Source organism: Sciurus carolinensis, chromosome 9, assembly GCF_902686445.1.
Source record: "Sciurus carolinensis chromosome 9, mSciCar1.2, whole genome shotgun sequence".
Lineage (NCBI taxonomy): Eukaryota > Metazoa > Chordata > Mammalia > Rodentia > Sciuridae > Sciurus > Sciurus carolinensis.
In genome coordinates this window covers 36,368,788-36,512,966 of record NC_062221.1, presented here as the reverse complement: position 1 = coordinate 36,512,966, position 144,179 = coordinate 36,368,788, and the positions used below count along the sequence as shown (strand labels likewise).

At 32.9% G+C, this 144,179-nt stretch overlaps 1 protein-coding gene and 1 pseudogene across 3 annotated transcripts; one reads left to right on the top strand and one right to left on the bottom strand.

Moving 5' to 3' along the window:
• Window positions 1-36,423: 36,423 nt before the first annotated feature.
• On the top strand, window positions 36,424-133,320 carry Bche (butyrylcholinesterase). Of its 3 annotated transcripts, none has more exons than XM_047565303.1 (4): window positions 36,424-36,642; window positions 67,943-69,467; window positions 123,183-123,349; window positions 131,070-133,320. In XM_047565303.1, the coding sequence occupies exons 2-4, from the start codon at window positions 67,951-67,953 to the stop codon at window positions 131,192-131,194; spliced, it is 1,809 nt and encodes a 602-aa protein (XP_047421259.1). In that variant the 5' UTR covers window positions 36,424-36,642; window positions 67,943-67,950; the 3' UTR covers window positions 131,195-133,320. The 3 variants fall into 3 exon arrangements, with proteins under 3 accessions (XP_047421259.1, XP_047421258.1, XP_047421260.1); XM_047565302.1 differs by lacking the exon at window positions 36,424-36,642 and adding an exon at window positions 62,505-62,614; XM_047565304.1 differs by lacking the exon at window positions 36,424-36,642 and adding an exon at window positions 125,645-125,687 and having other exon boundaries at window positions 131,070-131,205.
• Window positions 105,171-106,161, bottom strand: LOC124993444 (glyceraldehyde-3-phosphate dehydrogenase-like; annotated as a pseudogene).
• Window positions 133,321-144,179: the final 10,859 nt, after the last annotated feature.

Sequence of the window (144,179 nt, the reverse complement as noted above, 5' to 3'; positions counted from 1 at the left end):
ATTATCTTCTCAATGTCAAAATGATTTTAGAAACATAGATGGAGACTTAAATCATTTCTTTTTGAACTGTCTCAATTTTAATATTACCATGATATTGGCCTAAATAAATCTGAATCAAGTGATTTTGTTTTTCATGTGAAGTACCTTGAAGTATTTTTCAAGTAGGGAGTCATAAGACCAATACCTGATGGCTGTTAGGCTGTTAGTTTGGTTCTTAAGGTTTTCTTTTGTTGAGATAGCTTTATGCCAATTCCATTTTATCTTTTTATTATTATTATTGCATACAAATGGGATACATGTTGTTTCTCTATTTGTACATGGAGTCAAGGCATACCATTTGTGTAATAATAAATTCACATAGGGCAATGATGTTTGATTCATTATTTTTTTCCCTTCCCCCCACCCCTCCCATCCCTCTTTTCTCTCTATACAATCCTTCTTTCCTCCATTCTTACCACCCTCCTTAACCCTACCCAAATCAAAGTTCATGTTCAATTCCTTCATGTAGTCCAATATTACTTCACATTACTCCAAGGTTCAACTAAAATCATTTTTTTCACCTGTCTAACTAGCGCTTGCTTTAAATCTCAGAGAAAGAATTTAAATGCCTGTGTTATTTCATTGGTTCATATGATGCTTTTTCTTCTTCATTACTTGCTAGTTTGTTTCTTTTACTCCCATATTCCACTTCTATTTTCTTTCCCAACTCCATAGGCTACCATTTAAATATATTTATCATTTAAATTGTGTTTATTACTATTTTTGTTAAGCTCCTTGTTAAGATCCATGGTGACATCAATTCATAATTTTCATACCTTGAACATAATGCACCAGCTTTTCCTATCTATCTCCCTAGTAATTAAATTTCCAGGTTTCCTGTAACTGCCTGATACTACAAATAATACTGGAATGAACACTCTAATTAATATTTTCTAGTAGGGCATATGGCCAGGATATTTGCTATATGAACATCTTTAACCTGATTGAATACTTAATTTGCTTTCTCATATGACTTCACTGGTTGTAGACCTTTCAGTAGGTTCCATAAATCTTCACACTAACAACTTATATTATTATTCAAATAGGTCCACAATAAAGTTTTATTGGAAGATTAAGTTGCATTTTTCCAAGCATTAATTTTTGAAAAGATTTCTTCATAGAATTGTTATATGCAGAATTCTTTCCCTTTTCATCATCTGTTTTTTCATTTCTTGATAATCTCAAGAGCTCCTAACATGTGATAAATACTCCTGCTTAAGTAGACATTATCAAAGTGTAGTTGCAGAATTGGATGAATTAACACAAAGTTTCATTTGAAAGTAATGTGTTGGAGGAGAACAAGTGGATGCAGAGAAACCAACAAGATTTTGCCATAGTGAAGAGAGATGTGGTGGCAGTATGCCAAAGGAGCAGTACCCAAGAGATATGAAGAGATAGAATCAATCTCCCATAGTGTGAAATCTACTACTGTAGATTGGAATCATGTACTACCGTGCTACTGTAGTGTGGAATCATGAGGTTCTAAGTGCCTGTATGACCTAATGAGGGATGAAAGAGAAAGCTTTAAAATGCTGGATTATACTTCAAATTTGAATACAATCTTTGCTTGTTCTATATGGATCTATTAATAGTATTTTGGTGTGTATAGATAAATGTGATCAAAAGATCTTATTGCATTATTATTTATCAGATTTATTGTCAGTTTTTTTGAAACTGAATGAGTGGGAGAAATCTTAATAATAAATACAATGTAAAGTTTGTATCTAATTATAATCCATATGTATGCGTTAGTATGATTTTACATCTTTCATGCTTACATGTGAGCATGAGTAAATGTTGCTGAAGTTCAAGGTTGAAACTGAAGTCCTAACAAAAAAGAGAATGGATCATGCTACTTTTTATGTATCGACATTATTTAGAAGGCTTGTTGTTCTTCTTGACTTGGTATTCATTGCTTCATTATCACATACTACATAGCCTACATCAGAATTTGCTCTGTCTCCAGAGATGTATCACATCATCACAAAGCTGAGAAAGATAAAACTACAAAATATTGTATGGTTCACGAGCAATTCCTGTACTACAAATGTAGAAGTGATTTTTTTCATATCAAAGACACTTAACTCCACATATAAGAAAATGATTATTTGAAAACAAAGATCTACCATAAATACTGTTTTAACATTAGACACAATCCATGGTAAGATACTATTAGAAATGATGGGGAGACAAGTAGAGAATAATTTGCTCTGAGGTGTATAGGATGCATCATTTACTTCTCATAATACTAAATTCTAAATTGAGACTACTAAAAATTAGAGATAGTTAATGTTTCAGTCACAGAACTAAAAATTAGTAGTAGGGACATGACAAGAAGGTTCAAACACAGCATTTCTATTCTTGCTCCCCTTTTGCTGAAATTCTCTATATTAGACAATATTCCCTCTTTGAAATTTAAAACTTGGAATTATATGCTTTCCAAGCAAAGGTACTTTCTAGTACTTGCATTCTAGAAATATTAGCGTAGCTTGGGTAAGAAAATGAATCCTAATTACCTCTTTCATACTAAAATTTCAATAAAAATAAATGATTCTTTTATGATCTAATTCAAAAACTGATGAGTATGAGCTATAATACAAAATGCAATTCTTGGTAAGTAAATTGTTTGAATAGTTGAATTGATGCATATTCATAACATTTTTGATCTAAAAGTTATATTTTAAATTTGAAACTCCAAAGAGGCCTTTTGGCATCTAACCTTGCTATAAATCTAGAAGGAAATAATGATTCCGTGCACACTAATTAATGTAAAAACAATTAAGAAGGAAAAAAAAAACAACAATAAACACAAAGTAGTGCATTCACCAATAAGTCAATGGTTTTTAAACTCCACTGTACAATTGGATCATCTAAGGGACATTTTAAGAAGACCAATATCTGGACCCCTCTACCATGAAAGTTTGATTTAATTGGTATGTCATGAAATTAATTATCTATATTTTAAAACATCACTTTCCATTTATATCTATTATGAGTGCTAATACTGATATAAGAACTTCATTAAAAAACCTGAGGGACTGTGGTCCTCTGGTCATACCAATGCCACAATTTTTACAGTGAGTGTTTTAGTGAAGAACGAATTCCTCAATAAATGATAGATACACTAGACATTTCAGAACATTAAAGGTTCTTATTGCATGCCAAAAGAAAGCTCTGGAGTCATGAATTATCTTTTGAAGGTGACATATATATGAAACAATGCTTTTTATTTTTATTTTTATTTTTTTTTAGATTTTTTTATTATTGTATACAAATGGGATACATGTTGTTACTCTATTTGTACATGGAGTCAAGGCATACCATTTGTGTAATCATACGTTTACATAGGGCAATGATGTTTGATTCATTATTTTTTTCCCTCCCCCCCCACCCCTCCCCCTCCTCTTTTCCCTCTATACAATCCTTCTTTCCTTCATTCTTACCACACTCCTTATCCCTAACCCTAAACCTAACCCTAACCCTAATGCTAACCCCTCCCAACCCCCATTATATGTCCTCATCCGCTTTCAGCGAGATCAATCGTCCTTTAGTTTCTTGAGATTGGCTTATCTCACTTAGCATGATATTCTCCAATTTCATCCATTTGCCTGCAAATGCCATAATTTTATCGTTCTTCATTGTGGAGTAGTATTCCATTGTATATATATGCCACAGAATCTTTATCCATTCATCAACTGAAGGGCATCTGGGTTGGTTCCATAATCTGGCTATGGTGAATTGAGTAGCAATGAACATTGATGTGGCTGTATCTCTCTAGTATGCTGATTTTAAGTCCTTTGGGTATAGGCCAAGGAGTGGGATAGCTGGGTCAAATGGTGGTTCCATTCCAAGCTTTCTGAGGAATCTCCATACTGCTTTCCAGAGTGGCTGCACTAATTTGCAACCCCACCAGCAATGTATGAGTGTTCCTTTTTCCCCACATCCTCGCCAACACCTATTGTTGCTTCTGTTCTTGATAATCGCCATTCTAATTGGGGTGAGATGAAATTTTAGGGTAGTTTTGATTTGCATTTCTCTCATTACTAGAGATGTTGAACATTTTTTCATATATCTGTTGATCGTTTGTACATCTTCTTCTATGAAGTGTCTGTTCATTTCCTTAGCCCATTTGTTGATTGGATTATTTGTATTCTTGGTGTAGAGTTTTTTGAGTTCTTATAGATTCTGGAAATTAGCGCTCTATCTGAAGTATGAGTGGCAAAGATATTCTCCCACTCTGTAGGCTCTCTTTTCACATTACTGAGAGTTGCCTTTGCTGAGAGAAAGCTTTTTAGTTTGAATCTATCCCAGTTGTTGATTCTTGCTTTTATTTCTTGTGCTATGGGAGTCCTGTTAAGGAAGTCTGATCCTAAGCCAACAAGTTGAAGGTTTGGACCTACTTTTTCTTCTGTAAGATACAGGGTCTCTGGTCTCATTCCGAGATCCTTAATCCATTTGAGTTGAGTTTTCTACAGAGTGAGAGATAGGGGTTTAATTTCATTCTGTTGCATATGGTTTTCCAGTTTTCCAGAACCATTTGTTGAAGAGGTTATCTTTTCTCCATTGCATATTTTTGGCCCCTTTGTCTAGTATGAGAAAATTGTATTTATTTGGGTTGTGTCCATGTCCTCTATTCTGTACCATTAATCTACCTGTCTATTTTGGTGCCAATACCATACTGTTTTCGTTACTATTTCTTTGTAGTAGAGTTAAAGATCTGGTATTGCGATACCCCTGATTCAATCTTCCTGCTAAGGATTGCTTTAGGTATTCTGGGTTTCTCATTCTTCCAAATGAATTTCATGATTGCTTGCTCTATTTCTTTAAGATACATCATTGGGATTTTAATTGGAATTGCATTGAATCTGTATAGCACTTTTGGTAGTATGGCCATTTTGACCATATTAATTCTGCCTATCCAAGAACATGGAAGATCGTTCCATCTTCTAAGATTTTCTTTAATTTCTTTCTTTAGTGTTCTGCAGTTCTCATTGTAGAGGTCTTTCACCTCTTTTGATAGATTGATCCCAAGTATTTTATTTTTTTCGATGCTATTGTGAATGGGGTAGTTTTCCTAACTTCTCCTTCTGAAGATTCATCACTTATGTATAAAAATGCATTGGATTTATGAGCATTGATCTTGTAACCTGCTACTCTACTGAATTCACTTATGAGTTCTAGAAGTTTTCTTGTGGAATTTTCTGGTTCCTCTAAATATATAATCATGTCATCAGCAATAGGGATTGTTTTGAGTTCTTCTTTTCCTTTTCGTATCCCTTTAATTTCTTTGGTTAATTGCTCTGGCTAGAGTGTCAGGACACTGTTAAATAGAAGTGATGAAAGAGGGCATCCCTGCCTTTTTCCAGTTTTTAGGGGGAATGCTTTCAGTTTTTCACCATTTAGAATGATATTGGCCATGGGCTTAGCGTAGATGGCCTTTACAATGTTAAGGAATTTTCCCACTATCCCTATTTTTTCTAGTGTTTTGAGCATAAAGGGATGCTGTATTTTATCAAATGCTTTTTCTGCATCTATCGAAATAATCATGTGATTCTTGACTTTACGTCTGTTGATATGATGAATATGTTTATTGATTTCCAGGATGCTGAACCAACCTTGTATCCCTGGGATAAAATCCACTTGATCGTGGTGCACTATCTTTTTAATATATTTTTTATGCGATTTGCTAAAATTTTGTTGAGATTTTTGCATCGATGTTCATTAAGGATATTGGTCTGAAATTTTCTTTCCTCGATGTGTCTCTGTCTGGTTTAGGTATCACGGTTGATATTGGCTTCATAGAATGAGTTTGAAGGGTTCCCTCCTCTTCTATTTCATGATCACCTTGAGGAGTATTGGAATGTGCTCTTCTTTGAAGGTTTGTTGAACTCGGCTGAGAACACATCTGGTCCCGGACTTTTCTTTGTTGGTAGGCTTTTGATGACTTCTTCTATTTCATTACTTGAAAATTGATCTATTTAAGTTGTGTATATCCTCCTCCTTCAGTTTGGGCAATTCATATGTCTCTAGAAACCTGTTGATGTCTTTGAGATTTTCTGTTTTATACAAAAAGGTAGGTAATGTTCCCACTATCCCAATTTTTTCTAGTGTTTTGAGCATGAAGGGATGCTGTATTTTATCGAATGCTTTTTCTGCATCTATTGAAATAATCATGTGATTCTTAACTTTAAGTCTATTGATATGGTGAATGACATTTATTGATTTCTGGATGTTGAACCAACCTTGCATCCCTGGGATAAAACCCACTTGATCGCGGTGCACTATCTTTTTAATATATTTTTGTATGCGATTTCCAAAATTTTTGTTGAAAATTTTTGCGTCAATGTTCATTACGGTTATTGGTCTGAAATTTTCTTTCCTCGATGTGTCTCTGTCTGGTTTAGGTATCAGGGTAATATTGGCTTCATAGAACGAGTTTGGGAAGATTCCCTCCTCTTCTATTTCATGGAATACTTTGAGGAGTATTGGAATGAGCTCTTCTTTAAAGGTTTTGTAGAACTCGGCTGAGAACCCATCTGGTCCCGGACTTTCTTTGTTGGTAGGCTTTTGATGACCTCTTCTATTTCATTGCTTGAAACTGATTTATTTAAGTTGTGTATGTCCTCCTCATTCAGTTTAGGTAATTCATATGTCTCTAGAAACTTGTTGATGTCTTCGAGGTTTTCTGTTTTGTTGGAGTATAGATTTTCAAAATAGCTTCTAATTATGTTTTGTATTTCACTCGTGTCTGTTGTGATATTTCCTTGTTCATTCCGAATTTTAGTAATTTGAGTTTTCTCCCTCTTTCTCTTTGTTAGTGTGGCCATGGGTTTGTCAATTTTGTTTATTTTTTCAAAGAACCAACTATTTATTTTGTTAATTTTTCCGATTGTTTCTTTTGTTTCAATTTCATTGATTTCAGCTCGGATTTTAACTATTTCCTGTCTTCTACTACTTTTGGTGTTGATCTGCTCTTCTTTTTCTAGGGCTTTGAGCTGTAATGTTAAGTCGTTTATTGTTGATTTCTACTTCTTTTGTTGAATGCGCCCCATGAAATAAATCTTCCTCTATGTACTGCTTTCATAGTGTCCCAGAGATTTTGATATGATGTGTCTTTGTTCTCGTTTACTTCTAAGAATTTTTTATTTCCCTCCTGATGTCTTCTGTTATCCATTCATCATATAATAGTATATTATTTAATTTCCAGGTATTGGAGAAGTTTCTGTTTTTTATTCTGTCATTTATTTCTAATTTCAATCCATTATGATCTGATAGAGTGCAAGGTAGTATCTCTATCTTCTTGTATTTACTAACAGTAGCTTTGTGGCATAAACTATGGTCTATTTTTGAGAAGGATCCATGTGCTGCTGAGAAGAAAATGTATTCATTCTTTGTTGGATGGTATATTCTATGTATGTCAGTTAAGTCTAAATTGTTGATTGTGTTATTGAGATTTATGGTTTATTTATTCAATTTTTGTTTGGATGATCTATCCAGTGGTGAGAGAGGTCTGTTAAAATCGCCTAGTATTATTGTGTTGTGTTCTATTTGATTTCTGGAATTGAGAAGGATTTGTTTGACGTACATGGATGAGCCAATGTTTGGGGCCTAGATATTTATGATTGTTATGTCTTGCTGATTTATGCTTCCCTTAAGCAGCATGTAATGTCCTTCTTTATCCCTTCTGACTAGTTTTGGCTTGAAGTCCACATTACCTGAAATGAGTATGGGTACTCCAGCTTTTTTGCTGTGTCCGTGTGCATGGTATGTTTTTTCCCATCCGTTCACCTTTACTCTATGGGTATCTCTTTCTATGAGATGAGTCTCTGGCAGGCAGCATATTGTTGGATTTTTCTTTTTAATCCAATCTGCCAGTCTATGTCTTTTGATTGATGAGTTCAGGCCTTTAACATTCAGGGTTATTATTGAGATATGATTTGTATTCCCAGTCATTTGACTCATTTTTTTTTTTTTTTTTTTTTGACATGATTTGGTATCTTGTTTATTTGGCTGTTCCTTTAGGCAAGTTTCTCCCGTTGCTGATTTGCATTGTTGTTTTTTGTCTCTTCCTCATGGAATATTTTGCTGAGAATGTTCTGTAATGCTGGCTTTCTTTTCGTAAATTCCTTTAGGTTTTGTTTATCATGGAAGGATCTTATTTCATCGTCAAATCTGAAAGTTAGTTTTGCTGGGTATAAGATTCTTGGTTGGCATCCATTTTCTTTCAGGGCTTGGTAAATGTTGTTCTAGGCTCTTCTAGCTTTTAGGGCGTGGATGGAAAAATCTGCTGATAATCTTATTGGTTTCCCTCTGAATGTAATTTGGTTCTTTTGTCTCGAAGCCTTTAAAATTCTGTCTTTATTTGTATGTTAGGTATTTCATAATAATGTGCCTTGGTGTGGGTCTGTTGTAATTTTGTATATTTGGAGTCCTATAAGACTCTTGGACGTATTTTTTCCATTTCATTCTTCATATTTGGGAAATTTTCTGATATTATTTCATTGAATAGATTGTTCATTCCTTTGGTTTGTTTCTCTAAGCCTTCCTCAATCCCAATAATTCTTAAATTTGGCCTTTTCATGATATCCCATAATTCTTGTAGATTCTGTTCATGATTTCTTACCATCTTCTCTGTTTGGCCAACTTTGTTTTCAAGATTAAATATTTTGTCTTCAATGTCTAAGGTTCTGTCTTCCAGGTGTTCTATCCTATTGATTATGCTTTCTATGGAGTTTTTAACTTGGTTTATTGTTTCCTTCATTTCAAGGATTTCTGTTTGTTTGTTTTTTTTTTTTTCAGTATCTCTAACTCTTTATTGAAATGATCTCTTGCTTCCCATATTTGGTCTTTAACTGTTGATTGGTGCGATCATTTAATGCCTGCATTTGCTCTTTCATCTCCTCCTTCAATGCCTGCATTTGCTCTTTCATCTCCTCATTTGCTTCTCTGATTGTTTTAATTATGTACATTCTGAACTCCCTTTCTGACATTTCTGCTGTGTTGTCATTGGGTTTTATTGATATAGTATCTAGGTTTGTTTGGGACATTTTCTTCCCTTGTTTTCTCATATTGGTCAGATATCAGTGGGACCCTGAGATATTGCAGATTTCCTCTATTGGCTTATAGTGTCCCGGTAGATTTCCAGTGTATCACCTCCCAGCCTTCAGTAGCCTGAAGTCTTGGAGGAATTGATAATGCAGTGCTTCTGAAGAAAGCTGCCCCTAGCCCCCTACTGGTTCCAGGGCTTCAAGCTGACTCTGTGTGGAAAGGCTCTCACTGGGGGCCTGCACCACGCAGCTGGCCGTGTGGCAGGAGCCCACCACCAGAGTGTCAAGGCTACCTGGGGAAGACTCTAGTTGCCCTGCCCTGCTCTGATAAACTGCCCCTATCTGTGCCTGCCGCCCAGTCCGAGCTTCACCCAGTGGGGGAGACTCACCCCGTGGCTCTATTTTAGTCTGAGTCTCTCAATGCCTCCCTTTCTTGAGTCCTGGTTCTAGAGCGACTGGAGATGCAGTCACCTTCTAGTCCGTCATCTTGGATCACCCCGTGGAAAGAGCCTGTGACCGGAGGGGGCAGGGCCACCTGGAGAAGTCTCTGGCTGCCCTGCCCTGATCCCAGAGGTTACTTGCGGGTCGAAGCTCTCCGTTGGCTCGGGGATGTGTTTTCATTATATATATATATGAATAAATATATAATGCAAATATATATATATATGTATGTTTACATTTTCTTTGTTTTTTAGTATTGGCCATGGATGAAATTTTTTCAGAATATAAATTTCAAAGTAAACAATGGTGAAAATACTGTCTCTGGTTGGTAATTTTTTGAAAGGTGAGAGGCCTGAAGGAGGGAGTAACACATGGAACTTTTCTGTTGTTTTTATGATTCACAATAATCGAAGGGTCAGGACTGGGTTATGTTTCCTAACATGACCTTATTTTTTATGTTCCTTGTAGACTTTGCAGAATGTTAAGATTCATCCTATTAATATTGTCTCAGATAAAAAGAAAACCTAAAAAGACACAACTGTTCTCAGACTGGTTTCTTCCAAGGAGTGTTTAATGGTATTTGGGGTTACATTTTAAACATTAACATTATTATTTTTAAGAAATCTCTGTAAAGAGAACAATATAGAAATATTTAAACATGGCAGTACAGGTATGGTCCCATATAGGCCAGTGTTTGTACATCTTTGGTTTGTATTTGGAATTTGTTGACTCTCAGTGTGAACACACCATGATAAGGGATAAGTCTATTGTTCCAAATTCAGGATTTCAACCTACTATCTCAGAAAATAAAGAAGGTTGATTTATTTAAGTAAAAGAAGAATTAAAGCTGAACAGCAAATACTTTTACTGTCAATGCTGGGTAAATGATGCATCTTGTGAGTCACACATGATGGTAGTAGGGAATCCAGCTGTACTTGTTTGGTTTTGACTTTTTTCACATAAAATAGGAATTAGAAGGCCAGCATTTTCAAAGAGAATATACTCTTCTGTATAATGGATACTATTCTGAAGCATACTTGAGATCAAACATCTTAAGAATTCCCTCTTGTGGGGAAAAGTCTGGAACAATATTGTAAAGTCAGTAGGTGAGTATGCTTGCCTTTCCTTTATCCATCATGGAAAAAATTAATGTTTAGAAGGAATTATTTTTAATGACAAAATATTTATCTAATCTTCAAAATTTTACTTAACTTACTTCTCTTCTGTAATGACTTATGTGGCAGGCCAAATTGAAAGTTTTCCTCATAATAAATTCCTGTAACATGTCCTCTGTAAAACATTCATCAACTGCTTCCTTGAAGCTTCATTCTGTGAAGTGTAGTGGGCACAATAATGGTCCTGCAAAAGTGACTGCCTCCTAATCCTTGAGGTCTGTGAATATTGTACCTAACATGGCAAAATGGACTCTGAAAATGCAATAGACTTGAGAAAGAAGACACTGGGTGATCCATGTGCATCTGATGTAATCACAATGTTCCCGTTAGAAGCGAGAAGGTGAGTTAGTATCAGAGAGAGGCATGAGGAGTGGAAAAATGGAAACTGGAAAAAGTAAGGAAATGTATTTCCCCATTATTTTTTTTTCAGAAAGAATGCAGCCTGGACCACACCTTGCTTTTACCCTGTAAGACTCATTTTATGATCTGTGACCTGCAGAACTACAAGATGTAAATGTGCATGTTGATTATGTTTTATTTTGGTTTGTGATGCTGGGGATGGAAGCCAAGTCCTCTCACATGCTAGGCACGGATTCTCCCACCAAACTATACAACTCAGCCCTTAAAACTGTGTTGTTTTAAGTCAATCTATTTCTAACAATTTGTTATAAGATACTAATGTGAGGTGACCTCAGAAAATAGTGAGATTCATAAAGATATACATGGAACTGGAAAGAAGAGGAATGTCCTCCATTAAGCCTTTTGTAAAGTCTTAGTGTCCAAAAGCAAGAAGGCAATGTTCGCAGATGAATTAAAACTGTCTCATGGATTTTTGAAACTTCAATCCATCTTGAAGTAGTTCAAGCATCTTAAATATAGTGGAAAATATCATACTTCATTGTTAAAATGGAATCAGCTCTTTTTGTCTCTGACATCATCCTTATTGTGGCGACTGGTAGCTTTCTTTCCCTTTTACTTTGTGTATTTATTTTTCCATTCTGTGGATTTTTCTTCAACTTGTCTTCTGCTTATGCATGACTTGCCTTACTCAGTCACTTGTGTTTTCCTGATGCACATGTCTGTGCACTGACATTTCTGTTTATCTTTCAGTTCTGCTTCTAAATCTTGTTCATATTGTCACATCTCCAGTTCAATTTCTGGAGAAAGGGAATTTAAAATGGTGCAGGGGACACCTATTGTTTTTCTTTGGACTCAACTTCTTCATCAGGACCCTTTATGGATATAGCCCAGTGGGCACTTTTTACAAGATTTTCCCATTCCTGAACACTGTTGACTTACATTCCTTGTACTTATGATTATATTTTTCTTCCACAACATGATTATCAGAACTTTGATGCCTAGAACCAATATTAAACTGCATTTAATCTACTATCACATAGTATAAGGCCAGATTATGGAAGTGGGAATTATGTTGTCAATTGAATAAGAAATATTATCATCATTCCTACTAACAAACAAGAAAATGACAGAATTTTTCACAGTCCACATTTCCAATGCAACATAAATTGATACTATAAGATTAATTATTAAAGATTTTCATCAATATTCAGAAGTATATATGCATATTTGTGTATATATTGTATTTATATTTATATATGAAGCATGTTCTATATTTACTTATAGTGTCTTAATTTAAACAAATATTTATATTTTCACTGAGATCTCAGATAAATACCTAATCAGTCAATGCTTCATCAACAATTTTTATTTAAAATAATCTGTTATTAAATTATATACACTTTTCTGTGTAAGATTTGGTCTGAATTAAGTATATACATTGTCCTATGGTCATATTTCTTAAATTAATGATAGCATTTTGAAACACTAAAAATTGTGTACCATGCTAACCTTGATAAATATTGATATCAATTATTTTTCCTATTTTATACTCATGTTTAAAAAGTTCCCATTATATAATACCTTCAATTTCACTAATGAATAAATGTCGTCTCATTTATTAGTGATATGACATGTCATCCAACTCTAGCCTATTTAAATTTTAAAATATAAACTTTAGTAAGCAAAAGGAACACACTAAAAGATAAAAATTTGTATATTTTCTATAGTAAATTTTATAAAACATAATAGAAAAAATAGTATGCCACACAGTAGACATATTTTGCATCCATATAAAAAATTTTCTCTACAAGTTACATTTTTGTCAGAAAAAGACATTAATTCACATAAAACACCTATGTTACAATTTTTTAATCTAGAGTTTTCAGTGATAATGTGCTTACATTATTAGTTAGAAAGAATGTACCTTTTCTCATAGTGGACTCAAAGAGCTCTACAGAAATGCATATTATAATGTTACACATAGAGCTCAGTTGTTTCTTGCCAGAATGTTCCTTAAAGGAGTTGTGGTACATTGCCATGCACATTTCCCTTTTCAATCATTATGATGTATTCATAAATGACTAATTAGAATATAGAGTTCAAGATGAGATATCTCATTTTTAAGTGCAAAGAGATAGTTCACCAGGTTTTACATTATCCAACTGAGAAAATAATTCCCGTAGTGCTATTCTCAAGTTAGTAAGTCGTACAGAAAGTGAAATAGTGTTCTTACTATCGTATACACAGTGTTTTTAAAAAAATATGTTTTATCCTTTACCATGATCTGCCTTCTAACCATTGCTTAAGTCAGCTTTTTTGGTACTGGGACAAGAACAATTTTAGAGGAGGAAGAGTTTCTTTAGCCCTCATGGTTTCAGAGGTCTCAGTCCCTAGACCATCAATTCAGTAAGTCTGGTCCCATGGTGTGGCAGAATACTGTGGGAAAAGAGAGAAGTGGAGAAAAGCATCTCAGCATGACCACCAGGAAGCAGAGAGAGCTCCACTCATGAGGGACAAGCTATATACCATAAAAGAATGTCGTCAGGTACTGTCCTCCTTCAGCCATATCCTACCTGACTATAGTTACCGCCCAGTTAATCTCCGTTGGGGGATCAATGCACTAATTATGTTAAGACTCATAACCCAATCATTTTACCTCTGAACTTTATTGTATTGTCTTACACATGAACTCATGGGGGACACCTCACATCTAAACCATAATAAGTCGCATCAATAATAAATATCACAAAAAAAGAAAACTAGAGACCAAGAATTTGAAAGTAAGATAGGGAGAGTACTTTTGGAATAGGTTATTTTATCCAATCCTTTTAGATACAGAATAAAGGACCCAAAGGAAAAAAACACAAGTATTAAAAGAAAATTTGTGGTAATGTTCTATTGATGATATTCAGTCTTTTGGAACTTAAGAGCTTCCTGTCATTGTTACTTATCATTCCATAAGCACATAATGGTCACATAATATGTCAAGTCCTTGGGCAAACATAATCCATTGTCCATCTTCTTAAGGACTACTATTTTGTTCCTTTATAGTCACTTAAAATCTAAATCTTCAGGCTCAAAATATATGTTTATCTCTTTGAACTATTAATTACACACAAATTAATACATTAATAACAATTTTTAAATATTTCTTTGCCAAAGAAAATGCCTTGTGTAAGTAAATTCTATTAAAATTGTTTTAATTTATGGTGACAAGTAGAAAAGGAACAGAAACAATAAGACTGTATGAATGGTGTGTTTTGTGACTACTGAAAAGGCAGAATTGGCAATAATATTAATAGCTTAATATTAAATAATATTAATATCTTATTATAACTTATTAGGAATTATGATAGGAAACAGAAATGTGTTTTCATTTAATTCTTAAATAATTCCATGAGCTAGATCTAATGAAACAAAGTTTAGAAAATTTGTGTAACCGTTGTGACTTTTTAATGAAACTGAAACTGTGTGAACAAAGAGAAAGGCCAATAGATGAGGTAGACATGGCAGTGAAGTGGCTTTTGAATTAAAAATAGATTGAGGCAGCGCAGTGTATAGAGACAGCCTGAAGACTATAGTAATTATCCAAGTGAAAGATGATGGTAGCTGCAAAAAATGGGCAAGAACTGAAAATATTTCCTGTGTCTCCTGCAAGTATTACTGTTAGCTTATATTTAAAGTACACTTAAAAAGGAAGAGTAGAATTCTCTTTAATTTATATGGGAAAAACTTTAAAGGAGCAGGCTTCTGAAGAAAATGTTTGCCCCTGTGCCCTAAAGTCTAGAGGTGACAAACTTTGCTGCCATGTGGAGAAAACTGCCTGAAAATAAAACCAACACAAAGGAGAGCAGATGCATGAGATGGGCAGAGAAACGCTGCCATTTGCTTTCACAAAAATCACAAAAATCACAAAATCACCAGCTAGCTTTCATTCATCATCTTGCTGGTTTCCAGTCACATTGACCTGCTTTTCATTTTTCACACAAGTAAATTTCTTTCTCATTTCATGGCTTTTTCACTCACTATTCTATTTGCCTAAAATGCTCCCCTAGTTCCTAGGGCTGCCTTTTGCATAACTTTCAGCTACTGACATGAATATTCACCTCCAAGAGTTATATGCTACATTCCTTAATAGCTGAAACTAAAGTAGAATACCCTGTTGTTACCTGTTACTTTCATCCACTATGCCTGTTATTATATACACAGTCGTGAATATACGTCAATGTATTGTATTATGTATTCGTATATATGCTTATTCATAAATATTTTTGCCCATTATAACTGTTTAATCAATGTAGTTGATTAATTTTAAAAGCATGAGGATATTATTTTCTGCTCTATTCTCAGAAGTTATCACATCCCTTAGACTATACAATATGTGAATGAATTAATAAATTTGCTTTGCTGATTTTCTGTTGTCTTCATATTAGCTACTTTCTACTTTTTTTTTTTTTTTTCAAAATCTGTAGGTCTTTATCTGGTTAAACAGACCTTGATATCACCTTTCCTTTTACCATAACTCAGCATAATTCTACTCTGATTAAGTATATTTAGTCTCTCAATTTACTGCAGAAGATAATTTTGTTCTCAACTTCCAGATTCATGAAACACTCATATCAATATGCAAACTCATATACCTAAATGTAGTCTGAGTTCATCATATGAATTTTAAATCAGCTTTCTTCTTTGTAACTAGAAGCGTGACATGTTTTCTTCACCCTGGAATATTGACTGTTTGATGGTGAAACACTGGAGTGAATGAGTACATCTATTAGGTTAAAATTTAGAATAGTTCAAAGCATGACTAAACCTTTATTGGTAGAATTGTCTAATTCACCCAAGAGTCACAGTGACTTTTTTTCTAACGTAACTCTGCTGATTAACCAAAATTAAAAGAATGTTGGAGGTTGTGTTTATTTGGTTCAAAGATTCTGTCTCTGAATAAGTATAAAATTATACTCAACTTAATTATTGGTCATTTTATTCTTAAATATCTGAAAATGGAGGATCCTTTCAGATATCAATAAAATTAAATTCACAAACCAGGAGTGGTGGCATGAGCTTATAATCCCAGTAAGTTAAGGATCAGTCTCAGGAATTTGGTAAGATCCTGTCTCAAAATTAAAAATTCAAATGGGCTGGGAATGCAGCTCAGTGGTAAAGGGTCCATGGGTTAATTTTTTTATCCTAAACAAATAAATAAATAAATCAAAATAAATTCATAACAGCATAATTTCCTTTACTTTTTACCACTGTGTGTATGCTTCCAAATGTTGGGAAACCTTTCAACTAACTCAATTTAATTCCATTTTCAACTAACTCTAATTAGGTGGTCTCTTATGAACTCAAAATCAATCTCTAAATTGGACATCTTGATACTAAGAATATTTAAGGGGAAGGGAAACTGACAATTTATTTTAGTAAAACTAGAAATATTAAAGCTTTGAATGAGTTAAATGGGACATTAGAACACAAAGATATATTTTAAGGAAAGACACTTTAAAATTTTATCTATGTATGTATATATGTATTGGTACCAAAGATCGAACCCAGGGGCACTTAACAACTGAGTCACATCTCCAGATCTTTTCTTTTCTTTCTTATTTATTTATTTATTTATTTTATTTTATTTTTTGAGAAAAGCTCTCTCTAAGTTAGTTAGGGTCTCCCTAAGCTGTTGAGGCTGACTTTGAAATTATGAACCTCCTGCCTCAGACTCTTGAGCCATTATAATTATAGTCATGTACCACCACACCCAGTTTAAAATTTAAAAGTTTAGAAAATTTAAACAGTGACAATTTTACTTAGAAATTCCACATACAGTTTTGTCTCTCTTTTGTATTGAAACATAACATGCATGATAACTATAGAGAAAACTCCCAGTACAAATATCCTAAGCTCTTGCCTGGAGATTAGAATTAGTATTAGTAAACTCTCACTTCCATTTCTCTAAATAAAATAATCTCTACACTTTTTTCTCTGAAAGCATTTATATTTGCATAGATTTATCATTTTTCTTTCAACACTTATTGAATTATGTCAAATCACACTTTCATCTTTGTAGTAAAAATAGTGTGGATAAAATGTACTTATTTATTACAATTTAGGTTATATAGGTATTTTCATATTTTTAATGGTTGGTAAGTATCACATTCTGTATTATTTTTAGTAAACTAGTTGATTATAATTATTATACTATATAATATTAAAATTAAATTCATTCTATAACCTTTGGGAAATCTTTTTTTCAAAAATGACAAATGTTTAATATTCTTATATATATCAAATTATATTTAATTTTAATTAAATACATAAATACAGGAAATTATAAAAGTTTTGTAAGAAAATTTCCATAAATATTAATGAAGGTGGAAATCTTAGATTATGAGAAAAGAAACTATTTACTACTGCATTTAAAACACATATCAAAATCACTAAAGCTATATTAAAATGTATCTGGAAAAATGGTTATAACAAATTCCAGAAGCAAAACTACTGCTTTGGAATTTAATAATTCCAAGCATTATCTTAATGAGTGTGTTAGATCATGTAATTTGTGATTTTATTAAATATAGGAAGATATTAATTGTTCACATGTTATAAACTATTTCCACAGATTGAAGTATAATTTGAGATCACTAACGTACACAATTTAGTCTAATTTGGGTTTGATAAATGAAATAATAAAACTAAATCTGTGATATTTGAACTTATTTACATAATGCAGGCTATTTGCTGAGGCTATCTTTGTGCTCCATATATATTGTCTTTTATGTAGGTTCAGAGACATGATTCTTCTCAAGACCTCCTAACTGTGGCCTGGTAACCTCATTCCAGACCCTCAGAAGCATCATCAGATGAGACATCAAAATGCTTACTATCATAAGGTCCCTCTCACTTCTCACTCCACATATACCACCCTTCTCCAAATTAACACTTGAACTGTAATCATGAAATCTCCACTACAAAATTCTCAAGGAAAAAATAAAAGTCATTACGGTCTGTTTGAAAATGTTGAGGAAGGAGAACTGACTTCTTATTAAAATGCACTATTCATAATTCTGTGTTGGAAAATACTTTCAAAGGATGCACTTAGAAATCTAGTTGATAACAGAATCCTAACAGGGGATCTAGTGGGATACACAGAGCAATGTTTAGTATTCTTGCTTGCGTCTCTGTCTGTCCTAAATTAGAATTTTCCCTTCCTCACCTATAACCTAATGCTGAATCCTGACTCCTTCAGTTCTGGCATGTTGATTGAATAAAGTCTGTGTGTGCTGCTGGCTCTTGCTGAGATTTCCTTCTGTTGCTTCATTGCCTTGCATGTAGTAAGTGACAAATAAATATATTTAATTTTCAAAATGAGTTAGAATAGCCTTGAAAAACCATAATGGAGTCACATCCACATGAGATTTTTTTTCTTTTGTTGAAACAAATGTTTATAATAACTACAAATTACCTAGTTGTGTGATAACAGCTTCTACAAACCACAGATACTGGATCTCCCATGGAAATGGAATATCTTTCACAACTTCTATGTTCAGGTCATTTACAGGAACAGCAAAATTCAGAAAGTACAATTTTTTTTTTTTAAACTGAAAGTCTACCGCTGTTAAGTCTGTGTTATAAAAAAAGCTGAACACCATGAATCTACCTTCAAAGAGCTTATCGTTCAGTACCGATGATAAAAGATGTACACAGAGAACTGCAAAACAGACAAGATTTTGAGAGGTTGGGTGCTATATAAAAGTTACAAAGAAATTGAAGGTTTCAAACAATCCATTGTGACAATCTACATGCCTGTGGAGAAATAGAGCCACAATTTTGGGGAGACGTGTATAGGTTATCAATTTGCATAAAGTTTTTTTACTCAAAATATACTTGAAATTTGATAGAAAAGTTTTTGGTTTTCTTACTTATAGATCCAGAAAAAGGAAAATAGTTAACACATCAATTCGCAAGAATAGAAAACTCAAATCCTGATGTAATGACTCAGCCTTCACAATTATGACTTTTTAACATATGGATCATTACTGATTTCATCTTAATTGGTATGACAATTCCCTTTACACTTTTTAGCAAAATTTGGCATTGTGGTTTTATTCAGAATGAATAACTCAAATATCTGACATCTTAATTGGGTGACATCTGTCAGTCTCAGCTAGAACTGATCATTGATTTTTCAGCATCAAAATATTTAGAAAATACTGTGATAGAACATAAACTAATTCCCCAAATAACTTAATCATTTCCTATAATCATGTATTTATATCTAAAAGAATATGCTTGGACAATATATAGTTCAAATCTTTTTCTTATAAATATTGACAAATTGACAAAATATATCACTCACAGTTTTGTGTTAAAATGTTTCTTCCTTCTGAATTACAAGTAATTTTTAAATTTCCCTTTAGGGAGATAGGATAAAACGGATTCTCCTCTTGACTAATTACTGAAAGTTTTTTTTGTTTGTTTGTTTCTGTTACAATGTCTGACCCACAAAAAAATTATAAATATCACCAGTAATATATCTTGTGATTTTTTCCCCCAAAGTTTTAAAATAGCAATACATTGTTGAAATTGGTAAAAGAGTTGCTGACAAAATATAACATCAAAGATTCTCAGCTGAAACAAGGGTTAAAAGGCTTTAAATTAACTACTCCCACTGTGTTCTCTTTCACACAAACCCTTTTCCTTCCCTTTACACATCACTGCTTTGGTCTGATATTGGTACTAAGAGAAGTGTAGTCTATTCATTATTTGTATGGATAAACAGGCAAATGGCTGAGAATCTTTATATTATAATATGTTAAAAAGAATTTCATACGTAGTAAAAATAAATCATTTACTTTTGATGCTATAATATTTAGACAATTTTCATTAACAATGAGAATAGGCATAAATTTCCTTTCCCAAAACTGATCACATAGATGGAATCATTCTCTTTTATTCAGTCTTTGCCGTTTCTGTTATGCTCCTGTGCTGTTAGAAAAAATACGTATTGGAGTTGTGTTTTAAGAATTATTGAGAGCTTTCTCAGTTGTAATTATTAACATTGAAAATGGAAAGATGGTATGAGAGCCAAAACCTGCATTTTCCACTAATGCTAATGTAAATGTTTCGTGGTTCATATTTAGAGAAATGTAGGATTCAAACTGTTTGATTTTGAATCCTGGGTCTGCTACTTTTAAGCTGAGACACCTCAGGCATTACTTATTTAATGTAACCAATTCCCAGTTAACTCAACTGCATGCCAGAAATAATGTTTTCTGTTTCCTAGAGTTGTGGTGAGGATGCAGTGATGTTATGCATGCAAAGTATTCAGCTCAGAGGCAGGTCCTAAGAGAGAGCTATCAAGTTCTACAATCATCATCATCATCATCATCATCATCATCATCATCATGAAACAGACATCCTGTAGAACTCCAAACTGAAGATATTTAAAAGAAGCTTCCCTTAATGCTTATTGTCTCTTTTGATGATGTACTATTTTAAATTTCATTTAAAGTTTGATATTATTTGTAATTCAATTTGCTTGTATGTTTTGAATTTTTTTCGGGGGGGGATACCACAGGGAGATGTTTTGTTTCCCTGAACACAAAAATCTTTAGAGTTATTTTACTAACAAAATTTTCATTTTCAATATTTCATCTGTAAATATTTATTTCATCTGTAAATATTGCAGATTTCTAAGCTATTTTAGGGGAACAAAAATAAATATTAAATTATACCTAGCTGGAAAAAGTGAATAATTGTTTGTCTTAACGAATAAATATATATTTCTTTCCTTATGATAAAAGCAAACATTCCAGGGCGGGTAGTTGTTCTCCTACAAAGAGGAGCCACACAGTTCTTTATTCTCCTGTTATGCCACATATGAGGCAATTAAGAATTTGGAGAAAGACCCCGATCGCTTTCCTCAACTATGTATATCCTACAGTTTGGTAGAGCAGCAAGGCAAAAACCACTGGAAACACTGAACTTAATTCTAGGTCCCAGGGAAAAATTTCTGCTGTCCAATTAACAGGATGAATGGGTGCTTAAGACTGATGCTCAACAAGATTATATTGAATGAGAAGCCCGACATGGGTGCCATATTCTTCTAATGATTATTTCATCTACTCTTCCAGGATTTTCACCCATTTTTCCCACTCACAGAGCTCATTTGCCCAATAGTTCTCATAAGAAACACACAGAAATCAGAACTGGGGCATTTTCCAAGTCATCTGTGAGAGGGATGGCTTTTGAACTATACGTAAGCCTAAATATCCTGATAGTCTTCTAAATGTTTTCCCCCTTGGTCTCCTCCCAATTCCCTTGAAAATCACATTCTTTAAAAGTTATTTGCAACATCCTGAGATAATGAAAGTGCAATCTTGATAAGGTGTTAGATTTATGGTATTTGCACCAGTCAAATCTCATGTATACAATTAAGATCATATATTAAACAGAAATGTTTCTCAATTAAAAAAAGAAAGATTTCTTTATGTTGATTTATATTTGAATTTTGAGGTGGAGTTTTATACTGGTTTTTATTTATATTTTTAATTTGTGAACAGAATCATAAATATGTCCTACTTCTGGCTCAATCACAAGGTATTAAGCTTGAGTCTTAAATACATGATGCCCTTGTTACCTAGTTACAGAATGTCACGATTGGAAGAATAAGATTTTAATGGAAAATTCTGACACAAAGCTGAAAAATGGAAAATAATGTTTTCGCAATGATATATTATTTCAGTCATTATGATTTTACAGTTTTTGTATGATCTTGAGACCAATGTGTGATATCATCTTTGAAGAGTATAAAAGGAATGAACACCTGATAAACATTTCTCACAATCCCCAATGTTCCTAATAGGTTGAAAGGCAAAACAGCACACAATGTCAGCTTTACAAGGCTACTTTGATGGACACAGTGTAAGTGAGTTTATTACCTCCTGAACTCCTGTGCAAGTCAGGCAGTGCCTACTTGTGGAAGGCTCTGAGTTGGTAGGCAAACATCATCATTCTTTTTCACTTACATTGTTTTGAGATGGAAATAGAAGAAGGGACATTACCCCCATTGTTTGTGTATTTCGGTAGATTAACTCTGTTAAATAGAAAATGCATACCAATGGATTTTGCTCAGCATTCATGTAAATGCTTTCACCTGTGTAAATGAAAGCAAAAGGTAGATACAGAGGAGAGGAACATTTAGGAAACATTGAATTAAAAAGGCAAAGGATTAAAAGACATAACCAAAAATATGTGAAATCAGGATACAATGTGTAGTTATCACTGGCTTCAGTCCTGAACCTGCCATAATACAGATCACTATCACTGGGTCCTAGATGTCAAAAGAGTCCTTAGACTTATATTTTCAATGTTCCTACATTACTAAAACATTAACACCTGAGGTAATTAAAACTATAAAGTGCATCTGTCAGGTACTTTTTGGCTAAAAGGGAATTTGTAAATCCCTGTGTATTATTTCCTAGACTATATTAAAAGAACACAAGTGGTTATTGACTCCTGGAATTAAAGGCAAATGCAATGTCAAGAGATACATGTAAGTTTAATGGAATTATTATGAATTGAAGGTATAAAAGAGGAGGGACAGGAGTCAGTCACAGGAGAGGACACTGAAGCAGGCTTGTAGGTGCAGCAAATATGAACACTCCAGCTTTCTGTTATCTGGCTAAACTTTCCAGTGGCTTCTCTTTATCTCAGGGCAAAAGTGAAAGCTCTGTTAAAGATCTACTCTCGCCTACAAGTATGTACTCCTTTATTCAGTCTTTCCCAGACACGTGTGCTTCCTGGCTGTTCCTTAGAGACAGGAAACATGGCTTCACCACACATCTGTAACTGGTACCTTCACTTCCTTCAAGGATTTGTTTAACTCTCACTCTCTCAGAAGAGCACCTAATAATAAAGAACATTTCATGAGTCCCTTGCTGTATTGTTTTCTGTGAGACTTAGCACCCATCACTATATGATGTGCATGTGCATTATGTTAAAGTCCAACTCCCGCAGCTGGATCCCAGCAAGGATTTTTGTCTTTTATTCACTGCTACATCTGATAAATAATGAGTATCCACATACAGGATGTCTAAAGCAGAAGACATTCAGGATTTCCTGATGCTACAGGATACATATCATCTGTCTGCCATAGTTCATTATACTCCTGACACATGGAGACAGATCATCAAGCAGCAAGGGCCACACCTGAGCCTAACCTCCTTACTGGGGATTTTCCCAGAATAATACTTCTAAGAACTTACTGCTTAGCTGTCTTGCCGATCCTTGATTCAAATCTCAGGACTGTACCTCAGTTTCTGGTTTCTTCATATTGACGATTAGTATGGGTTATGGCTGAATTTCTTTTCCTTCCCTCAAAGTCTCTATATTAAATTCTTGCTAACCATTCATCCAGAATCAATTCTGTCATCCTTCTTAAAGGAGGAGGAGCAGACAGAAGCCTGTTTCATAATTGCACCCTTAAAATATGCAGCCCTCAGGGAAATAATTTGCCACCTACAAATTTGTACTTATAGCCATGTCTGCAATTTTTAAAAAATCCCTGTTATAACATGTAAAACATGATGAGGAGAGGCTTTTTTTCCCCATTACTTCCATTTCATCATCCTATTTCCTTTGTTCTTCAATCGATTTTCCTCTGCTTTCTGCTGAGTTGCTTGCCTTGGGGTTTCTCAGTGTCCTCTGGGCCTGTTTCACGTGCTTTGCCTCTCTGTAAGTTAAATTTCAGAAGCAGGTGTGGTATGCAGGCACCTGAAGCATATCATCTGCCAACAAAGTGTAGCGGTGAACACCTAGTAGAGGCCAGGGATGAAGCAGGGAGGAGGACGGGAGCCAGGGCTGAACTGGCTCATGTTTCTCAGCTGTGCAATAGGAGTCAAGGAGCCAAGAAGAAGAGCCAGATATAAACTTTTCATCATATTGAGGTTTTAATTCCAGGAACCAGAAAGATTTATTTTTAAGTCTTAGTGTCATCATTTGCTAGGGGTGTTAAGAGTTGAGAAAAACTTTTACTTCTGCTATTTTCATCAGGGACTGACAAAATCAGTCTTTGCTGAATACAACTGACAAACTCTGAGGTCCCACAGCTCTCATGCCATGATCCCAGTCTCCTTGGGTGGGTGCCTTTGTGTAAGACTCTCACCTCACTTGTGGATAGGAGCTGTGACTTGCTTCAACTCAGTTCAATTTGGCAAAGGGGGATGCTGAGATGAGTCACTCCTGTACTTGTTATGTTACATAAGACTCCATCTTGCTAGCAGACTTGCTCTAGAGATACTCTTTGCTGGCTCGATGAAGTAAGCAGACATGCATGGAAAGTTAATGTGACCAGGAATGCATTAGCCAGGAGGGTCTGGGGAAAGCCTCTAGCAGCTGAGGGTGACCTCCTGCCTCTATCCAGCCAGAAGCTGGGACACTCAGTCTAAAATTGCAAAAAAAAAAAAAAAAAAAAAGAAAAAAAAAAGAACTGTCAAAAACCTAAATGAGCTTGAAAATAGAGTCAGTCAGACCTCCAGTTGAGAGTACTACCCTAGCAGGCCTTCACTGAAGCTTTATGAGACCCTAAGCAAAACTATAGCTCAAGAGTCCAAATAAAAATCACCTAAATGTCAAAGTGTGGCAACATATAATCAACATGTGTTTACATTTATCCCTACCAGGTATGTTAGATAGATTAAAAATAATTTGGTGATATAAACTTTTATATTATTAAAAACTCTCTAGTGAGAAATGCTTAATCAGAATTAATTCTAACTGAAAAAAGAAAAGACAGCATGGGGTTACTATTTTTTATGAAGTCTTAAAATGCCATAGTAGCAAGTTGGGTGTATAAAAATGGTATTGAATTTATAGAAAAATAATTGTGTAATTTTATTAAAGATATCCAAGCTAGAAATACAAATTTATGCTTCCTAATAATAGTCACAAGTGTCTTATTTATATATTATTTTAAAAATAATATTAAACAGTACCTACTATAGAAGGTAATGAAGATACAATATTCTTCATCAAATATATCACACCCAGAATGCCACATATCCTTGTTATTTGATTAGATCCTGATTAAAATTAATGTTGTAATCAAAAGGCACACATTTCAACAGTTAGTGAATGATAACATTATAAAGAATCTTTGATATTATATCTGAATATGTAACATTGGAGGAGATGTTATCCTTAATTTTACTAAAGAAAAGGGACACTAACAAATATCTACATGCTTGTCATGATAGCAAAAATAATCAGAAAGTTAAATGCTACTTCAGTTAATAAAGAACCCAGCACTAGACACAAAAGATTAGAAAAAGTTCCCTTTCATGGTGATAGAAATTTTTGACTTGGAACTTTGAGAATGTACATGTTTCTTTTAGGGAACTTAGCCTGGGAGAATTTTGTAGAAATAATATTGATTCACATTGCAAATTATGTTACAGGAGATTGGCAGAATGGAATTACAAGTTGTGTCAGGAGTATAGAGGAAGTGAGTGACGTGAAAATAATTAGAAGAGTAGATGATGGCTGAATTTTGTTTTGGAGATTGGACATGACTTGAAAACTTAGAGAAGAATAGCAGTAATAAAGATACAGAAGTGCAAAAAGAATGGAATATGAAGGGGTGACATGAACTTTTATTAAAATATTTCACCATCAAATCTATTCAAAAGATTACCTTCCCTATTTGTGGCATTACTGATTATTTTTACTCCGATAAACTGATCTCCTTTTCTTTCAAAATAGAACTAGAATCAAGTTCTTATTTAAATTTTATAACCAACATAAAAAACTCTTGACAACTCATTTTCTAGAATCAATAAAACATCCTAAAACTAGTTATTTAACACTAATAGTCATCTGAGTTCATAGGGAAGTCATGTACTTAACTATGTTTTTAGAAATACACAGTCATCCCTCAATATCTGTAAGTTCTGGATCTGGCCATTCAATCAATCACAGATGGAAAATATTTGGAAAAAGACTTTGCAATTTTACTGAACATGCACCAACATTTTTCTTATCTTCATTCCTAAGCAATACAACTAGTTATGTGACATTCACATTATTGTGTTATTATAAGAATCTAGAGATTATTTAAAGTAAATGGAAGATGTATACAGGTTACAGGCAAATTCAAAACCATTTTATATAAAGGACTCGAGCGACTTCAGGTGCAAGTGTATACTAGTGGTCCTGGAAGCAATCCCTGTGGACATGGTACTTTGTAATGGCAATGTTATATTGAATTGCTTATAGGGATAATGGCATGTAAGAAATACTTTAGAAGGAAATATACAAACACCCAGAAATACCAAAGCATTATTAACTGAAGGAACAGCATAAATAGAATTCTGATGAGTAATCTTTTGTGTCAACCTGACTCAGCCACAGTGTCCAGATATATGGTAGAACAATGAGACTGACAGAACAATAAGAAATTGGTAGAATACTATTCTGGGTGTTTCTGTGAAGACATTTTTGGATGAGGCTACATTTAAATCTTTGGACATGGAGTAAAGCAGATTGCCATCCTAGTGTGGATGGGCCCCGTCCATTCAGTTAAAGTCCTTAATGGAAAAAAAGACTTACTTCCCCAGAGCAGAAAGGAATTCTGCCAGAAGTTGTCTGCCTTTGGACTCCATGGGGAGATACTTTCTGAGCCTCCAGCCTGCTAACCAACCCTACAGATTGAACTTCACCTCTACTCAAGTTGAACAACTTTGGAACAACTCTTCTCTCTCTTCCCGCTTTCTAGACATTTTCTATATTACTATGTGCACACGCTCACACCCACATCCACATGGTTCTATTTCTTTGGGAAACTCACTAATGCAGCTAGTTGTGTCAGGGTGAATATTTAAATACTTGGAATAATAATTTCCTTTCCATAAAGTTAAGGATTTGGAGTAGGTGACAAAAATCCCTTACAGTCAAATTTTCTTTTAAGACTGTTTCATAGAAACAAAACAAAAACTGTGAAGTAGAAAAGTTTGGGTGATTTGCACTCAATTTCTATTTTTCATCACTTGCATTATTATATTTCATTAGTGCTAAAAGACATTGTTGAACTTGCATAGAAAGTGAAAAAGAAACTTTTATAGGCCAATAAATCATGTGTATATATAGTGTTTCTAAATAAATAAGTTAATGTATATAATACCAGCACAAGAGGTTGAAGGTAGGAGAAAATAAAAAGCAGATAGTATTTTCTCAAAACATTGAACACTGATTTTTTTTTTAATTCATGAATGATCAGAACAACTGATACTTGGTTATAATTTGGTTAAGAGAAAGAACTTTGATATTGTTATTATATTTATTTTCAGTGGTTATTCCATCTTTATTATGCTATTTTGCCTTTAAAAGCTAATGATCTATAAAGAATTTTCACATATATATCATCAAAAGCATCTACAAATAGACACAAAATAATTTATTTTCCTGATAATCCATCCATGTTGGCAACTATGTTTCTTTAAACAGATGGCACTATGATAAATTATCCAATATGTAGGAATCATGGCATGAATCTGGAAACTTTGCACAGATGCTTATAATGAGATGCTCATGATCGCACACCACTTGTACATTCAGAGAATGACAGAGCCTTCTGTTGTGAAAGACATTTGTATGCTGAGGTTTCTTTTAGTAATGTTTAGTCGTGCTGCTTTGGTTCAAAAGTGATATACTCCCTGATAAATATTTTTATTGTATATAGTAGTTTCAGTACTTAAGATGAAATATTACTGAGAGAAAATTTTGGTGAAACAGATCAACTAAGACTTTATTCATTTTAGTAAAAGGAACTTGAAAATACTCTGGGCTTGAAGGTGTTTACAAAACTAGCTTTCCAAATCTCAATACAATTTTAATTTTCAACAGCAGACCTCTCCAGGCTATCAGGAGGAAAAAAAAAAAAAAAAAAACTTCCATTTTATAATATGGAAAAAAAGTGTTTCAAGTGAAAAATAAATGTTGATATCAAGATTTATGAATTGTGGTGCTATATCAATTCTCCTTGAAATACAGGTTACAGAATAACAGATAAAATGGACCATTCAGAACAAAAAGCTTTTATTCAAAGGCACAAGGCTAATCAAACTTGAGTTGTAAAGGACTTTAAGATAATATAACTAGGGAGCTAGTGACTCGGAATGTTGAGTGATGATTTCTGAGAAGGCAGATAAATCACTTCACCAACATGAATACAAATAACTGGCAGGAGCCCAGATCCTAACAATGTATTTCATGGTTCTTTAGTACTAAATGATTTAAACCTCTAATATTAGTATGTCTGAATCTCAATTCTAAACACAATTATGAAGTTTCTCTGACTTATGTATGGAGAAAAACCTAGATTCTAGCACATTCTAGGCCCTAGCTTATTTATACTTACTATCTTTGTGTGCATATGTCTTATACACCACCAACACACACACACACACACACACACACACACACACACACACAAAGCAGACATGAGATGATTTGAAACATGTACATATATTATTGAATATTTTAAACTCATTTTAGACTTTCTATATTCAACATAAGAAAGGCTTAGCTATGTATGTGTTTATTTTATTGTCAGTTATTATTAATCTGTAAGTCTATAAACCAGTGCTGATGAGTTAGATGTCTAACTATGTACCACCTTTTCTCAAGTTTTCATTTCTAAACTTGATTACAAACACCTCTTACCTAAGCACATTTGAGAGTTGCTTAAAACTACATATAAATTGGGTTAATATATAATATATTTGATTTCTCTATTATAAAAATTGTAAATCAGGAATTTTATTGAAATTAAATATGGTAGTATTGAAATTGAATCTCTGATCTATGAAATGTGTAAGTTTCATTGTATATATATGTGTGTGTACATATATATATATTTATATTTTAGTACTGGGGATTAAACTTAGGGACACTTGACCACTGAGTCACACCCCCAGCACTATTTTGTATTTTATTCAGAGACAAGGTCTCATTGAGTTGCTCAGTGCCTCACTTTTGCTGAGGCTGACTTTGAACTCGAGATCCTCCTGTCTCAGCCTCCTGAGCCCCTGTGCACCACCCCACCCAGCCAGTTTCACAATATTTTGATTCTTGATATATAGCCCATAAATTGTCGCTTTCTTATTAAGAAAATAGTAATCCCGTATTGGATCAATATGAAAATGTGGGAGTTATTTTTTTCCTTCAGTTTGTACTATGTTGTCATTACACCTTATTTAAGAAAAAATTTTAAAAATATACAAAAAAAGTGGAATTATGTAGAGATGGATTAGGTAGAGATGGAGAGAAGAAACAGTATCTCCCTGTATTTTTCTCAGTTTCCATTTCTTCACTATTTACTACAACTTATTTTACTTATATTGCATTATTGTGTTTAGTGAATCTAACAAGACAAGAAAACTACTTATGAGTAATCAGGTCAGTAGTTTTCAAAGAAGTATCCGGGGATCCCAGGATTTTTCTGAAACTGGTCAGGAGCTTCATATATCAAATTACTTCTAGATTATTGAGACCCTTGTTTTCCTTTCCACATTCATTTTCTCATGAAGTCCAGTGGAATTTCCAGAGGCTGGGCAGGACACATGACATCACAACAGCCTAAATGCAGAAGTAGACATGAGAACCCAGTTGACTTCTGTTAAGGCAGATATTGAAAAGAATTGTCAATGTGTAAAGCAATGCCACTCTTCTGACAAGAATCTCTGATAAGAAAAGAAAAATTCCATTTTACATAAAAGTGTGTCTATAAAAACACATGTGTTTATTATGTGATTTTAAGTGGGTTAATAAATAAAAATATTTTAAATTTCTTTAAGTCCTAATACTGTAAATATGAATAGGAATAGTTCACAATAAAAAGAATTTGGAATCCTCAACATTTTTTAAGTATATCAAGAGTCTGAGTCCTAAAACTTTTAAGACTACTTTTGATCCAGCCCCACCAATACCTGAAATCATTGCTATTTCTGTGAGTGTAAACATGTGAAGTGATTTGGTTTTTCTAGAATATACAGATCTTCCTGGTGTTGACCTATTTAATAAAAGCATATTAAGAATTTTACTACTCAAAACACCGTGCTAAGTATTAGAGCTAAAATTAGCAGTAAGAATCCATGTATATCTCACTAGTAAATACTTTGAGGTGTCATATTCTTCTAACAACTAAGAGGGGTGTCATCCTCTGATGACATTGTTTCCGATACAGCATCACTTACTAAATACTGGCAAATATTTTTGTTATTTTTTGCATTTTTTAGGTTAATTATTATAACTTAACTCTTCTTTGGATGGAATTATACCAAAAAAAAATCAAGTGACTGCATTTCCATACCTAAGGTCCTGATCCTGCACTATGCATGCTGCCTCAAGAAATTTCAAGTTTAATACAGAAGAAATAGAAAAATTAATTTTCACATTTTTTCTTATAATGTAGACATTTCAAAAGTTTATTTTTAAATCAAATCCATGAATTTATAAATTTGAACTTTGCTATTAAAAAAAAGGTTTTTTGTTTGTTTGGTACCAGGAATTGAACCACAGAGCCACATCCCAGATTGCTTTATTTTTACTTTTGAGGCAGGGTCTCACTAAGTTGCTCAGAACCTTGCTAAATTGCTGAGGCAGGCTTTGAACTCGTGAAACTCCTGCTTTAGCCTCCCAAACTGCTGGGATTAAAGGAATGCAACACCTTGCTGAATGAAAATAAAATATTCTTGAAAAGGGAAAAGCAAGTCACTAAACAGGAGGACATAAGTTTAAGTCAAGACAAGAATTAGAGGATAATAAAGACAAGTGACTTGGTTCTAGGAAGATGTGGCTCATCTGGCCAGAAAGGAGGTTAGCAGAAGAGAACGAAATCTAGATTAAGAGATGAGGTTTATGGACATTGCATATGCAGAAGCAAACACCGTATCACAGACCGAGCTAGCAAGGGCCATGGAATGCTCTCAGAGCTGAATGAGATCCATGACAAAGCTTAAGCACATGAGTTCCCACATGAGCACTTGCCTCACACATAGTGGAATCTGGAGGCATATAAGTTATGCTTCTCATCTTTGCCTGGTAAGGATCTTATTTAACAGATTTCTCCAGGTTGCCCATGAATCATCCACAGAAGTGATTTTCACCTACGTTGCAAGATTTTTTCTGAGCTTCATTCAAAATTTCCACTGTGGACATTTAATATTTACCTACAGAACTCTTGCAAGTCCTCTAAATAACACCAGAGTTCACAAGGTAGATTGATAACATACAGGAAAGAACTTAGAGACTGAACAATAAAGTCCAAGCTCAGGATTTATATTCATAGCACAGAGTTATGACTAACCCCTAGTAGAAAACTCTAGGCATTTGAACACAAGGTCATGACGCTTTAGAAAAATCATACATGTGCACCTCTCCCTGTAATAAGCTAAATGAAGGGACATAGAAAATAATCTTTAAATCTTCTTTCTTGGGCTCTGAATTTGCAATATATGAAGTGTTTTCTTTTCTTCTTCTTTTTCTTTTTGTTCAGAATACAGATTTCCACAGTTATAGCTGGGTTTTAAGTGTTATATTGTGTCCTAGGGAATCTTTGAAACCCAAGAATTTCTAGGAAAATGCTAGACTCAATATCTAGACTAGAAGTAAATTTGCAACTGCAAATATGACTAGTGAGTCACCTGAATTGTGTCTTTGGAATTCAGAGAAGCATATCACAATGAGTCTTTCCATTATTTCAGCTATGAGGACATTCTTGTCACTCTTGAACAAATGCATTTACAACTCACAACTGGACAATGATGCAGCACTCCTCAAAGAAGTTTGTGCTGGTGGCAAAGTTATTAGTCAAAGAAGTGAAAATTCTTTGGTCCATGTAAAACCTACTAAATTAGAGACATTGAGGAAAAAAACAGAAATCAATTTTAATATGCTCTCAGGTGATTCTGATGCATGATTAGAAAATGATTGTTCTCAGGTAAGACATACTGCCCTCTAGTGTTCACATATACAAAAAACAGTCAGCTCCCAGATTTTACCTCGCCAAACCAGGAGAGATGAAAAGCAAGTGATGAAAAATCAAGCTTGAGGTTTAGTTTAAAAATGGACACTTTGTAGACTATAGAGACATAATAGACATTGTTATTTTTTCCTACATTTTAGAAGATTCTTTTCAAACATTGAGATGAAATCTAGGCATGACTATTTGCCAAAATCAAACTATAGGGAAGATATCATATATAAATGATATCAGGATAGCTTTACTTTGATTTAGGAAATAAATGATTTAGCAATGACAGAAATATAAATACACCGAATAGAAGTTTGTTAAGATATGGAGGAGGTCTCTGAGAAGGGACCTGAACCCCAATTGGAAATATGGAAAAGACAAATTTTAAAAATGGTAGGGTAGGGAACAGACTGGAAGAGAAGAACCATCTTTTCCACTAGGTGGATGGTAACCACAGAAGACTAGAAGTAGAACATTGCCATTCACAGGCAGAAAGAGAGGCAGAAGTGGGCACGGGAATCTCACACTTGCTTGAACACGAAAGAACTGGGCAGGTTCTTTGTTCTCTAGCTAAAGATGTAGCAATGTCAAGAAGGCCTACAAAGTTCCCCAGCTTGGAAAAAATGGACCAACAGAATCTAAAAGTTTTGGATCCAAGGCAATAGAAGCTATAGAATCACCATCAATGAATGCCAACCTAAGGGTCTAAACCAGGAGGAACTAAGGGGACATCAGCAGACAGCAATTTAGGATTGACTGTCAGGGCAAATATATTTAAGAGAATTAGAAAGATTTACCTTAAACCAAGGTGTGTTAATCTATTATCTATGGCTGTGGCAAAACACCTGGGAAAACTGGAAAGAAAGGAAGATAAATTTTGGCTTGTACTTTTATAGGTTTTAGTCTACAGTTGCTTGGCTCTGTTGCTTTTAGTCCTTTGGTAAGGCAGTACATCATGGCAGAAACCCATGGAAAAAGAAAGCTGCTCACCTCATGGTGACCAGGAAGTTAAAAAAAAAAAAATAGGGAGAGTTTTCATTAAAATTTCCCTTCCCCAAGAGTCAATTAAGCTATGAATTAATGCATTCATGAGGTGAGAGACCTCATGATCAATCACCTCACAATTGTCCCAACTGAACACTTTTTCATCAGGGACCAAGCCTTTAACATACAGCATTTGAGAAACATTTAAGAACCAAACCATAACACAGTGTACCAAACTCTGGAAAGTTATATCAGGAAGAAACCTGGCATGAAGCAAAGAATAGTCCTGATAGTATGCCTTAACTTTATATTTACAGAATATTTAAGTAAAGTGACTATACTGTACAAGAAAATATTAAATTATATTTAATAAGAAAATTTAAGGTTCATTCCTCTGTCCCCACCATCAAGAGGAATGTGTGCTCCAACAGACTGTGATGTCAGTTATAGACGATAAACTTATATTTTCAGAGTTAAATTATGTAACTCAACACAGGATTCAGGGTCCATGCACCTGTGTTTTCCAGTAATATCAGGTGTTCAAAGTAAAGCCTTTCTTGCAGCAAATGAAGTACTTTGGTAACAGCTCAGGTGAGTAGAACAATTTCTTGTCCAAGACAATTTTATATGTGCACTTAAGTAAATGCATGCTCCTTTATCAGAGACAATAATTATGGGCCATCCATGTACTGAATAAAAGAAACAATAAGCTCTATTTTGTTGAAATAGAGTTTTTGGTATCATACTAGAATCTCTTCAAATAAACTTGAAAATAAGCTACAACAAACAAGAAGTTTCACAGGAATATTTTTTTAAAAAACCTACAGGACTTCTTTACCAAAGCTAAGCTGAGTAACATGGCATGTGGCTTTTTCAAATACTGGCATCCATTCCAAGTCATCAGATACAGTATATAGCCAAAGTTTGAGTGCAAACAATCCAAGATATGCTACATAAAATGATGCCAAATGTGATAATAATGCTTCTATAAAAACAAGACTTACTCATAAAAGGCATTCTTTGTGGACAAATAACTCATGCTGACAGCTTATGAATTCCAGTATTCTTCAGGCAGTTTTCTACTGGCTTTCTTTCTGGCCCAAGTTTATAATGTTAACTGATCATCAAAAAAGGCAGCTAAGGATGCATTTTAAAAGCAGAGTTTAGATAGCTTTGGATTTGCAATGGCATGCAACATAGAATACGTTATATTAGCCTTCTAGCCTTGGAGGCAAGTAAAGGAATCTGATGTTAAAAGATTCCAGCAAAATGTGCATGGTTATATAATTAAATCTGTGGCTTTATCCTGAAGGTTTCTAAATGGTTCACATTTTAAAATGCAGCTATAAATCTATTGAAAGGGCTTCTTTATTCAGACCTGCAAACCTCACATTGTCTTTGTCAATTTGTCTGCCATCCGTCCTGGCAGGTGACATTGTTCCTGAGTGGTAATCAATTGATATCTTGGTGCCATCTGGCATTCTGCTGCCGAACACAGCTGCAACCCTGTAAGGTGAGGTTTGAGTGGCAAGAAGCAGAGTTCATGTTCATCAATATGTAGCAGTTCAGACTTCATGGTCAATAAATCCTTCCCATGCCAGGCCAGTGCCATGAGTTGCTTCATTGTAAGAGGTGATGAAATGTCTTGGCAACTCGTTTAAGAAACTACCGTGAAAAGTAACCACACTGAGGAGGTTTTGAAGACCTTGCCTTGTTTACAGAGTGATCTTATGAGGAATAATACTGTTCATTTTTAGGACAGAATATGAACAGATCACTAACAGCTGCATCCTCACATTAAAAAGATGTTACTGAACACTGAGTTCATATGTGTTTTTCATCACTTAGAAGCGTTCTCTCTCATTGACTCCTTTTCACCAATTAGGGCCTATGAAATTTGTCACTAAATTTATTAGAGAAAAAGCCAATATTATTAATAATTACACAGATAAATAAGCATACACAAGGAGCATCCTAGACAAATGTATTTTTAAGTCTGTAATTTAAAAACTGAGACCCATTAAATATTGTAAAATTCAATTAACTTGAATTCTGATTAAAACAGTTCTCAAATATTAGGAAGGCTAAACTTTGAAAATATCATAAATAATTTGCAGTGGAATTTTATGCAAACTTTCCTCAAACCAAGAATGATAAGATGTTGATTGCAGCTGCAATTAAATAATTGCATAATGCATAAGCAAACCCATCCATTTCATGAACTGTCTCTCTACCATTGTACCTCATGGTTACCACCATCAGTACAACACATCTTGGGAATATATGAGACTAGTTCAAAATATCCTTCCTGAATTTGATATTACACTTCCTCTATTGTTTCTCTTAGACAAAAGGGACATGTCTAACCTTCAAATAAATTGCTTCTCTGTATGTCTCCAGCTGGAATAAAACTGGCTCAGAAAACACCTTGGAGAAAGGTACTGATATATCCCCATAGTAGATAACCCCCTTTAACAGATGAATAGCTTCAAAAGAAGTCCCGATGATGAGAAACATCTTTTAAAAATGTGTGAGTTCCCTTCCTAAGGATGAAACTTAGAGAAAGAGGCACACTGTACATTTAAAGTAGTTCAAAGAAAAATGATCCACACATTGTACACATTCATTAATATATTCAAGCAACTACCAAATTTTTCTACTATGTATCTACTCTCTGTCAAGGCATTTGCAAAGTGCTGTGAATACAAAGGTGAACAAAAATGAAGTCCATTCTGTAAACTCAGATACGAGATGGTGGCCCTTAGGAAGTGGTAAGGTATTGACTCAAGAGTGTTCCTCATTTTTCTCCACTTGCCCCACTCTATTCAATATTTTACCTGAAATAAGCATGGACAGAGTATAATTTTCACTTAAGAATGCCTATTTTTTTTTTGAGTGATACAGACAAAAAGGAAAAATGGAAATAGTACTAATCATATTCTTGCTTCAAAAGCAAAGAGCTGTTGTGATATGGACATTCTTCCTCAGCATTACTGTGACTGGTGGGAAGCCAGCCATGTCCTGGATAGGGACCAAGCTTGGTTGAGCTATTAGAGAGGAAAATCTGGGCTTAGAAACCGCTGGAGTCATGTGGTTTCCCTGCTTTGGTCCATGTGGGAAGTTCAAATGCAGGCCCTGGATGTGGGAATGACCCCTTAGAGCCAAATGGCTTGCTTGACTCCACCCCTTATCCTGTTTTTCACGGAAGAAGCTCCCACCCTCCCCCTTTTGATCTGTACCACTATAAATAAACCAAGCACAGGCTCCTTCCTTTGTTAGAGCCAGACCCTGATATTCGGCTCAATTGTCATGCCCCTGCTTCAAAGATAATTTTGTCTCCTGTCAGTTTTCTTGACAAATTTCATTAGACTTTTATTTCACGGCCAGCCCATCCCTTCTACAGTAACCCTTTCCCTTGCCCATGAGGGACACAGGACAAGAGTGACTGGCCTTCAATAAGCACCTGCTCACCCCTGCCTTGAAGGTTGCTGCTTGGACTACCTTCTGTTTGCATGTTGTCACAACAGAAGCAGAACTACTTCTCATTGATGCTCTTACTTAAATCCAGGTGAGAAGAGAAATCTAATCATCATTGACACTACAATTTGTGTTTTGGGAATAAGAATGTGATTAACAAAAGCAATCTAAATATTTTTGTGGCTATTTATATTTATAAACTATTAGTAATAGGTGAGATATTACCAGACAACACAGAATCCAAGATTCAACTTTAAATATATATTACTGTCTTACATTATCTCCTACTAAAGCATCTTAATAAATAAATGGAGAAGTATCCCATTTTCTTATTTAAATCTCTGGTTGCAAAAAAGCAAATTTTTTTCTTAATTAATGAAACTAATTGATGGAATTTTGGAAATGACTATGCTACGGGAAGACATTACTTAGATATGAAGGGAAAAATATCATGTTTTTCTCATATAGGAAAGCTAAAAAGAAAATTAAAAAATGGACTTCGTAAAACTAGAAGGGAGAACAGTAGGATAGAGAAAGGGGTTTGGGGAAGGAGAAGTGGGGAGAGGAAAGGTATTGGGTAGTTAAATATATCAAATTATGTTTTTATGTATGCATGAATATGCCACAATGAATTCATCATTCTGTGTAATTAATATGCATCAATAAAATAGTATCCTTTTCTATATAAATTTGACCTTTTCATTACTAACAAAACTCTCATTTTGTTTAGGGCAGCAACATGGAATGCTAAAAACATCTTCCATGGTTTTATACCTCCATCTTCTCTATTATGTAAGAAAAAATAAAACACATACTGACTTAAGCTAATATTAGGTTTTCTGTTGCTCTTGAATAGGATCAATTCTAATGGATAGCTATATCATTAGATTATTTTTTAAACTTGAAAACTAATTTGAAATTTCACTGGTAAAAAAAAACCCAGAAGCCCAGATTCCTTTGTTAAAATGTATCCTAAGATACATTTTGAAGATCCATATAACAAAATAGTGTGGTAGATGCGAGAGAAAATACAGGATAGTAAAGCAGAAAAGGGAATCAACAGCAAATTTGCATTTTGTATGATGAGTGTACATACTAAAGGGAATGGTGACTAAATTAAAATTAGAAAGTTACTTATGCCAACTATTTTGCTCTGAACTTCAGAACACCAGGGGGAGAAAGTAATTATATACAGATTTTTAAATACATGACAATAGAAGAAAATATACAGTATGATTTAATTGGAATGGAATAGGGAAAATCTGTGTAGAATATCTAAAGCATAAATGTGTCTATGAATCCTAGAGATGTACTGTTAGTGCTGAATGCAAGAAGCCAAATAAACAGACTTGGTCCCATTTTCATTTTTTACGTCTTTGCCTGAGAGAAAAACACAGTAAAAAATAAATAAATAAGTGTACAAATATGTTTATAATTTAAAATTTTAAATGGGCTGTGGTGGAATCAAGAACAAATTCAATAAATATAGATATATATTATTTCCCTCTCCAGAGAAAGCAATTCTCTAGATATTATATTTATTTAACCAAAAAATATGTATCAGTAAACCAAAACTAGTATGTACTTAAAATTTATTAAAATAGTATTATGTATTAAACAAATGCATTTTTTCAGTCAGTTTTACAGCATTAGGTTATTCATATATGGACAAGCTACACTTTTCTACTTTCAGTAAGAAAAATCTTCTATGTATATCCTTAATAAAGTAAAAATACCTTTATTTCACAAATTTCATACTTCAACATATTTATTCCCAGATACATTATAGATATATTTCAAAGAACTTCATTCTGATGTTCTTATTCTCTATTTGTTCCCACTTATTTCTATTTAATTCATTTAGATTCTAATATATACAATTTCTTATGTTCTAGTTCATTTTAGTTATTTGAATACAGTAAGGCATTTTTAAATGATAGAAAATTAAAATGACTTTAAAATCTTAGTCTTAAAGGAAACAAAAAACAAGAGGAAAAGCTTCCTAATTAAAAAAAAGTTCTTTGATTCTATTCCATTCTTCCTCATATTTTTATTTTTTGATATCTCATTTTTTACCTTTCTAAATTACTTGACATACAAATTGTTTACTATAATTTAATTGTTATTTTTTAGTCTTCATACTAAAAGTGTAAATGTTTGCTCACTATGCTTACAAAATTAGAACAACCTGAGTTTGTATAATTACTCCTACCATGAGTTTTATACCGTCCTATGTTTTCCTCTTACTCATTAATGTTTCTTTCATTCTGTTCGAAGACTGTCCTTTAACATTTCTTGTATAACAGTTCAGATGGAGATAAATTCTGTATGCTTTTGTTTGCATGGGAGTGTCTTTATATATTCTTTTCTTCATTTCTTTTTTTTTTAATGTAAACAAATGGGATACATGTTGTTTCTCTGTTTGTGGAGTAAAGGCATACTGTTTGTGTGATCATAAATTTACATAGGGTAATGTTGTTTGATTCATTCTGTTATTTTTCCCTTCCCCCCACCCCTCCCACCCCTCTTTTACCTCTATATAGTCCTTCCTTCCTCCATTCTTGTCCCCCTCCCACTCCCCATTATGTGTCATCATCCACTTATCAGTGAGATCATTCGTCCTTTGGTTTTTTGAGATTGGCTAATCTCACTTAGCATGATATTCTCCAATTTCATCCACTTGCCTGTAAATGCCATAATTTTATCATTCTTTATGGCTGAGTAATATTCCATGGTATATATATACCACAGTTTCTTTATCCATTCATCAATTGAAGGTTGGTTCCATAATCTGGCTATTGTGAATTGAGCAGCTATGAACATTGATATGGCTGTATCTCTGCAGTAGGCTGATTTTAAGTCTTTTGGGTATAGGCCAAGGAGTGGGATAGCTGGGTCAAATGGTGGGTCCATTCCAAGCTTTCTGAGGAATCTCCATATTGCTTTCCAGAGTGGTTGCACTAGTTTGCAACCCCACCAGCAATGTATGAGTGTACCTTTTTCCCCACATCCTCGCCAACAACTATTGTTGCTTGTGTTCTTGATAATTGTCATTCTAATCGGGGTGAGATGGAATCTTAGGGTAGTTTTGATTTGCATTTCTCTTATTACTAGAGATGTTGAACATTTTTTCATGTATCTGTTGATTGCTTGTACATCTTCTTCTGTGAAGTGTCTGTTCATTTCCTTAGCCCATTTGTGGTTTGGATTATTTGTATTCTTGGTGTAGAGTTTTTTGAGTTCTTTATAGATTCTGGAAATTAGTGCTCTATCTGAAGTATGAGTGGCAAAGATTTTCTCCCACTCTGTAGGTTCTCTCTCTTCACATTGCTGATAGTTTCCTTTGCTGAGAGAAAACTTTTTAGTTTGAATCTATCCCAGTTGTTGATTCTTGCTTTTATTTCTTGTGCTATGGGAGTCCTGTTAAGGAAGTCTGATCCTAAGCCGACATGTTGAAGATTTGGACCTACTTTTTCTTCTGTAAGATGAAGGGTCTCTGGTCTGATTCCAAGGTCCTTGATCCATAGTGAGTTGATTTTTGTGCATGGTGAGAGATAGGGGTTTAATTTCATCCTGTTGCATATGGATTTCCAGTTTTCCCCAGCACCATTTGTTGAGGAGGTTATCTTTTCTCCATTGCATATTTTTGGCTCATTTGTCTAGTATGAGAAAATTGTATTTATTTGGGTTTGTGTCCATGTCCTCTATTCTGTACCATTGATCTACCTGTCTATTTTGGTACCAACACCATGCCGTTTTTGTTACTATTGCTTTGTAGTATAGTTGAAGATCTGGTATTGTGATACCCCCTACTTCACTCTTCCAGCTAAGGATTGCTTTAGCTATTCTGGGTTTCTTATTCTTCCAGATGAATTTTTTTATTGCTTTCTCTATTTCTGTAAGGTACATCATTGGGATTTTGATTAGAATTGCATTGAATCTGTATAGCACTTCTGGTAGTATGGCCATTTTGACAATATTAGTTATGCCTATCCAAGAACATGGGAGATCTTTCCATCTTCTAAGGTTTTCTTTAATTTCTTTCTTTAGTGTTCTGTAGTTCTCATTGTAGAAGTCTTTCACCTCTTTTGTGAGATTCATTCCCAAGTATTTTTTTTTCGATGCTATTGTAAATGGGGTAGTTTTCCTAATTTCTCTTTCTGAAGATTCATCACTTATGTATAAAAATGTATTGGATTTATGAGCATTGATCTTCTAACCTGCTACTTTACTGAATTCACTTATGAGTTCTAAAAGTTTTCTGGTGGAATTTCCTGGTTCCTCTAAATATATAATGATGTCATCAGTAAACAGGGATAGTTTGAGTTCTTCTTTTTCTATTTGTATCCCTTTAATTTCTTTGGTTGGTCTAATTGCTCTGGCTAGAGTTTCAAGGACGATGTTGAATAGAAATGGTGAAAGAGGGCATCCCTGCCTTGTTCCAGTTTTTAGGGGGAATGCTTTCAGTTTTTCATCATTTAGAATGATATTGTCCATGGGCTTAGTATAGATGGTGTTTACAATGTTAAGGAATGTTCCCACTATTCCTATTTTTTCTAGTGTTTTGAGCATGAAGGGATGCTGATTTGTTCAAATGCTTTTTCTGTATCTTCGAAATAATCATGTGATTCTTGAATTTAGGTCTGTTGATATGGTGAATGACATTTATTCATTTCCGGATGTTGAACCAACCTTGCATCCCTGGGATAAAACCCACTTGATCGTGGTGCACTATTTTTTAATATATTTTTGTATGCGATTTGCTAAAATTTTGTTGAGAATTTTTGCATCGATGTTCATTAAAGATATTGGTCTGAAATTTTCTTTCCTTGATGTGTCTCTGTCTGGTTTAGGTATCAGGGTGATATTGGCTTCATAGAATGAGTTTGGGAGGGTTCCCTCCTCTTCTATTTCATGGAATACTTTGAGGAGTTTTGGAATGAGCTCTTCTTTAAAGGTTTTGTAGAACTCGGCTGAGAACCCATCTGGTCCCAGACTTTTCTTTGTTGGTAGGTTTTTGATGACTTCTTCTATTTCATTGCTTGAAATTGATTTATTTAAGTTGTGTATGTTCTCCTGATTCAGATTATGTAATTCATGTCTCTAGAAACATCTTGATGTCTTCATGGTTTTCTGTTTTGTTGGAGTATAGATTTTCAAACTAGCTTCTAATTATATTTTGTTTTTCACTCATGTCTGTAATGATATTTCCTTGTCCATTCCGAATTTTAGTAATTTCAGTTTTCTCTTTCTTTCTCTTTGTTAGTGTTGCTAAGGGTTTATCAATTTTGTTTATTTTTTCAAAGAACCAACTCTTTATTTTGTTAATTTTTTTGATTGTTTCTTTTGTTTCAATTTCTTTGATTTCAGCTCTGATTTTAACTATTTCCTGTCCTCTACTACTTTTGGTGTTTGTCTGCTCTTCTTTTTCTAGGGCTTTGAGCTGTAGTGTTAAGTCATTTATTTGTTGATTTTTTCTTTTTTTTTTTTTTGTCGAATGTGCTCCATGAAATAAATCTTCCTCTAAGTACTGCTTTCATAGTGTCCCACAGATTTTGATATGATGTGTCTTTGTTCTTGTTTACTTCTAAGAATTTTTTTATTTCCCTCCTGATGTCTTCTGTTATCCATTCATCATATAATAGTTTATTATTGAATCTCAAGGTGTTGGAGAATTTTCCGTTTTTTATTCTTTCATTTATTTCTAATTTCAATCCATTATGATCTGATAGAATACAAGGTAGTGTCTCTATCTTCTTGTATTTGCTAACAGTAGCTTTGTGGCATAAACTATTGTCTATTTTAGAGAAGGATCCATGTGCTGCTGAGAAGAAAGTGTATTCGCCCTTTGTTGGATGGTATATTCTACTTATGTCCGTTAAGTCTAAATTGTTGATTGTGTTATTCAGATCTATGGTTTCTTTACTCAATTTTTGTTTGGAAGATCTATCCGGTGGTGAGAGAGGTGTGTTAAAATCGCCTAGTATTATTGTGTTGTGGTCTATTTGATTTCTGGAATTGAGAAGGATTTGTTTGACATACATGGATGAGCCAATGTTCAGGGCATAGATATTTATGATTGTTATGTCTTGCGGATTTATGCTTCTTTTAAGCAGCATGTAATGTCCTTCTTTATCCCTTCTGACTAGTTTTGGCTTGAAGTCCACATTATCTGAAATGAGTTTGGATACTCTAGCTTTTTTGCTGTGTCCGTGTGCATGGTATGTTTTTCCCCATCCTTTCACCTTTATCTATGGATGTCTCTTTCTATGAGATGAGTCTCTTGCAGGCAGCATATTGTTGGATTTTTCTTTTTAATCCAATCTGCCAGTCTATGTCTTTTGATTAATGAATTAAGGCCATTAAAATTCAGGGTTACTATTGTGATATGATTTGTATTCCCATTCATTTGACTCATTTTTGTTTTTTGACGTGATTTGGTTTCTCCTTTATTTGGCTATTCCTTTAGGCTAGTTGCTCTCGTTGCTGATTTGCATAGTTGTTTTTCATCTCTTCCTCATGGAATATTTTGCTGAGAATATTCTGTAATGCCAGCTTTCTTTTTGTAAATTCTTTTAGCTTTTGTTTATCATGGAAGGATTTTATTTCGTCATCAAATCTGAAAGTAAGTTTTGTTGGGTATAAGATTCTTGGTTGGCATCCATTATCTTTTAGGGCTTGGTAAATGTTGTTCCAGGCCCTTCTAGCTTTTAGTTTCTGGATTGAAAAATCTGCTGATATTCTTATTGGTTTCCCCCTGAATGTAATTTGATTTTCTTCTCTCGCAGTCTTTAATTTCTGTCTTTATTTTGTGTGTTAGGTATTTTCATAATAATGTGCCTTGGTGTGGGTCTGCTGTAACTTTGTATATTTGGAGTCCTATAAGCCTCTTGGACCTAGTTTTTCCATTTCATTCTTCATATTTGGGAAATTTTCTGATATTATTTCATTGAATAGATTGTTCATTCCTTTGGTTTGTTTCTCTAAGCCTTCCTCCATCCCAATAATTCTTAAATTTGGCCTTTTCATGATATCTCACAATTCTTGTAGATTCTGTTCATGATTTCTTACCATCTTCTCTGTTTGGTCAATTTTGTTTTCAAGATTAAATATTTTGTCTTCAGTGTCCTAGGTTCTGTCTTCCAGGTGTTCTATCCTATTGGTTATGCTTTCTATTAAGTTTTTAACTTGGTTTATTGTTTCCTTCATTTCAAGGATTTCTGTTTGTTTGTTTTTTTTTTTTTTTTTCAGTATCTCTAACTCTTTATTGAAATGATGTTTTGCTTCCGGTATTTGCTCCTTTAACTGTTGACTGATGCAATCATTTCATGTCTGCATTTGCTCTTTCATCTCATCCTTCAATGCCTGTATTTGCTCTTTCATCTCTTCATTTGCTTCCCTGATTGTTTTAATTATGTACATTCTGAACTCCCTTTCTCACATTTCTTCTGCTGTGTTGTCATTGGGTTTTATTGATATAGTATCTAGGTTTGTTTGGGACATTTTCTTCCCTTGTTTTCTCATATTGTTCAGATATCAGTGGGACTCTGAGATGTTGCAGATTTCCTCTATTGTCTTATAGTGTCCCTGTAGATTTCCAGTATATCACCTCCCAGCCTTCTGTAGCCTGAAGTCTTGGAGGAACTTGATAATGCAGTGCTTCCGAAGAAAGCTGCCCCTAGCCCACTACTGGGTCCAGGGCTGGGGGCTGGTTCTGCATGGAAATCCTCTCACTGGGCGGGCCTGCTCCGAGAAGGTGGCTGTAGACAGGGCCTGTTGCTGCCAGAGGTAGCTGGGTTGCTTGAGGAAAGCCGCTCGAGGAAAGCCTCTCGCTGTCCTGCCTTGGTCCCAGAAGCAGCCTGTAGGCCAGGACCCGCCGCTGGGTTCAGGACTTGGGGTTGGCTCTGTGCGGAAAAGCTCTCACTGGGCGTCCAGCTCCGAGAAGCAGGCTGTGTATCTCGCCTGCTGTGGGAAGGAGCAGAGCTGCTTGGGGAAGTCTCTCGCTGCTCTGCCCTGCTCTGAGAAGCTGCCCTCTGTCCAGGCCTGCTGCTCCAGCCAAGCTTCACCTGGTGGGAGAGACTCACCCTGTGGCTCTATGTTGGTCTGAGTCTCTCAATACCTTCCCTTCTTGAATCCTGAGTTCTGGAGCCACGGGAGATGCAGTCACCCTCTAGTCCACCATCTTGGATCCTGCTTTTTCTTCATTTCTAAAGGAAAGCTTTGCTAAGTATGTTTTCAGTAGCTAGATTTTTCTTTCAATAATGTGAAAAGTATCATCCTACTTTGCTATGCTTCTCTGTCAGCATAATGAAATATATCTCTGTTTTCTTCAAGCTTGTTGAATTTTCTTAAACTGGTTTAATTTTCGTTCTAAGAATTCTTCCATGCTAATTATTACCTGTCCATTTTTTTTTTCTCTCCTTGTTTTATGTGGTAGATGAGGCCATGTTTTCCTGAAAGTTCTTGATGCTTGTTGGCATATACATTGTTTGGAAATTGAAGGATCTTTTACTTATTCCAGTCATCCTAATCTGATTTTTTTTTGTGTGCCTATCTCTAAAAATTCTAAATAAGCTATTTATTTTCTTTTATCCCTTAGTCATTTTCACAATTTCAGCATTAGATGACCCCTAAGCCCAAGTTTGTCAGGATTCCACTATTTGTGACTTGCCAGTTGGTACTAAATGGTAATCCAAGTTCAGGTTTGTTCCAAGTACTATTGGTGTGTTATTGTAGAAGAACTGGATGAGTACCCAGAAAAAGTAATCTGCTCTCACAAACCTCTCCCTTAAACTAGGGTAGACCCAGATGCCTGGTTGTTAGTTACTAACCTGTGAGCAGATACTGCAGGATTTTGTCCATCTTTGAACAGAGTCACCCTGGATGGATTAACCTCAGGCTACCACATCACACCTACATCCAGTAATGTTGCAAGTTGTGTTACACCCTGAACCAAAAACCCACCAAGAATGGCACAAACCTTAGGGCCAAGGTCCCTGGTGCTATGTTCTGCCTATTGCTGAGATAGAGTCATGACATAAGAGGCTAATTGGAATAGAAGTCTGACAGATTATTGCTGCAAGTCTTCCCCTGGCACTGAAACTGTTTCAGAGGCTCCATCCACATGCAGGTCAGGGTATGGGACTCACAGCCTCTATCTGATATTAGTTTTCGTCATCCCAGGACTAAGTTCCAGGACAAAACCATGTGCTTACAACCTATCCTATCCCAGCATATAGTTCTTGCACAAGAACTATGCTGCTTAAGTTCTCAATTATTTTAGTGAAGAAAGTCTCTTGGCCACCTTGGCTGATACTAAAATGGGTCGTGACTGAGTCACATAGTTGCAAGGAACTGCATAGTCTCAGTAGTGTACTCAGGCCCACAACATAGCTGCTAGTGATGTAGGTAAAAACAAGACTCCATCCCACCATGGCACATGTCTCTTCTGTGAGAATCTGTGAGAACTGGTCTGATGATAGCTATACTGCCTGAGGTTGTGGGAGAGTGGTACAAGCAATCTCCTAGCCACCAGTCTGATGCTAAGTTAGTTTGAACTTGAGTCTCACAACCATAGTGACAATCATGGTTATGGGAGCACAGTAGGTGTGTCCCAGACCTATTCTAAGGCTGAAATGACACAGATCCAAATGTAAGTCTGTCCCAACAGTACACACATTTCTGCCTGATGATGAATGGATCCAGAAGCTGTGTCTGTGAGTTTTGACCTGGCCTTCATTTTGTGCTGGGTGCTTGATCTCACCATGGCAGGGCTGCTGAGCCTCAAGGTAAGGTCCTATACTACCTTTTTTGCCCTGATCCAGAAAAGGTAAAATTTTGTTCCCCATTGTAATGTCTATGGTTAAAACGTGGTTGAGGCTGTCAGTCACCTGACCAAAAGAAATTCCATGAGTTTAGTCTGTAAATATTGTCTTGACAGTAGGGGTCATGATCTTTGCCCACTCTTGGATTTCACTGTGGTGGCCCTGGAAGTGTGTTTCAAATCCAAGCCCCAAACTTTATTCTCTCTTCTTCCCCCAAGCAGAATATGGTATCTCTGATCTGGGTTGCTCGGAATTGGTAGGCGAGTCAAGTGGGCAACTCTTTTCTTCCTGCCTTCTTCATTATGTCTTTGGACTTTTTTTTTTTTAATACTAAAGACAGACATTATGTTCTCTCAGTTGATTTCCTTAATTCTTGTGAAAGTAGTGTGGTGCATGAAGAGATGTTTAATTTGACGTGACTACTAAGAGATGATCACAGAAGTTGCTCATTCAGCCCTCATCTTTTGCTACCTCCCTGAATTTCCTTTTAATATATCAATTCAGTTGCCATAGTTCAGTCCGTGGTGCTATTGTTACACACTGAATATTTTGTATTATTATTTGACTCATTTTTTTGATCCCGGAATAGTTTATCAGTGGTTTTTAAGTTCCCATCCTATGAGGTAATTATTTTGGGGTCTATTTCTTAATTATATTGAACTGCCATCAGAAAGCTTGGCCTGTACTAGAAATTATTTGGTATTTTGATGTATCTTTTTTGTGATGTAATAGTAACTAAATGTGGAAGAAGTCCCAGAATTTCTCTATTTTGGAGACTCAGACTATATATATATTTCTATTAGATTAGCTATTTTTTTTTTTTTGGTAGTGGGGATTAAACCCACAGGTGCTTAACCCCCTAGCCATGTCCCACACCTTTATTATTATTATTATTATTATTTTATTTTGAGACAGTATCTCACTAAGTTGCTTAAGGGTCTTGCTAAATTGCTGAGGCTGGCCTTGAACTTGTGTTCTTCTTTCCGCAGCCACCTGAGGTCCTGGAATTACAGGCATACGCCATTACATCCAGTTTAGATAGCTTTCTTATTATAATATTTCTAATATTCAAGATTCCTGTATTTCAATCTGCTTAATGAAATGATTTCTGAGATATATGTGTAAATATATTTGCCCAATATCCCATCTTGTACCAGTGTATGCTTTTTATTTTTTGAACTTTTATTCATGGGACCTGTGGATTCTAAATTATTATATATTCCAATGAAATTAATGATTCTATCATTATATAATTATCATTTTTATCTATAGTTTTAATTTTGCCCCTTTATATCTATTGTTCCATAGCTTTACCTTAATTAGTATTTGTATGGTCTAAAGTTTTCCATTCTACTTCCAAAAAATTTTAATGTATTTAGGTATGTATCTTGTAAATAGAATATATTTTCTTTTAAAAATTCAGTTTATAGCCAGGCACAGTGGCACAGGCCTCTAATCCCAGATAGTAGGGAAGTAGAGGCATGAGAATATCATGTTCAAGTGCAACCTAGGCAATTTAGTGGGATCCTTTCTCATAATTAAAAAAAGGGGGGGACTGGAGGAATAGCTCAGTGGTAGAGTACCACTGGGTTCAATCTCCAGTACTACGAAATAAATAAATAAATGTAAAATAGAATAAAATAAAAATTCAATTTATAGATCTTTAGCTTTAATGTTATTTGATTCAGTTTTTAAAATAGATCTAGTTTGATCCTTTCTTATCTTAGGTTTCAATTACAGTTGGATCTATTTTTGACAAAAAATTTTGGGTCTGTTTTACTACAAATTTCTCTGCTTTTTGTTCTTTCCAGCTTTTGGGGAGGGGTTACTGGGAATTGAACTCAGGGGTACTCGACCACTGAGCCACACCCCAGCCCTATTTTGTATTTTATTTAGAGACAGGGTCTCACTGAGTTGCTGAGTGCCTTGCTATTGCTGAGGCTGGCTTTCAACTCATGATCCTCCTGCCTCAGCCTCCAGAGCCACTAGGATTAGGCATGCACCACTACTCCTGGCTTGTTCTTTCCAATTTTTAATTTGATTTATTGAATGTTCTCTGCTTTTAAAAAAAAATTTCTGCCTGTATATTTTGTATTCTAATAATTTATAATTCTTTATTTTTATTTTTCTAAAACTGGTAAATTGATATCTTTGCTGTTTTCCAGAATAATTAATAGATCTTCCATTAGTTTAACTTGATCAATCTTTCAAGTTTATTTCTGTCTAGAAGTTAAACTATATTGTTTTAATCTCATAAAATTAGTCTGTTAATATTAGTTTATGATGTTTTATAGTCATTTATCTTCTAATATGCAAGTTGTATTGCACTCCATAATTTTCTTTACTCCCTCACTTGAGTTTTTTGTATCTTCCTACTTTTTTGGAATCAAAATCTCATTTTCAGAGTGTATATTTAATAATTCTTTGAACAACAATCTGTGAGATGCAAAATAGTTTACTCTATAAAGGGTTTTATATAGTTTTATGGTACTAAAATTATATAAGCCTCTTCTTTGGAAAGAAGGAAGTTCTAATTATAACAACAATAGTTGCATTTTAGAAAGGAAATTGACTTTACATCTTAAATAAGAGACATTTTGGAGGAAAAATTAAAACTCAGCTAATGTCACAAATTCACATTTTTTTTAAGAAAGACATAAAATTGGTCACCAGTTATATGAAAGGTAATCACTGATTATCAAGAAAATATAGATCAAAACCATAAGATATTATGTCCTATATATCTATATCCATATCTAGAGTCTTACTCTGCTTTCTATCATCATGTGAACCACTTCCCTCTGCCACACTCTTCCACCATGATGTTCATGCTGTTCTGCCTCACATGGATTTGACTAAGGACTGAGACCTTAGAAATTATGAGCCCTCAAATAAACTTTTCCTCCTCTAAAGTTGTTCTAGTCAGTCTCTTAGTCATACCTGTGAAAAGGCTGACTAAAACAAACACAGACTGTTTTATAAAGAACAGAAATTTATATTTCACTATTCTGGAGGCTGAGAAGTCCAATATCAAGAGAGTGACACTTGAGGAGTGGTGCTCTGGGCTTCTAAGATAGCATCTTAAATATCGTGTGCTCTAGATGGGAAGAATGCTACATCTTCACAGATCAGTCATGAAGGAACTAGACGGGAAAAACCCTCACTCCTAATGTTGGGGGCTGTGCCAGTCAGAACGGGCGCATGATCACATTGGCAGTGAGGAGGTTAATTAGCATAGCACTCAGGTGATTTATCACTGGCCGTATTGAGTTAAGTCCTCGCACACAACGTGTGGACAGGCGCCCTGCTCGGGACTGCTCATTTTGACCCTTGCCGTGATGGGGCAGCTGGCTCCTGGCCTGATCGCAACTGGCGTGGCGCTCAGCCTCCTGGAGGGAATATAGGCGGGCAGTGTGTGGCGGGGGGGGGGGGGGGGGGGGGGGGGGGGGGGGTTGCGCGAGAGTAAGGAGCAGCAGTAAGAGCAGCAACTAGCAGAAAGCAGAGAAGCCATTAGCCGAAAGGAAGAAGAAGAAACGGCAAGCAGATAGAAGCAGTGAGTAGGGGCAGCGGTGGAAGGCAGATCGCAGAGCGGAGAACTGAGAACACATCTTTAGGTTGCAGATCACAGATAGGCAGATCGCAATACGCAGGACGCATCACTAAGAAGCACCTTAGGTAGACGCACCCTTAGTTCACAGGATGCAGGACGCACCTTTAAGCAGAAGCAGCAAAACTAAGAAGACATGGATCTCTGAAAGTGTAATCTCTCTCTCTTAAGCAAAGTCTCTCTTTCTCTCCAATAAGCAAAACCTCTCTCTCTCTCTAAGAAAAGCCTTTCTTCCTCAATAGCCCAGGGAACAAGTGAATAAGCAAGAAAGCAGCCCACTAAAAGAAAGATAGAAGCAGTTCGTTTCCAGTCCACCACCGTTAAAGACCCGCGCAAATTGTTGCTGCAGGCGGTGACAAATACCCATGGATTTGGCACCGCAAAGAGCCAGTGACACCTAAGCCCCTTTATAAAGGCATTGCTCCAGCATTTGTGAGGGCAAAACCCTCATGATCAGAACACCTCCCACTGCTCTGGCACTAGTGATTCGGTTTCCAACATTTGAATTTTGGAGGCACATTCAGATCATAGCATATGAGCTATATACAATTGTCAAACTCACAGAAACACAGAATTTAAGGTGGTTGGCTGGGGCTGGAGAAGGAGTACATGGCAATTATTTCTGAACTACTTCTTAAGCTTCACTTATGCAAGAGGAAAAGTTTCATAGATCTACTGTGCAACATATTGTCTATACTTAATACAGCCTTGTGCACTTAACAATGTGTTCAAAGAGTGAATCTCCTGTTAGATATTTGTAAACAAAGGAACAACACCTAAAAGAACATTAGGAAACTCGGGGGAGGTGATGGATATATTTAGTACTTTGGTTGTGGTGATAGCATCACAGGTGTAAGCATACATCCGAACTCATTAAGGTTAAATGTGTCAGCTGGGCATGGTGGCTCACACCTGTAATCCCAGTGGTTCCAGAGGCTGAGGAAGGAGTATGTCAAGTTCAAAGCCAGCCTCAGCAAAAGCAAGGTGCTAAGCAACTCAGTAAGACGCTGTCTCCAAATAAAATACAAAATAGGGCTGGGAATGTGACTCAGTGGTCAAGTATCCCTGAGTTTAATCCCCAGTACCAGAAAAAAAAAAAAAAAAAGGATAAATGTGTCAACTTTTTGTATATCAATTTTACCTATGTAAACTAAAAATTACACAAAGAAGTTGTGTGGACTTTAATCCAGATCATTGGTTTATCCTTTCTCTTTCATATTGACTATGTTACACTGAACCAACTTAATTGTATACTCCAACATATAAAATTAAGATAATAATGAAATAAATAATTAATGTACCTAGAAACTTCATGTATTTTAATTTTTAAATCCTACAACTATTCTTTAAATTGTGTGTGTTTTCTCTGTGATGTTTGAATTTGGCTATAATCTCCTGTTTTGTATATTCTTGTCTATGTTTTGATATCAAATTGTTCTCTCTAGAGTTTCTCAGAAATACAAATTTGTTTGGTAGTGTAATGTGTTTTAGCAAGTTGTGCAAATTGTAAAATATATCTAGAATAAGAGAGAGGAGTAGGTAATAAATGTTACTTACAATTTCAGAAATAATTAAAACTAAACTTAGAATAAACTAAAAATAAATCAAGTAAGAAATGATGTCACTATTTTTTACGAGCAGATCTGACTACATTGTTCTCCAACAATATAAATATTTCACATCTCAGTATTTACAATGGCTAATTTTCATTTTCAATCTCTGAGAAATTGCTTATAACCTTGAAAAATAAAGTTATTTGGGCCGAAAACACAATGAGGGAATTTTACCGAATGTTATTCCAAGATCACCTTCTTAAATACAACTTTAGGTAGGCATAGTCTAGTCTAAAATCTAGACTATCATTCTCAATAATTTGTATGTTGCATTGTTTATCCTTTTCTTCAGGAAGCTCACTGTCAGTCTTATTATTTTCTGATTGTTCATAAATGCATTTGTATTTTCATTCTGGACTTAGAATCATTTTTCTTCAAACTCAGAGTAAATTAATTTTATTCATCGATTCTGGAAAATTCTCTTGGAAATATTCTTTTTCTCTTCAGTTATTTCCTTCTGAGATTCCTCTGTGATATATGGCATAATTTTAATCTACAGTTTCAATATGTTTAATCATATTCAAATACCACAACTTCCCCTTCCTTAATATGTTTACATCTATCTTTTATTTTCTATTTTTAATGTTTATTTCCATCTTTCTTTTAACTAAGTGTCTCTTGGTATTTGATTTGCTGTTTTCCTTTTCATTTAGTGTTTTATTTTACTAATACCACTTTCCTTTTTATGGATACTTTCTCTTTTTGTTCTAATTAGTTATACATGACAGTAGAATGCATTTTGACACATCATACATAAATGGAGTATAACTTCTCATTCTTGTAGCTGTACATGATATCGAATTACATTGGTCATTTAATCATATATGCACATAGGGTAATATTGTCCAATTAATTCTACTGTCCTTCCTACCCTTATGCCCCATCCCCTCCTTTCACTTTCCTCTGTCTAATCCAAGTACCTCTGTTCTTCACTAGCCGCCCACCTTATTGTGAATTTGCACCCGCATATCAGAGAAAACTTTTAACTTTGGTCCTTTGGGGTTGGCTTATTTTACTTAGCATGATATTCTTCAGCTCTATTCATTTACTGGCAAATGCTATAATTTCATTCTTCTTTAAGACTGAGTAATATTCCATTGTGTATATGTACCACAGTTTCTTTATCCATTCATCTGTTGAAGGGCACCTAGGCTGGTCCCACAGTTTAGTTATTGTGAATTAAGCTGCAATAAACACTGATGTGACTGTGTCACTGTAGTATGCTAATTTTAAGTCCTTTGGGTGTAAACCAAAGAGTGGAATAGCTGGGTTAAATAGTGTTTCTATTCCAAGTTTTCTGAGGAAATTTCATACTGCTTTCCTTAATGGTTGCTCCAATTTGCAGTCCCACCAGGAATGTATCAGTGTACCTTTTCTCTCTACATCCTCACAAATATTTATTGTTGCTTGTATTCTTGATAATTTTCCATTCTGACTTTCTTGAGTTTTAAATATTCATATCTTGATTTTTCTGTTTCTATAGTGGTGTATTTCCTCACAATTTTCTCCCATTAATTTTAGGAGTATTTATTTTATATTCTTTCAGAATCTTCTATTATCTCAATCTCTTCCTTAGAATTCTAGTCCTGATCTCCTGGATTTTGCCGAGTCTCTATTACACTGTTTTTGCAACAAATGTGCTTTTGAAATATGAATTGTGAATTTTGAAATGTGAAACAACCCTTGTTTCTATTGTTGGTGTTTACCTTCATGTATGATTCCTTGTGTTCTGGTGAGGTGACTGTCTCTCAGAGAAATGTTAAGATTTTCATTTGCTTCTTTTGGGAGTCTTCAGGAGTTCATTGCGTTAGTAACTAATTCTTATGTTTCTTAGACTTTAGATTCCACCATCAAATAAAAATACAAATTCAAATTTCTCATGCAATTGTAGCACAAGCTTGCCTTGTGTTTTATGGTAGTATATTACTCTACTCGTATTGTTCAAATACACCTACTTGCTACTTTTTCAGTGTGTATAGTTTATGCTGGCAATTTTCTACTGAAAGTATATTCATTTCAGTTCCCAGCTGTACTTTAAAGTCTCACTTTTAGCTTCTGATGATATGTGAACCAAAGATAAATATTCTTCTAAATACTTCTTCTAAATATTCTTCTAAATATTCTTCTAAAATATCAGGACTCCACAATAATGTTTTGAAATGAACACATTCAACCTTCCCTTTCTTAGAAAGCACTGCAGAAAAAAACTTAAGGAACCTAATGTATCAATGCAAGAATATCAGGGTGGATATGAGTCAAAAGACTAGATTTTGAGCCCTAAATCTACCTCAATAAGCAAGTTACAACAATTTCCTGACAATATAAGAGTATTTATAAGAAACGAAGCTAGCAGACATATGAACCGTGATACATATTTAACTGAGAAAATATGACAATATCATAATTTATATCAAGCTTTTCCTTGCATTACTTCATCTTATTTTTCCCAATATGAAATAAAATTGGCAAGAAAGAAATTCATATTATCTCTTTAGGGTTTGTGTTCGGGTTCTTCAGACAAACAGAATGAGTAGAGTATATATAGATACATAAGAATAAATTAATTATGGAAATTGGCTCATATGGGTATGAAAGCAAAGAACTCCTGCAGTATGCCATCTGCAAACTGAAGAGCAAGGAGAGATGGGGGTGTGATTCACACTGAGTCTGAATGCTCAGATCCAGGTGATATGAACAATGGTGTGATTTCCAGTCCAAGGTCAAAGGCCTGAGAATCAGATGGAGGATGATGTAAGTCTCAGGGTCAAGAATTGAGAGCTTTCATGCCCAAGGGCTGAGGATGAAAGTCCTAGCTCAAGAAGAGACAGTGAATGTGCTCTTCCCCTGGCCTTTTTGTTCTATTTGGACAGGTTTTCAAGCAATGGAAGACAAGCCCTTATTAGTATAGCCAGATCTTCCTTAACCAACTTACTATTTCAAATCCTAATCTTTTCTGGAAACCCCCTCACAGACATACCTAGAATATTTTATCAGCAATTGGGGCATCCTTTAACACAGGATGATTAAAAAATTGACCATTTGTGCCACTGATATAGATTTATAAATGTTGATACAATCCTAGTTTTAACAACTTACACATGAAAATAAATAAATATTTATATATAAATTTGTACAAAAAATACTTTGTAAGGTCTACAAACAGGTTAATCCTTCAAGTTGTGTTTCTTGAGACTTGTAATTCTAATCTCTATTTAATGTCTGTTAATCATTTAAGCAGATGCAAAAATAAAACTTTAGAAGAATAACCATGCAGATAAGTGCTAAAGTGCCATCTGATGGGTTTAAGGAAGAGCTCAAAGGTAAAATTCTTACTAGGAGGAAGCAAGATATCATGTCATTTTCTCATATTTGGGAAAATAAGCTTCTATGTATTTAGGAATATGCTCTAAGTAAATCTGCTTTGAATCATAAAATCATCCTGTGAATGCAATCACCCAATGATAACAGACTGAAAAACAGTGTTAAGTCATGGATAGTCCTAAAACAGAGAAAGATTAATTATTATTGCCTAATTGTATTTAGTAACTGCAGTAATATACTAGCAATACAGAGCTCAGCTAAATGTCAGACTATTTGGCATTACTTTAGTAATCCAGTTCCAAAACAAAGGTGGATCAAAGAAGTTCACTTTTTTTTTTTTTTTTTTATTGTGACTTTAGACTGTCTCACACCCTATTCCTCCAGAAAATAAGATTTAAATTTGGGCATTCTGAGGTGTTAAAATAAATTTTAGAGAAGCAAAAGAATAGCATATATCTGGAAATATTGCACGAGGATAAAGGGAAATAAGATATAGAAGAGAGAAAGATTGTCAGAGGAAAAGAACAACTCCAAGAAGATAGGGCCACATAACCCTGGTTTTCAAGGTTCATATCCTGCTGTGGAAAGCAACACTGGTTGTCCAACTTTAAAACCTGTCTCTAAAGTTAGTGTGAATGTGTTCTTATGATAATCAAATTTACTTAATGAGAAGATTACTTTTTATTTAAACATATTTTATGTAAATTAGGACAATTTTGAAATTAAAAGTGGAGAAAGATCACAAAACATTACAATTTCTCACCTCACAAATATAGTAGCATAACCCTTCCATTTTATACTTAAGCAAAATTCTGCCGTCTCCCCTATGTTAGGGTCAACTCTATGGTTTCCCAGCCAGTGTCTCTCCAGAATGTGGACATATACACTCAGAGATAAATTCACAGGTATTCACACATGCACACATGTGTATCTGTCATGAACCAATGAAAAGCAATCTTAGTCTCTACTAACAAATTTGAGGAATCTCCGGAGGGGTTTACACCTCACCACAAATTCATTCCTAGAAATCAGTTTTATGCATCTGTCTTCCCAACATGTCTCCAAACCATCTTCTCTTTAACTTTTATCTGCCTCACACTTTATTTACCTCACACCTTAAAAATCTCTTTGCACCAGTTTCTTCAAATGAAAACTTTTCTTTCTTCCTGTTTTTCTTTATAAACTGTCCTTTACCTGTTTTGCCATGAAGTTATATCATTTCAATTACATGAATCGGGCAACTTTGCCTTTTCTAAAGTCTCTGAAACAAGGTCATGTAAAAATTAATTTATTTTCCATAATTTCAAGTGAAAATCTTAAACTGAATCATCTGGGCATGAAGTTCAGGACAAAAATGTTAGTTATTTATTTAAATGTGATTTTCTATTTAGACATATATTTACATAAACAATGGTTATGTAATCAGTATATTTGCATTATAAAAATTGTGAAATATAAACAAATATTTAGAAATGATTATTTATACACTCACTATACAGCAATAATCACTTTTAACATCGAATGTATATATTTCCAATATTTCTAAGTGCATGTTTACATATATAAAAATGGGGCAATATTTTTCATAATGTTCTGTATTATACTTGTAGTAATCAAGAATTTTCAACTCAGTTATTCTTTTCAGAGCTAATATTGAGAAATTATTCCAATTTCCAGAATTGACCCCCAAATATCCTTTCCGATAACAAATGCATTTTTCTTTATGAGCCAATGTACTACATCTGACATTTTGATCAGCCTACACACAATTTTTTTTTTTTTTAATTTCATGTTCAGTGTATTTTTTCTCTTTCTAATTTTTTTTTTTTTTTTTTTTTTTTTTTTTTTTTTTGGCAGTACTGGGTATCGAACTTAGGGCTTTGTGCTGCGAGGCAAGCACTTTACCAGCTGAGCTATCTCCCCAGCCCTCTTTCTACATTTTTATTGGTACCTTGCAGTTGTTCATAATGGTGGGACTTGTAACATATTTGCACATGCACACAATATAACATATAATTTGTCTTATATCACTCCCCAGTACTTTGTACACAATCTTTGTCATTGTTTTGCTGATAGGACCAGTCCAGAAAGTTCTACATTCTGAGTTACTCTGGTTGCTTCATTGTGATATGGTTTGTTTCTTTCATTATTTTCTTTGTTTCATGTAAAATACAATCATACCTTAAAAAATGATAAAATTCCAATAAAAATAGTAGACAAAATGATGTTTTATGCCTAATATCCTATAGATTCCACCATTCATTATAGTAAAATTGACCTGCACTTAGGTTATGAAATTCCAAATGTAATCTGTGTGGTTTCTCAGGAATTTCACATATCTTATTCATCATGAGTCATACACATAGTGACTTTAGCACCAATGGTTAGCTCTTCTCTGAGATAATATTTTCATCAAGGTTTGTGAAATCTTTGTTTCTAATATATTGTTCCTTCTACATATATTAATTTTTCATCTTTTTAAAATTAGAATTGTCCCTTAAAGAAGACTATTAGTTTTATATTCTATTTCCCAGATGCTGATTGTATTTACTTACATTTACTGCCAGTGAACATTCCACAAATCTTTCTGGAGCATCTTGGGGTAGAGCACAGTACTGCAAATAACTGAAATATTTCAGAAAAAAAAATATGCATGTGTATACACACACAAACACACACACACACACTACACAGACATAGAGATAGATTCCATTTGCAGGTTCTTTATCAGCTGATTCAGCCAACTGCAGATAAAACACAATTTTAAAAAACTGCATTTGTACTGAATATTTAGATATTTTCTTTATTATTATCCCTTTAACAATAGTTTAACAATTATTTTATATACCATAAGTAATTCATATATACCATAAGTAATTTAAGGATGATTAAAAGTATATAGGAGGTTGTACCTAAGGTATGTGTAAATATGTTGCCATTTTACATAAAAGACTAAAAATCTGCACATTTTGGTGTCCACAGGGGACCTGGAACTAATTGCCTGTTAACCAAGGGACAACAGTATATGTGTGTATGTCTATAAATGTATATAATATATATAAAGGTATACATATTTTTTACATATGTATTTTTCATATATATGTATGAAGATAATATTGATAGTGTATCAAAATATTAACATGTAGTAATATGGTAAAGATTACATATGAGTTGTTTATACTGATTTGAAATTATATCTAAATCAAACCTTAAATTTCAGGAACTCAACAAACACATGAAAATATGGTTGACTTTAATAATAAAAGAATTCCTCATAAATAAATATCATCATAAATAGTCATATTTTATAAAATTTAGTGTAAAAAATTTAAAAACATATAATGAATTATTAGGTAGCTAATATGCATATAAGTTGCTAATGTTTATTGAATGTAGTTGGTCACAGGTCTTAGTTATAATAGTAAAAACAACTTTGAACAATTCTGGTTTAATTGATTATTCCATGGAAAATAAGAGATGTTCAAAATATTTAGTAAAGTCCATTTTCATATTGTTTTCCAGGAAAATTTTCAATCCATCTTTCCGATGAAAATAGAATAGATAATTTGTTATGGTACATCCATTAAAGATGCTAATACAGACAACAAAACATATTGAAGACAAATACTTGATAGGATTATTTTGAAGACACCAATAGGTTGCATGAATGCGTCATATACATGACACATCTCCAAATTAAGGCAAATTGCTTAATTATGCATAATCAAAGGAAAGAAGAAAGATAAAGAATGAATTTTATAGGACAATTTCCTCTGGAGTCAGGGTCCAGGATTTGCCTCTTTGTGGTATGGAATTATTCCAAATAATCTCAATTAGGAGACCAGTTTAAAAGATCCCTCTCCAGATTCACTAAAGTCAAATTCCTGGGATGTGGCATTGGAATCTAGATTTCTAAATAGCACTCTGATTTGCTGAATTGCTAATACACACTTTTTTCTGAAAGTAGAACTCCAAGACTAAATCAAGTGTTTTGCCAGAGTAAATTCAAACCAACAAAGTAAATTATATACAAAGCAACTTGTAGCTTCTCTCTCTCTCTCTTTCATGTGTGTTTAAAAGGAGTTCCTCTTTCCTTTCTCAAGCCCTGTGCTAATTCCCCTTTCTCCTGACTTCGCACTTCCATTGAAAACTTGGTATCGTATTTCCTTAGAAGCTATGGGGTTTTCTTGATTTTGGTTATGCTTTTAGAGTCTAGTACTCTAGATTCTCTCTAAATTTTTGGTGTCTTTAAAGCTCTTTCAAGAACTTCATGTAAATTACATGCATCCTTGTACAAAAAGCATCACAACTTCCTGTCACTCATTCTCCCTTTATCTCCAAAAAGGCAACTTGCCATCCTTTACTGATGCCCCACCTACAGGCATTTTCATATTAGTTGCTACCTTATTCTCAAAGTGTTTATTAATTGTATAATTAGGCCCACTTTGAATGTCTGCTGTGAAATCCATCTCCAAACACCTGACACATCTGGGAATGAGCGTCTAGTTCCTTGGCTCCAGAGACTTGTTGAGATTTATTCTGATTAAGAACTTTTCCCCTGTCAGAACTATTGGAAACATTCCCATTAAATAGTCTGTGGAGGAAGAATTTCAGAAGATTGAAAATCTTCCTTGTTATAGTCATATTCATTTATTATACTTCTGGGATAATAAATGAAGAAGATAAGCAAAAGATACATTCATATATAAAGTGCCTGTTATAATTACTGATCTAATGAATATTAGAAAATAATGTTAATACCTTCATGATTTGAGAGATAGTTACTTAAACTCTTTGTGGCTAAATTTCTCCAGTCACAATTATGGATAAAAAATATTTACTCTTAAAGGTGATTATGATTTTCAAATGAATTAATACAAAGTGTGTAGAATGGTGTTTGTAAATAATATTTATTGTCTAAGAGTATTGTCCTATAAATAACAAAAGGAAAAATAATTATACCTCAATGATAACATATCAATCACACAATGATTTAATAAGTAGTTAATACCATGAAATAAAGGAAAAATTATAACAAATTTTGTGATCAATGCTATATATAACAATGTAACCATAACTATGTACAAGATTTTTAAAAAATTAAATAAAATACCCCAAAGTGGTCTTTTCCTGCTTGGTGACATATAAAATGTAGAAATGTACTTTTCTTTGCAAACTACTTGTTTCAGAAAATGCATTTCTCCTGTTAACTAATGTATTAATAAAGAAAATATTATGACATTATCATACTTAAGGCATCATCATACCTAAGGATAATATTTACGGCATCATCATAACTAAGGATAACCATTGTCTATCCTAGGAGTAATGTTAGACTCACTGTTTTAAATATTCTTGAGTGCTACTATCAAGAAAACATCCAGCTCCTGGTAACTGAGTCACAATTAAACCTTAAAAACAGAAGACACCATGACTGGGTAACTGGAAGCCACTGTAGACACAGGACCATAATGGTCGCCATGACTAAGCTTCAGCATATGTAGCTGCAAAACCTGAGCCGTATTAATGCCACGTCAAGAGTCTTGTGGCATTTCATCAGTGTCACTTACCAGCATACTTAACATTTAACAGCAGGATCACTAACCATCAGGACCGTGAATAACACTTGCCTACTAACCCTGAAACGCACTCACTGTGTGACCTACATCCTCCTGCTGGAAGTGTCAGAAAAGAATGACACCATCTAAGCAGATCAGCTGCTCCATACTGAGTCACAAAGGAAGCCACTCAAGTATGACAGGAAGAAGAGATGCTTAAAGGACAAAGTAAAGTAAAGCATCTGAACAGGGCACAGCTTTGAAACCATGACAGAGATGAAGTAAAGGGGCAGGAGCTAAAGGTGACTCACTTAAGTAAAAACATTGAGCAGGAAAAAAATGTCAGGTTTTGTAATCAGTTCAAAAATTTTCTTGTATCTGATTTTGTTTTAAGCGTCCTTTTAAATGATGAAAATTAAATATGTGTAAAAATGTGATATGTTTTGTATAACATCCAGTGGGTATTAGGAGCACACAAAGTGCTCTGTTGAATTCACTAAAATTAAAAATCCTCTATAATTGCAGGGTTTGAAAATAAGACTAACTATATACTAGCACAGAAAACAATGCAATTGAGTTGTGTGGGAAGAAGAATTTTGACATTTGGATAAGTAAATCACTATATTGAACTAATGGCCTCTCTTGTGAGCCACCAGAATTAATGCATTTTAACTGAAATGCCATTACTTTGAAACCCATAGCAAAAGTGTCAGCATACTTCCTCTTAAAAAGACTTTTCCTACATTTAGATACAACATTCATTCTGTAACTTTTGTTTAATTAGGTTGTTATTAGAAAAAATATTTTCCAAATACATGATAAATCATGATTGTGTGATTTATTGTCTAGTCAATACTGCCTAGGTAGTAATTTTCATAGAAAAGTTATGTTTAAAAGACAGAAATGATGATTATCTGAGAATTAGTTGACTTGAAATGATGTCAGACAAATCCACATTAAAATTCTGATTCCTGATTTTTATAAGCCTTAGCTGAAAGTTTGGTTAATAATATTAATCAAATATTTTTAATATAGTTCATGTAAATTGTTAGTTACAATGCTTGTCACAATATAAAATAACAATAGAAATTACTAGTTTTTATATTTGCATGTTTGAAATTTTAAAATATTATTGCATAACGAAAATAAACCTTTCTACAAATACATGCCTTCTTATTAGTCCTCAATGAGGTGAAAGATAAGAGAATTAGAAGTGAAAGATCTAATTTCCAAAGATGAAGAATGTAATGGCACTGAGAAGTCAGGCATTAAAGAGTTCATTAGAAGTTTTTCTTTTAAATTTTTCCCTAATATGTCTTTCAGGAACAATGAACCCAAAAGATAAAAATACATCCTCCCCTGCGTATGAACTGCCAGTTACCAACTACAAAAAGTCTTTCTACAGCATGTGTTGAAGCTCTCTCATGGTATTTCCTTAACCTGGCCAGAAAATTGTGGCTTTTCATTGCATACACCTGCTTGCAGGACTCCTCAAAAAGTAAATTACTAAGAACAGTGAAATTTGTATAACTTAAATAAGTTTTGAGATGTGGGGGAAGAAAAGGGATACATATCAGAGATTTTCACTCAGTTAATAAAACGAGTCTTTTGCACAGCTTTATATCTACAGGGTGATTGTTTCCCACTTTCTTTCTTATGATACTTTAAAACTACATAATTTTCACAGATTGAACAGCAGATTTCAATAACAGCATTTCTTTAGAACAAAGTGCACATCTTTAAATCTTAAGCATAGGAAAAACTATAAAAGAAAAAAAAGTTCTGATGGTGTTTAGAAATCATGCATTTTCTGTTAAGAAAGCTTCCATATCTTTTTTTTTTTTCAATTTTAGAAGACTGCCTGTGATTATAAAGCATGATCCAGTAATACTTTTGTAAATGAATCACTACTGCATTCATACCATTAGCCTCTGAACAGATGTCAGAAAGTAAAGATTGGCTGCCTCTAGATCAAGTTGCTGCTGCCAACTCTCGCGAGCTTTGTCAGTAACAGTTGATTGTAATGTCAGTGCAGTCCAATTTACAGGCTGGAGCAGCAGCTGCATCCTGCATTTCCCTGAAGTATTGCATGATTTCTACTCCTTGCAAACTTTATCATCTTTTTTTTGCAGAAAGCCGGGTAAGTTGATCTGAATTTACACTTTTTTGGAGAGAAGTGAGACTCATTTTGTGGGAGGAGTGTGGTTTCTTCACATTTTTGTTTGCCCCTTGGTGCTCTGTGGGGAACAGTCACTGAAGCTTGCAAATGGGACAGATGAAGCAAGTGAGCAGGCACATGCATCAGATCTTTCTCTTTTCCTGGGAATGTAGATCTAGTCTATTTAACTGTTGAGGGAATAAGGAATTTATTCTTCTTTGTAAGAGGCCCATATCACTTGAGGAATCACTGTGATATTTGTTCTTTGTGAGCTCCTCAAGGAAAAATATTTTACGCTACTTTATTCTTAAATGCATTGATTAATGACTCTTGCCTTAAAAGAGTAATACAAGTGATCTTTGGTCAGGTTTGATCTATTTTCTCCTCTTTTTGAAGTGGCATAACATTAATAGTTCTCTTACTGATTACCTAGCAGGATAATTTCGTAATCAATATGTTGTCATCTGAAACTTTCACATTATCAACTAAGAGAAGTTCAACTTTTCTTTTATGTAAAACAAAAATCTGTTTCCTAAATTGATTTACAAATGTTTCTCCTTTGCCTTTTGAGACTTCTTTCTTTTGAGTCCTGTTTAAATTGTAGCAACATATCCTACATTTAATGTTATTTTATTATTGTAGAAATAATAAGCAAATATAGACTTTCTGCTCATTTTTTAATCTTCTAAACTTAATATTATTTTTATGACATCAGTAACCTGTTTCGCCAGGGCATTAAACTTTAAGAGTATAAAGTAAATTAAATTGAAAGAAAACTGAAACATGAACAAAATTATTTCATTTTTTAGATTTCTATTTTTATATATATTTTCATTTTCTGAGGTCTGCTCTTTTATTAATATATGTCCATTAAGAATGTTATATGTAATACTTCCTTAATATAAACTAATACCAGTGATAAATGAAACTTTATTTCTCATTTATAAAAAATTCTTTGCTTAAGGATAAGATTGAACATTTGAAGTGTGGCATATTGCTTGGAAAGATATTCAGAGTCCTCTGTAGGTATAAAATAACATGGTCTTTGAATCTCAAATATAATTTCTAACTGGATTTTCAAAGTTCTGTTTTCTTTTCCCAGATGTTATTTTTGTTTATTTGCAATGTCCCACTTTTAAGTAAAAAATTAAGTAAAAATTGTCCAACATCTATTCCATATTATATTTTTAAAAAATATAGGCTAGTAATATTTTAACAAGTTACATCTTATGTAAAAATGTAGTACCTTTCTCAATTTATTTATTGGTAACAATAATACATATTTAGATCATACATTATCTTTGTTTTAATGTCTTTGTTAAAATTTGCTCACTCTTACTGGACTGTCAAAGACGTTAGAGAAATAGAAGAGATAACTTCAGAGCAAAGTCAACTTCCAAAGAAGACCTAAGAGATCAAAAAATTAAGTGTTCACGAGTGTGTGAACAGTCTTCTTGATTGAGAACAGATACAGATCTTGTGCTTCTCATACCTAATATAGTATCTCCTATCTGTGCACAACCTTTCAGAGCCTAACTGATAACTGAAAGATCCCCAAGAGGCAGTAACATACTGTAAAATAGTCTCTCTCACTTTCCCACTTTTCTCAACATGACAGGAAACAAGATTTGGGGGTTTGATTTAAGAATTTATTTACTTTAATTTGACCAGATCATTTTATTGGTTCTTGTTCTACATCATATCAATATTATCTAGATTGCTTTCCTCAACATTTTAACAGACTTTATTTCCAAATAAAAAGATGTATTTCATTGTGACTTTTTAAAGATAGGAAAACTACATGCAGAGAAGACTATTAGGAACATTTCTGACATTTCTTTATGTAGGCACTGGCTGGCCCATTAATTTGAATACTTAGTTGATATCCAATTATCAATCAATAAACAGTTCTTTAGTAAATAAATAGTTCTTTATTTCAATCAGTTAATTGCATCCACATCATATAGTATAACACTGTATATTTCTTATAACTGGCTGGGGAATTTTGAAATTAAAATGCAAAAAGAAAACAGTTTTTGAGTTTTATTTTAAAAATTGTATTTTTGAAAGTTTAGAATTTCCCTAAAATTGCCACTTACTTTTTATGTCCTGGAACATTTGATGAACTTGGAATTTATTCATTTACTTTTGCCATTATAAACCAAAGTCTCATCTTTCTTTCAGTATTATCTACTACTTCAATAAGTTAATTGATCTAAATTCCTTTTATTGTTGTACTTGGTGTGAAAATTTGCCCCATTTTTTTTATGATACACAGGGTATGTATATGTGTAGTCAATGGCAGTTTCCAATTATACCAAAATTTATGGAAGGAGAAACAATGAAGTTCTATTGAATATTTTAATGATTATTAACAATTTAAACATATAGGCTGGTAGCATTTTGTTAGTCTTCTTTCATTTATTTATATTTAAAAAGCATAAATGAAAAAAATTGTATAGCAATATGTTAGAATACAGAATATCAGATTATGACAACAAAGTGATGTTTATTTAAACAAAACACTGCAATCGAATGTAAAAATCTCCAACTACATTAAGTATGTGAACATTTGCAAGTTTTCATATGAAGGTACAGATTTACTTATTTAGTATATAACAATCTTCAACAAGTAGCATTTGAGTCAAAACTATAGTTATCCTTGCAATAACTGTTCTTAAAATACTTGTTTATAATGTTAAGAATTACATTATTTATGAGGTGAAAAATCATAGATATAATTATTGAAAAAAATTACTCTAATTCCCATGAATAGTACTGCATAAAATTAAGATCTACTTGGCACAAAATATAAATAAAAATGTATAAGTAATATTTATGTAAATTAATCTAAGTTACAACCTTTCGGGTAAAATAACAGCTATTTTAAACATAATAAAGTTACCATATTTATTAATTACATATTAATTTTAAATTAGTTGCATATGAAATGAATACACTTTTTAGTAATTATATCTGCTTTGCAATAAAATTAGTAAAATATTTGTAGAACAAAAATGTTTAAACTATCAGAGGCCAAAAACAATTAGCATTCTGTTTGATTTTTAAAAGTAAACCAATATTTGAATAAGATCAAAGAAATAATAGGGAATCTTTTCTTTGGTCAGAGGGACACTGACTGAGCAAGGTAAGAAGGACAAATGACAATCAGAAATTTGTTGAAAGATTGTGTAGACTAAGCCTGCTTCATATCATTCCTTTTTCCTTGACAAAGTAGGTTTTTGAAAGGGGGAAACATCTCACAGGACTTCATCTCATTCATTTATTCGTGTAAAAGGATTTAGTAATTACTAAGAAAAAAAGAGTAAAAGAACTATTATAGCAGTGCCTCTAAAACTCCTGTTAAAAGTTTATAATTCCCACAGTAAATATTAGGTTATCAGAAACAATATATTATTAGTATATATTATTTGTCCATTATTATTTATAATGCAACAAATGCATAACATTTACTACAATCATAATAAATTTTAAATATCATGGGTACAGAAAATGTTATAATATTTCTGCTATAATAAAAATTTTATTGATGTTAGTACACATTCAATAGTATCAAAGAACATAAAAATAATCTGTGACTTGATTTAAAACAGAACGTATTGTGACCATCATTGTCTATAGATATGTGTTTGCACTTACATATGGATATTGACAGAATTATATATTGATATGGATAAAGTCATGAGTAGTAAGCTCCAAACCAAGTGATATAAACCATGGTTTAATTTATGCAGATATATGTTTGAATCAAAAGGTTTTTGATTTCTAGCTGTGCTATGAACAGTGGTGAATTAAGCTGATTTTAAATATGACTGTTCTAGAATAACATACCAGGACAGTGCCTCATTCTCTGCCTTCTGAAACAATCTAAATTAAACAAACAAAGTAAAAACCAATATTCAAAGTAAATACTAATGCTCAATGCTGACAGGATTAGTATCTTGGTCACACAGGTTGGATTTATAATTATAGTATCAGAAAAAAAAATAAAGATTTTGTATATTTCTGGACCTTTATTTTCATTATATAGATGAGAACTGCTACCTGAAAATGAATATTTTAATTGTGTTTCTTGTAGTTATATAAAGTTCTTTTAAATGATATTTGCACTACATATTTCAATTCCTCTTTAGAACATGGAGTTTTAGATGTGGTTTTAAAATATTGTTATGTAAAAGAAACTCAGATATCCATTAAAATTTTTTGATAAAACTTAGACCTATCCAAATGATCAAAAATAGTATTTAACAAAATGTTAAATATTTATTATTTTGTACTTTGCAAAGATTATTTTGCTTCTTTCACTTATCCCCTTAATTTCTCAGTTATGATCCTCTAATTCCAGTCATTTTGTCCACCATCAAAACAGAAGAAACTCTGACTATGATAACACATTTAATCAGTTGCATGTGCTTCAAGAAATTAACAAATTAGCAGATATGCATTGTGTAAAATTGCTCCTAAGGCAGTATCTTCTTCCATGCATTATAATATCTTATTGTTCTCACCATTGGGTTTGCAATTCAGACAGAAGCCCCTCATCCCTATCAAATTTCAGAGAAATTTCCTGGATGCATACATGGCTCTTTCGGCTTTGATGGTGGGAGCAGGTTTGTTATTTTTTATAATTTATAAAATAAATTGCAACTATTATATTTTTGTTATGTAACATTCTATGAATATATTGTATAAATCACTTTTTGACAATACACTAAGATTGTATACAGGAAATTAGTAAGCGAAAAGACCACAAAAGGGACCATGTTACAAAAAAAGGGCAATAGTAGAAATCTGTGGAGCCTTAAAAAGTCTTAATGTACTTTAGAGTTTTGTCATGAACCAACCAGCAATATTTCAAAAAATACATGAGCTTGTGTTTTGAATTAAGACTGAAATTATATCTGACACGAGTACCCCTTCAATGCTATATTTAATGTGACTGTACATGGTGCAGGATTGATATTTTATATGCTTGAGATAAACTTTCTCTTTAAAATATGAAATCTTTGCAGAAGTTTGATCCTAACTATCAAGAACAAAGTTACTTCTACTTTCCATTCTACTTATTTTTTTTTCTAAATTGAAAATTAAATCTTCATTTTCTTTTGTTTTTTCAACGTATGCCCTAGTGATAGCAGATTTTTTAGTGTTCATAGTTCATAGTACATAGTTCACAGTGTTCATAGTTCATAATGAGAAGCAATATATTTTAGTAAATTATCATCAGTAAAAGTACACATAGCACTTTATACATAGGCTGATCAAAATTTCTACTTACCTCTCTTTCAGAAATCAATATGCAGAACAAGCACTCAGTTGTCGGTATTCAGTTTCTCTTGTGGTTTCTTCTGCTCTGCATGCTTATTAGGAAGTCACACACTGAAGAAGATATGATAATCACAACCAAGACTGGGAAAGTCAGAGGGAGGAGCTTATCAGTTCTTGGTGGCACTGTCACTGCTTTTCTGGGAATTCCTTATGCCCAGCCACCTATTGGTACACTTCGATTCAAAAAGCCACAACCCCTGAATAACTGGTCTGACATCTGGAATGCCACAAAATATGCAAATTCTTGCTATCAGAACATTGATCAAAGCTTCCCGGGCTTCCCTGGATCAGAGATGTGGAATCCAAACACAGACCTCAGTGAAGACTGCTTATATCTGAATGTGTGGATTCCGGCACCTAAACCAAAGAATGCCACTGTAATGATATGGATCTATGGTGGTGGTTTTCAAACTGGGACATCCTCTTTACATGTCTATGATGGCAAGTTTCTGGCCCGGGTTGAAAGAGTTATTGTGGTTTCAATGAACTATAGGGTGGGTGCACTAGGATTCTTGGCCTTACCTGGAAACCCAGAGGCTCCAGGAAACATGGGCTTATTTGATCAACAATTGGCTCTTCAGTGGGTCCATAAAAATATAGCAGCCTTTGGTGGAAATCCTAAAAGTGTGACTCTCTTTGGAGAAAGTGCAGGAGCAGCTTCAGTGAGCCTTCATTTGCTCTCTCCTAGAAGCCACCCTTTGTTCACCAGAGCCATTCTTCAAAGTGGATCCTCCAATGCCCCTTGGGCGGTAATGTCTCTTTATGAAGCCAGAAATAGAACCTTGACCTTAGCTAAATTTATTGGTTGCTCCAGAGAGAATGAGACTGAGATAATAAAATGCCTTCAAAATAAAGATCCCCAGGAAATTCTTCTCAATGAAGTATTTGTTCTCCCCTATGATACTCTCTTGGCAGTAAAATTTGGTCCCACTGTGGATGGCGATTTCCTCACTGACATGCCAGACACATTACTCCAACTTGGACAATTCAAAAAAACTCAGATATTAGTGGGTGTTAATAAAGATGAAGGGACAGCTTTTCTAGTATATGGTGTTCCTGGTTTCAGCAAAGATAACAATAGCATCATAAACAGGAGGGAATTTCAAGAAGGTTTAAAAATATTTTTTGAAGGAGTGAGTGAATTTGCAAAGGAATCAATTCTTTTCCACTATGCGGATTGGTTAGATGATCAGAGACCTGAAAACTACCGTGAGGCCTTGGACGATGTTGTTGGCGATTATAATATCATATGTCCTGCCTTGGAGTTCACCAAGAAGTTCTCAGAATTGGGAAATAATGCCTTTTTCTACTACTTTGAACACCGATCTTCTAAACTTCCTTGGCCAGAATGGATGGGAGTGATGCATGGCTATGAAATTGAATTTGTCTTTGGTTTACCTCTGGAAAGAAGAGTGAACTACACAAGAGCTGAGGAAATTTTGAGTAGATTCATAATGAAATGTTGGGCAAATTTTGCAAAATATGGGTAAGTGATGATTTTTGTTATTCTCTGCTTTAATCTGTTTTGTTTAATCTCTTGATCTTGGGTATAGACTTTCTTACGGGCATAGGAATGTTTTGATAATTTATTCTCTTTGTAGCAGAAATAGTTTTGTTTTGTATCATGTAGCAAATTTCAATTCTTTGTGTCATGGTGCTTAACAGAAATCATCACAGAATTTTCCTAACAGTATTTCTTGATTTCATTTCCAAAGTATTGCGAAATACTTTAATAATATCAGTCGAAGTTTGCATGGAAATAGATGCTTGTCTGAACAACTAAAAATTTTTTATAGTACTTTTTAAGCCTCAAGTTTATAATGTTTACAGATTTAAGAAAGAGTAGAAATACATCTTTTATACACTTTTAAACCTGGTAAAGTTGTTCCTGATACATAAGAGACAATCTTTGCTCAGGAAAATAAAGGGATAAGGTGGTGATGGAATTTGCACTCATATTACCCAAAATACATGGTATTGTTCATTCTATAAATTGTTTTTCCCTAACAGGTTTGTTACAGCTCTCAGCTAGTCTGTGCTTGAAAGGACCTATGAGAATCTTCATGTTTAGCTCAGCTGTTCTCCTGAGAGGTCTTATGGTTATAGACTTTACACTAGAACATATTTTCCTCATGTATTATAAATATTGCAATATTATGTCCTCAGGTGTCAGAAGAAAGTACACATGGTTCCTGACTTATAGTTGGTTCCACTAATGATGTGTTTCTTTTTAACTTTATAATGATACAAATGTGATACCATTCAATAGAAACTGTATTTTGAATTTTGAATTTTGATGTCTTTCTATGCTAGCAGTATGAGGCATGTTACTTTTTCAGGATGCTGGACAGCGGCAGCAAGTCACAGTTTCCAGGCAGACACAAGATAGCAAGGGTAAACAGGGAAAATACTGTAGGGCACTGTGTTGCTAAACCATAATGTTCAATAGGTTAGGTGTATTCAATGCATTCTTTGATTTATGATATTTTCAATTTACAATGGCTTTATCAGCCTGTACCCCATCATAAATCAAGGTGCTCTCAGGAAATAACCCATTCATAAATCAAGAAGCATCTGTAATTTGTAGGAATATATTTTTAAATGGGTGTGCATTCATGTAAAATCAGAATCTTCTTTTTCACTACATGTATATACTCAAAGGAATTTTATACATTGGAATAGTTTGTATCAATGTGAATAATAAAAAAATGTAAATTTCCAGAACCTATTTTTAAAGGGAATGCAAGTACATGTATCAATCATAAATTGATTGCTTCGTTACGTTAATCTATGATAACTTCTTTACCAAATTAAACATAATGTTTATAATGATATAATTGCTTTCTGCTGTTCTTAATTTTCCTTCCATTTGGAATTTTTTGCACTATGTTACTATATGGATCATTCTGCAATATCGATTGCATGATATTGTTCTCAAAATTGTGTGGTATGTATCCACTGTGTATAAAGTTAAATTTTTCCAGGTAGTTTTTTAGGGCTTCTATAATCTTGCTGCAATACACATTATCTAACAATGACTGGCTATGAGAGAGACCTGTTTTCTCAGGGATGCAGTGTCCTACCAGAACTGTACCCTGCAGCTGTGCTCTTGCTGTGTGTCCCCATTAAAACGCCTATACTTTTCATTTTCAATGACACAAGTCCTCCTTATTCTGAGACCCTGATCAACTACACATGTCATCCAGTGTTTCTACACTTCCTAGAGCAATTTCTTCAGACATCTTTTCTGTACTTATGGAGATTAATTATAAATTGTTTATGTTCTTTCTTTCAATGTAAGACAATCCTTCGAAACTATACTAAATTTGCTTCTTGAAATAGAAAGTGTGCTTTTGGTGAATACTTATTAAAGAACTGAAATGGGTATATCATTTTTAAAGATTTGGTTAATGACTGAATGAATGATGGTAAAAACTAGTATAAAAGTTTCAAAAATTTTTTCAAGATATATGGGTTATTATATTTTCTGTAACTGTGAAATATTTTATGTCTTCTCAACGTTAGTCCAAATTTCTACTTAAGAAAAGACAAGAAGGATTATGTTATTTTTAGAGCTACATTAGAATTATTTATGTCTCATTCTGTTCTCTACCTAAAGGCTATATCCATATGGGATCATTTGAATGTTTTTAATTTTTCTTACAACAATAGAATTTGTAAATTATTTAAAGAGAAATGTTCCTTAAATTATTCATGTCCATAATTTGTAAAGGACTTAATATTTTACATGTTGAAATTATGAAGAATCTGTATTTTCTCACAGTGGAAAATAGTAAGAATGAGATACGTTAAACACCTTTTTTATATACACATAAGAGCAGATGAATAAGAGAATCTTTGACATAATAGAATAAAATTTTTAACCCTCCTGAAGGGCAGGTATGATTAACACTTTAATAGGAAGTGAAAGGTTTACTTTTTTAATTACAATGATAAGTTTATAAAATAGACATTATAAACCACTGAAGTTTAAAGTCAACTTTGTATATTAGCATAACCATAATAAGATGATAGTTTAACAAAGGAGTTTCTGTCTGGTTTATATTTGCGTAATTGAACAGAGAAAATAATAATTTGTCATATGTGTTGAGAGTTGACTTTATGGCAAGCAAAATAATAATAATAAATGAACTTCAGTGGAAAAAATGTTTGTAAATGTTAAGTTTGGAAATTTGACCACATACATGATGTTCCAAATCTGTAGCTCAAGGGGAAATTATCACCCATCCATCCTATGCCTGGAGTTCATTTTGAGTATTTCACCTTTAGGCAAAGTGGTTCTAACAGGGTGTAATCTTGTATCTGACATCTTTTGTTAGCATGCTGTATTTGCAACTCATGTGCGTCCATTTAGCAGAAGTTCATTTGTTACTCACAGTGATTGCTATTACCCATGGGAGATCATGCCATTGTTTGGTCATTCACCTGTAATTTGTTTCCTGCTTGGAAATATTACAAATAACGTGTCCATAAATATTTTTGCAAAAGACTTTTGTCAATATGTATTCTTTCCTCTTTTGGAGTAATAAAGCACTAGGAAAGGGACTTCTGGAAAATAAATAAATACATATCTATCTATTCTAGAGGCTGTCTTTCTTTAGTTTTCTTTAGTTGAGAATATTACACTTCCAGAAACAACATACCAGAGCCCTAATAGTTTCATACCCTTAGCAACATTTGCAATTCTCAGTCTTTAATGTTTGCTCTTCTGGTGGCTTTGTACTGTGATACCATTGTGGTTTTACTATTTACTGGTAGCTAATGAAATAGAACATCTTTTCACATATTTACTGGTCACTTGTAGGTTTCATATACATATATTTTGAACTCAGTGTATTGCCTATTTTTAACTAGATTTTACTTATGAAGGAATTGTAAGTGTCTTATATATTTAGTATAAAAATTCTATTTATTTTGAAAACTTTCTCCTAATCTGCATCTTGACTTCAAATTTTTAAATGATTTTCTTAATAATTTAAAGAGCCGAAATTTTAATTTCAGTATTTTTCATATAAATGCTTAGACATTCCATTATTATTTATTGGAAAATATACTTCTTTACCTATTTAATTATGTTGGAAATTTTCTTCAAAATCAGTTGACCATATGGGTGTGGATATAACTGAGGACACTTTGTTCTTTTCTAGTAAGTAGCCAGTATCTCTTTGTTTGCCAGTATGTCTTCAACAATATGTCTACACAGTATGTTTTTAAGTTGGATCATTTAAAAACATACAATTTAATTTCAAAATAAAAATTTGATTTGTAAAGCAAGTCTGGCTTAGGTTTGAATTTCTTAATTAGCTTCACATTCTCAATAAAAACATACATAGAACATTACAGTTATTGACAAATTTGAAGAGAATGGTCACCTTAACATTATGGCTTTCCAAATTCATGAACATAGTGTCTTTAATATTGTTTTGTTCTTAGGTTTGAAATAGAATTTGAAAGGTTTATGTATAGAGGTCTTATGTATGTTTACATTTATTAATAAGGATTTCATGTATTTTTAAATTTCATTTGTCAATTTAGGTTTTGGTGATATCTGGAAATATAATTGATTTTTATGTTGATATTATACCTTGAACCCTCACCAATGTCACATACTAATTTTTGGTGTTTTTTGTTCTTGTTTTTGTTTTTTTGGTACTGGGATGGAGCCCTGGACCTATACATGTTAAGCAAGGACTGAGCTATGCCTCTTTTCTTTTTCATTTATTTTGAGATAGTATCTCACTGTGGTATATAAGTTACCGTAGAACTTGTGATTCTGCTTCCTCAACCCCTTGAGTAGCTAAGATTATAGGCATGTGCTTCTAAGCCTAGTAATTTCAGTTCTTTTATAGACATAAGAATTGCCACATTGGTGATAAAAACCTATATTTTCTGAATTTTGGTAGACAGTTTACTTTTTCCTTATCAATATTTGTGTTTTTTTCTTGTTGCTAATTTGTAATTATGATTTTAAAGCAATAGTAATAATAGAGGTGACAGTATATAATATTTATTTAAATCTTAAAGGATGTGTGTTTATTGTTTCCCTACAGTAGTACTATTTATCCAGTTTTGCTTTTCAAGGTTTCATTTATCCACAATAACTCATAGAATTAAAATATTAATAGAAAATCCAGAAATAAGAACTCCTAAGTTTTAAATTGTCATTCTGACTAACATGATGAAATCTCACTCTGTTCTGCTCTAACCTGGGACATGAATCATCCCTTTGTATTAACATGGTAATATATATAAATTAATAAACTAAGGTTAATTATAAATATGTGTAGATAGGAAAATATGTATCAAATATAATATAACATATAATATACATTATATAATATATAACATTATATATTATGTATAATATATAATACATATATTAAAACATATATGATTATTATATAATATAGATTATATTATAATAAAGATGAATATATTTGTAATATATTAATATATTATGATGTCATATATATCACATAACATAATATATAATACATATTATATATTATACATAACATTTGTATATAATATATATTTTTTCCTATGTACACATCTATGATGTTAATTTATTAATATAAACAGACAGATTAATAACTAATAAAATAGAACAAGTATAACAATGTACTATATAAATGCTATGTGAATGTGGTCTGCTTTCTCAACTGCCACAGGGTAGAAAACACACCATGTGGATACTTCCCCAGGTGGGACAGAGGAGAACAAAGTGAGATTTCATCATGTTACTCAGAATGACAGTTTAAAATTTAGGAGTCATTTGGGCATCCATTGGCATTTTTGGAATGTATCCTCAGTACATAAAAGGGTGGTGAATCTTTTCAGTAATAATGAGTTTTTCTTTTCAACAAATTTAAGATTTCCCCCTCTAGTCCTAGTTTTTTGAAAGTCTTTAAGAAGGTTAAATGGTGGTAAATGCTCTGTCTGCTTCTATTTAAAGGGCTACGCATTTTTGTTGTTTTATTTTCATCTTAATTCTATTAAGGTGGTGAGTTATGTGGTGAATAAGGTGGTGAGTATCTTTCAAATACTGAAACAGTCTTGCATTCCAGGGATACAACTTTGTCACAATATACTATCCTTTTAATGAATTTCTGGATTGTTTTGACAATAATAAATATAATTTGTTGATAAGTTTTCCTCTTATTTGTGAGGAATACCCATATACTTTTTTCTTTTCTTTAATAACTAAGACTGAAGTATCAGAATACTCTTCCTTCTGCTTCAAAGTTTAGACATTACATATCATAGGCATTATTCCTTTGATATTTAATATGCTTCATTGGTGAAGCCATTTGTTTCTGGTGTCTTCTTTGTGGTTAAGTTTTTTATTATAAATCTAGCACTTCAATCAATACAGGAATATATAGATATTCCCTCTCTTCTACATTCATTTTTGGTAGTTTGCATTTTTATGATGCTTTTCCAATTAATCAAAGTTATCAAATCTCTTGGCATTAAATTGTACATAACATTCCTTTATTAGTAGTATAATATTGAATAAAGTGTTTCCTTCTTGAAAATGCTAATTTTATTTTCTCTTTTTAATCTCTTAATTACTTTTACTTAAATGTTTTTTAGTCTTTTCAAAAAATTATTTTTAATCTTTTCTAATTTTATCTTTTTCAACTTTTGTTCAATAATTTTCTTCTTTATGCCTACTAGGGTTAATTTTAATCCTCTTTTTTGAGTTCTTCATAAGTAAGTAAATTTTTAAGTACCTTTTTCTTTTCTAATACAGGCATTTAAATTATGTTTCCTTCTAAGCATTTACTTCAGATTCTTCCAGCAATTATGACACATTATATTTTTCATTGTAATTAACTTTTAAATAATATTTCATGTTTCTTTACTATTTATTTTACCTATGGGTTCTTTAGTAGTCTGAATTAATTTCCAATATTTGGGGAATTTCTAGGACCCTTACTGTCATGGTCTTCTAATTTAAATCAATTCTTATAAGATAATATATTCTATAAAGTTTCTCCCTTTTGAAAATTATATATACTCTTTCATTGTTTCTTATGATTAATACTGCAATTTAAATATTTCATGATTCTTCAGATCATCTATGTGTACTACTAATATTTTTTTGTGTACATGTTTCAAATACTCAGAGACAAGTGTTTAGATTCCCAGTTATAATTGTGGTCTTATTTATTTGTCTTTAATTTCCTGTTAGTATTTTAAATCTAGGTTATATTTTCTGTGATCATTTTAGAATCATGCATTCGTGATTAATTGACTGCTTCATAAATGTAAAATGTCCTGTTGTCTAGATAATTCTAATATGAAGAGGCATGCCACATTTTCCATGCTTCTATTCGTATAACATTTTATTGTGCTATTATTGAATTCATCTTTCCTATTTGCAGTTTTTTGAATTTATTGAGCATTTTTAATATTGCATTTTGTATTATATAGATTTTTTAATTTTACCTTTAACCTCTCTTCAGTCATAACTTAGAGTCAACAACTGTTTCTTGCAGCAGCCTGGAGTTGACTTTGGACACTTAAAGCTTCACTCCAACACATCCCTGTTTTCTATTTTCTAAGTCACTCTTCCTGTTTTCCTCTTCTGTTTCACCACTTCACATATGTATGAAACTTGAAATTCATGTATTCCCTTCCATGTTTTCTTTATCAATGCTGTGTGTTTATAACAAAATGTAAAGTAAGCCTATCCTTACAACATTTTGGACTTCAGTAGTCAGTTATATATAAGCAAATTAATAAACAAAAAAAGTCTTTTGTATTTATCCATATATTTTCTATTTCCAAAGTTCTTACTTTTTTTCTGTGGTTTCTAGTATTTTGTGGGTCAGTAACTATATATGATGAATTTCATTTTGCAATATTAACACATACATGTAACATAATTTGACCAATTTTATTCCCAGTATCTCCCCTTGATCCCTCCTCCTCCCTTCCCCAACCCCCTTTTTCTACCCTGTAGATCTCTCTTCTATTCTCTTTTTTCCTTTTCTTTTATGCCACTGAACACTTATGTATATGAGAGAAAATATATAGGATTTTCTTTCTGAGTCTGGCTTATTCCATTTAATAGGAGTCTTTCCAATTCCACCCATTTTTCTGCAAATGACATAATTTCCATTGTTTTTTATGACTGAATAAAACTCCAATGTGTAAATATACCACATTTTGTTTATAATTCTTTATTGACAGACACCTAGGCTGGTTCCATAACTTGACTATTGTGAAAGGTGTCATAATGAACATAGTTATATATATCTATTTCTAAAGTATGAGGACTTTAAATCTTTTGGCTAAATACCCAGGCATGGAATAAGTGGATTATATAGTAGTTCAATTTTACTTTGTTGAGGAAGCTCCGAAGTGACTTCCTTAGTGTCTTCACTAATGTACATTCCAACAAGCAATGTATAAGCATTCCTTTTTCCTTATATCCTCACCAGCATTTATTGTCATTTGATTTCACTCTGAATGGAGTGAAATGGAATCTTATTGTAGTTTTGATTTGTATTTCCATGATAGCTAAAGATGTTGATCATTTTTTTCACGTTAATTGCTAGTCAATTGTATCTCTTCTTTTGAAAAGGGTATGTTCAAGTCAATTGAATGGATTATTTGGAGTATTTTTTGTATTGAATTTTTGAATTAATTTTATTTTGGAGATACTAATCCTCTGTGAGAAGGGTGACTGGCAAAGAATTTCTGTAGGCAGTCTATGCTGTTACTTCCTTTACTGTGAAGAAGTATTTAGTTTGTCGTTATCCTATTTATTGATTCAAGCTATTATTCCCTGAGCTGTAGAATTCCTATTCAGGAAATTATTGCTTGTGCCTCTATGTTAAAGAGTTGCTCTGTGCTTTCTTCTAAACAGTTGAAATGCTTCTGGATCCATTTTGGGCTTACTTTCATACTAGTTGAAAAATAGGGACATAGTTTTATTCTCCTATAGATGGACATCCAGTTTTTCCAAAACAATTTGTTAAAGAGACTGTCTTTTCTCTAGCATATATTTTTTGGCAACTTTGTCAAAAATAAGGTGGCTGTAACTATGTGGTTTTGCCTCTGTTCCTTCACTTCTGTTCCATTGTTCTATATGCTGTATTTATGAAAGGATCATGCTAGTTTTGTTACTAAGGCTGAGCAGTATAATTTGAAATTAGGTTTTATGATTCCCTCACTTTCTGTTTCATGCAATAATTTGAGGAACCTTGGTATTAGTTTTTCCTTAAAGATCTGTTAAAATTCATCTGTGAATCCACCTGTTCCTGAGATTGTCTTTCTTTGGAGGTTTTTTGTTCCTCCTTCCTTTGCATTGCACATCATTGGTCTGTGTAGGTTTTCTATATCCTCTTGGTTCAGTCTTGGTAAGCTGTATGTGTCTAGAAATTCACCCATTTCTTCTAGATTTTTCTAATTTACTGGAATATAAGTTTTCAAAATTGTTCCCAAAAATCCTCCTGATTTCAGTGTGTCCATTGTAATATCCACATTTACCTTCTATTTTATTAATTTGAATTTCTTCTTCTTCTTCTTCCTGTTTTTTTTTTCCTTTTGGTTTGTTTGAGTGTGGACTTGTAAGTCTATTTTTTTTTTTAATTTTTTAAGAACCAACTCTGTGTTTAATTTACTTCTCATACTACTTTTTTAGTTTATATTTCATTAATTTCAGCTCTAATATTTATCATTTATTTTCTTTTACTGGCTTTAGAATTGATTTGTTCTTGTTTTCTCTAAGACCTTGAGAGATACACCATTACGTTGTTTGAGATTCTCTCTCTCTCTCTCTGTCTCTCTCAATGTGGGTGTTCAGAGCAGTAAACTTCTCTATCTCATAGATTCAGATAGATTATACTTGTATTTTATTTGATTCTAAGAATTTTTAATTTCCCGTTGGACTTCTTTAATGACCTACTCACCATTCAAAAATATATTACTCCATCTTCATATATTAGTATAATTTCTGTTGATTTTCTTGCTGTAGATTTCCAATTTTATTAATTGATTTCTGAAAATATGCAAGGAGTTATTTAAGTATTTCTGTGTTTACTAAGGCTTGTTTTATGGCTTATTATGTGATCAATTTTGGAGAAAGTGTTATAAGTTTCTGAAAACAAAACTGTATTCAGCTATCATAAATAAACTAGTCTGTAGGTTTCTGTTAAGACCATTTGTCAATAACATAGTTTAAATCTGGTGTGTCTTTGCTGATTTTTTGTTTGCATGTCCTGTCATTGAGAGTTATGATTTGAAGTCCCTTCCTTTCGTTGTACTAGGGTCTCTCAATCCTTTTAAACTGAGTAACATTTGTTCAGTGAAGTTCTATAAACTAATTTTCTTGGCATAAATATTTACAATAATATAATCAAATACTACTGTAGATTTAATCAGTCCATATTAATGAAAGTCCAACATCCTCTGCCCCCATTTGTAATTTCAGGAAATTTTAACCCTTATATATTTCAGTCAGTTTTTCAAAACTCACTTTCTATTACATTAAAAGATTTCATGGGGGTTGGAAGTGAAGCTCAGTGGTAGAGTGCATGCTTGGTATGCATGAGGACCTCAGTTCAACTTCTAGCATCAAAAACACCAAAAAAAGAAAAGAGAAAGAAAGAAAAGACATGAAAATATTTAAATTTTGTTTCTTGGCAGAAATTTTAAAATTATTATGTGATAATATGAAATAGTATTCAAATTTTGTATCTTTGGTGACTCTGTTGTAGATTTTTTAATATTAAATTTTTATTTGTTCTAATTAGTTGTAGATTTCTTACAAATAGAATACACAACATAATTTAGACCTTTCCTAAGTGTGACTGTTACCTATTTGTACTTTGCTCGCTCCTGTTCTTCTGCTAATCCCATCTGTAAACATGAACTTAAAACTTTGTCCAAATAGCACATGTTCCATATGTTTGTTACAGCCAGTACCTTATAATAATCTATGTTTAATAGCAAGAAAACATGTTTTCCCACCAAGTAGTCATCCAAGCAATAACTTGGTAGTCACAAAAATAAAATTTGTTAGCAGCACTTAATTATACTATGAGCACTATCCAAGTGATAAAAGAAATTGGTTAAATCAAACTTGGTTTATCACAGAAAACAGAAGACTAAAGAAGAAAAATAAGCCAAAATATAGTTAGTAGCACAAAATACAATTAATAGCATAAAATAGAGACAATTCTTATTCCAGTAGGCCTTTAGTTGCTTCCTACTCTTGCAGAGATTTTTTTGTTTGTTTGTTTCCTATGTCCTCACTAAGTACTATATGCAGAGCTTCTACAGTGTGAAACCTCTGGGGAAGCCATTTACAATGCATTTACAGAATCTTCCAGATTGAATGTGATGATTACCTTGCTGAGCCTCCTGTTAATCTTTCTACAGATCCTTTGCATATACAAACTCTGGAAAGTTACTTAAAATTCCCTGATATTTTCCTTATCTGTTAAATGTGAAAATAAATATACCTGCCCCATTTACATATTGAAGACGGGATTGTATTCATCCTCTCCACTGGAGAATAATTTTCCCCTTACCAGGCATAAAATGCTTAAATTTAATCACATCTAATATTAAACATGGCTCCCCTGACCCCAAATGTACAAATGTTTACTTTCCTGGTTTAGAACTAATTAACTCACCAATTACATTTTCAAGCAAATAACAGTAAACCTCAAAATTAAGGCCATTATTTTCTTTCTATATTTTAGTAATAATAAGTCATTTATTCAGATCCCCTCTATAATGGTTAATCTTTCCTAATGCTTTTTGTCTGATAAATGTTAAGACATACAGTTTTTGTTTTTTCTTAAAAATTTATTTAGCAAAGTAACATGTAAGTAACATCACAGCATTCTACTGCTGTTCCATAGAACAGCATTTTCTTATTTATTGTGTATCCCATTACATTTTAAGGAATTTATCACAAAGGAACAAATTATTAAATATGAATAAAACACATTTTAAACTGTTCAATGCCATGAATAACTGACCTGGAAAAAATAAATAGGAACTAATCTTAACTTTTGCAATGAGGAGTAGGTGAGATTAAATTAAATTCTGAACCATATTTTGTTAATGCACTTTTTAAAAATAATTAGGACAATTTAAAAATGGGCATAATTCTGTGTGCTAAACTGACACTGTAATAAGAAATTACAGATTTTACAGATTTATAAAGCAATAAACATTGTCTTTGGTTTATAATGCACCCAAACAGACACACACAAGATGCATGCTTCATATGAATTGTAGTACTGGAATAAACTCAATAACAATGCATTTTTAATACTTATAATATAAAATTAGTTTAATAATATTTACTATTAAATTGAAATATTTTTATTTTATTTACTTATATGTCACAAGAAATAAAATGATTAAAATATTTCAACTCCACTTATTTTCCAAATGAATAGTTATCTTGGCATGCCCTTTGGTTTTTCTCTTGGAATCATTTTATGTTTTTAACAGGCAACAGAAAAAATGGGAAATTCAAGAAAATTATAAATGGAGAACCAGTGTTACTTCTTTATTAATTACTATACAGTAATTTCACATGTATTTATTTTCATTACATAACATTCATGTAAATTACTTTATCAATAAGTAAATTTTTACATTACACATAAATTTACTTTTTATTATATATTTCAATTAAAAGTAAATATTTGGGCCGGGGCTATAGCTCAGTTGGTAGAGTGCTTGCCTTGCAAGTACAAGGCCCTGGGATCAATCCACAGCACTGCCAAAAAAAAAAAAAAAAAAAAAAAAGTAAATATTCTATCATTTCACTACACCTTTTTAATAGGAGGTATTTAAAAAAAATAATAGAATGAATCAAACAACATTACCCTATGTAAATTTATGACTGCACAAATGGTATGCCTTGACTCCATGTACAAATAGAGAAACAACATGTATCCCATTTGTTTATAATAAAAAATAAAAAATAAAAAAATAAAAATAAAATAAAATATACCAGAGGAATAGCTGTTAAAGTTACTTTTAACATGAATGTTACCATCACACTAAGGAGGTATTAAACATATGGAGTCTATTATTAAGATGAGAAAATGCTGAAATGATGAGAGTATCCCACAGCTTTTCATATGAGAAAATTAGGGGCCATAGAAAAAAAGTGAATTGCAGCTAATCGGTGACAGAACAAAGATTAACTATGACTTAAAACTATTAACTGCCATTTCCTCATGTTATACATTCACCAACTGCTTTCAGGGTTAATAACTGGTTATTAAAATCAGTTATTAAGTGTGCTTAGGAAACATATTTAGTTACAAACTTGTGATATTAACATGTTAGCATGCTGATACCTGTCTGGTTAGTGTTTCATAGGTAAGGGCTGAGGGTCGACTAAAATTAGACAGCATGAACTACAGAGATAAGTTTAAGTATGTGAAAGACTGTCATCTGACCACATAGTCCAATTCTTACCAGACTTATAATTAAATTGTTTGACAGATAATAGTTTATGTGGTTTCCAGCGTGAAGGAAAAAAAAAAATCCTTACCCTCTGATTCTATAATTATTTGTGGTACATTACTGTAATTAAACCAACTGGAACATTTTGATGACTTTGCAGAATGATCCAGACTTAAATCTCCATGGATTTATTTTATTGCTATCATGACAGCGTCAATGTTCTATCACTTCAGATCCCTTTTCCATCCTTAGGAATTAGATGAGTAATTGCTCAGACATGAATAAAACAATAAATGCTAACTGCAGCATTCCTGTAACTTACTTCAACAGATAGAATATAAATGTAGGTGAAAAAACCTGATGCATTAGTACAACTTATTTGAAAAGGAAGAATTACATTATGAGACAATTTAAAGCATACTTAATAAGATCACTTATAAAACTACTTCAAAATGCAGCAGTATTTTACCATCAATGACAGTAGAATAGATGGAAAAATCAGATGTCCCCAAAGGGACAGATTTATAAGATAAAGTATGTTTGACCAAATATTTCAGAATACTCTCTCATGGTATGGCAGGGGAAAACTAATGCTTTCTTAGCATAAGAGGGCACATTAAAACATGGAAAAATACATTTATTGCATCCATTTACTTGGAAATTACTTAATGTGATTTGTTTCTTATGTTTCCTCAAATGTTTTCTGTATTTGGAAAAATTATAACATTTAACCCACTTGGATGTCTTTTCAGTCTAATATTAGAACAATCAATCTTTTTTTAGAAATCAAAAGAATAATCTTAGGAATATGCTTCCAAAGATCTTTCAGACACAAAGTAATATCTTCAAATATTACAAAGTGACAAAATACAGTAGCCAAACATGACTTTAAATATTTTACTGCAGATGGTTTTCTGACTTTTGCAATCAGATATAACTAAAATGTGGTCAATTGATGAGTTCCAAGAAATTATTCTCCTTCCAATGTTTCTTCCAAGTTGATAGCATTCAAGACCATAGTCCAAAAGCATAGCATCTCTTTTATTTTTATGTTAATATTTTGCTTCTACTCCTTTACAACAACAGCAAAGGTGCTATTAACCAGTTGGGATTATCAATTGGTTTATTACAAATGAAGTATAAATAGAAATAGAAACTATATTTTTGTAATCAACCTTTAAAATGAATGATAATAATTCAACATTATCACAAATGTTAGAATTTCAGAGTTAGCTTAAAAGCTATACCATCAGTCATACTTTTTTTGATTTGATAATTTTTTTGGAAGCACAAAAGCTGCATGTTTTATCAAAGCCCTTGAAATAAAACATGCCTTCTTTTCAAGTGCTACTAATCACAAGATAAAAATTGTTTACATTATTAAGTCCCATATTATAGTAATTTGTGTTTTTAATATTTCATTTATTCATCCAACTATTTTTGAAAGCCTATACGTATCAAATACTACTAAGGTAATAGTATTACAGAAATAAACAAAACATAAATAGGGAAAGAGGAAAAAGTAAGTGACAAACAGTAGAAAGGAGGAAACAAAATTTCCACCTTGAAGGAACTACAAGAAAAAATCTACAAGAAAAAATAAACAAACAAATAATCATATACTGTAATTCCCACTTATCTGTGGTTCCACTTTCTGAAATTTCAGTTACCACAATCACCTGCCACCCAAAAATATTAGGTGAAAAAAATCCAGAAATAAAACTTATTTGTCTTAAGTTGCATACCTAATATGTCTAGTAGCATGATGGAGTCCCATGCAATCCAACTCTGTCCCTCCATGATGTCCATCAGTTCATTGCCCACTGTTGCCATGCTCTATATAATATCCTGTCATTAGTCATCTCGTAGTCTTCTTGGTTGTCAGATCCACTGTCACAATATCACACTACTTGTGTTTAAGTCTTCGTTATGTAGTAGCCTAACTCAATATCAAAATGCCGATGCTAATCATGTCCCTTCATCCTGTCTTGTAGGCATTCTGTCATCTCGTTTATCATAAGAGTAAGGGTGAATACAGTACAAAAAGATATTTCCAGAGAGAGAGAGAGAGAGAGAGAGAGAGAGAGAAAGAGAGAGATCATAAACACGTTACTTTTATTATAGTATATTATTTTAATAATGCTATTTAGTATTAGTTATTGTTACTCTCTGTGATTTATTTATTATTTATTCTTTGTGGTGTTGGGGATTGAACTAAGGATCTCACAATTCTGGGCAAACTACTAAGGAGCTGTATCTACTGCTCTGCTGTGCCTAATTTCTAAATTAAACCTTATCATAGGGATTCAGTTGTAAGAAAGAGGACAACATATAGGGTTAAGTATTATCCTTAATTCCAGACATCAACTGGGGGTATTGGAATGTATTCCCCAGGAATGAGGTGAAACTTGCAAAATATGTATTAATTTGACAAAAATCTCTGAAAAAAAGCATCTTCACAGGCAAGGTCATAGACTGTGATGTGAATTAAATGTCTAATATTTTATAAAGGGGTCATACAGAGCCTATGATAAAGTTACAGAGAGTGGAATGAGAGTAAATTATGTGGTTACCTAGGGGGAAAGTTTTCTTAGCAGAGAGCAGACCTCAAACTGAGGTATTTAAATGCTTGAGGAACAATGTTGCTGATGTGATTGGAATAAGTATGTGAAAGAAAAGTGATACATGATAAGGTCAGAGATGTACAGAGGGCTGAGTCATATACGATTTCAAACTCAGGTTAATCATTGGAACTCAGTCTGAGTGTAATGTTAATCCTGGAAGGTTGATGTCATAATTTGGCTCAAACTTTATAAATAGTTCTCTGACTGGTAAGTGCACAGTAATGAAGTATACAGAAGAGATAGAAGGTTGTTAAAAACATTTCAGTTGAGAAACAATGATGTTTGGTATTAGGTATAAATGAAATGAGATGGTCACATTCAGGATACACTTCAAAGGAAGATCTAACACGATTTTCTGGTAGACTGGATGTAGAATACAAGAAAACAAATGAAGAGCAGAAAGGTTTTTGACCTGAGCCACTGTAGGAGCAGAGGTATCCCTTTATTAGATAAGGACCATTATGGGAGGATGTGGTTGAGACACTGTAAGTAGAAGAGCTATATTAGTCTTTTTAAGCTGCCTCATTTGCAGATACATCAAACATTAAGATCACTGTTCTGACAAAGAAGTCTGGAATTCCAAAATGAAGTATGAGCTAGAGATACAAACTTGACCATGAAGATAACATTTAAAGCCATGACACAGGTTTATATCACTTGGGAAAATTGTAGAGAGATCAATAGTATGAGCACTCCAAGGATAGAGGGCAGGAGCAGAGAAAGGAACCAGCATGGAAAATGGATTGACCAAATAAGTTAGAAGGGAAACTAGGAGATCAAGGTATATTCCTGCCATTGTTTCATACGGTTTGTCACCCAAGAGGTCATGTGTTTGAGGGTTGTCCTCACTATGGCAATGTAGAGGTTGTTGGGTCACTTCCCTGCTCAGAAGAAAGTAAAACATTTCTCTTGAAAGTAAATTGTTAAATGAGCAAGACTGACCCTGAATCACTCTCTGGCTACCTGTGATATCCTACTTTTGCCATCCATGAGAGTCTCACCAAACCCAAACTGATATAAGCTCCATCCCTTTGAACCTCCAGAAATATGAACTGAATAAACTTCTTATATGGTCAGCTGGTTTCCGGTATTTTGTTATAGTAATAAAAATGGACTGAAAAAATCCCCCAAGACCAAATGAAGAAAGCATTTCAAGAAAGAAGTAAATTTCTGCATCAAAAATAGAATGATCACAATGAAAATTATGTGAAACTATGTAATTGTGGGTTTAAAAATGTGATTATTGGTAACAAAGATCTGTGAAGTTTGGATGGCATAATGGGACCTGAGACCTTAATGGAGATTCAAATAAGAATAAGAGGAGAAGAATCAGAAATTGTGATTTTTAGTAACTCTTTCAAAGATCTTTATTTTGAATGGAGCAGGGAAGTCAGGTCAGAGGATGTAGACACCAGCAAGTGGGAGACTTCTGATTGTTTTTGAGAGATATTGTTTATGAGAGAGATTGCAACAAATTTATGTACTGATGGGAATTGTACAGTGATAATTGTGAGTAATTTGGTTTAAAACCAGCATCATAACTGCCTGCCTTATTTATTTATTTATTTAAGAAAATGATACTTGTAAAAACATTGCAAGGCATTTAATTAGAACTTAGGTTGTCAGTAACTTAGACTATGTGAAGCACAAATAAGAGAAATCAGGAGACAAGAAATGTACTAGTTAGGGATCTCTAGAGGAATAGAACATATATATATATATATCACATATATATATATGATAAATAATATATATTATATTATATAAAAGGGGATTTGAGTATTTATTGATTGGTTTACTAGATCAGAAAATAGAGAGTCCTGCATGGTTGTCTGTAGGCTGGAGAGCTGGAAGAACCAGTAGCTGCTGGGGTGAAGAAGATGGAGTTTCAGAAGAAGAGTCAATGAAGTAGCCCCTGTCTGATACTGAAGGCCAGGAAGCTCTCAAGAGAATCACTGGTCAGAGTTAATGCAATGTAGATGAGTGAAGGCACTAGAGTCTGATGTCTTCTGGTGATCGCAGAAGCAAGGGAAACTCTCCCTCAAGAAAAATGGAGCTTGCATTATGTGTTGGTTTCTTCTTTTCCCCACCTTTATTGCAAACAAGCCCCTCACCTATTGGACTGTGCCACCCACATTCAGGGGAGTCAACTCTCAGTTTGCTGCTCTACATACCAATCATTTCTGGAAACACCCTCAGTGACACAGAAGTCTCATAATCTTAGGCTTCTCTTAATCCAATCAGGTTGACAATCCAGATTACCCATCACAGGAAGCAAAGGAAAAATAAAATAGCCACCCATGTATTCTAAACATCAGAGAGCTATCCCAGAAATAGTTCACTGATATTTATTCCACAGAGAAAGATATATTGGAAAATGTTGACTTGTAATGTGCCCTACATTTCAGAATAATTACTCTTTTATTTATTATTTTCTTTTGCGATGGGGCTCTCTATGTTGCTCAGGCTTATCTCCAGTTAATGATCTCAAGTGACCCTCTTGCCTTAGTCACCCAAATTGTTGGAAGTATAAGCACATACCACTCTACTCAGATATTCCTTTATTTTTAAAGATGCATGAAAAATAAGTAATAACTTTGTAAAAAGGTTTAGGCAGGAGACAAGAAAATTTACAATAGGAATGTAAGGATCTTAAACTAACAGGAAGATAAGAAACTGGGGAGAGGCTTAGAAATGACCTATCTTAGGTATGTTGGTAGAAGCAGTGACAGAATATTGACCTGAGACCATATAATATGTAGTACTTTCTTTATGTACTTGAATGTTCAGGGAAGCATTATATGATGTATGAGAAAATCCATTTGTTAAAATAAATATGGTCCTAATAAAAATAACTCAGCCCTAAAAGAATTTACTTTTCATGTAAAATATAGATAGAAATAATTGACCTTATTGAATGGTAGAATGTACTCAGATAATAAGTAGCCTTTATATTAGTAATTTTAAACCTACAGTATTATTGGCATTAATAACAATAATTAGAATTTATCTACAGTTAACATGCTAGCTCCCTGCTCAGTAGTTCATTTTCATTATCACACAGCACTTCACAGAAGTACAATAAACTTCAACAGGTGGAAGGAGATAGTGAGCTAATTCTACAACTAATTTCATAAAGCAGAACTTCAAACTGAACTGGAGGAACCCAGGTACATTGTTCTTAAACTTTTCTCTTTCTATGTAGGTTGAGTTTTCATCAGTGTGATCAAAATACCAGACAAGAACAATTTAGAGGAGAAAAATTTTTGGGTTTTTCATGGTTTCAAAAGGATTCAGTGCATGGTCTGCTGGCTCCTAGACAGAATCATCATGGTGGAAGGATATAGCAGAGGAAAGCTTCTCAGCTGAGAGAGGGGGAAAGGGAAAGGAAAAGAAAAGGGGAAGGGGAAGGGAGACTGGGGAAAAGATGGACTCGTGCAGGACATGCCTCCAGTGACCTCCTTTCTCCAAATCGGTGACACCTCCCAGTAGATTATTTAGCTATTAGTCCCCATAATCCAATTATTGCCTAAAAGCCCCAACATCAAACCTGGTTTCACTGGGGATAATGCTTCCAGCACATGAGCTTTTGGGGACATTCAAGGGACATTCCAGATCCAAACCATAATGCTCTCCTTTAGAATTTTTGTGTACCATTGGCAAAAGGAAAGAACAATGATTCGTGCCTCTTGCCCTTAGTTTCCTTCTCTCTAAAATAGGTGATTTAATTACCTATCTCCTGAGAGATGTAAATTTGAGAAACTATATGTACTAGAATGTGTGCGTGTGTGTGTGTGTGTGTGTGTGTGTGTGTGTGTGTGAGAGAGAGAGAGAGAGAGAGAGAGAGAGAGAGAGAGAGAGAGGGGCAGAGAATTGTAAGTGGCATTGCCACATAAAATTAGGACATCTTGTTAAATGTGAAAGTCAGCTATAAAAGGAATGATTTTTGAGTATAAGATTCCAATAAATCTTCACAGGGCATCTTTAAAAAATATTTTTATTGAACTGACCTAGACTGACTGATTTTCTTTCTTTCTCTTTCTTTCTTTCTTTCTTTCCTTCTTTCTTTCTTTCTTTCTTTCTTTCTTTCTTTCTTTCTTTCTTTCCTTCCTTCCTTCCTTCCTTCCTTCCTTCCTTCTTTCCTTCCTTCCTTCCTTCCTTCTTTTTTTATAGTGCTAGGGATTGAATCCAGTGCCTCACACATGCTAAGCAAGCATACAACCAATGAGGTACATCCCCAAACTTGACCTTCAAATTTAACTGAGCTGTCCTTTTTCTGTTTTTGCTGGGTCTGATTATTCTAACTCCAAATTAATGGCCTTGAGAGAGGACAAAAAATAGCCCTAGGTTGAGGGGTTTGATGCAAACCAACAAATGTGTCTTAGGGAAGATCAGCAAAGGGTAAGCAGGTTGGTAGGAAGAAAAGAAGTAAGGATCAGGACATCAGAATGAGTTGTTTTGACAACCGATTGAGGTCGGCAGGGATCAAAGACGTGGGTTCTCAAGGGACACACTGTATTTCTGAGTTACTGACTATTCCAGAACAGTACCTCTGGGCACGCAGGTTTCTGGTTTTCCCTTAATGGTCAGTGAGTTGAGTAAAATAAGAATAAACATCACAAGGGTGAAGGTTAATAAAAACTGTTAACATTATGATAGCAATAGGATTTCCTTCCCCTTAGTCTGAGTGTCTAAAACTCTAAACATGTATTTGTATATATCTCATTATTTGGGTTTTTTTGTTTTCTGATTCAGAAGTGATAACATCTGGATATGAGTGTTTCTTAAACTATACTAAAAATATATTGAATCATGTTAATGAAACCCCAAAATAAAGAATGAAAAAGAAATATTATAAATCAGAAAGCATCTTATTCATAGAATCTTTAAACTAATTCTAGCACTACACTTTGCATCCTTGGATTTAATTTTCAAATGATCTATTACTAAAACAACTCCTTATAATACTCTATATTAATCAAATTCAAATTCTTAGAAAACAAATATTTAGACCTTGTAATATGAGAACCAGCTACATTTATTACAAAAAACTTATTGTGAAAGTAAAAAAATACTCTGACAATTACAAGAATGACTAAAATTCCAACATATTCATGTCTTAATTCATCTATATGCCCCAACAAGTTTGGATTGAGAGATTAATTATATAGGTCTATAATAGACTATGTGAAACTGAATCAGTAGGACATACACAATTTAAACTGATTAATTTCAAGTAATGAAATAGAAACTGCCATCAAAAGCCTACTAACCAAGAAAAGCCCAGGACCAGATGGATTCTCAGCAAAGTTCTACAAGACCTTCAAAGAAGAACAAATACCAATACTCCTCAAAGTATTCCATGAGATAGAAAAGGAGGGAACCCTTCCAAACTCATTCCATGAAGCTAATATCACTCTGATACCCAAACCAGACAAAGACATATCAAGGAAAGAAAACTTTCGTCCAATATCTCTGATGAACATAGACACAAAAATTCTTAACAAAATTCTGGCATATTGCGTACAATGACATATTAAAAACATAGTGTACCATAATCAAGTGGGGTTCATCCCAGGGATACAAGGTTGGTTCAACATCTGGAAATCAATAAATGCAGTTCATCATATCAATAGACTTAAGGTTAAGAATCATAAGATTATTTCAATAGATGCAGAGAATGTATTTGATAAAATACAATAATGCTTCATGCTCAAAACACCAGAAAAAATAGGGATAGTACGAATATACCTCAACATTGTAAAGGCTATTTATGCTAAGCCCACGGCCAAAATCATTCTTAATGGAGAAAAACTGAAAGCATTCCCTCTAAAAACTGGAACAAGGCAGGGATACCCTCTTTCACTTCTGTTCAACATCATCCTTGAAACACTAGCCAGAGCAATCAGACAGACCAAAGAAATTAAAGGGATACAAATAGGAAAAGAAGAAATCAAGCCGTCACTATTTGCTGATGTCATGATTCTATATTAGAAGATCAAAAAAACTCCACCAGAAAATTTCTAGAACTAATAAATGAATTTAGCAAAGTAGCAGGATATAAAATCAATATGCATAAATCTAATGCATTTCTATTCATAACTGAAGAATCCTCTGAAAGAGAAATTAGGAAAAACACTCCATTCACCATTGCCTAAAAAAAAAAAAAAAAAAAAAAAAAAAATACTTGGGAATTAATCTAACAAAAGAGGTGAAAGAGCTCTACAATGAAAACTAAAGAAAGAAATTAAGGAAAACCTTAGAAGATGGAAAGGCCTCCCATGTTCTTGGATAGGCAGAATTAATACTGTCAAAATGGTCATACTACCAAAGGAGCCATATAGATTCAGCACAATTCCAATTAAAGTCCCAATGACATTCCTCAGAGTAATAGAGAAAGCAATCATGAAATTCATCTGGAAGAATAAAAGACCCTTAATAGCCAAAGCAGTCCTGAGAAGGAAGAATAAAGCAGGAGGTATCACAATACCAGACCTTAAACTATACTACAGAACAATAGTAAAAAAAATGGCATGGTTAGAGACAAACCCACATAAATACAGACACCTCATACTAGACAAAGGTATCAAAAACATACAATGGAGAAAAGATAGCCTGTTCAACAAATGGTGCTGGGAAAACCGAAAATCCACGTGCAGTAAAATGAAATTAAACTTCTATCTCTCCCCTGCACAAAACTCAACTCAAAATGAATCAAGAACCTAGGAATTAGACCAGAGACCCTGCACAAAATAGAAGAAAAAGTAGGTCCAAATCTTCATCATGTTAGCTTTGGGACCAGAGTTCCTTAACACAACTCCTAAAGTGCAAGAAATGAAAGCAAGAATCAATAAATGGGATGAATTCAAACTAAAAAGATTTTTCTCTGCAAAGGATACATTCAATAATGTGAAAAGAGAGCCTACAGAGTGGGAGAAAATCTTTTCCACATGCACTTCAGATAGAGCACAAATCTCCAAAATTTTTCAAGAACTTACAAAACTTTACACAAAAAATACAAAGAACCCAATCAATACATGGGCTAAGGAACTGGACACTTTACAGAAGATGATATACAGGTGATTAACAAATATATGAAAAAGTGTTCAACATCTCTAGTAATTAGAGAATTGTCAATTAAAACCATTGAAAGATTTCATTTTCCTCCAATGAGAGTGGTTATTATCAAGAACACAAGCAATAATATGTGTTGGCATGGATATGGGGAAAAAGGCACACTTGCTGGTAGAGTTGCAAATTGGTGAAGCCACTCTGGAAAACAATATGGAGATTCCTCAGAAAACACGGAATGGACCCACCTCTTGACCCAGTTATCCCTCTCCTCAGTTTATACCTAAGGAACTTAAAATCAGCATAATGTGATGTTTATAGTAGCTCAATTCACAATAGCTAGATTGTGGAACCAACCTAGATGCCCTTCAATTGATGAATGGATAAAGAAAATGTGGTATATATACACAATGGAATATTATTCATCCATAAAGAAGAATAAAATAATGGATTTGCAAGTAAATGGATGTATTGGATAATATCATGCTAAATGAAATAAGCCAGTCCCCCAAAACCAAAGACTGAATGTTCTCTCTGATAATCGAATGGTGATACATGATGGGGATGGAGGGGTGGGAGGTAAGAGAAGAATAGAATAACTTTGATTATGTAGAGGGAAATGAGAGTGGGGAGGGGATGGGGGCATGAAAGATGGTGGAATGAGACATTACTCTATGTACTTGTATGGTTACACGAATGGTGTGTACATTGTGTTCAACCATAGGACCAAAAATTGTACTCCATTTGTGTACAATGAATCAAAATGCAGTCTGTAAAAATTAAAAAAAAATAATTAAAAAAATAAGCTATGTGGAAATTAAAACAGGTTTTCTTTAATCTCAGACTTAAATTATTGCAGAGAGCCACATTAATTGCTTTCCTTCTCTATTTAATTATAGTCTTTTTCTACTTTTAGTACAATGAAAATCATTCACGTATAATGAATAGGTAGTATTAAAATAAGACATTATTAACTTTTGAATATGAAATTGAACTTCATCTTTTATATTTCCTTTTCTAACACTGTCAACATTTGTAGATATTTGATTTAAACTCAGAAATTTCTTTTTATTGTATTCATTTCTTTTTTCACTTTGAACTAGGGAGGATTTTGGTGTAAGTAAGGGAGTTCAGATATAGAATAAATTACAGTACAAACAATGTGCTCTCAACTAACTTTTCAATGTGACTAAGTAAGAATATCAATAATTACCATTTGTTAAAGTAGTACTTTACAAAAGATTGGTATACCACATAAAAGTGTTCTTATAATATATATAATACATACTATTATATATTATATATCATGTACACATATACTACAGATATAAACATATACTCAGATAAATATGCATATATATAAAATGGAAGATAAAAAGATCAGGAAAAATAACAATATATGTACTCACCTTTACTTATTTAAGAATTAGAAATCATTTATTTAATAAGGGAGAAAGTGAAAAGGGGAAAAATTTAGTTGTATTAAAATGAACATAATTATTTAGTCATTTAATACCTAGAAATTTAAAAAATTAGTTTAACATGAAGAAAATTCCATCTACAAATTAAAGTAGCTTTTAAATTTTTTGGTAATTTCATTTAGCAGCATTTCATAGAAATCTGATTTATTATAATTTTGCAACTCATGTTGTTGAATTCTCTGTAGTGTCTCTTTTTACCATATTTGATTTTCTGGTAAAAATTTTAGACAATAATCCTGACAACCCCCCCCCCAAATGTTCTGAACATTCATAGGGTGGCTAAGAATGAAAGATCAAGTTAGAGAATAATGGAACCCCTATTACCTTATGACGGACATCTAGTAGCTTGAAATAATAGACAACAGAGGAAGGAATCTCAAAAAATGTCTGGAAGAACTAATACCAATGAAAAGGGCACTGGAGCAGAGTCCCTCAATGGCTAACCTGGATTTTTGTACACAGCAAGTAGTAATTGAGTGTCAGGGGCAGGCTCTGAGGGCCCCAGAGCTGCACCGTGGCCTGATCTCTAAGATGGCGCCTGGCAGCTTGCCAGACATAGCTGCACTCATATTCAAGTTTTAGGAAGTAACTCTGGTTGGCTGTTGTACATGAGGCAATCCTGGTATCTCCCTGGAGACTGTTCCTTGATAGGCTGACTTTCCTGGTAGTCTACTCTCTGATAGGCTGATGTTCTCAATATAAGTCTGAGACTTGTGGAATAAAGCCTTTTTTTTTGGTTCCTGTGATCAAGAAGAGCGTATGCATTGTGATTGCCCACCGCCTGCGGGCGGTGGGCGATCATAATTCAGAAGGCACCTTTCCCATACTCACTTATTATTAGGTTTGTGAACACTCCCAGCATTATGCTTTCTTCTATACATTGATGGTTAAACATTTTTCCATTGAGGGGGAAGTACCACAAAAGAAAACAATCCAAATAAATAAAAAGTATAATATTGGAAACTGGCAAAAACTATGGGAAATTTTTATGTAAAGTATTGAATTTTATCTTTATTTTTCTGGTATTTTGAAAGAGTTGAGTTCTAAATTCAAATGAGATGAACCTTAAAATAAAATATTTTAGTCCATGAAGTTAAAAATGTCAATTTAAAACCCCCTTTAAGAGTTTGATTATACATTTATTTGAAAGTACACCATAATTGTTGTATGGTTTCCTTGTGCCTAACACATGAAATAAATAGTTATACAAGACCAGATAATTCCTTAAACTTAAACACAGAATATGAATGGTAATGAACACTTTCTCTATTATGTCTTATCAGAGTGCAACTTGAAATTTTAGAAAAATATTTATGTGGGTCCCAATTTTTATCCAATTATGGATCCATTTCTAAGAAATCATTGTGTAAGAATATAATAATATTTCTTTTGTTTTTCAACACTTTTCAACTATTGATAAAATTGTATATCTCAGATTTGATTTCAATGTGTTGAGACTGGAAAAAGATCCGAAAAAAATTATTTTTATAAATAATGCCTATTCTTAATAGAATTAAGGTAGTCTTTATCTGTTCTTTAAAGTCAATGTTCACAGTATTTAGGATACAGCTTGCAAATATTCTGAACTATTGAACTGATCTACACTAAAAGAAATCTCTAGAAGTTGAAGAATGAGAACAGAAAGCAAGGAAAAGGGAAAAATAAGACAAGATAAATTTACTGACATTCTAGCATTTGATAATATATTGGTGTATTACTCAGTGGTCTCTGTAGGAACATAATCAACAGATTATAAAAAGGGAATTTATTAGATTGGCTTACATGACCAGCAGCTGGATAGTCCACAATAGCCGTCTGCAGGTTGGGAGCTGGAAGAACCAATAGTTGTGCAGTCCAAGAGGCAGAAGTCCCAGAACAAGAAGGATCAACAGTGCTACCCTAGTCTGAGACCAAGGCTTCTGGAAACTACCTGGAGAATCACTGGCAGAGTTTACTTTGGAAGAGTTAAGAAGCAAGAGTCGGATCGAAGCAGCAATCAAGTACCAGTTCAAAAACAGTCGAGTTTGCATCTGCATCTGCTTCCTTGTTCTTCTTTTATTCCATCCGAGCCACCATGCTATTGGGTGGTGCTGCCCACACTTAGGGAGGGGCTCCACTTCAGTTCCTATCCCACATTCTGATTGTTCCTATACATGCTCTCATGGACACACCCAGAAGCCTTTCAATCATTGGAATCTCTTAATCCAATAAAGTTGATAATTCAAATTAACCATTACAATTGGGTAAAATATTAACCCATAATGCAGAAAATATCTATTAGTTGAAGAGTGTTAGTTAAATTGACCAAGGTCCAATTGCTAGACCCATTTTGAAACAGGTTCTGACTTAACTATTTCCACAATATCACTGAGCCACAATGATATACTCAATGCTAATACTTTTACTATTTTTTAACCACTACTGTGTTTAGCATTTATTCACTTTTTCTTGGCTAGGTTGGAACTCTACCCAAAAGGATAGTGAAATAATGGTTGTTCATGTTCCTTGTAGAGAAAATATCAAGTCAAATTATCAGATTGACTTTTATTTATGCAAATTAAGCTAATATATTTTTGTCAACTGAGCTTTGTGTTCCTTTGCAGATGCAGATAGTTCACTTACTCCTGTGACATTGCTATCGCCTGTTGACACACACCCACCCTTGTGTTTAAATTTTTAATTATTTTATTAATTTCCCCTTATCCCACATTCTTGCATATCACACACACACACACACACACACACACACACACACACACACTTATACCCCTCCATTAGACAAGTTTGCATACATATTTGCTCATGAATATATATGTATGTATGCTTTACTTTTACTTCCGGTTAGTGTCCTTTAGAATTACATGGAAATTTAGTTTGAAGAAGCCTTTCAATTTTCACCTGAATGTGCAGAATCACTTCCAGTTTTGCCCCTCCCATTGGGGTTATAAGTGCTTACTAATTAGAAGGTCTAAATACCATAGTGTAAGACTTATTTGCAATTTACACTTCCACTATTGAGAAATATTGTTTCAATTCTTGGGTTGTTATAGTCTAATAATTAAAATTTAATATCAATGCTATCTTCATAACTAAATTTAGAAATAAAATATTTATTGTATTTCAAATCCCATATAGTACTTGCAGCTTCATTTTTGTGAACACTTTCAATAAATTTCATTCATTTTAATGTAAACAAAATTCCAAAGAGAACACATTACTCAACATGTTTTAGTTAGAGTCTTAATATATTAATTTTGAGGTAAAATCTTCTGTTCTTTCAAGTGTCTCTTCCATGTAATCTACCATTCTTGCCCAGTGTGTCCTTTGAGATAAAAGCACCATACAAGTTCTTCATTTAAAGGTAGACTAAAAAAACGTTAAGCTTAAAGGGAGTAATTGTTTACCTCAAATACTGGTAAGGAAACTGAGTCTAACAGCATAGCATTTTTTCAGGTGGGGAACTTGATTCTCTAGATGGCCACCAAAGTAAAGCTAATGAACAGGTTGCATCCTCACTCCCAGTGATAATCTAAATAGTATTATTTGTTTTTCTAATTTTCTGGTTTCCTGTGGTATTCATCATGCTTTTAGTAGATGATCTGAATGGCTCAATATTTTAGCCTAACCTCAAATGGAAGGCTGGCAACAATATAACACCCCAATAACAAGGGGGAAAATTATACAGTAATAAACCTATACAAAGTGTTCAGTGAATCCCTTAAAAAAGAGTCATCAACTCATAAATGAAGGAAATGCTCAATATGAGAATTTGCTTTCTTCTGGAACATTATATATAGGGTATCTATTGAGATATTTTGAGTGGGCACAGTCTTTGCAGCAAGGACAATATACATAACTTTCATAGATATTTTCTCTGCCTTGGAATCTGCTACTAGAAAATCACAATATTCACAGAAATAGAATTTAGCACACACTGAGTATAACTATAGATAACAATTAATTTGATGCTCAGTTATCTATATTTAAGCATTCTTAAGTAAAAATGCATACTACCTCAGATTGCTTTTTATCCCTTTAAAATAAACCTCAACTTCTTAAATTGGTTTAAAAATAAAGTTTGTAAATCACAATTTAAATATTATGGATGTCACAGCAAGCATGATAAGTATGAATGATAATTTTTAATGATAACATATTGTTAATAATCATAAAAATTAAAAACTCCTAAGAATATGTAAATTCCTGTGATTACTGTAAAATACTAAAGAAATGGGGGCATTTTCCAATAAATTATGATAAAATAATTTAGCTTGAAAACACCTTCTTTTAAAGTTTGATAGTTAAAACTAAAAACAATGCTGTACTAGAAATATTTATCCTCAGCTTCTTAAATTGTTGCAAGTTTAATTATCATAAAAACCATGGCATTTCACTTTAGCAACTTGGCTACATTATCATGTTGTGCACTTTTCTTTAGAAAGTACTATAATTTAAAAGCATGTTACTCTTGTATTACAAAAGTACATGGATAGGGCTGGGGATATAGCTCAGCTGGTAGAGTCCTTTCCTTGCAAGCACAAGGTGCTGGGTAGGTGCTGGGTTCAATCCCCAGCACTACAAAAAGAAAAAAAAAAAAAAAAGAAAAAAAAAGTACAAGGTTATGTGGGTGAGTTATTAGGGTAGAATATATCTAATGAACATCTACCTTAATATTTTTTGATACACTTTTGCCAAGTAGGAACAAGGGATCTACAACACTTTTGTAGATGTTATTATTTAGGCATATACAAATGTATTTTAGAATATCTTAAGTGTTAAAACATCCTTAAATTCTATTCATTCATCCAAAAATGAAATAATAAAATATACCTTGTATTTAAGTTTTATTTTGGATGCCATACAGCAGACCCAGGAACACTCAAATTTGGCAAGTGTGATGTCATGACATAAAATCGAGAATCTTAGAAGTTTTAAAATTTAAATTGGGTTTGTCTATTGTTTTTATCTAGATATCAATATTTTTGTTATATTGTGTTAATTTTATCCATCCAATCCCACAAAAAGTGTAACAAAATCAAGGCTAAACATTTTTAAAATATAGAATAATGTAAGTTTGTAACAATTTTCTTTCATGAACTGAATGTCAAAAATATGAGCACCCATTTAAAATAAATCATAACCACTTAGAATAAATTTAAATATTATATGAATTATTTGCTTTTAAAATATGCAAAATAATCTTTGTACTTTTAAATATTTATACAATATACATAAAAAATCAAAAGGAATAAATAACTATATCACCATATATTAGTGCTTTTTTATTATGTCACACATAATGGTTGATAACTTTTTTATTATATTTTATTTTCAAAATGAATTCAGAGATAAGATTTTATTCTGTACTTAGGCCTTTGTTTTGTTGATATGAAAAGTATTTTAGAAGAATATGTATAGCAGTATAAATGCTATTCAAAGATTGGTCTTTTGGTGCTGGGACTGTGGCTCAGTGGTAGAGCACTTGCCTAGCATGCATGAGAAACTGGGTTTGATTCTCAGCACCATATATAAAACTAAGTAGAATAAAGTTTTTTAAAAAATGAAATTTTTAAAAAAATGATCTTTTGAGTTATAAAAGAAAGTAACTGCAGTACAGTCATAGCTGTTAAGATCAAATGATTTACTATTTTAAAAAGAAGACTAAATTAATACTAATTCAAATAGAAGACATTTTTTGAAGATAATATTATCACATACTGAATTAGGTAGCATTTGTTCCTAAAGTTCTAAAAATAACATGCAACTTTTCTCATTGTTTATGTAACACTTATGCAAAATTTAGGTATTTGAGGAGTTAAAAGAAATTTTGAAATCTGTTTCTCATCAGCATATATGAATTCATAAATGGCATCTGTCAGAGATATCACTCCATCACTCCTTTTCAATAGTTGCAGCTGAAATACTTAGCATTATTTAAGGTGGGCAAGATTGTACCAGGTTATTAGTTTGTCTTAAAGAAATTCAACTCAAAAAATGTTAAGCATTAAAGTTCACTATGAGTTACATAAAAGAATTTAATAAAAATTTCCATTTGATCTCAATTATCTTTAAATGAATATTTCATTATACTTATTATACAGTTGATGATAGCTGTTTTTAAAACAACTGTAAGTGTTTAAAATGTATTAAAATATTATTGTGCTCCAGGGAGAGAAAACTTCAGCTATATTTCTTATGGAAACTTATTGGACATTAGAATTAGGGAAACTATTACTTTCCTTTTAGAGGTGTCCATTATTGTGAGATGTTGCATAAAAATTGCATCTTGTATGACATAAATTAGACAAATATTATAGTTCAATTATAATTTACCTCAATATTCAGGGTGTTTTTTCTGAATTGATAAAAAATGGTAGATGTTGGAAATTTATAATAATTAATGTGAGGAAGTCAATTAAACATTTTCATTTGGTTCTGTGAACTTTTAACTCAAATAAAATAGAAATGAAAATTATGAACTTTTTAAGTTTTATTCTTCACCAATCAAAGAAATGAGACAAACAAATAATCCCTAAAGGAAATATGTAGAGTTTTTTAAAAGAACAGGTTTTAGGGTTTGGAAAGTAACTCAGTGATGGCATGCTTGCCTAGCATGTATAAGACCCTGGGTTCTATCCCTAGTACCACAAAAAAGAGGTTTTGATTCTATTTATTTAACATACTCCCAAAGAGATGATGACATTATTTGTAGTTGTTTCTATAAAATCAAAGCATTCATCTTGTTATTTTTTTATTGAGTTGTGCACAATCAATACTGCCCCCCAAAAGACCCAATTTGGTAATTAAAATAATCAATTTTTCCATTATTTCAACAGATTAAATAAACTACATAATAATTATAAAGACATAATTATACCATTATTTGGGCATCTGGTTCTAGTCCCTTTTTGTTTTATTCAACATTATGAACCTAAATGATAATTCTAAAAATTGAATTTTATATTAAATTTATCTCACATCTCTATAGTATTTTAAATTTTCATTAATTTAGCAAATGTTTATAGGGTACCAATAATAAGCCAGGTACTGGACTAAATGCTGCTGAGTCAGCATAAATATTTTGCAGAATGAAGGAAAGTCCTATATCATAGAACCTACCATTTACTGATGGAGAATAGCAGCAAATAACTTACCACTACAATGAGGATCATACTGTGGTTCACTCCAGACTGGGGAACTCAAACTTGGTCAACCTTAATTCGGTCCTAGAAGAATAAAGAAACTGTTCTCAGGGAGGTAAAAATTTCTTTGGGAAGATTGACAGTATATACAAAGACCTACAGGTGATAAAACAAGCAAGAAAAATAATAAGGTGGGTTTGGGGAGACATGAATCTGGAGAGTTTTGAAGAAATCCGTTATAAATTTAGAAACTATGCTAGTTTGGGATTACATGCCAAAGGTGCCTGGTGGAACCCATTTTTCTTATTAATTTCAAGGGAGAATGCTATCATATTTTGATTTTAGAACATTAATTCTGTCTGAAAATAAAAAACTCTGGAAGGGAGCAAGCAAGGTGAGAGGAGGAACAATTTGGAAACAGGTTGCATGATCCAGGGCAGCACTAAAAATGGTCTATATCAGGGGATAATGTTGTGTATTTAAAAAAAAAAAAAACAAAGAAGACAATGTATTTGAGAAGATTAGCAAATATAATCCACAGGTTTTGGTGATCACTTGGATGGATATGGACAGTGTGCAAAACAAAGACAGTGAATGTTATCAGTTTTCTGCCTCTAAGAATTAGGGTCTTTTACTGATTTGAGAGCATATAGAGGTCTGAAAATCAACATAAAGAGTAAAATTAGAAGAAAAAAATGTGTTGTTTATGAAGGCAATGAAAGTAAGATTTTCAAAAAGAAATGGAAAACCTTGGCAAAGCAATGACTGAAAATATGACCTGTATATGTAACCATATATGAAGTCATCCCTGTCATCCACCTGGCTATATCGCCAATCGTACAGCACTATGATAGGAGAACTCTCTCTCCATCTACCAACACACATGAGTGTGCAAACATCACGTGCTATATACATTAAACTATGTAATAAAAAGTCTTATGCCACTAATAGACATTAAAAAAATCATTTGGAAATATATTTGTGATCCTTTAATACCTGAAACTGAAATCTGCATTAATCAAATTTCCACATTTTCCACACTTCCAAAAGACCTTAGATGGGTCTTTCTGGTGGTATTCCCAGTCTGGAAGGAAAATTCTTGGCAGTTTCAACTTCTAAACTGTTCTTCAGTCCTTGGCTTTAACTGATGTCTGACTGATCCTAAAGGTTTCATTTCACCTTCTTCCTTCAGAAGTACTAGGTGTTTTTATTCTTCCACTCATGCACCACAGAGTCATGTATGTCTGTCTGAGTGCTATTTAGCATTTCTAAAACATTATTCCTTCCTTCTCTCATAAGAAACTCTGTTGGAGCAGATTCTATCAGACAATACCTGTCACACCCCTTTCTTCCTGCTGTCCTCTTCTTAAATCTTGCTGAATCCTAACCATTCATTGGAGATTTTTAGCATCTAGCTTACTTTCTTTCTCTGCTGTAAATCCTGTAAGCATTTAAAATCATTTCAAGGTTCATGCCAAAAATTTGTCCAATGCTTTGGCAATATTTCTCACCAGTGAGACTCACCTTACTGAAGTCTAAATTTGTGATTACCGCCAAACAGCTTAATTTACATGGAAACAAACACAACACCCACAATGTGCTAATAAATTCAAGACCTTAAACTTAAGAGTCTTTAATGCACCTAGTATTATATGTCCCTAGCTAGTTCATTCTTTCCATCTTTTCTAAAGAATATCAATATCTTTTCTGTCTTCACAGCTTACATATTTCTTCTCCCATCACACTTTCACTTGTAAACTTGCTTCTTACACTGAAACAGCAATAAAAACAACAAAATTCAGGATCAATTAGTCTGCAACATCAACAAACTTATCAAATCCACATACAAGCCCTCTCCACATCCTTCTGGGCCCATCCTGATTGCCCATCTCCACCTGCAGGTAGGACTCTATAGAGCCCATGAACTCACCACTGTAAGCACTTGGCTGAAATTCTTTTCCTTTTCTTCTTTGTTATCACTGTTTTTAAATCTCTGCTGATTCACTCCTGCAGGTTTACTTATGCAATATAACAATTATTCATTTTTACAAATGTGACTTCCCCTTGTTCTGTAGCTGCTTCCCCAGTTTTCTATTTTACTTGGCAGGAAAAGTTGCTAAATGAAATACCTCTACCAGTTACCTACTTTTCTCCTCTGATTCTATGTTTTAACTATTTCACTATCCCAATAACCTCCTATCAACTATTTCCACAAGTACAATCATATGATCATGCCTCAATCATCTTCATTAACTTCCATCAGTGTTTGATATCTCCACTTTCTCTCCTCCTTGAAATCACTTCTTCAGATGAGTCTTGGAAAACCCAAACTCCCCAACTTTACTCTAAATTTTCTTGCTTTGCTTTTTAGTTTTCTTTACTGTATTTTTTTCTTTTTCACATCACTGAATATTGCAATGCCCAAGTTCATTGCTTGGACATCTCTTTATGTATTTATTCCATATGGAAGGTAATGCAGTAACACTGCTTTAACTACCATCTAAATACTAATGCCTTCCAAAGTTATATACAGATTCAATTTCTCCATGAAACCCTGGGTTTTATGTATATATTCACTTTCATATTTAAAGAATATCTCAAACTTTATATATCTATAATTTAATTTTAATATTCTTTTTACAGGTTTTCCCATCTCAGTTAAAAACAATTCCATTCTTCCACTTGCTTATGCAAAAAGTCTGGGTATCAACATTGCTGTTTCTATTTTTAACATTCTCCACAGCCAGTTTATCAATCAATTTTGACCTTTCAAAAATAACTAAGCCATAATGCTCTTCAAGAAAATACATCTTGCTTATAATTGTTATGTTCATTATATATTTTTAATGATAGCCTGAGCATTAGGTAACATAAAGAGATTAATGGTAAATATATTACATGTGACAATGTTGTAGTTGTGGCTGAATAGGAGCATATTCTCTGTCCTTGAAATTCATGCTCAATTGCTTACTGTTGTCATGCTTTGGTTTTGTACTACAGAATAAAACAAATAAATGCAGTGAGTTAAAAGCTTACTGTGGCTTTCTACACTTGTAACATGTCCCTCTCTGATGCTTTTGGTCCCCTTAACTTATATTACTTAGCTGATTGAACTTCTTCATCATGAGCTCTGACTATCTCCAAAATATCGACTCCAGAAAGATTTTTTTGGTTTGTTTCTTTTGTCCAAATTTTATTCCCAGTGTTAAGGCGCTAATCCAAAATCCCAAATAAGAACTCCGTGTCTTTTTGTAGTAAAAGATAAAGAATTTACTCTAAACAGGGCCAGGGAGTCAGAAAGCCCACAGTTCTGCAGTCCCCAAACCTGAATGGGAGTTGAGAGTAGCTTAAAAACTGAAAAACCATAAAGAAAATGGGAAGAGAGAGGGAGGCATTTATAACCACATTACATTTCATAAAGTGGAAAGGACATTCTCAGAAAATGTACCCTTTGTGCATACTCAGGAAGGCAAGTTTGCATTAGTTCCATAGTTCAAAGACATTGTGGTCAGGGTGCAAGTGGGTAGCTTCTGTGTGAGTGGGCTTATGAGGAAAGGGGTGCGGACAATTTTACACAGGGTGAGATGTCTGAACAAAATGGGGTCAGCCTGACCTAATTTTCAAATTAGCCCAACACCAGTACCTGAACATTATTTGGTATGTAATCAGTATTTAAAAATAATTGTTGAATAAATGAGTAAATAAAACATTGAAAATATGCTTCTCTGCTTTCCTACCTCTTTCCTATCTCCCCAGAGCTTCATTCTTAGATCCTTTTTTCTATATTTGTTCCTAAGTCATCTCACCTATTCCCATGACGTTAAATATCATATGTACACTCATGAATTCTCTTTGTAGCTTTGTAAATGACTTTCATTTAGTTACCAAAAGCCAAAATCTTTGCCATTTTTTAATCCTTTCTCACCCCACACCAGCAAGTTCAATCAGTGCAGCTTTCAAAACACATATGAAAATAATTTAGATTTCACTGTTCTCAGCTGCAACCCTAATCTAAGCCACCAAGGAGTATTTTCTGTTTTATTGTAATAGTCATTCTCCCTGGTCCCACTCTTCCTTTCTCTAGTTCACTCTTTTCATTGAATGGAGTGATGTTTTCAAAATGTAAACCTTATCTTACCACTGTGTATAATAACCATCTAATGTGGTAGAGAATAAAATTCAATTTTTTTTTTTTTGGGCTGGGTACAGTGAACTTTATTGATGTATGTGACAGTAGGGCTCCCCAAGCCCCTCCCCTTCTTCAGGGGATCTAGATGGAAATTGGGAGGAGGAGAGATTCTCAGTGTTTTGAGGGACTGAGTTGGGGCAGGGATTCCCCAACTGAGTGCCTCTCTCTTCCTCTGTGTTCTTGCTGGGGCAGATGGTCCAAGGGCTCTTACTGCTTGGAGGCCATGTGGACGATAATGTCCACCACCCTGTTGCTGTAGCCAAATTCATTGTCATACCAAGAAATGAGCTCGACGAAGTGGTCGTGAGGGCAATGCCAGCCCCAGCATCGAAGGTGGAAGAGTGGGTATCACTGTTGAAGTCGCAGGAGATGACCTGGTCCTCCGTGTAGCCCAGGATGCCCTTGAGGGGGCCCTGTGATGCCTGCTTCACCACCTTCTTGATCGTATTTGGCAGCTTTCTCCAGGCGATAGGTCAGATCCACCACTGACACACTGGGGGTGGGCACACGGAAAGCCATGCCAGTGAGCTTCCCATTCAGTTCAGGGATGACCTTGCCTGCAGCCTTGGTAGCTCCAGTGGATGCAGGGATGATATTCTGGGCAGCCCCACAGCCATCAGGCCACAGTTTCCCAGAGGGGCCATCCATAGTCTTCTGAGTAGCAGTGATGGTATGGACTGTGGTCATGAGTCCTTCCACAATGCCTAAGTTGTTTGTCATGGATGACCTTGGCCAGGGGAGCTAAGCAGTTGGTGGTACAGGAGGCATTGCTGACCACCTTGAGAGAGTTCTCATGGTTCACGCCCATCACAAACATGGGGGCATCTGTAGAAGGGGCAGAGATGATGACCCTTTTGGCACCACCCTTCAGATGAGCCCCAGCTTTCTCCATGGAGGTGAAGACACCAGTGGACCCCACAACATACTCAGCACCAGCACCACCCCACTTGCTGTTGGTGGGATCTCGCTTCTGGAAGATGGAAATGAGCTTTCCATTGATGACAAGCTTCGCATTCTCAGCCTTGACTGTGCCATGGAATTTACCATGGGTAGAATCACACTGGAGCATGTAGACCATGTAGTTGAGGTCAATGAAGGGGTCATTGATGGCAACAATATCCACTTTGCCAGTGTTAAAAGTAGCCCTGGTGACCAGGCGCCCAATACAGCCAAATCTGTTCACTCCGACATTCACCATACTGTCTCAGGCTGGCACTACACGAGTTGAGAAGAAGTGGCTATCTGTCTAACAGGGAAGAGCAGAGAGCCTCAACTTTTTTGCTATTAACTAAAGGACCTCTAAGACATATTTTTTTAATCAACCTCTATTGAGATTCTCTTCCTCTTTGAGTATATTTCTGCCAAATAGGTCTTTTGATATCATTATTACAAATTATTGGAGAAACTGACTCTGCAAAGGTGAATAACTTCATGCAAGAACAATCACTGTTAAGTAACAGACTCTAGTCACAAAGCCCGGTGATTCTAAATCATGTATCATTCAGTTCCCCCTCTAGGGCTTAATGTGGTAACAAGAACAAGTCAGGAACCTTAGCTAAACTGAAGGAGATAGGTAGTGTGCTTTTGTGGGGGCTGGGGTGGTGAGGATTTATACAGCTTCTGGAATATTATATCACAAAGACAGTAGTTTTAAAGTGCTTACATCTTTATTGAAATCTCTAGTTAGGCATGCACAATATAAAAGTCCTCCAATGACCCTGAGTTCAATTCCCTGTTATAAATAAATAAATAAATAAATAAATAAATAAATAAATAAATAGTGAAATAAAGTTCAACAACTAAGTTGGGTACAACTCATGGTATGGATGTGTCTCCTTATCACTACTCCTGTCTTCTCATTCTTATTTCCCTTCCCATTGAGAATCACTGAGTAGAACAAAGAATTTAACAGAGTTTATCTGAACAAAGAACAGTTCATGAATTGGGCAACAATCACAACTAGAAGGAGATTCAGAAAATTCAGATAGCAGTATAAGCAGCAAACTTTTATAAGCTAAACATGGAAACAATTTAGAGAAACCACTTGATTGTCTATAACTAGATATCTCTCTTATTGGGACATGTTATAATGAATCATTTGCCTTATTTGGACACAGTCTTATAAGTTGGTTACCTGTGCTTGTCTGAAGCATAGCTGTTGTTCGTAAAAAAAAAAAAAAAAAAAATACACAGACACACACACATATACAAGTACATTTTTTTCCCAATTCAGATTTGACCCTTTTTACATACTAAATAAATTAAGTTGTGTTTGTTCCCTAGTAATACAAAGTATAGACATAACCTCAGGCTAATGTCCCTCTGTTCACTTATTTTAACCATAGCATAAGAAGCAGACATTTACCTAAAAAACATATTTTTAATTACACACTTAAAAGAGAAAGGGAAATAAAAGGGAAATAATGGTTGTAGTAAAAGAGATACAGTATAAAAATAAATAAAGACTTTAATTAAAATCTACCTTGTGGAGAACACTTTTATGACTGTACAAGTCATTTGAATAATAATATGGTTTACTGACAGATGCATGTGTGAAGGAATGTACTTCCTAAAATATGATTGGGATGATGATTTTTTATAATTATAAACATTCTTAGCAGATGCAATAATTGCATTTTCATTACTTTTGAACAGTAAAAATATCAAAATAATTTATGTTAGAAGCTGAAAATCTGAACATACACTGGAGTAGGATTCCTTATTTTTGTTTTTCAAATTCACAGAAAAAAAACTTCTTTTTAATTGAACTTCCAGCATATTATGATGCAACATAATATGCATTGGAGGGAGAACACACTTGATTTTGAAGTTCATGTTTACCACAGAGTTGTCAAACTAATTAATCCCTCTGTGTGTCTATTTTCCTAATAAAAAGCCATCTGACAAGTTTATTGCAAAAATTTGTCCAGTGGGTAATATATACCCACTATGAGTACATAGTGTTATGGATATAGTACAGAAAAGTTTGCAAGGAACCTCTGGACTGGCTGTGGTGTTCAAAGGAATGTATTTTAAAAAATTATTATTTGTTCTAATTAGTCATACATGACAGTAGAATGCATTTTGACACATATAAATGGAATATAATTTCTCTTTCATCTGGTTGTACATGATGTTGAGTTACACAGGTCAGGTAAAATATACACACTTAGGGTAATAATGTTCATTTCATTCTACTATCATTCCTGACCCCATGCCCCCTCCCCTCCCTTCACTACCCTCTTTCTGGTCAAGAATACCTCTATTCTCCCTGCCTCCTTACTGTGAATTATCATCTGCATATTAGAGAAAACATTCAGCCTTTGGTTCTTTGGGATTGGCTTATTTTGCTTAGCATAATATTCTCTAGTTCCATTCATTTACCAGTAAATGTCATAATTTCATTCTGCTTTAAGGTCAAAGGAGTGTTTTTACTATCATCATAATTGCCTTTGTCTCCCTTTTCTCTCTTTCTCCATTCATCCATTCATTAAAATTATTATTAAGATCTAGAACAGGTTTTAAACATTTTACATGCAAATTGCACATATTCTGTACAGTGTATGGTTGTGTACCATAATATCTCTATTTTATAAATAAAATCACTGATGATTGGAGAATTAAGTAAATTTCCCAGAGCCACACAACTAAAAAAAAATTCTACCTTTTTCTCGATTTTAAAATTGCTTTTAAACTATGGTATCTAAAATAACAGTTCCGAACTCACTGTATTACTATTAAACTTCAAAACTTAAATGTTTTTTGGTACAAATACTTTTAATTTTCTTTACAAGGCTTCCACTGTCATTACTATAAATGAATTTTTATTCCATCTCTTATATTGAAGATATTTGAAGATTTTCAGTTTCAAAAACTCTTTACATTTATTTTTATGTTTCATGTTTCATGATTTATGCTGTGTTGATGTACAATTTACTCCATTCTTATCTGTTAAAATATTAAGAAATTTCTGATCATAAAAATATTTCTATAGCTCTAAACATAAAACAGTACAAATTTCATAGAAAACATGTTTTTCTTTATCATTTCCTCATATAAAATTTTACATAATATTCATGAGATAATTTCCAAGGTGTAATGCCTTTAGATTCATAATTTTTTTAATTATGGAAATAAATAAGTAATTGTATTTGCAATTTTTACTATGGCACATCTGCTTCAGACATAAGAAGTAAAATTCTGCGATGGCTTTAGCTGTAATTAGCAAGTCATTCAGAAATCACATTCATAACTGTCACTAAAAAAAAGTCTGGGAGGAATTGCCTGAGCTGTATTTAGCATCAATGAGAACTGCAAAGTCCAGGCTGTTCATCTTCTCATGTTTCTGTTTTCAAGTAAAAACCAGATAACTGAAGCCAAGAAGGGAAGGAAGGAAGCTTTGCTTCCAATACCCTTCTTCAGTTGAGCTCATAGCTCCTATGACTTAGTAACCAGATCCAAATTACTATATGATCTTTTAAATTACTTGGTTATCCTGTTGGCCTTTTCTTCATGGACAATGTTACTGCCCATATTTATGATATCTAATAACTTGTGTCTTTATTCTATATCTCCAGTCACTCAACTTGTAGATATCTGGGATTAAATAGCCTGTTTTGTCACTCTTATATTCATTACCTACAGACAATTTCCTGGTACAGTATAGACAGTAATATCTAATAAGTAACAAATAGCTTCCTGAAAAAAAAAAAAAAAACTTAGCATTTCATTTTGGATTTTTAAAAAGCAGCAATTACTGACAAGCATATGAAACAATATCAGCTAAGAATAGGCTCATTTTCTCACACATCAAGAGGAATAGCCAAATGAAATTAACAAAATTATACTATGTACTAACGCAATGAATTCCACCTTTATGTATATCTATAAACCACCAAATAAAAAACATCTAATGATTCTTTTAAGGCTTGGATATAGATTTGTCTCTCCAACTACATTTAGTAATGAATTCATTTTCCAGGAATTGGAATCACCTTGTCCAACAAGTGACACACATCCCATTATGGAAAGTAAACAGAAATTGGACTAGCTTTATGCCACTAAATATAATAGTGGCATTACAGAGAAAACAAAAAACTAAGTGGGAGATTAGGCTATATTACTTCAAGGAAGTCACTTTTTTTATTCAAAAGGTATAATATTTATTTTTGAGCAAAAAGTAAAATTATTTATATAGTAGAAAAATGAAGAAGAAATACTATGAAAACTGTTACCTGAAATGATTTGAAAGTAAAAAAAATCTTTGGACTTAACACTACAGCTCAAAGCCCTAGAAAAAGAAGAGCAGACCAACATCAAAAGTAGTAGAAGACAGGAAATAGTTAAAATCAGAGCCGAAATCAACGAAATTGAAACAAAAGAAACAATCAGAAAAATTAACAAAATAAATAGTTGGTTCTTTGAAAAAAAAAATAAATAAAATTGATAAGCCCTTAGCCACACTAACAAAGAGAAAGAGGGAGAAAACTCAAATTAAAATGCTTTTAATTACATGGTGGTAAGATAGGATTCAGAAAAAAACTGAATACTAAAATGGGACATCATGAAAGTTTAAAACAATGGAAAATGTAGAAAAGATAATTTTTAGTTGGCTAAGAATTAGTCAATTAATTAATAAGAATAATTGGAAAAATAAGTGACATTTTATAATTTATATTATTAATATCAATTTAGTGTTATTTGCATTGAAAGTTTTCACCAGTTAGTAAAGTATCTTAAATTAATCATTAAAAGAAAATGAGTTTATTTCATATGTATTGTCATTTTAAGGGTCAGAAATTCCCTTTGCTTAGATGCTTACCCTTAAACTTCACTAAGTAGGACTTGGCTTCCATTCTGTTCACAGATATACTTCAATGAAACTGCAAGCATTTTCTGTGTTGAAATTTTTCTCCCCAAAATTAGTGTCATTGCTATCTGTGCACCTTAACATAGCACATTTGATTGTGTCACATTTCTTTTACTAGAAGCAGTCTTATATGTAGATGTACAAAAAAAATCAAATATGCATAATGTATTTAAAATTTTAGTTTACTGTATTTTTATTACATTACCTGAAAGGTTTCATTTCACATTAGATATTATGTATATTTATACATAAGATTGTACTGGGTTTAACATCTTAATGTTTTCCTTAAATGCAATTCACAATTTATCAATACTATCAGAAGCCTAGGTTTAAGAAAGAGAGTTCCACTGAAATAGCAATATCTTTTCCAAAAGCATGAAGAATATGTAGGGTAATAATATTCTCATGAGTCCGACGTGAAATTTGTGCCATTTGGAAAATACAATGCTCTCTAGAGAGAACAAATTTTCAAAAGTGGGTTGAATTTTTTGTGAAGACTTAAATAGGAAAAGGAGATACAACATCTCAACTTGAAAGATGCAAATTTTTCTTTTTTCAAATTTTACCCAACATTCTCTAAGATATTATGGGTATGTCTTTTGAATAAGTAATGAATAAAAATAAATAAGAAGATGAAATAGTCACCCAAAGTCATGGATATTATAGAAACACTTTAATATTTCAGGTTCTGTCATTGAAAATCGAATGCTTTTATACCTTGTGTCACTGAATGCACCTATATAATCTAGTTTTTGAAAACTGCATAAGACTACATTTCATTAGAAAACAGCAATAGAAAAATTTTAATGTTCATTTGAGGCATTTAGTTAAACCATGAAAACAACAGATTTATGCTTTTGGAATTGTGGACGTTGGGATCACGGGATCCAGCTTTCTGAGTTTGAAGTCTTAGCCATTCCAGTTGTGTGAACTGGGACAAGTTTCTCTCTGTACCTCAGCTTCCTTTTCTATTAAATATGAATAATAATGTTACCTCTTTCAAAGAACAGTTGTGAGGATTGAATTATTGTATAAAACGTGCATACAACAGTATCTAAAAGTTAAAAAAAGAGTTTCAAAACAGGTTTGCTGAAGTATATCATTCTTATTTATTCACATACCTCTAAAATAGATCTCAAATAACGTCAAAATATCTTAGCATACACACCAGGTTTTTATGAGGAGAAACCCCAACTTGGTTGTTTCATTTAGATAAGCAGGATATGATTTATTATTTCATTCAGTACCATTCCAAACACTTTAAAATTTCATTCAAAAACAGTCAATGGCTTTCATACTTACACAAGTGCTAAGGTAGGTAAAACCTTTATGGAAACAGCCTTTTCTCATATCCTAGGTTGTGAGAGTGAACAAAATAGACATTATCTGTTTCCACGGACCTTTACAATCTAATGGAGGTGATTACTCAAATACAAGTACCACACATGAATAGTGATATAACGAAAATAATTGTGAATTCAAGAATTATTTGGTATGCTTAAAATACACCTTAAAAATGCATATAATTAAGCCTTTGTATCATGTTCTGGGATCATCTGATCTCCCAAGTCCTTCTAATGTTCAAGCATTCCTTTCAAATCAATCTATTTTAAGATTTGTATATGTTACTCCAGAACTAAGTTTCCAGGACTTTTTCTTGGCATTTCCTCAGTCCGTTCCTGAAACTGTGGGCTTGCTGCCATCAACTTTATGGCACAGACTAGAGCAAAGAGACATGAATAGAGCAAAACTGATAGAACCTGGAAGACTCAAAAGAAAAGTCAATTTGTTTCAAGTTTGGAATTATTTTCTTATCCACATTTAATCATATTTAATGCAAAGTTTGTCCCCTTATTAAAATAAATGTTCTGCTGCCATTGTATGAAAATACGTTTGAAGTTTTGGCAGATCATTGGGATATAGTTCCTCTGGGATTCATGATTACTTCCAAATGACAGTATTTGCTTTGCTCTCACTAGAACACAAACGTAGGTACAAATATAATGCATCTTCACATTTAAAAATTAGGCAAGATATCTGGATGTACTTGCCAAACTAATGCAAAGAAAAGAATGCAGAAGACATGTTTGGGTAACCCTAAGATGGTGACTGGCGTTGAACCAAGAGGTGGCGCATAGTTAGTATTAACACAGCGTGATCTACTTTTGCCTGATTAGTTAATGTCTCCTCTGTGCTAGTGGTCAACAGATATTCCTCATTCTTTCTTGATTGCTACCGAGGGGCGTGCTTCAATTGTGCTAATCCTAAACTGATTGGCTGCCTTAGGTATATAAGACATGCACCTATAGGAAGCACCTCGGATAAGACACATCTCTAGATCGCTGGGCGGAGGATAAGCAGCACCTCTGGATGATGGCAGATTGCAGAATGCAGGTTGCAGTTCGCAGAATGAAGATGGCAGGATGCAGGACACACCTCTAAGATGAAGCAGCAGACCTTTAAGAAATAGCTCCTCTGATAATAGTAGCCTCTTTGAAAGCATAGAAAGTCTCTTTTCCTGATAAGCAAAGTCTCTCTTCCTCTAAGCTCTAAGCAAAGCCTGTCTTCCTCTAAAACTTCCTCTAAAAGCAAATAAGCCTCTCTTCCTCTATAAGCTAGAGAACAAGCAAAAAAGCAGCACACTAAAAATAATAGAAGTAGCTCAGTTTCCAGTCCACCTCCGATAAATACCCACGCAAATGTTGCTGCAGGCTGTAAAAAAAGAAGGAAGGAAAGAATGTAGAAAGGCAGGGAGGAAAAGCACAGGGGAGGGAGGAAAGAAAGAAAAATGGGAGAGATGGAGGAAGGGTTTCTGCTTCTCTTTAAAATGATCTAGTATTCAGCCTAGTTCGTTTTCTGGAGAGCTGGAGGAGGATAAACATTGCCTGGTATTTCTCTTTAACTCTCCAACAAATTATACAAACAATACATAGGAAAGAAGAAAGAATGATCTTCCAGACTATGAAAGCTTTGTTCATGCATCACACCAACAGTATACTAAAGATCTTAGAGATCTTTTGTCGGGCCACACTTTGCCCTTTCTTTCAGCTGATGAACAACTGAAGATATCCAATGCAACCTAATTACTGAGTGAGAACTGAGCAGTACCAGAGATGAATTTGTTTTCTCGATGCTATCCACCTACTTTTGCAAAATATTTAGGACAGTATTTACAGTATTTAGTTCACTACTCTCTTTAAATATGAATTAATATTTTAATGTTTTCATAAAATATATACAAATTCTTTAAAATTGGAACTTGATTCACAGTTATAAACTTAGAATTGAATTTATTTGATGCCCTTTAAAAGTAAAATTTTTTTTCCAAAAAGGTAAAAATGTGTTGAAATATTTTTAGATAAAAAGAAATATATTTGTGTCTATTGAAAGCATTTTTAAAATTTCATTATTTTCTTAAATATAATTGAGTTCCACAATACCAATTCACAACCTGTGCAAGGATGTCTGTGCAAGGATGCTTGATAGGATTTTCTGTTGAAACAAACAAACAAACAAAGATTGTGGTAACATAAGGTGCCTCACTCAAGAACTCTCAACTTGTACATAGGGGTGAGTTTCATGGATATCTTTCCATCCCTCAGATTCGACATTTTCATAGCACATATCTAACTATATTATATCATAGCTTTTCTTATTACTAATGCTAAAACTTCACTCCATGTTCTGCATGCTTCCAGTTCCTAAGGCTATTAATTAATTATTCTTAAGTTAGATGATGAAATGCAGCTAAATATTATGATATTTCTTTTCCTCCTTTCCTTTCCCTTCTCTTCTCATTTCTCTCTCACAAATGGCTATATTTCTATTTCTCTGTAAAGGTGAGATTTTTTTCCAACCCAGTAGTTAGGATGATTAAAAAAAAAAACCATAAAATTTTGTTAACTAACTTTTCCATGAACTCAGTTGAAATGGTATATTTAGAACCAAGAAGTCATCATTAGTGAACTCCTGAGTTATTAAAAATTATTAAGGTATGCTATAACAATCCTGTATTTATAGGTACCTAGATTCCTATTTATAAAAATGAAACTCAATGCATACCTATGGAAGGGGAATAACTTACCCACTAATGAATCTAGGAAATTTTTCTTCAAAAAATATTTCTCATTTCTACAGTTTGCAACAAAAATATCAAGAAATGTCGGGAAGCAAATAACAAATGAGAACTAGATTTTCATGTTGATTTTAAATATAATCCAAATTGCAAATAATACATCTATAAGATTTCTCTGCACACAACTGCATTATTTATGGCCCATATTCCTTTGGTAATTAATCAATCCATTTGCCCTTATTATATACAGAAGAAAACAATGTACAGTCATTAAAAACCTTCCTTGTAAACTATATACTATACTGAGCCATGATAGAGGACATAAGTGGGCCTTGGTAAAACAAGTGAAGTTTCAATTTGTGAACAAGTTTCAGAAAAAATCATACATATGAAGCCTGAAGTCAAATGCACTACTACTTCAGGGCTCTTGAAGAATAAATATGATTTTTAAATTTAATGTTAAAATAGTAATATTTATGAGTCTATTTTTCCCAAATGTATGCATAAGAATAAAGGAAAATTTTCCTCTACTATTATTCTATTTTTAAAAAAGTTTATGACTGATACTGAATCATGAAAAATACATCCAAGGTTGTGAAGGCTGTCTACTTAATTCTCATTTTAACAAGATATTTGAACATATAATTTCTACCCAGTCTTATGATAGATACTGAGCATGCAAAAATAAATAAAATGTGATTTTCTCTGAAGATCCAAATACAATTCTTATTCATAAAATTTACTATTATTACAGTGTGTTCCACTAGTGTGATATTAGAATATGAATTCAATTTTTCATAAATGATATCTTGTCAGTTGTTTTAGATATCCCTAATATTGAACTTGCAGAATGCATATACACACAAATGCGTATTGTGCTTCATTATATGAAATTTCATGAAACTAATCATTCAACCTACGGCATTGTCTCTAGTGTTTGGAAAACTTAACATTTGCACATAGACTTTTAAAACTTCACCACTTTCTTTTATTTCACCTGAAACAAACATAAACTGAAAATGGATCAAGGACTTAAATATAGGACCTGAAACTATGAAACTACTAGAGAAAAACATAAGGGAAACACTTTGAGACATCAATATATGCAACATTTTTTGTAAGATGTCCTATAGCATGGGGGGAAAAAAGCAAAAACAAACAAGTGAGATTATGTCAAATTAAGAAATTTTTGCATGGTAAAGGAAACAACAAAGTCAGGAGAAAACCTACAGAACGAAGCAGGTTTTTATTTATTTTTTTGTACAAACTGTTCATCTGACAAAGGACTAAAATTCAGAATATATAAGGAATTAAAAAATTCAATAACAAAATGCAAATCAATTTAAAACAGGAAGATGATATAGATTCTTCTCAAAAGAAGAAATGCAAATGACCAACAAATTGACGATAAATGCTCATCATTAGCATTAGAAAAACAAGAATCAAAACCACAATGCAATAACTTTGCCACCTGTTAGAATGGCTATTATCAAAAAGGATAGACAGATAGGTAGATTAATAGATAGATATAAAAAGATGTAGATACTGTTGAAAATGTGAAAAAAGGGAACTCATACATTACAGATGAGAAAGTGTATTGGTATTAACTATTATGGAAAACGGCCATTATGGAGATACCTCAAATATTAAAAATAGAACTACCATATAATCTAGCAATCCCACTACTGGGTATACATTCAAAGTAAATGGAATGGGTTTTTTGAAGAGATATGCGCACTTCCATGTTTATTGTATCCCTATTAGCAATAACTAAGGAATAGAAACAATATAACTGTCCATGCACTATACACAAATACGGATAAAGAAAATGTGATTCATATGCATAAGGTAATTCTGTTCAACCATAAAAAAATAAGGAAATCCTGTTATTTGTAGCAATATAGATGGAACTGAAGATCATTACGTTAAGTAAAATAAGTCAGGTAGAGAAAAACAAGTGCTGAATGAATTGACCCCTCTGTGCAATGTGAAAAAGTTGATCTTATAGCAGTTAAGAATAGGTTGGTGGTTCACAGAGACCAGGAAATGTGGGGAGCATAGTGGGATGGGGAAAGGTTGATTGATGGGGACTAAGTTATAGTTAGGAGCTAGAATATCTGTTGAGTTATTTCATAGTAGGGTGATTATAGGTAATAATGTACTGTAGAGTTCAAAAAAAATAAGAAGGCATTTTGAATGTTTCACCGTAAATAAATGACAAATGTTTGAGAAAATAATTAAAATTATGCAATGTATTCATGTATCAAAATATCACATTACCGATCAATAAGTACAATGTTTATGTTTTGGTCTCAGGTAAAAATAACTTTAAAAAATAAAACACAAAATAGATCTACCACATGTGAGCTATTGTTATTGTCCTCCAGACATGTTCTTCTTATAATCTTACCTATTGCAGTAATTGTAGGTCCACTCATTATTCCAGACAAGTATGCTTGGAAGCATTAAAATTGACAGCTCTCTTTACCTCAATATCTACTCTATTGACCTATCATAAGTACTATACCTTTAAAATATATTCAAGGGCTCATTACTTCTCTTGATTTATACTAGTACTTCCCTATTCCAAACAATCATCATGTCTCACCCAAATTATTTCAGTAATCTTTTAATGGTCTTCCTGCTTCTAGCCTTGAGCCATCTATAATTTTTTCCCAACACTGCACCAAATGGTCTTATAAATAATGCAAATGTGATCTTATCTTTTCTTTGTTCAAACCCTCTAATTCTTTCTCCTTTAAGACTAGAACTACAGGGTACACAAAAATGTAGTAGCTTTCCTCTCACTTATCTCCCAGTCTTTCTTTTCTATCCTACTGAAATATTTTCCCCTGAAATAGTTGTACTTCCTATTCTACTTCTTCATGACTCTATTTAAAAGTTCTTTTCCTATCAAACTTTGCAAATCTTCTCAATGTAAAGTTAGCCAAAGCTGAATTTTAAAAGCATAGTTATGCATATTGCCAACTCAACCCAACCCAAGATTTCTGACATCATTCACAAGCTCAGGATCCCTATAGCTTCTCTCACTTCAGACTAGCCTGCTACAAATTTGGAGTCCTATAGACTCTCTCAGGTTTGATAATTCCCTAAACTTCTCACAGAACTCAGAAAGCTAATTACAACTGTAGTTACAGTATAGCAATCAAAATGAACAAGGAAAGAAATAAATGAAGCATGGTCTTGCATAGAAGATTTGAAATGCAAAGTTTCTCTGTTCTCAGAGATGTATTACCCACATGTCACACTATTCCAGGAAGTTGATCAGAGATTGGTGTGTATAATATTTATTGGTATATTATCATGTAGTCATGATTTATTGAATTATTGTTCACATTGTTGAGCTCAATTTTCACCTCCCTTCCTTCCTTCTACATCATAGTAAGACAGTCTCAACTCTGTAATCATGTGATTGGTCTTTCTGACAGGGTCAGTTCCCACCCTAAGATGATCAGTGTAACTAGCTCAATCCTCAGTTATCTCATTAGCTAAAACTATCCGGTGACTACCATGAGGCTCTTTGTTAGTAAAATCTATCAGGTTGATGTGAGATTCCAAAGACTTAGAGGTTACATCAAAGGAACCAGGAACAAAACCAATCAAATGTGCGGAACATAACAAAGGTGATCTCATAGAAAGAAGTTCACTATGGAATGGTGATTAGCGAATAATGGAGGGAGAAGGGGCTATGAAGGGATGGAGAAGACTTGATCAATGCAAACTAAGTTACCATTAGAAGTAACAAGTTCTCATGTGATATGTGCAGTAAGGTGACAAGTAGATGATCACTTGGCTCTGTTGCTTCTGGTCTTGTGGTGAAGCAGAATATCATTTCTGGGAGTGAATGGCAGAGCAAAACTGCTCACCTCCTGGCATCCAGGAAGCAGAGAGAGGCACAAGGTCACAAGATAAAGTTCTCAAGAGCATGCTCCAAGGACCCACTCCTTTCAAGTAGGTCCCATATCCTACGGTTCTCCCACCTCCCAGTAGTCTACACAGCTATGAATTCATCATGGGATTAATTCAGTTATGATGTTAAAGTCCTAATGATCCAATCAATCCACTTCTGGATATTGTTGCATTGAGCACCAAGCCTGTAACACATGAGCCTTTAGGGGACTTTACAGATCCATACTATAACAGCCATGAAGCAAAGATAGATGTTTCAGGAGATGTTTAATCTGATATAGACATTATAAAAAGTATACATGTATGGAAACATTACATGGCACCTCAATAATATGTATGATAATTATTTAAATATCATCTTCAAAAAATATCATCTTCAAAAAATTTAAATGGCCATTCTTTATTTATTTTGTGGTACTGAGGATTGAACATTGGACCTCAAGCTTGGTAGGCAAATATTCCATCAATCATCAATAAGCTACATCTCAGTTCTATTTTTTTTTTTAATATACAAGCTCTTGAACTTGTGATCTTCCTGCTTCTTGAGCAACTGGAACCAAAGTTGTGTACCACTGCAACTGGCTCCAAAATCTATATTATGTACTCCACCATCAACTTCCCCAACACTGACACTTATATGCATTCCTATTATACCCATTCTGCATTTTTTTATCATCTCTAGAACCACTTACTATCTTATTATATACATTTTTTTCTTGTTTGTTTTCCATCTTTCTCATAGAATCAAAACTGAAATATCAAATAATTTCATTTTATTTGTTAAATCTCCTGTGATTCAATAATTTTTACATAATAAACACTCAATAAATATTAGTTGAATTAATGAATGAATTTATTCCCTAAATTCCAATTCTCTTGCAGTCCCTCTATTCCCTAAGGTAAATTTTTATTTAAACATGTTATAACATGTATGAATCCAAGAATATTAGCATATTCAAGTTATTATTCAACATAAACTGTTTCTGGTCAACCTTTCTATGATAGCAAAAAATTTCAAGTGTTTTTTTTTTTTTAATTTACAACTATCAAACCTGGTTTCACTGTACTAGAGTTTAAATCACATTGAAATATATTCATTTTAAAATTAATATGTTGTGACAATTAGAATTGAGTATGTTAAGTAAGTTATAAATTGTAAGTCTCTAAATTCTAAGTCAAGAAAAATCTTAATTCCTGTGTTAGGATTGGGTAGAAACATTCAGATAACTATCATCCCAAGAAAATTTATACATAAAACTAAGTTCATGTGGCTTCCTATATCAGTTCATTTGTTTTACAACTAATTTCTTTTTCTGTATTCAAAAATTAGTTCTTAAATATGTGCTTAAATATCAAATACATGCATGTAATTTTCTATAACACAGATGTCAGATGATAATGTCTGCCTTTTTTAATAGTCTTAAATAGGTGCATCTTACAACCTTTTAAACCTACATAAGAGACAAATTGTAATAGATCAGTAGATAATCATTAGACCATTTTGGCATACCAAAAAGTAGAAAAAGAACCTGAGAGTAAAAATACAGCATAATCTTCACTATTTCTTCAAAATTTTCAGGTATAATCACTTTGATATCATTTTGTGGCAAAAGCAGAAAATATTTTTGAGAAATAGCCAATTCAAGATGTTTAAATTTATCACATAGTTTTGAGATCAGAATTCAGAGTTGTATAGTTGGAAAACTGCTATATTTTACAACATTTTAATTGATACAGACAGGAAGAGAAATGTATCTCTTATTAAGTTTTCAATTCTTAGGAGATTTCTTCAAATTATAGAATAAAATGCTGTATCATTTCAAAAGCTACTTCAATCATTTTTTTGAAAACTATATCTGCATCCATAGGAAAAGGAATTTTATTATCTTTGAATTACAATTTGGAATGTCATGAGTTATTTGATAGGACAAAGTTTGTTAAATGAACACTGGCAGTGCCATTAGTGCTTTGCTCTTGAACTCAAGTACAAGTCAGCTCTGTTTAAGTCACATTTGTAGAAGCCAGAAATGAATGTGCAGTTAAAATGGTGCCATAAGTTAATTAGAGTGGAATTAGAAGGAAAGTGGGCAATTTAGGAACATTAGAATTGCTGTACCGAATCAGACCAATGGTTCTCCTGGTTTAATATCCTGCCTCGAGCAGCTGTACTTGTTAGTTTCTACAGCTTTAAAAGAAAAGAAAAAGACTACATAATTCTCCTAGACAAGTGTGCCATCTGTGATCTGGAGAAATTTTCTTCTTGACCTCTCTCAAATAACACCCTAAAGCAGGAGGTTTCAATCCTACTATGATATTGGTTTAGCTTGAATAGCTATGGTTATTAATAATCCTTATTAAATCATCCAATTGCTACATAAAATCAACTAGTCCATCAGGAAGCTATTTATCTCTAAAGCTCCTGAATTCACGGTTGAATATGCCTGCTTCTATGATAAAATATGAATTTATGGTGCTTGTTCAATGCAAGTTCTTGATGGTGAAACCTGCCTCTTGAGAACCATGCTGGATGAATGCTTTTCTTTCCATACTCTGCTGATTTCATAGGCTTTTGCTTAATAACTTCCCCCAAATCCCCCCAAACCATGTATTTACTAAAACTGCCAGATTTCTATGTATTAATAATCTACATTTCTATTTGAATGATGAAGAATTTGGGTACTAAACTTAAAAAATTTCAAATGGAGTTCTTACGTATTTTTGCTTAAGATAGAATAAACTTAAGAGAAAGGAATGCATTGCTTATCTTTATTAATTTAGTGTTCTGTTTGTGGTAGAAGGAACTATAACTATAGGCTTTTTAAAAATTACTATAAAGACCACCTTTGGATTAATATTTACAAAATAGTACATTCACAACAGCAGTTTCATCAAATATCCCTCAAGAGTAGTAAATCCCTGCAAGCTAATGTCTAAATCATTTACCTAGACTACCATGTTAATGTGATAACAAAAATATCCTAAATTTTTAGTTCTAAGAGTAGCTTATTTTACCTTAGAATTTGAAGTACTGTTTTATCTTTATTTGAACCAAGAAGCAAATTTGTTATTTATGTCTATGTTCATTCTGTTCCTTTTCTCTAGTCTTCCCTACTTGCCTTTCTTATTCAGTTCTTTATTATCTCTCCTTACTTCAACCAGAATTCCTTTCTTTCAGATAATTTCCTTTAAAGAATATAGTGAATTCTTCTTCTTCTTCTGACAATTAGTGTCCCTTTGTTTAAACTTGGTTTAGGATACCTTGTATTGTTGGTTCTTTTCATCCATGAATGTCTTTGCTTATAAATTCCCTGATGAAAACTGTATTTCCCATATTTATTTGTACCATTATAACCTAGATTAGTATCTAATAATAAAATCATAATGATATATTGTAAGAAACCTATATACTTGCCAATAATTACTTAGAGTCATTTTTTTTAAAGAAACTCTGATTTTCCATTTATGTTATTTTGGTAATCATGATTATTGAGTACTAGAAAGGTATAAATGAACCTAAAAATAACACTATCTAAAAAAGAGAAAAAATTTTATTGAAATCACTACTATAGATATGGAAATATAAACAAAAAGATATTCTGAAGTTTCTGAATACATTTATACCCATGATATTGGGAAATAAAGAAATTCCAAGAGGAGTAAAATCTGGAGCAAAGGCAAGGAAATGAAATAGAGCTGAGATTATAGAGTGGTCCCTAGTTCCTATTGGCTAGTTTATGAAAAGAATATTTGAAAATAATTTTCATCATTGTGGTTTGCACCATATTTTTCGCCTTAATCTGAACCCACATGGAATAATTGAAGAATTTTTAATTAATTAGATCTATAAGAACATAAGATGATCTTAAAAGTAAGGTGAAGCAGTTTCTCAGATTAATGAGGCCACTGCCTAATATGGATATGTTTCTCAAACTCAGGTGCAGTTGATAAGAATTAATAGAATAAAATAGATGCAAGACATTGAGTAGATGGTATTCATATTCATGGTGAAAAGTTTCAGTCTGGGTAGACAATGGAACAAAATAACACTGCTCTTTTGGATATGTTTAGGTGTAAATAAAATATTTTATTGAAATTGAAAATATTTCCCCTTTATATTACACATAAATGCACGCAATAAACTTGTCTTTAAATCTTAATTTCTATAATTTTTACTAACATAGTGCTTCAAGGTACTAAAAATAATGAATCCAGTTCATTATGTTTGAGATTGCTGAAATAAATCCACATTTTTGACTTTTTCAAAGTGCTTGTTGACTGTTTTAGAGAGTAATATTCTGTTTTTATTTAAAAATTATTTTATAATAAATATAATGTCTATATTTAGGCATCCAAATGGGACCCAGAACAATAGCACAAGGTGGCCAGTCTTCAAAAGCACTGAACAAAATTATCTAACCTTGAACACAGGATCGCCAAGAGTGCACACTAAACTACGTGCTCAACAATGCCGATTCTGGACACTGTTTTTTCCCAAGGTCTTGGAAATGACAGGTATGTGTTTGTTATCATTTTGATGAATAATAGATTGAAATTATGTAAATAAGGAGAAGTCTATTATTCCAAGCATTATTCATGTGATGATGTTAATATTCAGTAGTATGACTTTACAGCAATTTGATTCCAATGAGTACATGATTTTATAACTTTTTTCTAGCACATTTAGATGTATGTTTTGAGCATTAACTATACAAATAGTACCTTGGTTATATTTTAGTCATTAAATAAATAAATAAAATATAACTTTGCTCCTGGAAGAGTGTAAAATTTAAATTGGGCTCTAATTATTCAACCATCATTGTGGAATTAATTAATGGATATATGGATAGATATATAAAATAATGTCTAGAACTAAAATGTAAGTAGTAAAAATTGGTAAAATAAATTTGTTAAGTAGTAGAATTCTTGGGATGGAAGAACCCAAAATTTACATATTTAAAAACATAATCAAAATGTTTTAAGGAATCTAAGATTAGAAATATTTAATTAAGAACACATACACTTGTGTAAATTTCCTAATATTATACACAGGGAATTTAGCTAACTAATCTTCAGGATATAATTGCTTAAAACTATATAAGGAAATACTATGAAAATCAGTTCTGATTATCATATTAATTCAACATTCATTACTAAGAAAATTTTAATTAGATTGAGTGATCAGACATGTATCTTCCTACTTTGATGTCTCTGAGAAGAATGAAATCCACATTCAACTCATTGCCAAGTTTTAAAATACCTAGTCATTTATAATTCATGCTGGTCCTCAAATCTGTTTTTAAATTTTATTTTTTCAAATGAAGGTAATTGACTTTCAATCAGCAGAACTATACCTGATGAGTTCCACCATGCCGATTGTCACAATTTTCCTACTATACAGATAGGAATGTTGCAACATAGTATGTTTTTATTTTCTTGTTTAGCGACTTTGGGGGTTAGTTTCAGACAAATGTGGACATCTTAGAGGTGCACTGGATTGTTTAATATGCCTTTTGATTATCAGACATTACTCACCAATATAATGATTGTGTACTCCATCTGTTTGGGATATGTTTCTGACATACCACTGCTCTGTGCACTGCCAAATGTTCTGTGACATAATACATACCCAGAGATGGGTCTCTGCCTCTCTTGGCAGAGCAACAGTGCAGCCCTTGTGTCCTCCACATGTGAATAACAATGAGGTAACCCATTTACTCTGCCAAGAGACCCAAACAGATACTATTTAACATATCACAAATTACATATTGATCTTTATTTAAAATATTTTTAAATGAGTACATCCTAATTTGAAGGAAAATAAGTAGGGGGAGAGAGCAATGGTGATTTTAAATGACTTATTTTTTATAAGAAAAACTGAATCCTATTTCAAACATAAGTTATCTATGGTAATTTATTTGTTGATATAAAGCGTAAATACTAGAAAACTTTGAAAACAGGCTTCAAAAATCTCTGTGTCAATATACTAATCTGCTACGAAACAGGTTGAATAAACACATTCCAGTATTTTGGACCAGCTGCTGCTGCTTCCGACAATGCTGGGCAACATCAAAGCTTGAGCAACACTGAGCTCTATAGAAATACCATGACTTGCTCTGGGCTAGTACCACACTAAGGTTAGTTCCAAGGTGATTTAGAAATATAATTTTGTATTTAAGCATCATTTTTCTTCTAAAAAATTTCCTCCCTCAAAACACTTTTCATATTAAATATACTTTATAAGTTGTAAAGTAAATACATGCTATGATTATAGTAAAATAAACAATAGATTCATTAATTAAAAATTGTTACATTTAAACAAATGAAACCAAGTTACATGTTTTAGGTTTCATAAATAAACAGTGTATGGGATTAAAAGATTAAGAACACATGTTCTTGCCATTCCTTACTTTTCAAGCCACAAAACTGAATATTTTCCATTTAATATTTTGAAAATTAGTGTCAATAAGATGGCTTGGACTGAAGGTTTTAGGTATTTTTCTTAAGGCAGTACTACAAATAAAGAAAATTTCAGAGGATAACTACTGACTGGCTTTCTTAAAAGCAGAAATGTTTACTTCACATAATATGGAAGTTCAATAGCTTTTTGAGTACCACTTCAGTGATAGTTTACATTTGAGCAATAAACGTTCTCAAATAGACTGATTCTTAGAACTTGTTTAAGCACATGAATTCTAGCATTTCACTTCCAGGCTATATGTCAGTTCATGCTTTGGATACTACTGCATGCACCTACAAGAAATAAAGTTACAATATTTGTTTCCAATGGTATCAAATTCTGCTTTTCAGAATGTCATTGAATAATATTTCATGCTTATCTGAAAAAAGAAAGGTAAGTAGAGAAATTATCCATTATTTGTAATCAGTGATATTGGTTTCCTTCATTTAAAAGTGAAAGAGTGAATTTATTTAAAGCAAAAAGTTATCTGACCTTTATATCATCCCAATAAAGACAAATATTATAGATATTTTTCCTCCCCCACTGACCTTTGAATAAATCATGGAATATTATTGCTTGCCAAAATTGAAGAAGACCAAATAAAAAATTGAAAATCTCAGATAGCTTTTGAATTGGTCACTTTGTAGAGTTATTTATTTCCATTTGCTAATTAATAAGCAAAACTGACAACCAAAAATGAGAGCAGGCAGATGATTTGGAGACAAAAGAGTCAAACTGATTTATTCTATTAATATGTATGAATTGTCCATTCATCATTAAAAGTAAATCAAAACTTGATAATGAGAAACTTGATAATGAAATTAAATTAACTTTAATTGTACAAGAAGTCTTCACAATGCCCAACCCAAATTTAAAGTACTTAATTCTATCATTTCATCCCACATTAAAACTAAAATAGGAAAATAATAAGTTTGTGATCTACTACATAAAAAATGTTAATTCCATAATAATTTTCGTAAATGTTCTGTGATGAAGAAATAAACAAGGTGGGAGATGGAAATATATTTTTAATGAAATTTCAAATACATAAATTATCATGCTTGGCACAATTCAACATCAATTTAGTCTGTTCTTCTAACTTTATCTCCAGTAGCAATTTGAGTTGATCCACCTTTTTGTGTCCTTCTAAATCTCATAAGCTTAATTCTTAACCCACAAGGTAGTGTGGTGTTACAATGTAGACTTTTGGTAGGTGATAAGGTTATGAGAGTACAACTGTCATCATGGGATTAATGCCCATATAAGAAAGGACTGAAAGAACTTCCATTTTCCTACATATGAGGACACGTGATAAGATGGCAATCTATGAATGAGGAAGTAGGATCTCACCAGACTTCAAATCTGTGGGTGCCTTGATGATGGTCTTCTCATCCTCCATAACTGTAAAAAGTAAATTTCTGTTGTTCACAGGTCACCCAATGTGTCACTTTGTTATAGAAGTAAAAATGAACTAAAGCATCTTCTAATTCCTTGACTTTAAATAAACAGACTTAAGTTCTGTTGACAAATTTGCTTAATTTTATTAGCAAGACAAAAAACCTTATCATTAGTATTCTTTTCATAAGGCAAAAAAAAAAAAAAAAAACACACCTTTTTTTCTTAATTATTATAAAAGCATGGGCAAAACAAAGATTACAAAACTGTGAATTCAAAAAGTTATGTCCACATGTTTATGAAATTACTTTCTTATTTCTCATTACTCTCCCACTTCTATTTCTTTCTCTTTATCTTATGGCTTGTCAAGTAGAAAACTTTATCCTCTTCTTTTATATTCCCCAAAACCCACATGCACAAAGCAGTTTGTCTAAGTTTTACATTTAAAAAAACATTTTGTGTCATTTGAAATAATTGTAAAGTAGTTTAATCACTCATATAAATAAAATGGTAAAAAAATGAAACAATTTCATTGATTTAATACTAGGCATAATAAGAAAATTAATAATAATAGCAAATTAATAGGTCATATTCATCAAGATATATATACATGAATATATAAAAACACTTTTAAATGTATTTATATTTATGTATATGAAGTCATTACACTTGTGTTGTATTAATATGCCTTAGAAGTTACACTAAAATTGTCATCATAAATATAAAGAATAATTCTTTTTCCAAGGAAATTTCAGGTAAAAATCATAAGTTAAATTCAATTATGCATTTATTATCATAAATATTCATGTTCTCTGTGTTTATTTGTCACTTTATCATTAAGCAATTATATTTCAGGAAACAAAAACTGTATTATCTATTATTTTTTCATGCCACATAATAAAGATTCATAATCTTCCAGAATTTAATTTTATTAATGCATGCCTAACCATTGGCTCTTTGCTGGATTTTGGAAGAGTTGTTTTGCCTGTAGAGGATAAAATGTACCTGTATCTATATGAAGAGATTAATATGTTGTCAAATTATAAATTAGTATAAGTAATGATTATATAGCCCCCTCCTCAAAATATTGCTTAACATTTTTGTTAAAGTCAACGTAGATTTCTTTTATTTTTTTTTTGGGGGGGGGGATGCCTGGTGACTGGTGAGTGGACAATATTGCTTCTGAAACTGACATTTTTATAAATAGAAAATAATTTTTAAACAATTAGATGGTGTAGGAGGTTTGACTGGACTATCTAGGTAGTTAACAGTTAACTAATTACTGAGCATTTTCTAGAACATGTTATGATATGCATAACAAAATATCTGGTAGAAATATGATGTCTCTTTTTTTCTATTTTTTCATCGGTTAATTTGATAAATTTTTACAGAGCTTATTGTCTGCTGCTGTGTCCTAGGAATTGCACTAGCAGCTAGAGCTACACAAATAAAAATCATAGAGTCTGCTTACTCACAGTGAGGTGGTGGAGTCAGGGGGCATGATCATGGAAAGCTTTTAAGAGAAGATACCTGCACTGAATCTTAATCCCAAGGCTAAGTGGAGAGAAACCAGATAAGAAGGGACCGAGATGAAGTGTCTCGTGTGTCATGCGAAGGAATTTAAATTCTATCTTAAGCAAAGCCATTTAGTAATTTTAAATGGAATTCTGACATGTTCTGGTTATTAATTTCTGAAAGTATTAACTTTCATGGCATGCAAGTTTTTCTATCTAGTCTACTTAGAACTTCTAGAAGTATTATATGGCATCAACATAATAATTTCATTTCTGAGGCAATACTGTATATTCGAATAGCTGCTTTTGTTTGCTTGATCATATCAAGAATATGCTAGTTTCTCTTATACTCATTTAATTCATTTATACAGGTATAAATATTGATATTTTATTTATATTTGTTTTATATATTCTTTAAAACTTATCATAAGAGTGCTTTTTCCTGTTTCAGTATGACAAATTAAATTTACCTCTGGAAATTTATATTCAAGAAACAATAGAGATGAGTAAAATTCGACAACAATTTCTTTTTCTTAATTTATATTTAATATTTTAATAGCACTCTTCATTCCTGTGTTTCAGTGTGATCCTCCTTTGTATAAAAAAATCATTGGAATTGTTCCTTTTATTAATAATTAAGATTTTAATGCTATTTATAAATATTTACTTAGATGTTGACCTTGACTGATGTCATGTCTGTTATTCATATTGCAACTTTTTTTTTCTTTGTTTTTATTTCTGCCATAGATTTGTCCCTGCTCTTTTACTTTTCACTTTTCTATTTTATTTTACATGTGTTCATTTACAATGACATAAGTTCAAGATAATGGGTAAATAGCATTACTCTATTGTTTATATGATAAATGAGAAGGTCCATACTAACAATTATGTTTTATGAATAAATTAATAATTTCTAAACAAGTGTAATCCTTAACCGTGACATTCCACCCTACTTAAGTTAAATGGATTTGTCACTGGTTATCACTGATATGAAAATAGTGGAGATGTTCCATAACTAAATTTTTATGTTCTTAAGGATAAGCGAGCCAGTATGAACTAAGAAAAATAAGATAAAAAACAGGAGTAAAAGAAGAAGGGGAAGGAGGAAAACTTCTAATTTTGGTTTTGGTTATAGTCCTCAAAACTTTCATTTTTTTCTTATGGTGTCTTTTGGATTTTGCTGGAAAATAATTAAATGTTTCATATTTTATTGTTATCATCCAACACTATTTTTAAAGGCAAAACAAAAAGTATTCAGGTTTACACAGCATTTGTGCACTAAAGTTTTTCAAAACATAAAAATGTATATATATTTGATTACAAAACATAAGGAAATAAATTTACATTTACATTTACATGAATCACTAGATTTTGTACATTCCACAAATAAGAAAAGAAAATCAGATCCAGGACCCTTTCTATAAGTACTAAAATTCATGGCCTAAATGCTAAATTACCAATAACTTATTTGTTATATAAAAAATTGTATTCTTTTTTGAACTTTGGAGTTCTCATTTTGTCAGCAACATTTAAAACAGCATTTAATTATCATTAAAAAGAGAATAAAAAGGGATCATTTGGTATGATATTTAAAATCTTTTTTTCACATTTACTGTGTTTTTGACCCTTTAGAAAAGTTCTATTATTCACAAAAAAATTATAGTCTTTGACCTTTTAAAGGCTATTTTTATATAACAGTGAGATATTTTATATAAATTCTCAAATATTTGTCCAATGTCCAAGCATTATAAATATTCCAAACCTAAATATTTCTTAAAATACAAAGGATATTTAATGACTATGCAAATGTTTTACAGATTTTGATTTTCATATAGACTGAAAATGGATCATTGAATTGTCTTCTCCAAATTAATTTCTTACAAAATCACCATTAATTTCAAAGTTTTCAAACTAAAAAGTATGCAATAAGAAAAATTGTCAGTACCAATCTTCAGCATTCTTGAAATTACTTCAAATTTTGTTTTCGGTTTAATGGTTATGACTCAGCATCTTAAACATTTAAAAACGAAGAGAACCACGAGTATATAAAATGCTTGTAGATTTATACAATTTAAAGACATTGTAGTTTTGTCTGTTTATATCAGAAATATACAAATGAAAATTTTGTAATTTTAGAGTTTCTAATGTTCACAAACTGTAATATATTTTTAAATAAATCAGGATTTTGAGGTTCCTGACATACATACAACTCTTTTTGATTCACTGTCTCACATTATTTCTGGCCAAACCCTCCTTTCTCCAGACACGTATGTATGCTTTGCAAAATGCTTAAAAAAAGAGATTTATATTATCTTTCTGCTTTACAAAGAAATTAGTAAACTGCTTTCACATGGTAGGTAGTTGAAACAACAACTAAACATTGTTTGGAATTTAAATATAATGTAATGAGTGTAAATTCTGTGTGGAATGACAATTACAGAGTTATCTTTATGCATTAATAAACACTCACATGAAGCATATAATTTTACATTTTAAAAATGCTTTACATGAGATTTTTGTTATATTGAAAAGGATTGATTAATGAGAGTAATATCTACATACTGTCTTGGAGGCTAAAGAAAATATATGTAAGATAATTTGACACATTACTATATATGAACCCATTTCTTCATTTTATTTATTTTTACATTTATATACATTTTATACATGTTATTTATCTGTTCACATATGTATTAAAATCATATTAAAAACTCATCAGGTAGAGATAGAAGCTGATATTAAATAATGAATACAGAGTTGCTTGATGGTGTACTTGGAGAAAATGGCATCTGTAATCAAAATTATTTTTCAATTAATGTAAAAACATTAAAATTTAGATTAATGCAACCTATTCCATGTTCTACAGGAAATATTGATGAAGCGGAACAAGAGTGGAAAGCAGGATTCCATCGCTGGAACAATTACATGATGGACTGGAAAAATCAATTTAATGATTACACTAGCAAGAAAGAGAGCTGTATGGGTCTCTAATTAATAGATTTACCCTTTAGAGAATGTTCATTTTCCTCTAGATGAAGGTAAAATATCAGTAGCTCTCTACACACCTTCTAAGAAAGCTATTATATAGCTGAAACAAAAATGCCAGAAGGATAATATTGATTCCTCACATCTTTCACTTAGTATTTTGCCTAGCATTTCAAAACCCAAATGGTTAGACCACGTTTAATTAAATTTCACCATATGAAGTTTGACAATTAATTATATGCACATTAAAATAATGTGCTGCTTTAGTCTTTCTTTCCCGAATAACAAAGTTTTTTCCTAAAAAGTATGTATTCTGTTTTTAATGGCATATATATTTTCATTATTATTCATGAAAAACAATCTCTTTAAAATGAATAAAATCTTGAAACTCTGGACACTATACTTTACAGTACTGTTTCTTCTAATCAATTGGCAAGCTTAATGTCAATGTGAGGGCTGGGGATATACCTCAGTTGGTAGAGTGTTTGCCTCACAAGCACAAGGCCCTGGGTTCAAATCCCCAGCACTGCAAAAAAAAAAAAAAAAAAAATGAATGTCAATGTGAGGTATCAAAATAAGTACAGACAATAATTGCCCCTCTTATTTGTGTTACAAAGACAAGAGAATCTTAAAATGAGAGGTTGAACATCTTGGAAACACCAACTATAAAAGCAAACTGTTGCCACCAAGAGATGAAATCAAGGAGTTTATCTTTTTAATTCAAGAATAAACTTGATATCCAAAGTGGGAGGACTGGTTCATGGGATAATTCCATGTGCCTAGGATTTGTCATATGAGGCACATGTTAATGATGTTTCCCTAATTACCCATCTCACAGATGTCCTCTTAAAGGGCCTTTGATGCTAATGAACAGGCATTATCCTATTTCATCAATCAGAAAATTCTACACCAAAAGACCTAAATGATTCAGAAAAAAATACTGGAATCCTGGAAGAATGACCTCTGAAACCACGATTTTGGTGTAGAATAGAAAGCATGATGATTCAACTTCCCTTTGTGTGATTGTTTCTTATCAGAATGAGGAAGAAAATATAAAGCAAAAATGTCCATTTATCATATAACTTACATGATAACAAAACTAACTTGGCTTTTGTCACAATTATTTTTAATGTAACATGAACTCTGAGTGACTCTTTGAGTGATGGCCATTAAAAGGGCAATTTAGATGCAGATTCTAATTCAGGGACTCCAAGACAAAATAGAACCTTGTGCATGAAGATATAGAAATCATTGTCTGACTTCTCCTTGGATGTTTATATTTCAGCTGGCTTATGATAAAAGATTTGGTAAGTTGAAATATCAAGGTTAATGTAAAGTCCTTTACCAGCATATACACAGACTCATGGAAGTTATTGTTTAATTTTGGTACATGCCTCACAAACTGATAATTATAACTGTCTGCAAGAAAGTAAGTATTACTTACTAATCCTATTAGTGTCAGGACATTAGCTTGATCAATTATTTATATACTGAAAAACATATTTTATGGTTTGGTGTTCAACATACTTGTAACGACTAAGGTAACAAGTCATATACCTTAAAATAAACAAAATTATAACTAGTTTTAGTTTTCCAAAAATTGGCTATGGAATGTTTTCTGCAAAAAGAGTATAATTGTAAAAGTAAACTAATTTCTGGCCAATTTTAAACTAAATTTCATGAATAAATCTTAACATAATTTCTCCTGTGACATGTTTTGCAAAGTATTCTAATAAATGTAACCTTCTATATATCTCTGAATAGGTTAATAAACTCAATAGTTAGTGAAATTTCCTGCTACAGCTTTAGCAATACTGAGTTTAAACTGTTCTCTTTCAGAGACAGTTTATTTTAAAATGAAGATGTGCAGGTAGAAAAAGAAACTTAGTTTTTGTTAGATCTACCTAATGTAAATCAAAGGAGGCACTATCAACTTTCAGACTATGGAAAATTAAAGCAAAAGCACCAGATTTAAAAATAAACACACACACACACACACACACACACACACACACACGGACACATACTTACATAAATTTCTACATACAAGAGTTTATTAGCATCTAGCCTATAATGATAGTAAAGAAATTCCCTAAATAACCTCATGCAGAAGAAAAATCAGAGTATGAGAGAGAGTGTAAGATGTATCTAAGCATCAAAAATGAATTATAAATAACTATTTATAGTTAGACAATAAATATATTCTACAATGTATCATTTATGCATATGTAATTATAAAATAGTTAACATATACTAGAGTTGGTTGTGATAAACAATAGGAATTTTTTGTTTCCAAGTGATGTTATAATTTGAAATTTTTTTTATAAATTGAAAGATGGAAATATTAGATCAATTATATTGTTAGTAATTGAGTGAAAAATACTGTTAAGCAAATATGGAGAAGTGTTGGAGGTTTTTAGGGCAAAGAATGATAAAAGCTCTATACTGCCAGGCCTCAAATCTACCATTAACATCCAAATTGATCATCTAAAAATCACAAATTTTGGAAATAAAGAAAGAAAAATTTCCTTCCATGATTAACCCCTGCTTCCCTAAAATAGCTTACCTTGATCTTAAAAATTTCACTGTTACTGAGAGGTGAGAGAAGAAGGAAAAAGAACTGGTATAATGATTTTACCACTTGACTCTAATTAAAATAGTCATGCACAGACAACACAGAAACTCATAAACCCAATCAAAAGAAGGTTGATTTTTCCCCTAAACATTGACCATTTTCTTAGGTTAGTGTAATTTTTTTGGTTACCATAATGATGAACAAAACTGAATTTTCAAGGCAATTAACTGTCAATACTTTGCTATCATGAGATTCATCTTTGGAAGAATCTTACTTAGCAATAGCTTGCACAATGCTGCCACAGTGGGCTCCATGCTTGTTGATTGAGTAGATGAGTTGGGGTAAGAGGCAATAGAGTTTAATTCTATATGAGAAGAAAATAGCATTGTGAATCTTTGGGAACTAGGAAGAAGCATGAAAAACAAAGGACTAGGAGAAAGATAAGGAAGACATAATATTGTAGCCACCTGGAACTGAATTTGTCAAAATGTGCCATCCAGACTCTTGAGGATCTCAGTGTAGAAGAGGAGATTAGATAGGGAATTGTAGATGTATTCAGTGGATCAGAAATTCACATAGATATGTGGAGAATTTAGCTTAATGATCCCCAAACTTCCATCTTAACCATGTACTAGAATCCTTGGGTACAACTTTGACCTAAAACATACCAGGCCAGTTAGACTAGAATTTCTTGCAGTGAAGCCTAAAAATTGGTACTTTTAAAGGTTTTCTGGTGGTTCTAACTTAATTTTCCATGATGGCACTATTTGTCTTGACATATCTGAAGTCAGTGCTTTTTCTAGTGAAGGAATTAGAAGTCCTAGATCAATAGTTCCAAAACTTTGTTATATTATTTGAATCAGCTGAGAGGAAATGAAAAATTCCAGGAGACATGCTACCCCCATACTAATTAAATTTCAATGGAAAAGTGGGAAAAGGTAGAGATCCTTAGTTAGTTCAAATGTGTGGCAAAGTTTGGAAACCCATGACCCATCCTAGAGGTTAAAGTTCTGGGGGAATTCTCACATTGCTGTAGTACTCACAAGAAAATGATTGCAAAATCTGCAATTTTAGGTGAGAAAGAAATGCACTTATTACTGAGGGTGGGAAACTTACTGTATTTCCCTGAACAAGTAACTGTAAGCAAGTACTAAAAGTACACACTCTTGTCCTAAGACTTGAACACTAGCAAGTTATCTCTTCAGGATATCACTTTTTGCCAATAAGTATATGTTTTGGAAAGAGGTATATATGAAAATTAAGAAATATTAAATTTTATAAGCATATACAATATTTTATACTGGTTTATATAATGCTATTAAAAAAGATATTGGTTTGCTTTGAGCTAATCTGGAATTTGCTTACTTGATTATAATTAATGGCATTAATTCAGATTTAAGATAAATAATTATAATTCGAATACTCTTTTCCAGTACATTTCTCATGTTAAAAAATGTCAACTCTCCTGTAAACTCTCACAACTTTAGGTAAAACTTCTTGCCAGGCTCATAAAGAGATGTTCTTAATATTAATTACCTACTTATTATTGAACTAAGTAGGTAAATACTAAGAATTATTTTCATTATGAAGATCAAGTTTTTTTGCTCGAGGGAATTATTGTGTTGCCTTGTTTTCTTGAAAAGAGACCTTACATTCTCCTTCAGTTGCTTTGATATCTTTCAACAGTTCAAGAAGACAAGAAAAAAAAAGGTATCAAAGAAATTTAATAAGGTTAGGATGTATTTAAGAATGTCAAGTACTCCAAAATCATTTTTAAAATATATGCAAGGAAACTACTCACTCATCATTCATCCATCCATCTCTCTATTCATTGACCTATTAATAAACTATTTAGGATAGCCTCTCCCAATTTTAGCCATAAGGGGGGAAAATAGAGGAACATTACTGATTGACCTAAGCCAATATGGAATAGAAATTCAAAGGAAACAATGTGGAATTAATTTAACAAAATCACACTATGTGAATATATATGTAATTCCACAGGGAATTCTATCTTTATGTATTGTAGAAAGCAGTAATAAAAAATAAATAAATAAATGTTAGAAAGGAAGATCAGTAAAGGAAGAAGAAGAGGAAGGTAGAGGGGAGGGAAGGGGGAAAGAATGGGGACTGAAATGATAGAAATCAATTTCCATGCTTATATGATTTTATCAAAATGAACCTAACTACTCTGTATATTTTCTAATAATAAAATAAATCAATAGTGCTTCTCTTGAAAATCTGAAGAAGCAGTAGAATTTGAATTGTAAAAAGTGTTGAATATTTTAGTGATCTTCCTAGTATCTTTTAGATTTCAGGTAGATAATTTTGCATGCCTCTATAAATCTCATATTGTTGCCATTTTTCAATTTTGCCATTTCTTAATATTTTTGGAGATTTTTTCCTTCTTCCTTTCTACATCAAATAAAATTTTCATGGTTACACAATTTTTCTATTAGAATGTCTCCAAATAGATTCTTTTATTTTGTACATAGGGATGTGTTTTTTTGTTTGTTTTTGTTTTTGCTTTGTCATCTACTTTTCTCTCCTTTCCCCCCATTAATGCAAAAGAATTGCTATAGATCTTTGGGTGGTAGTATAGAAACCACTGTTGATTTAAATTTACATCTGAAGGCAAATTTTTAATATACTGTTAGGCATTTGGGAACAGGTCTTAGGAAATAAGATCATCCTAAAGAAAGATATATCATGAAGCTAGTGTAACCTAAACTTCAGGCACATTTACAAGCACCAGTTTAAAAACACTGCAGATAATTTTGTTTTCATAAGTTCACATTATTTATCTTAAAGAGATTTCCCAAAAGAATATAAGTTTCAAGATGTACAAAACACAGTTTAGCTGTCTTTCACCACATATGTGTGAATATGCCATTAGTCTTTAACTCCAGGCACAGCATAATATTTTTTTGTTTCAAAGCATAATTCCTCTCCCTCTGCTCTTGAAGACAATTTCTTAGTTTTATTAATTGAAATGTGTTCTTTGTTTTCCATCATTGTAGTATAATTTGAAAGTTACTATCTTTGAATAAGGAAATAAGAGAGTTAAAATTCAAATGCTAACATTCACAGTGGCATTTCAATATTAAATCAAATTTGTGCATATCATTCTCTTGGTAAGTGAATTATCATTTTCACACAACCATGAAAGATAAAATTTTAATAGTCTCCCTTGGAGTTGTCTCTTTGAAATATTAAGTGAGAATTCCAACAGAATACTATTCCTTCTCTCCTGCCTTTTCAGGTTTTAAGAGCTTTTAAGAGACAGGAAGTGAGTACAGTGCTCTCCCTCTTCCTTCACCTGGTATAACAACCAGTTAAGAAGGTACCGTTTACTTATTGTGCACTGAATGGAAGTTAAGAAGGAAAGTCTCAAGTCCCAAGCTACCTAAGTTTCTTGATCATTGGTAGTACAGTCATATGGAATTCACATTAAGTTTTCAGTGCCTGGAAAACTTTGCTAGGACCTCTTTTAGCTATTTTTTTTTCCCAACTGTTACTATCCGTTAGAAGAAGAAGAAAAAAATATCATATGCTAAGTCCTAAGGAGCAGCATTTGGTTTATCATATTACTATTATCATTCCAATGCAGAATCTTAATCCTAGTAAAGTGAGTGTGGCATGCCTCCCTTCTAAATAAATTCAGTGGCAGAATCTTTTAGTGTATTTTTCCCATATAAGGTACTCTTGGATATAAGGCATCCTCCAAAAGATCCCATATTAATACAGGAATATTCAGAGATGAAATGATATCATTATGAGAGTTATAACCTAACTATTCCCTCCTACTTTGAATGGACTGGATAGTAACTGTAGGAAGATGAAGCATTCCCTAGAAGGGTGCATCTTCTCCGTGGCCCTTTCCCTCCTCCCTCTTTCTGCTTCCTAACCCCACCATGAGCTGAGCAGTTTTACTCCATTGGGCCCTGCACCCATAAGGCAGCAGCCTCATCTTGGTCCCAGAGCAATGGAGTCAGCTATCTATGAACTGAGATATCTGAAAACGAGAGCCCCAGATAAACTTTTCCCTTTTCCTTTCCTTAGTAGTTCTTGTTCAGTGTTTTGGTCACAGTGACAAAAAAGCTGATTTTATATATATATATATATATATATATATATATATATATATAAATATAAATATCTCAGCTTTTATATATATGAATATATATAAATATATTGTATTATATATTATGTCAGCTTTTATATATATCAGTTTCTATATATTTATATATTTTTATATCATTGCATATCATATATATCATGTATTTGTGTATGTGTATGTTCATATACATGTTTGTATGTATACACACACATATATACATATATACACATATAGACATATACACACACATATATTATGTATATGAACACACACATATATCTATGGTGCATGTGATATATAATCATATAAAAATATGTATCCTTATAAAAATATATAGTACAAATTATTTCAAGTTGTAACACAGGACATACCAAGACACATTTTTCTTTTATCGTTTAGCAGCTATTATTAAATTTCACGTATATTTTTATTTTATTTTATATTTATTATGAACAAATGTGGTACAAGTTGTTTCTCTGGTTGTACATGAAAATGAGGTGTACATTTGTGTATTCATACATTTAAATAGAGTAATGATGTTTGATTCATTGTGTTATTATTCCTTCCCCCCACCCCTCCCACCCCTCTTTTCCCTCCTTCCTCCATTCTTGCCTCCCTCCCACCCCCCATTGTGTATCATCATCCACTTATCAGCGAGATCATTCATCCTTTGATATTTTGGGATTGGCTTATCTCACTTAGCATGATATTCTCCAACTTCATCCATTTGCCTGTAAATGCCATAATTTTATTCTTCTTTATGGCTGAGTAATATTCCATTGTGTGTGTATATACATATATATAATATATATATGTATATACACCACAGTTTCATGTATGCTTTTAGACTCTGGGCATACAGCAGTGTTCAAAACATAAAATGTTTCTACTCTCATTGATATCATATTCCAGTGGTATGGGATGCCCAAAGAAACAACAAACAGCTATAAAACTGCATAATGTCAAGGTCATGGGTAAAATAAAATTGTAAAACAAGCAAATAGAGATTTATAATGGGGTAGGGCCAGTCTGATAAGATGACAAATGACACATCATACCTGAAGAAAGTGAGGCAGCTTGTCATGCAAGTACATAGAGGAACGTCAGTTCAGGCAGAAGTAAAAGATCTGGCTGTGGGAGCAAGGGAGACTGGTAGGAGATGAGCTCAGGAAGTGAGGGGAGGAGGAGATTGGCAGCTCTGGTGAGGCATTGAGCAGACAGGTAACATCATCATGCCAATAATTTATTTTAGAAGTTTTATGTTGGCTCTTTGAGGCTAGACTATTGGAGGCAAGTATGGAAATGGAGGGAGCTCTTTTATTATTTCAGGCAAGAGAGGATGGTGCCTTGAACTAAGAGATGGCTGTGGAGGATATATTTCTAAGCAAGATCTTACAGGATTTTCTTAGTAAGAGTAGAAAAATTCTTGCAAGATTTTCTGCCTCAATCATTTGTAGAATTGAGTTATCATTTTTTGAGACAGAGAAATGTTTTTTTTCAGCAGGCGAACTTGAGAAACAAGAGTTTTGTTTAGAGCACGTTAACTAAGAGAAAACATTTTCTTGAGAGTACAGTTAAGGGACAACTTCTAAATTAGAGATATAGTTAGGAGTTAAGATGGTATATAAAGCTGTAGGAATGGAGGAGATTAACTAGAGATTGAGTGTAAATCTGGATCATGCAAAGCCAGCACTCCAGCATTGAGACTCAATTTGCTATTTAAGTCTCTGTTAAGCCTTTAGTGTTTATTGCCAGACCTTTATAAAGCAGTGTCCTTTTAAGTTTTTAACCTTGACACATCTACAATTCATTAGCAATTTAAGAACTTTTTTTTTTTTTTCAGGAAAGGTAAACGAAGTCTTTTTATAGGTGAAAAAATCTTTTGATTGTCTTCACAAATAAATAAATACACTTGGTTGAATTTATAACCACTATTAAAATACATTTCCATCAATTCTATAGAATCCTCTACAGAATTTTTGAAGTATAAGAGCAACTAGATTTTTTCCTTTTCATATAATGTTCACCTTCTGCTTGGATACTTGTATTCTTTATATATACATGCATATGTATGTGCAGGTTGAATAAGCTGAATAATGGTCACTCAAAAGGGATTCACTTCCTAAACACTGGAACTTTGGAACATTCTATTGTAAAAAGCATTTTGCAAGTTAAATATAGTGTTGGAGCCCTATTTTGGCTTACTCATTTGGGTGCCAAATGTCATCACATGAAAAGGGAGGTGTAACCAAAAGAGGAAGAGAAGGCAATGTGAGTATAGGCAGAGATTACAGAGATGCAGTCACAAACTAAGGAATTCTGGTAGCCACCAGATGCAAGACAAGGCTAGGAACTGATTTTTCCTTCAGAGTCTATGGAAAGTAGATGGCCTTGCTAATACCTTTGTTTCTACCCTGTGTGTGTGTGTGTGTGTGTGTGTGTGTGTGTGTGTAATTTCATGAAGATAAATCTAAATAAAGATATCTAAATATTATTTATCTAACATAAAGATATCTGAATATAATTTATCTAACAATTTTGCCTAGATTTTCAAAGGGTTTTCAGTCTGTGTTTTTGAATATATCTTCTGCTGGTAAAAATTTTCAGAGATATGTCTTTGGTTTTTTTGCTATATTTTAAATGATAATATTACCTGAATCTGCCCCAACTTAGCCATACTTTACTTTTTATTTATTCCTTTCCTTAGAATTATATTTTGGGAAAATTTCTCTCTAGAGTTTGCTCTTTCTCTCAAATTTGTCTTTTATATATAAACTATCATTATCATAATCATTATTACATTTTTAAGTTCCTTTAATTTTATAATTTTATTTTGTACTCTTAAATTTTATTTCAATTCATTATCTTATATCTTGTTAAAATTTCATAAATCTAAAAGTAAATTCCTTGAAAATAACTTATTATCACATATTCATAAGTATTTCAAAAATTTCCTATAATTCTTACACTAAAAGAATTTCAGAAATAAATTTTATTCTATTGTAGTCAACACTTTTAAATAAATTACTTGTCCATAAATATATGCTAACAGTGTTATGTGATATAAATACTGAAGTAAATTTTAGTAAAACCTGGTGAAAATTTCTGGTCAAATCCCTCAGACATTGACAGGTAAAGGGAGAAAAGACATTTTTTAAAAAATATTAATTTTATTTATTGGTGTGGACTTCTAATGTTTCGTAGGGATTGAGAGGAATTTATAGCTAATGGCCTTGCCACAGAAGGGGTATTTATCTAGATTGCAGAAATTTCTTTTCCATGAAATCTGTCACATCTATCACAGAAATTCACCTAAACAATATCCCACTTCAGCATGGTTTCATTGTGTTGTTCATTTTATTCCATTTTATTTCAGCCTGCATGGTCCTGGTCACTGAATGCACCTTCAGAGGTCTGTTTGCTTTTGCCTGCATCAGTTTTCAGTATTAGGGATATAATTAGTCAAAATGATAGAGTCATGCAGTCATGTACTATCATACAGTGACAGAGAATTTTAAAACTTAAAATCATGAAAAGGTATAAATTGAAATTATGTGTAATTGCAGTGCAAATCTAAAAAGAATCAAATAAATTATTTCAAGAATAAATTAAGGAAACAATGTTCTAATTCAATAATGTTCTTAGAAAAATCCCACTCACACAGTATTTCTGCCAGCTATTCATTCCAGACTCAATTCAAGCCAAGAAACCAGTATTGGTTTACAGAAAAATGTGAGTGAATAAAGGAAGAACACTGGATAATAAAGGACAAACACAAAATATTCACTAAAAGAGAAAAATAAATCCATGGATCAGATAAAAATTCTGACTAATTATATTGCTATTAAAAATGAAATTCTTAATAATAAAGCAAGAAATTACACAAGTCACAGGCTCAAAGCAGAGAGATGAAAATTTGGAAAGGATGCTGTAGGTAACGGAGTTAGTGCAGTCCAAAAAAGTAGAAGACAAACAAATTTAAATCAGGTATGAAGTTCACATTTGGATCAACATGAATGAGAACAATCAAGAATGAAAACAATGAGAATATGACAAGATTAAAAATAAATGTAGAAAGTGAAACTAAAGAAAATTTGAAAAAATAATAAATAAATAAAATAAATTAAAAAAAAGAAATATTTAAAAGGAAATGAAGCCCAATCATTTCATTAAAAACTGAAAACTGCAAAAGGAGGACAAAAGAAAGAATTAAAGATGTAATTTGAGAAAAAAATACTATTCTTTTGTATGAAAATTGAAAAAGAGCAACATTCCTCAAAGAACAAATACTGCTAATGTAGTTCATATATCCTAGGATGCTACCAAATCTAACAAACATTTTTCTTTATTAAGAAAAACTAGATAATAACCTAAATATCCACCAGTACAAAAAAATGAGATTAATCCGGCTAATTCTTAAAATGGAATATCATGCAGTATTTAGATGAGGTAATTCTAGGTAATGACAAGCTTTATATGCTTAAGTATTCATTGATTATCTCTGTAGAAACATTTAAAAAGCATAAGAGTGAATACCTCTGGGAAGAAAACTGGACAACTGATACAGATATAGAATTGGAAATCATAACTTTTATTCTATCTCTCAGTTCTTTTTATATATTGTAGCATGTGCATGTATTATCTATTCAAAACAAATAATAAAATTTAATTTTATAATTGCAGTCAAACCTGTTATTTCATTCTTCTCAGGAGGAAAACAATGTATTGACGATCGAATGCCAGTATGGTTTTGGGCAGGAATTTTTCAACATGATAATGGATAATACTAAATAATACCAACTGACTTGTTAATATCTTCAAGAACTCACTGGGACTGTAGTTCAGTAGCAGAGCACTTGCCTAGCATGTGTAAGGCACTGGGTTCCATCCTTAGCACTGCATAAAAATAAACATAAAATAAAGGCATGCTGTCCATCTACAACTAAAAAAATAATTTAGAAAGAACTCAAAGAAATCCTTGCTGCTCACAAATCCTGGAGGATCAGTGAAGGCAGTGATACTACAAACTATACATTTGGCAGGAATCGTATTAAAGTTTTTCAAGAATGAAAAACACCTTCCCTTAACATTTCCAGGTCAAAATGGAGTTTCCACGTGCTATGGGGCAGATCTCTGAGATTTCAACCAAAGAATATATTTTGTTATTGGAAAGAAGCACAGATAATAGGACTCCTTCAATGAAAATGCAATTAATTTTCTCTTACTTTTATAAATGTATATTAAAATATTCACTTACAGTTTGCTTCAGTCAGTAACTGAATGTATCTATACTAATGGATGAGCAGACCTGTCTAAAGCTCAAGATATTTTTGCTTCTCATAAGATAGAGAAAAAGAAGAACCAGAATTTTAGAATCATTGACACATTCAGACATTATGCTTTTAAACTTCATTTTACCTGTTCATATTCCCCCTTTTCCCTACTAAAAGATAGACTAGAAAGAAGCCAAAAAGGAAAAAAAAAATGCCAAGACAGATTCTTCATCAGATTACCAGATCTGTTTTCCAACATGATAGACCTGCCTCTCTGGAGAATTTTCACCATACTGACTTCTGTACTTTCTGAATAAACCAATAAACTCTAAGATATAATATATTTCAGCTTATGGTGTTTGTTACAAAGTAAGATGTTCTTATTATAGTAAGCAGTACCTTGTTTTACATTCTGACTCACATTCCTTATTTCTATTTCCAAATCATCATAGAGAAGACTTTACTTTGAAGATTGCTGTGAAAGTGTGCCTACAGGGTAGTGCTAGGGGCCAAGGGGAGTTTTGAAATACCTCCCAAGTCAGTGATGATTAAATCTGAGATGAAAATGACAATAATAAGATTGCCATGCAGAAATTTGAAGAAGAATATTCTAGGTTAGTGTAAAAATCCTAAAGCAAAAATAAACATTATATTTGAGGAAATTATTGGAGTTTAGAAAAGATGGGAAGAGTCACAGTGGAAAAGTTGAATGATGTAGGGTCTCACAAGAACATAAGGCCTTTGCATTTTGTTCTAAGCTCAATGGAGAGCTGTTGAGAGGATAACATGCATGGGAAATGGTATAATATAACTAAATGTAAAAGATCACAGTGACTGCTATGTGGCAAATAGATTACTGGGAAAGTTAGTCCTAGCAGAAGCAGAGATACCCATAAGGAAGTCATTGAAATGATAAAGACTAAACATAATTTTGGTTATACTGATTGTGACATCAAAGAGAATAGTAATATTAAAAGTTCAGGTAAGAAAATGGAATGTGCTTTGGAGTTAAAATTATCAGAG

Excerpts from the sequence above, each read along its gene's own strand:
- Bche (XM_047565303.1), top strand. The coding sequence starts at position 67,951 with ATGCAGAACAAGCACTCAGTTGTCGGTATTCAGTTTCTCTTGTGGTTT. Across the intron at positions 69,468-123,182 it reads GCAAATTTTGCAAAATATGG|GCATCCAAATGGGACCCAGA; the intron begins GTAAGTGATGAT and ends GTCTATATTTAG. Across the intron at positions 123,350-131,069 it reads CAAGGTCTTGGAAATGACAG|GAAATATTGATGAAGCGGAA; the intron begins GTATGTGTTTGT and ends CATGTTCTACAG.